Source organism: Leptodactylus fuscus, chromosome 4 (genome assembly GCF_031893055.1).
Source record: "Leptodactylus fuscus isolate aLepFus1 chromosome 4, aLepFus1.hap2, whole genome shotgun sequence".
Lineage (NCBI taxonomy): Eukaryota > Metazoa > Chordata > Amphibia > Anura > Leptodactylidae > Leptodactylus > Leptodactylus fuscus.
In genome coordinates, this window is record NC_134268.1 from 59,970,454 (window position 1) to 60,114,632 (window position 144,179).

The window sequence follows — 144,179 nt, forward strand, 5'->3', positions numbered from 1 at the left end:
CAAAAACACCCTTCTGACGGTGAAGAGCTACGGTACCGGCACCAATAACTCTTCACTGGGGGCACAGAATGGGAAAGTGCACTGTCGGCTTTCTAGCGGTGTATTAAACCACATGTGCCCCAAATGGTGAAAGGTCCTATTTAGGGTTGAGCGATCGACGATCGAGAAAATTTCACGATCGTGATCGGAATTCCGATCCTGATCTTTTCGGGTGGGATCGAGATCGGGGTTTATTTCCCACAATGCTTGGCTACTGGCCAATCATTGTGGGAAAAGCTTAGCACCCATAGGAATTAATGGAAGCGGCTGTCCGCTTAACCCCCTGCGTGCCGGCTGCATCCATTCATTCCTATGGATTTACCGCAGCCTGCCACTCTTCTGCTTTGTCCCTGTTTTACCGTATACTCAGCTGAATATAGGGTAAAACAGGGACGAAGCAGAAAAGTGGCAGGCTGCGGTAAATCACTGTGTGCTGAGCTGCTGTGAGGACGATGAGGCAAGTTCACGAGTAGATAGTCTATCTACTACTTCGCTCAACTGCCGCTGCCCTCTGTTGGTCCAGTCCTCTGTCCTTCATGTGGCTTCAAAGCACCCTGCGCTCCACCCCCTCCTCCCTAGACTAGTATTACAGAGAAGGCGGGGCTTAGGAGAGTGTGGGCAGGTACTGGGAGGGGAGACGTGAGTGATGCACTCACATCTCCCCGCCCACACTCTCCAGTCGCACCAAGCCCCGCCTACTCCCTGCATCTCTACAATACTATTCTAGGGAGGGGGGGGGGGGCGCAGGGCACTCTGATGACATGTGAAGGACAGAGGACCGGACCAAGAAGAACTGGGAGCTGCAGCTGTGCAGGTAAGCGGACACCGGTGGGGGTGGGAGTGGGGTTAATCACTACACAGCGTGGGGTCCAAAAATTTAAACTATTTTTGGACTACATGCTGTGTAGTGAATAGGATCATTTTTAAAATCCGATCTCCGATTATTTAAAAAATCCCATTGACGGAACTGGGATCGGGTTTGAATGGAAAATCGGATTTTAAAGACGATCTTGAAATTTCAAAATCAGCTCAACCCTAGTCCTCTTTAAACCTATACCTACTGCTCAATCCACTCCTGGCTTTGGCTCAAAAAAACGCAGCAAAATCTACAACAAAAAAAGCTGCCTTTCGGCAACATGGGGCCTCAGCCTTAATATGATTCAATACTACACAAATAATGAAATGTTGTAGACAGAATGTAGTTTAGCAAGATTCTTCTATCAGATATACATGGAATCTCTATGACTACACTTCTACAAGCACATTGGAGAGACTTCCATGAACATATGTGACAGTCTAATGGTATCTAGATATCACCGAGGAAGACTTACTAACCAACTTCAACCAGTGTCATATTAATTGATGTTTTTGCTGTAGGTAGAGCCTTTGTGCCTAGTTCAAAACCTCAAATGTTTAGTCTGTGTGTGACTCCCATTTATACATATAGAGCAATTTATGTGGGAATGGGCAGAGATAAGGAAGAAATTATTCCTATACCAATCTGATACATAAAGGTTTTGCTGAATCTTTGTTTACATTACAGAAAAATATTTTACTGTAATGTTATACAAAAAGAACAGAAAAACTACAAAACTGGCATGTGTAAATACAGTCTTGGGTCACTCTTATACAGCAGTTTCCTGCTTAGTATATCGCACCTGTATTTGTAAGTCAAAATGAGGAGTGGGTCCAACACCATAAGGATGATGCTGTCAATTCAAATGATCAGACCAGTTGTCAGGCTTTAATTTGTGCACTTGTAGGCCCAGGCTACATGTTGGGAAAATATGTGGAAATGCCATGGCAAAAAAAGCTACATTTTACATTTCCTGCAAAGTAGATTGGATTCTGGCTAATCCCATCTACACATTGCTAAAAAAATCAGCAGAGAAATGGTGCGATTTCTAAAATTGTCGTGTTTTTGTAAATCGCAGCATGTTGTTTATATCTAAAGAAACACTGGCGTTAATAGAGAAAGAAAGTCTACAGAGGAAAACGTTGTGGAAAAAAATGCAATGCGTTTCTGCAGTGTTTTTTGGTTACAGCTTGCTACGTGGGGCCTCACCCTTTGTTCACATCAGTGTTTGGATTCCGTCCGGGAGAGTCCGCATGAGAACCACCCCGAATGGAATACAAACACAACTGAAAGCACTCTAAAAGCACATGAACTCCATAGACTATAATGGGGTCCGTGTGATTGCCGCTCGCTGTCTGCATGAATCATGCACACAGGAAAATAGATGGTGAACTACTTTCCTGTCCGCAAGATCTCTGTGGAGATTTTGCGGCAAGCACATGGACCCCATTATAGTCTATGGGGTCTGTGTGCTTTTACTGCAACAGCGTTTGCACTTGCATTTGGTATGGTATCCCCATGCAGACTCTCCCGGACGGAATCCAAATGCTGATGTGAACGAGGGCTTAGCCTAATATGGGAAAAAACGTCAGTTTTCTTCAAGATGATGAGGAAAAAACACTAGAGGCATCACTGGACACATGAAGTTCTGTATACTGTAGATTTAGGGTGCATTCATATGGAGGAAAATGGTGCTGAATTTGCTGTGGAATCCACGTCCAATTCAGCACTGAAAAAAAAAACTTCCCATTGACTTCAATGGGTTCCTTTTTCAAAAAAGGAACCCATTAAAGTCAATGGGAGGCTTTTTTTTCAGCGCTGAATCTGACACGGATTCCACAGCAAATTCAGCACCATTTTCCTAGTAGAAAAAGGAACCCATTAAAGTCAATGGGAGGTTTTTATTTCAGCGCTGAATCTGACGCGGATTCCACACCAAATACACTGCCATTTTCCTCCGTGTGAATGCACCCTTAGAGTATATCTACATAAATCAATTGTCTGTAGTTTTCTTTCGAGACAGGTTTTGCCTTGGATTTGCAGAAACATCTGCAGCATATCAGTCATGGATTTTGCTGCAGATTTTACTCTATGCAATAAATTGATCTAAAATCTGAAGATAAATTTCTGTCTTAGATTTGTTCCAGAGCATGTAGATAAAGTATACCCACCTTGCTGGCACTGTAATATCTTGCAGCATTTCACAGGCAATCCCAGCATAGGTGTCTTGTGTAGACATCTCATAAATATCATTACATAGGATTAAGAAAAGAAACAAGTATTATATAAAATGATGATTTCTAAAACTACTAAAACAAAATGCTAGCAGTTTTATTTCCAATGTTCTCAAGTAAAAATGAAATGTTGACTAGAATAAGTCATGTAAACATGCATCTGCCACTGCACTAAATAGCTTGTTCCCTGTTGTGCTCAACAGAGGATGATGATTCTCAAAGAGAAATCAGCTATCCCAGCTTGTTCAATAATTCATCTATTTCTGCTCTCTTATGTAGCTAATGATCCTCTTCCTTTCCTATTCAATTCACTTTGTTGTGTGTTTGTGCATCTTGTCCATCTGTCACCAGACTCCGGCTCTCCAGCACCTGTTATTGCATATTCCAAAGTTCATTCCAAGCTCTTTAAATTTGCTCACTAGAAATAATTATGTGCATGGTGTAAAGCATGGCTTCAATAAATAATTCCACTTTAAGAAGCATTTTGTTCTATAATCATCTCACTTTATCACATGATTTACACCGCTGAAACTGCAAAGTATTGTATTTCCCACTAAAGTGTTGCATAAAGTTGTTCCAAGACAAACATTGTTCCTGGATTGTTAGGCTCATGTTAGGTCTCCGGTGATGGGGTCATCTGTCTTTTTTATATTGGCAAGGCATTTAATTAGTCACTTATCTGGGCAGTATAGACATTATATTGCCCTGTAGGACATTTCTAAGGCTGCTTTCACACGGCCAATGTTTGGTCAGTTTTTTTGTTCAGAGATTGTGAGCCAAAATTAGGAGTGGAGAGTACACAGAGATCAGGTATCATAGAAATATTTCTACCTGTTCTGAGTTTTTAACCCACTCCTAGTTTTAGCTGGGTTCAGAAGGGTTTTTTTGGCCTGGAATTTGACACAAAGGCTGCCTTAGATTGCGGACCAAAAAACAGGTAACCGTGACTAGATGCCGATGTAATGCAATGAATGGGCCTAGGGGCCTAGTCAGGAGGGAGTGTCTTCAGGCAGATGTCCACGGCTAAACCAGCTGCAGAATTCGCTTAAAGAAACGGCAAGGGAGACGTTTTTTTGGTCAGGATTTTGACGCATCAAAATCCTGAACAAAAAAACCCTGTCTGAACTCAGCCTTAGGCTGAGGCCCCACGTTGCAGAAACACAGCTTTTTTGTTGCAGATTTTGTTGCGGTTTTTTGAGTCAAATCCAGGAGTGGATTGAGCAGAAGGGAGAAGTATAAGTAATTCCGATATATTTCCTATTCCTTTTGTAGCCATTCTTGGCTTTGGCTCAAAAAAACGCAACAAAATCTGCAACCACAAAAAAGCTGGGTTTCTGCAACGTGGAACCTCAGTCTCACTGATGAAAATCACTGAAAGCAGCCTTACCCAGAGGAGGTAAGGCTACTACAGGTAACTAAAATCATGTGCCAACACAAATCTATAGACTCTGAGTATTCATTCATTCCCATAGCCAATATGCAGGCTTCTATAAGGGCTACTATCTCAGCAATAATGTCTGGAACCTAAGCTAAATTATGCATGCATTCAGTCACACTCAGCAATGATATATAATAACATTTAAGTGTTTAGGAAGTCTCTGTTCTTGTAGACAGTTTTCTCTGTCCTTTGTTTTACATTTTCCATGAGAAAGTCCAAATGGAATAGATTCTTGTGAAATATATATATATATAATGTAACTTTTAATAAGTACCATTAAAAATAGTCCTGCTATAAGATCAAAAAACCAACCTGGCCCAGCAGATAGCAATATAAAGATAAAGAGATAATATGTATGTAGCTACGACTAAGGAAGCATTTCATTCCGAAACGCGTCAGAAGTTTCTGATGTTTCTCATTACATAGAGCTCATGATGCTCATGAAGATTAAGCTCGAATTTTAAATGTCTATAATAATTAAAAGTTAAGTTTTACTCAGAAGAAGGTGCATGCTGGATTTTTTACATTCTACTATTATTAAAGTGATAATATATCCATAAGGCAAGGCACGGCGGCCTCCAAGAAAATTAAACCAGACCTACTCACCACTTAAAGAGGACCTTTCACCACTTTTGGGCACATGCAGTGTTATATACTGCCGGAAAGCTGACAGTGCGCTGAGTTCAGCGCACTGTCGGCTTTCCCGATCCGTGCCCGGTGTAAAGAGCTTACGGTGCCGGTACCGTAGTGCTCTATGGTCAGAAGGGCGTTTCTGACCACTAGCCAGGAACGTCCTTCTGCCTCGCGGCGCCTATCACGCTGTGCTGTGGAGCGGGGAGGAACGCCCCCTCCCTCTGCTCACACAGCTCGTCCATAGACGAGTATTATCAGGGAGGGAGGGGGGCGTTCCTCCCCGCTCCACAGCACAGCGCGATAGGCGCCGCGAGGCAGAAGGACGTTCCTGGCTAATGGTCAGAAACGCCCTTCTGACCATAGAGCACTACGGTACCGGCACCGTAAGCTCTTTACACCGGGCACGGCTCGGGAAAGCCGACAGTGCGCTGAACTCAGCGCACTGTCAGCTTTCCGGCAGTATATAACACTGCATGTGCCCAAAAGTGGTGAAAGGTCCTCTTTAAGGTGAAGCCGGATAAATAGGAGGACGTATAACGTGTTTTGCCAGCCGGACCAAAAGTGAGAGAAGCCTCAAAATAATGATAGTCTATACAATACAAGGACAGTAAAGATACAGAAGTACAAAAATACGCTAGACAGGGTGCGATTCTGAATATGACCCTACAGGCCTAGCTCAGGGACATTGCTCTAGTAGCAAAATGCCCTGACAGGAACCTGTCCCTAAAATAAGGTCACCCTAAAAAAGAGGCCCCCCAAAAGCAAGCACCCAAATAGTGAGTAATCAGTGAGAAATGAAAAAGCAAATATATTGAGCATGGCTTTTTCTTTGCCACTCTGCCCTGAAGGCCAGCATCCCCGAGTCACCTCTTCACTGTAGACGTTGACACTGGCGTTTTCCGGTTACTATTTAAGGCAGCTGCCAGTTGAGAACCTTTGAGGCGTTGAGACTAGAGACTCTAATGTACTTCTCTTATTGTTGAGTTGTGCAGCAGGAGCTCCCACTTCTCTTTCTACTCTGGTTAGAGCCTGTTTGTGCTGTCCTCTGAAGGGAGTAGTTGTTTTATTGGGTCCCGCAGGGTTCTCGCTCAGCGCACAGCGCCACCTACGGGTCAATCTAACTCTCGCCCTCGGAAAGTGAGGTGTCTGGAGTGTATGTCCAGCTTTCGGCCTACTGAGCATGCTCAGACCTATTGGAGCCGCTCGCAGGCTAAGTGCCATTTCGTTCCTACTGAGCATGAGCGGTGAGGTCATGACCACCGCCCCTATTGGGCGGGGACTTGCCTTTAAATAGTGTGAGCCGATGCCCTCCCGACGCTCACACTTTGAATCAGATTGACTGAAGTTTGTTAAAGGACAGTAGTTCAGGGATAGGCTCCAGTATCCAGGCAGGGGTTCAGACTAGGCCTGTAGTTAGTACCCAGTAAGTCCTGAACTGTCAGCTCTATACCAGGGTTAGGAGCAGTATACACTGCTCCAGCACATAGAGTTGCAGCAGGCTTGGGCTCTCAGATAGCCTCTTTACTGTCAAACTTCCTTTACTCTCCTGGCTGTTGCAGGAGCTTGTTTAGTTGCTGACCTGGGGTGACTGTTAACCCTTGGCAGCCTTGATGTTTCAGCTGTACTGTGCACCTGTCCAGTGAGGTTAACTGGCAGGGCTTTCTTTGCAGCGTGTTCACATTAAGTATCGCGTCACATATCTGCCAGTGCAGCTTAACTGGTAGAGGACTATTCAGACATACAGTCATGGCCAAATGTTTTGAGAATGATACAAATATTAATTTTTACAAAGTCTACTGCTTCAGTTTTTCTAATGGCAATTTGCATATACTCCAGAATGTTATAAAGAGTGATCAGCTTAACAGCAATTACTTGCAAAGTCAATATTTGCCTAGAAAATGAACTTTATCCCCCAAAACACATTTCAACATCATTGCAGCCCTGCCTTAAAAGGACCAGCTAACATCGTTTCAGTGATTGCTCCATTAACACAGGTGTGGGTGTTGATGCGGACAGGGCTGGAGATCAATATGTCATGATTAAGTAAGAATGACACCACTGGACACTTTAAAAGGAGGCTGGTGCTTGGCATCATTGTTTCTCTTCTGTTAACCATGGTTATCTCTAAAGAAACACGTGCAGTCATCATTGCACTGCACAAAAATGGCCTAACAGGGAAGAGTATCGCAGCTAAAAAGATTGCACCTCAGTCAACAATCTATCGCATCATCAAGAACTTCAAGGAGAGAGGTTCCATTGTTGGCAAAAAGGCTCCAGGGCGCCCAAGAAAGACCAGCAAGCGCCAGGACCGTCTCTTAAAAGTGTTTCAGCTGCGGGATCGGGCTACCAGCAGTGCAGAGCTTGCTCAGGAATGGCAGCAAGCAGGTGTGAGTGCATCTGCACGCACTGTGAGGCGGAGACTCTTGGAGCAAGGCCTGGTCTCAAGGAGGGCAGCAAAGAAGCCACTTCTCCCCAGAAAAAACATCAGGGACAGACTGATATTCTGCAAAAGGTACAGGGAGTGGACTGGGGTAAAGTCATTTTCTCTGATGAATCCCCTTTTCGATTGTTTGGGACATCTGGAAAACAGCTTATTCGGAGAAGACGAGGTGAGCGCTACCACCAGTCTTGTCTCATGCCAACTATAAAGCATCCTGAAACCATTCATGTGTGGGGTTGCTTCTCAGCCAAGGGAATCGGCTCTCTCACAGTCTTGCCTAAAAACACAGCCATGAATAAAGAATGGTACCAGAATGTCCTCCAAGATCAACTTCTCCCAACCGTCCAAGAGCAGTTTGGTGATCAACAATGCCTTTTCCAGCATGATGGAGCACCTTGCCATAAAGCAAAGGTGATAACTAAATGGCGCAGGGAACAAAACATAGCGATTTTGGGTCCATGGCCTGGAAACTCCCCAGATCTTAATCCCATTGAGAACTTGTGGTCAATCATCAAGAGACGGGTGGACAAACAAAAACCTACAAAATCTGACAAAATGCAAGCATTGATTGTGCAAGAATGGACTGCTATCAGTCAGGATTTGGTCCAGAAGTTGATTGAGAGCATGCCAGGGAGAATTGCAGAGGTCCTGAAGAAGAAGGGTCAACACTGCAAATATTGACTTGCTGCATTAACTCATTCTAACTGTCAATATAAGCTTTTGTTACTCATAATATATTTGCAATTATATTTCTGTATGTGATAAAAACATCTGACAAACACACATAAAAACCAGAGGGCAGCAGATCATGTGAAAATATAATATTTGTGTCATTCTCAAAACTTTTGGCCATGACTGTACAGCCGCCCACCATTGGGCCTGGGGACCTCTCTGCAGTGTCTTGCAGACTAGAGGTTCTGTTGCTTAAAATATTATTTATATTGTAAGGGGTTCAGCTCACCCGGTTGGGAACGGCAATGACACCATGCAGACAGGTAGTACGATAAACAAGTCCAGTGTTTTATTTGGGTTTTCGGCATAAAACACTGTGCCAGCAAAGTAACAAAACAACAAAGAAAACCTAAGCCTTGTCCGGCTCTACCTAAACAGCAGGTTACCTCTCTGACCTAGAGCAGGTTGAGTCACCATATAAGCAGGTCCAAATCCACACAATACCTGTTTGTCTCAGGAGTGTTTTGCTCACACACTCCATGTGTGTATCAGGCCCATAACTGAGCTTCCTTCCCCAGTAAATAGCCCTAAGGAAGCTCACCTGTGAATGCCCCGGACTCAGGGCAAAACCCGTGGTGGAGTAAGGGTGTGGACTGGAAGGCTCCCACTACCAACCTGCCCTCCAGTCCAGAAAAGCCAGCCCATGTAAGGAACAAGAGCTCTAGCAGACTATGCTCTGCTAGAACATGATTACCCTGGCTTTCCTTTATCTCACATGGCTGAGGAAACCAGGCGAGATATACACTCCGTCCACCACCTTACCGTACACTTTACCACATATCCCCCCCTCTTCTCCAGACCAGAGGTCTGGGCATTTCTACTGAACAGACAGCAGATCCTGGACAATGCATCCGCATTTCCTTGTAATTTCCCTGGTCTATGTTCAAGTTTGAAACAGAAGTTTTGTAAGGAGAAAAACCATCTGGTCACCCTGGCATTTCTCTTCTTATTTTGCTTCATCCAGGCCAGTGGAGCGTGATCTGTCACCAACACAAACTTTCTACCCAGCAGATAATATTTTAGGGACTCCAGGGCCCACTTGATGGCCAGACACTCTCTCTCCACTATGGCATAATTTTTCTCTGCTGGGGTCAGTTTCCTACTCAGGTACATCACTGGGTGTTCTTCCCCATTTACTACCTGTGACAGGACGGCTCCCAACCCTGTATCCGATGCATCAGTCTGAACCAGAAACTGTTTTCTGAAATCTGGGGAGATTAGCACTGGCTGTTCACACAGAGCCGACTTTAGACTCTGAAAAGCCTTCTCTGCCTATGGGGTCCATTTTACCATGACTGACTTACCGCCCTTTTTTAAGTCCGTCAATGGTGATGCAATGGAGGCAAAATTGGGCACAAACCGGCGGTAATGCCCAGGAAGGCCTTGACCTGTTTTTTCGTTAGCGGTCTGGGCCAATTCTGTATCGCTTCAATCTTATTTATCTGGGGTTTCACCAATCCCTTACCAATAATGTAGCCCAGGTATTTTGCTTCCTCCAGACCCACTGCACACTTCTCAGGGTTTATGGTTAGCCCCGCATCACTGATGGAGTCTAGGACGGCCTGTACCTTACAGAGGTGACTTTTCCAATCAGGCAAAAAAATGACCACATTGTCCAGGTAGGCAGCGGCATAATCACGGTGTGGTCTCAAGATCAGATCCATCAGCCTCTGAAATGTCGCAGGAGCCCCATGTAACCCAAATGGCATCACTACATACTGGAACAGGCCTTCCGGAGTGGAGAATGCAGTCTTTTCTTTTGCCTCATCAGATAACGGTATCTACCAGTAACCCTTTGTAAGGTCAAGTGTTGTGATGTACCTGGCACTCCCCAGCCTCAGCCTCTCTATCAGTTCATCCACTCGGGGCATGGGGTACGCATCAAATTTGGATACCTCATTTAACTTCCTGAAGTCATTACAGAACCTCCATGTCCCATTGGGCTTTGGGATTAGTACAATGGGGCTTGACCATTCACTGCTTGAGTCCTCAATGACTCCTAGTTCAAGCATGCGCTTGACCTCAGAGGATACGGCCACTGTGCGGGCTTCTGGTATCCTGTATGGCTTCAGGCTCACTTTAGTGTTGGCTCAGTTTTAATATGATGTTTTATCAGGTGCGTTCGGCCGGGTAGGTCAGAAAACTTGCCTCTGTTCTGCTGTAGGAACTCCTTTACCTCCTGTTTCTGGTGTCCTGACAGGGCCTCTCCTATTCTTACTGGGGGAATTGGCTGTAACCCTTCCTTAACCACAGTCGGGGCGGCTACCAAAGCCTCTCTATCCTTCCACGGCTTGATGAGGTTTATGTGGTAAATCTGGAAGGGTTTTCTCCTGCCTGGCTGATGCACCTTGTAATTCACCTCACTCACCTTTTCTACAATCTCATAGGGACCCTGCCACTTTGCCAGAAACTTACTCTCAATGGTGGGAACTAGAACTAGGACCCGGTCCCCTGGATTAAAGGTCCTCACCCGGGCAGACCTGTTGTAAATTCTGCTCTGGGCCTCCTGAGCTTTTTGCATATGCTCTCTGACAATGGGCATCACTGTCTCTATTCGGTCCTGCATCTGGGCCACATGTTCAACAATACTTTTATATGGGGTGGCCTCAGTGTCCCAGGTCTCTTTGGCAATATCTAGCAAACCCCTTGGATGCCGGCCATAAACTAACTCAAAGGGGGAGAACCCTGTAGATGCTTGGGGTACCTCCCTGATGGAGAACATAAGATACGGTAACAGACAGTCCCAGTCCCGGCCATCCCTTTCCACTACCTTTTTCAACATGTGTTTGAGGGTTTTATTGAACCTCTCCACTAATCCATCAGTTTTTGGGGTGGTACACCGAGGTACGGATATACGCGATTTTAAACAATTTGCATAGTTCTTTCATAACTTTTGACATAAAGGGGGTACCTTGGTCAGTAAGTATTTCTTTGGGAATACCTGTGCGAGAAAACATGTAAAACAACTCCCGAGCTATATTTTTGGAGGCCATGTTCCTTAAGGGAACTGCCTCCGGGTACCTGGTGGCATAGTCTAACACAACCAGAATGTATTGATGTCCCCTAGCGGATTTGACTAGAGGCCCCACCAGGTCCATTGCAATTCTTTCAAATGGTACCTCAATGATGGGAAGTGGCACCAAAGGGCTCCGGTAGTGGGGTGTTGGGGCACTTAATTGGCACGTGGGGCAAGACTCACAGTACCTCCTCACTTCTTCATATACCCCAGGCCAAAAAAAACGTTGGAGGACTCTCTCTTGTGTTTTACTAGCCCCCAAATGACCACCCAACACATGATTATGTGCCATATCTAGCACCATGCGACGGTACAGTTTTGGCACCAAAAGCTGTTCCACAATTTCATTGTTACACTTTGTGACTCGATAAACCAGGTCCCTATTCATAGCAAAGTGAGGAAATTTGTGGTCAGCTTCGGGACCCTGTGGTACACCATTTATTACCGTAACATTGGCGCGTGCAGTACTCAAAGTGGGGTCTCTCGCTTGCTCAGTCCCAAAGTTACCCCGAGACACTTCTAAATCTAGCACCTCCTGCCCTGGTGGGGAAGTTTCTTCTTCTTCCCCGGCTAACACTTGCAGGGGGAACCATTCATCATTGCACACCTCAGGTTCATTCACATTTTTCCCCAAATTAGTTTTACTATTTCCAGGGGTCCCTGCACATGAACCATTATTTTCAGAGAAAGGAACAGATTCTGCTGGAGTTACTTCACTGGCAGCAGGAGTGTTACCTTTCTTCCATAATTCCCAAAACAATGGGAAATCACAGCCCAAAATCACCTCATACATGAGCCGTTTTACCACACCGACCTCATAGGTCACAGTCCCAGAGGGAGTTACCAGTTTAACTGAGGCCACGGGGTAAGCTATAATATCCCCATGGATGCATAGCACTTTCACCTGTTTGCCTGCTATATAGTCCCCAGTCACAAGGCTGGCTTTAACCAAAGTCACTGAGCTACCAGAGTCCAGCAGGGCTGTTGCCGAGCGGTCATTAACCCTTAACATGCATGCATGTGGCTCCGTCCCTGGCATGGCTGCACACACCGGTACAGCAAATAGCAACTGCCGCCTATTAGCGTCACACTCCATGAGCTCTGAAGTAAGAGGGCAACGGGCAGCCACATGTCCCCACTCATGACACCTCCAGCACTGGAGGGACCCAGGCCTTTTCAACAGGGAGTCCCTTCTAGGACCTGTGGGCCGCTTAGGTTCAAGTTCAGTCTTTTGCCCTCGCCCGAGGTCCAGAGCCCTGTTCCCTCTCGCAGTTTTCCACACTCCTCCAATTGTACCCCTCTTACCCACCGATGTCTCGGGACGGGCAGTCCTGAGAGGAGTTGGTGCTGTGGGAACATCATGGAGGAAGTCCTCGGTCGCTATGTACCTTTCGACCAGGTTGACCAGTTGATCAGCAGTCTTGGGGTCCCCGTGTCCAACCCAGCGTTGTAGCTCTGCCGGCAGCGCCCTGAGGAAACGATCGACGACCACCTTTTCCACGATTTGGGCAGGTGTGCAGGTCTCTGGTTCCAGCCATTTGCGTACCAGATGAATTAGGTCGTACATCTGGGACCTGGTGGGTTTGTCAACGGTGTAGGTCCAACTGTGCACTCTCCTAGCGCGAACTGCTGGTGTGACACCCAGGCGAGCAAGGATCTCCAACTTCAGTTTGGTATAGTCCCGGACATCCTGCTCCCTGAGGTCATAGTAGGCCTTTTGGGGTTCACTGGAGAGGAAGGGCGCAATCACATCTGCCCACTCTGCACTCGGCAGACCCTCTCTCTCTGCCACTCTCTCGAACACCGTGAGGTAGGCCTCGGCGTCATCATCGGATGTCATTTTCTGCAACCCCCGCTGTACAGCCCTCTTTACCTTGGCAGTCTCAGGCGGGCTTACCTCCATTCGTCGGGCTTGAGTTGTGCCAGACTCTCGGAGCGCAGCCAACTGCTCCATTAACAGGCGGTTTGTTTCCTGTTGCTGCGCCAGGGCCTGGAGTTGTTGCGCCTGGGCCTGTTGTTGCTGCGCCAGGGCCTGTTGTTGTTGCGCCTGGGTCTGTTGTTGTTGCACCTGGACTTGTTGTTGTTGCGCCTGGACCTGTTGTTGTTGCTGCATCTGGACTTGTACCAGCTGCTTTAATACCTCTTCCATGGTATTGGACTGTCCTTGCAAAATTGCAGCAGCTTTCACCCAGGACATATACCTCTGGCTCCTTTAATGTCTGCCACACACAACTGTCCAGACTTCTGTTATGCCGTTGTGCCCCGCGTCCTCCACCAATTGTAAGGGGTTCAGCTCACCCAGTTGGGAACGGCAATGACACCATGCAGACAGGTAGTACGATAAACAAGTCCAGTGTTTTATTTGGGTTTTCGGCATAAAACACTGTGCCAGCAAAGTAACAAAACAACAAAGAAAACCTAAGCCTTGTCCGGCTCTACCTAAACAGCAGGTTACCTCTCTGACCTAGAGCAGGTTGAGTCACCATATAAGCAGGTCCAAATCCACACAATACCTGTTTGTCTCAGGAGTGTTTTGCTCACACACTCCATGTGTGTATCAGGCCCATAACTGAGCTTCCTTCCCCAGTAAATAGCCCTAAGGAAGCTCACCTGTGAATGCCCCGGACTCAGGGCAAAACCCGTGGTGGAGTAAGGGTGTGGACTGGAAGGCTCCCACTACCAACCTGCCCTCCAGTCCAGAAAAGCCAGCCCATGTAAGGAACAAGAGCTCTAGCAGACTATGCTCTGCTAGAACATGATTACCCTGGCTTTCCTTTATCTCACCTGGCTGAGGAAACCAGGCGAGATATACACTCCATCCACCACCTTACCGTACACTTTACCACTTTTCAGTTTCTTGGCAATTTCTCACAATGGATTAGCCTTCATTTCTAAGAACAAGAATAGACTGTCGAGTTTCACATGAAAGTTCTCTTTTTCTGGCCATTTTGAGAGTTTAAGCAAACCAAGATTCTCAAATAGCTCAAAGGAAGGTCAGTTTTATAGCTTCTCTAACCAGCAAAATTTCTCAGCTGTGTTAAAAATACTTGCAAAAGGGTTTTCAATGGTTTTCGAAGCATCCATTAGCCTTCTTACACAGTTAGCAAACACAATGTACCATTAGAACACTGGAGTGATGGTTGCTGGAAATGGGCCTCTATACACATATGTAGATATTGCATTAAAAACCAAACGTTTGCAGCTAGAATATTCATTTATCACATTAACAATGTATAGAGTGTATTTCCGATTCATTTAATGTTATCTTCATTGAAAAAAACTGCTTTTCTTTAAAAAATTTGGAAATTTCTAAGTGACCCTAAACTTTTGAACGGTAGTTTATAAAATGCAGAGGTTTTTGCCGGTCTCAGAAAGGATTCGCGACATTGAGGCGGGTCAGAACTAGTGAAGAGAAAATGGCTACTATTCAATCCTGTAACTTTAAATTTCTTTGCATGTGTTTGGGGAATCTCTGACTGGATGCTGTTTAGTGTGCAGACAACGTAATAATACATATTTGCGGAGAAGATCTCTTTGCAAAAAATTACAGTGTCACTAAGAAGAATTGATATGCGTGTGTGTGTGTGTATATATATATATATATATATATATTTATATATATATATATATATATATATATATATATATATATATATATATACTTAAAAGCCCATTTCTGCTGCAGGATGTCTTTTTCTGCAAGTAATGATACCTTGCTGTCCAACCTAACCCCAGACATGTGTCTGTCATACGCAGCTTTATAGCAATCTAACCCTGGACACAAGCACGCCAATTCTTCTGAGTGCTGACCACTTTACCGCTGTCTTACGGTGGATAAAAGAAATTATGGAATGTATTGAGAAGTGAGCCTTACACTGAAAAGCAAAGGTTTTATCGAGTAGTAGGACATAAACGAATAAAAATGCATGTGTAACCAGAAACTTCTTGTAGGAAATCAGGGAGAAATCTGACCTCTTACTCAAAGCAAGCTTTTAGGCTAAGGCCCTATGGGCCGTAATCGCCGCACTAAAGCGCTGCGGAAAGAACCGCGGCGTGAAAGCATTGCAGGTCTTTCTGCAGCGCTTTTAAGAGAAAGTTCACAGTTTTCCTCTGCGGACTTTCTCTTAACATTATATCTATGGGAAAGCCGCCGGTGTTTCCGTAGATATAACTGACATTCTGCGATTTGCAAAGCCGCAACGTGTACTTTGCCGCTTAACCCCTTGCAGTTCGGCCACATCCATTTATTACTACAGGAGCGTGCTATTCAAAACGGCAGTTTCGAATAGTACTTGCTCATCTCTACTTGTCAGTTGTAAGAGTTTCTGTCCCCTATGAAGAGCCTTTGGGGTACAGTTTGTACAGTACATGTATTTCTAGTATTAGCTAACATTGCTGCTGTGTAGTTTATGTAAACTCCTGCCCTGGAAAGACAGCCTGAGGTGACATGATGGAGTCAATGTCCTATCCCAGTGACGGCGAACCTTTTAAAGACTGAGTGCCCAAACTGCAACCCAAAAACCACAAAATTATCACAAAGTGCCAACACGGAAGTTTAACCTTAGCATTGTGCGGAGCCACAATTACGGACAATTATGGACCCGGTCAATTACAGAATACGGTCATGTGAATGGGGATTTACAGAGCTTTCAATTATACAAACAACTTTGTACTGCATTTGGTATAATTTTGAACAAGTAATGCTCACTATTTACATTGTACAGATCTGTTTTATAGGACCATGTAAAGTTATTATGACCTGTAATAATATCACATATCTGCTATAAAACAGATACTGTGTAATATAAATAGTATAGGGTCTCCACTCAATACAACCTGCTCCACAGTGACTTCCACACAATACAACCTGCTCCACAGTGGTTATATTGATAAAAAAAAAATGAATGGTTTTATATAAAAATTAGCCCATAAGTAACATAAGTAAGCGTAACAGATTTATTATTTTTCAGAAAAGTTTATAAAAGTGTTCTGGCTGAAAAGTAATAGTGAAGAAATGGTTTATGCAAAAAAATAAATAAATAAATAAATAAATAAATAAATAAACCCTCTCAAAGTATCCCTTTATTGGAGCAGAATGTCACACAACATGTTTTGGTAATGGAAGACGCAATGATGGGTTTTTGTCTTATTTTGCTGTTATTTTGCCAATAGTTTGACAGTGCCAGTATGCCTGCTAATTCAAAAGTGAAAAAAATTGAGTTTACAGAAAAACCACCAAAAGTTAACTCTTAATGGGAGCAAAATATCACTGAGGGAGTAACTATTAAAATTTAACTTTTATTAAGTCCGTTTAAAATTGATTCATAAAAATGAGTAGTCCAAAAAACAAAGTGTAAGAGGACAGAACTAGAGATGAGCGAACACTAAAATGTTCGAGGTTCGAAATTCGATTCGAACAGCCGCTCAATGTTCGTGTGTTCGAATGGGTTTCGAACCCCATTATAGTCTATGGGGAACAGATACTCGTTAAGGGGGAAACCCAAATCCGTGTCTGGAGGGTCACCAAGTCCACTATGACACCCCAGGAAATGATGCCAACACCTCTGGAATGACACTGGGACAGCAGGGGAAGCATGTCTGGGGGCATCTAACACACCAAAGACCCTCTATTACCCCAACATCACTGCCTAACAACTACACACTTTCCACATTCAAAAAAACCTCAATCAAAGTGGGAAAATACCTGGAAACCTTCTTTACTCCCCAAATGGATGGACACAAACCCCAATTTAAGCTCAACAAACAGTAACAACCACCCCTTTAAATCACGTTCCCCATGACAACCACAAATGGAATAGGCAATGGGAATTCCAAAAGCCCTCACCCTTAACTGTCATTTTGAGTGTGTGTGTGTGTGTGTGTGTGTGTGTGTGTGATGTGGTAAGACCTTCCAAAATTCACTTTTCTAGCCCTTAACATGAGCCCTTCCAAACAAAGTTACATGACCTTAAGCTGAGCTACCAGCAGAGATTGAGGCCCTTGGCATGAGTAAAGCCTTGCACCAGCAGTGTTTTTGGCACTTAGGGTGAGTTGAGCCTTGTACCAGCGTGTGTCCCTTAACATCAGGCGGGCCCTAAGTTCTGCGCTTTGCACAAAAGTTCCACATTAACTAGGCTGAATGGTACAAAGATTAGTAGGCCCGAGAACCAGGAACAGGTCTTGCAATGGCTGTCGGATAACGCTTAAAGCACATTGTCCACCAGCCAGGCAGCCTCTACCTCCTCTTACCCAACAGTCTTGTCCTCCTTCCACCCAAAATTCCCAATCTTCCCAGAACAACTGTGGCACCTCACTATGCCGTCCCTAGCCGTCTCAACTTCTCCCGGTGTGGCGTCCCCGCCTTGCACCAGCACGTGTCACTCAACATCAGGTGGGCCCTTAGTTCCGCGCTTTGCTGCAAGGTCCACTTGACCACCGACACTTGGACAAGCGCCTGTGGTCAGGGATGCTGCAGTGCTTATCTTTTAATGACAGGCAGGGTGAATGTGGTGGAGTCTGTTCCCCGGGTGCAAACTGGGGTGGCCTATCTCCTCTCCCAGGCCAAAATTCATGGCAGGAGTAGACTGAAACCCTATGACGCTGCAACCTCCAACACAGCTACTAGCGGCAAACGCTAAAACACTGGTGTGGGGAGACGTCAGCAGGCGGTGCTGAAGCTCATCAGCTTGGGGGACAGACAGCACAGTGCCTCCGAGGTCAGGGATGCCATCCTGGCTGAGATGGCATTTTTTTTTCCCTGCTACACCTGGGGCCTGGCATTTTTACGCCTGTGATAATGGCTGGAACCTGGTAGCGGCTCTGGAGCTTGCCAGCCTCCAACACGTTCCATGTTTGGCCCACGTCTAACCTAGTGGTGCAAAGTTTTTTAAAAACATACCCAAATGTACCGAAGCTACTGTTGAAAATGCGGCGCTTGTGCGCCCACTTTTGCAAGTGCACAGGAGTCGCTGCTAGCCTAAAAACACTCTAGCAAGGCCTACATCTGTCCAAACACAGGCTGTTGTCCGTCATTCACACACGCTGAAACCCTACAATACCATATCTTGAGCAGGGTGTGTGAGCTGCACAGACCTTTGATGGAGTTCCATCTACAAAACCCAAGGGTTCCTCAAAGTCAGCAACCAAAGTTTCTGCACCATGAGTTTCCAGGGGTGGCAGAGTTATGGCTAGGGGAAGAGGCATGGATAGGGATGATGTCAAGGGGCAAAAGCAGTGTGGATGTGGAGGCAAGCTAAGCAGGAAAAACTGGGGGTACAAGCTAAGGCATGGACTGGGGTGATGTCTAGGGGCAAAAGCAGTGTGGATGTGGAGGCAAGCTAAGCAGGAAAAACTGGGGGTACAAGCTAAGGCATGGACTGGGGTGATGTCTAGGGGCAAAAGCAGTGTGGATGTGGAGGCAAGCTAAGCAGGAAAAACTGGGGGTACAAGCTAAGGCATGGACTGGGGTGATGTCTAGGGGCAAAAGCAGTGTGGATGTGGAGGCAAGCAAAGCAGGGAAAATGGTGGCTAGAGGCAAAGGGATGTCCATAGGCAGCAAGGGCAAAGATGCAAAACTCTCCCGTTTCAAGAATTTTCCTGACTTGTTTCCCCACAAAACATTCCTGGAAGGAGGGCTGAAACACCACCCTCCTCCTCCTCCGCTGTTAGATTGACCCCAGCTACGAGCTGAAAACGCTGCAACACTGGTGTGGGGAGACGTCAGCAGGCTGGGCTGAAGCTCATCAGCTTGGGAGACGGACAGCACACTGCCTCTGAGGTCAGGGATGCCATCCTGGATGAGATGGCAATTTGTTTATCCCCGCTGCCCCTGGGGCCAGGTTTTTTAGCTTGTTGGAGGGCTCTGGAGCTTGCCAGCCTCCAACACGTTCCATGCCTGGCCCACATGTTCAATGTAGTGGTGCAATGATTTTTAAAAACATACCCCAAATTAGCTGAGCTAAGGGTGAAAGTGCGGCACTTGGACACCCACTTTCCCAAGTCTACAGTACCTGGAGCTAGCCGCAATACACTCCAGCAAGGCCTACATCTGCCTGAAGCACCTACTGTTGTGCGAGGTCACCACACGCTCTAACCCTAGATACCGTATGTTCAGCAGGGTGTGTGAGCAGCAGAGACCTTTGATGGAGTACCAGCTACAAAACCCAAGGGTTCCTCAGAGTCAGCTCCCTCACTTTCTGCACCATGAGTTTCCATGGGTGGCAGACTTATGGCTAGAGGCACAGGCATGGATAGGGGTGATGTGTAGGGGCAAAAGCAGTGTGGATGTGGAGGCAAGCTAAGCAGCAAAAACTGGGGGTACAAGCAGCCGGTGACATCATCACTGACAAGCACAGCTGTCTGTCAGCTGACAGGCTGACTTTCACCAAAATGAACAGACAATGGATAGACTCATCATATACATGTCAGTTACATGACAAATTTAGTGCAATTTGCAAGTCCAAGATGGTTTGGAGATCTGCGGAGAGGAATCTCACCACCTCTTGCGGGTGCCATCATTTGGAAGGCAAGCCCTGGGCTCAGTGGGTGAGAGCAAGCGCAGGATAATCGTCGTTTGGCCTGGCGGCCACTGCCTCTTCCACTGTTGACAGGGCTGGCGCTGCAGTCCAGACCAGGAGCCAGGACACCTCCACATCTGCCTCTGACACTTTGGGGAGTTCACCCTTATCCTCACCTTTTCCTGCCATTTCTCCTTTTGCCCGCGCCATCATGCGCCTCTTCCCAGCAACTCCCCATCTCCCAAGCCTTTCATTTCATGCTAAAGTACAGCGCAACCCACCCACATGCCCAAGGCTTCAACGGCCTCATCTCAAGAAATCTGGCCCAGGAGATGTTGGAATCCCGGCTGGGGGACACTCTGCCCTTTTTGGGCAGAGTGTCTACTGCGCCACCGCACTGTGCCGTCCACACCAGCACTTTCCCCCAAACATGAGGCGGTCCCTAAATTCAGCGCTTAGCCCTAAAGTTCCATGTGACCAGTTACGAATGGACAAGTGCATGCGGACAGGGACGCTACCTTTCAATTTGGGCACAGTGGTTGAATGTAGTTGAGGCGTGGACCGGGTCGCAAAATGTGGTGGCCTGACTTGTCTCCCCACACAACATTCCTGGGAGGAGGGCTGAAACACCACCCTCCTCCGCTGTTAAATTGACCCCAGCTACGAGCTGGAAACGCTGCAACACTGGTGTAGGGAGACGTCAGCAGGCCGTGCTGAAGCTCATCAGCTTGGGGGCCAGACAGCACACTGCCTACAAAGTGAGTCATGCCATCCTCGATGAGACGGCAATGTGGTTTTTGCCACTGCACCTGGGCCCAGGCATGTTGTCATGTGTGATAATGGCCGTAACCTGGGATTGGCTCTGTAGCTTGGCAGCCTGCAACATATTCCATGCCTGGGCCACGTTTTTAACTCATTGCTGCTAATCTTTTGAAAAAGGTACCCCAATGTTCCTGAGCTACTGGTGAAAGTGTGGCGCTTGTGCGGATAGTTTTTAAAGTGTATAGTTGCCGCTGCTAGCCTCTATGCACTCCTACAACGCCTGTACCTGCTGGAACAACGGCTGTTGTGCGACGTCTCCACACTGCTGGCACTAAACATATCATGTGTTGAGCAGAGTGTGTGAGCAGCACAGACCTTTGATGTAGTTCCAACTCCAAAACCCTCGGGTTCGTCAAAGTCAACTCCCTCAGTTGCTCAACCATGAGTGGCCATGGGTGGCAGACTTATGTGAAATCCCATCCCATCCATTGCACTGGACACGAAACATTAGCATGCGCTCAGCACAACTTCGGATATGGCAGATGCGTTAAGCAGGGTGCAGGGTACAACACAGACCAGGCCCGAGCACCAGGAACAGGTGTTAGAAATACTGCAGCATCTGCCATTTCCTTCCAATTTTGGGGTTTTGGACCCGCCACCGACTTGTCTGGACCTAAGTGGGGATCATGAGACACAGTTGCCATCAAGGCAAGCTGTGGTCATGTGCGGTTTGCAGTAAGGGGGCAGTGCGCAATTGGAAGAGGAGTTGGTGGATGACGAGGCCACCGACCCCACATGGACAGGGGTGATGTCTAGGGGCTAAAGCAGTGTAGATGTAGAGGGAAGCTAAATCAACAAAAAACCTGGGTAGAAGCAAAGGCATAAACTGGGGTGATGTTTAGGGGTGAAAGCAGAGTAGATGTGGAGGGAAGCTAAGCAGCAAAAACAGTGGGTAGAAGCAAAGGCATGCAAAACTCTACCCTGTTGGAAGACTTATTCCTAGGTCTGGAACACGTTAATGGCCCCCCTGGACAAATTACTGCCACTCAGGGGCCTAGTGTCACCAGGAGGGACAAGTATAGGCGCATGTTGTGGGAATACCTGGCCGACACCAGCTCTGTCCTCTCCGATCCCTCTGTGCTCTACAGCCTAAACTTATTTTCTCATCTTTTTTTCTGCACTGCACATCTCTTGCCTGCTTCCTTTGGGATCTTAGAAATGGTGGTCCACTTCCACAGATGGTAACTTCAATAGACAGTGTAACGGGAGTAGCTGAGGGATCGCTGTCTTAACCACTTTTTGGCACAAAATTAACTTCCAAAGCCAAATATGGTGCAAGTATATGATGCAAGGACACCTACACACCTATCTCTGACACATTGGGGAGTTCACCCTCATGCACCCTTTTGGCCTGCACCATCATGCGCCTCTTCCCAGCCACTCCACATTTCCCAAGCTTTTCATTGCAGGCAGAAGTACAATACAACCCACCCCCATGCCCAAGCCTGTAACAGCCTCATCGATAAACTGCTGGCCCTGGAGATGTTGGTGTTTGTTTATGCTTCTGGAGACCCAGGCCTTCCGTCAGCAGATGGCAGCTGGGGCACCTCCCTATGCTGGGCCTAGCCGTTACTACTTCTCTTGGTGTGCTGTCTCTGCCTTGCGCCTGCATGTGTCCCATAACATCAGTCGGGCCCAGAGCTCTGCGCTTTGCTGCAAGGTCCACTTGACCACCGACACATGGACAAGCGCCTGTGGTCAGGGATGCTGCAGTGCTTATCTTTAATGACAGGCAGGGTGAATGTGGTGGAGTCTGTTCCCCGGGTGCAAACTGGGGTGGCCTATCTCCTCTCCCAGGCCAAAATTCATGGCAGGAGTAGACTGAAACCCTACGAAGCTGCAACCTCCACCCCAGCTACTAGCGGAAAACACTGTAACACTGGCATGGGGAGATGTCAGCAGGCCGTGCTGAAACTGATCAGCTTGGGGGACAGACAGCACAGTGCCTCCGAGGTCAGGGATGCCATCCTGGCTGAGATGGCATTTTTTTTTCCCTGCTACACCTGGGGCCTGGCATTTTTGCGCCTGTGATAATGGCTGGAACCTGGTAGCAGATCTGGAGCTTGCCAGACTCAAACACGGTCCACGCATGGCCCACGTTTTCCAACTTGTTGGTGGCATGTTTCTTTGAAACCTACACCATTGTGCCTGATATACAGGTCAAAGTGGGGCCATTTTCGTAAGTGAGAACTAGCCTCTGCTAGGCAGAAAACATTCAGAGCACACTCCTCTCATCTTCGCACCGTTGGCTGGCGGAGGAAGACGAGGGGGTTGGAGTGGCATCTGATGTCCCTATCCCACACGAGGCTAGAGGGTGCACTTCAGTGCATCCCATTGCTTCACCACAAATGGTGTGAAGGGGAGTGGAAAATGGAGGAAATGGAGAGTGACCCTTACAGTTGGGGCCAGCAAAGGCATGCCAAGTAACACACTGGCACACATGGCTGACTTCATCTTGGGTTGCTTTTCAACACATATTTCACATCATGAAGAACAAATAATACTGGATTTTTTCAAGCCTCGAACCCCGGTCTAGGTCTAATGTCTGTTCCTTTCTTATATTAGGGGAGAGGGAAAAAAAATTACTTCAGTGATACGTTTAGCGTATATAGACTGACTATTAATGTGTATCCCACTTAGTGTTGTTAGGGTTACACACCGTCACAACCTGGCTAAAGCTTCTATAGCTGTTAATAAAGTCAACATAACTTTACGGTATCCAAAAAGACAGCTGGTACCGACAGAGAACAAGACAAATGTCACCCAAAGCTGTGAGCTCTGAACACCCACAGTGACTTTGGCGTCATCATCATTATAAGGGAGCGGGTGGTAATAAATAACTTGGCAGTGCCTAAAACCCAAAAAGCTTATACAACTATATTTACATTAAGATACACAAATGAAACTTTTCAGTAGCATGTCATGAGACAAGCTGATAAGCTCTTCCTTTGTGCAGTGCTATTTGAAAGTTAAACGCTGCCTTTATTTTAATTCTGGAGAAGGTGCAGACATTAGATTTAGAACATGTTGTCTTCATTGTCCAAATCCTCTATATAGGTAACGTGTTTTTCGGGACGAGCTGTCTGGGAACGAGCTGGTGCAGCACTGACAACCTGGGTGAATATGGCAAGAGCCTGAGATGTAGGGTGAATGAATCCCCAAATTATTTGTGGAATTCCCAGTGAGACAATGGCACTGTATACCAGTAGTAAAAATTGTGGGTGCACATAACCCCAATATATTCTTTGAATTCCCAGTCAGACAATGGCACTGTATACCAGTATTAAAAATTGTGGGTGCACATAACCCCCATATATTCTTTGAATTCCCAGTCAGACAATGGCACTGTATACCAGTAGTAAAAATTGTGGGTGCACATAACCCCAATATATTCTTTGAATTCCCAGTCAGACAATGGCACTGTATACCAGTATTAAAAATTGTGGGTGCACATAACCCCCATATATTCTTTGAATTCCCAGTCAGACAATGGCACTGTATACCAGTAGTAAAAATTGTGGGTGCACATAACCCCAATATATTCTTTGAATTCCCAGTGAGACAATGGCACTGTATACCAGTATTAAAAATTGTGGGTGCACATAACCCCCATATATTCTTTGAATTCCCAGTCAGACAATGGCACTGTATACCAGTATTAAAAATTGTGGGTGCACATAACCCCAATATATTCTTTGAATTCCCAGTGAGACAATGGAACTGTATAGCAGTAGCAAAAATTGTGGGTGCACGTAACCCCCATATATTCTTTGAATTCCCAGTCAGACAATGGCACTGTATACCAGTAGTAAAAATTGTGGGTGCACATAACCCCAATATATTCTTTGAATTCCCAGTCAGACAATGGCACTGTATACCAGTATTAAAAATTGTGGGTGCACATAACCCCAATATATTCTTTGAATTCCCAGTGAGACAATGGAACTGTATAGCAGTAGCAAAAATTGTGGGTGCACGTAACCCCCATATATTCTTTGAATTCCCAGTCAGACAATGGCAGTGTATACCAGTAGTAAAAATTGTGGGTGCACATAACCCCAATATATTCTTTGAATTCCCAGTGAGACAATGGCACTGTATACCAGTATTAAAAATTGTGGGTGCACATAACCCCCATATATTCTTTGAATTCCCAGTGAGACAATGGAACTGTATAGCAGTAGCAAAAATTGTGGGTGCACGTAACCCCCATATATTCTTTGAATTCCCAGTCAGACAATGGCAGTGTATACCAGTAGTAAAAATTGTGGATGCACATAACCCCAATGTATTCTTTGAATTCCCAGTGAGACAATGGCACTGTATACCAGTATTAAAAATTGTGGGTGCACATAACCCCCATATATTCTTTGAATTCCCAGTCAGACAATGGCACTGTATACCAGTAGTAAAAATTGTGGGTGCACATAACCCCAATATATTCTTTGAATTCCCAGTGAGACAATGGCACTGTATACCAGTATTAAAAATTGTGGGTGCACATAACCCCCATATATTCTTTGAATTCCCAGTCAGACAATGGCACTGTATACCAGTAGTAAAAATTGTGGGTGCACATAACCCCAATATATTCTTTGAATTCCCAGTGAGACAATGGCACTGTATACCAGTATTAAAAATTGTGGGTGCACATAACCCCCATATATTCTTTGAATTCCCAGTCAGACAATGGCACTGTATACCAGTAGTAAAAATTGTGGGTGCACATAACCCCAATATATTCTTTGAATTCCCAGTGAGACAATGGCACTGTATACCAGTATTAAAAATTGTGGGTGCACATAACCCCCATATATTCTTTGAATTCCCAGTCAGACAATGGCACTGTATACCAGTAGTAAAAATTGTGGGTGCACATAACCCCAATATATTCTTTGAATTCCCAGTGAGACAATGGCACTGTATACCAGTATTAAAAATTGTGGGTGCACATAACCCCCATATATTCTTTGAATTCCCAGTCAGACAATGGCACTGTATACCAGTAGTAAAAATTGTGGGTGCACATAACCCCAATATATTCTTTGAATTCCCAGTGAGACAATGGAACTGTATAGCAGTAGCAAAAATTGTGGGTGCACGTAACCCCCATATATTCTTTGAATTCCCAGTCAGACAATGGCAGTGTATACCAGTAGTAAAAATTGTGGGTGCACATAACCCCAATATATTCTTTGAATTCCCAGTGAGACAATGGCACTGTATACCAGTATTAAAAATTGTGGGTGCACATAACCCCCATATATTCTTTGAATTCCCAGTCAGACAATGGCACTGTATACCAGTAGTAAAAATTGTGGGTGCACATAACCCCAATATATTCTTTGAATTCCCAGTGAGACAATGGAACTGTATAGCAGTAGCAAAAATTGTGGGTGCACGTAACCCCCATATATTCTTTGAATTCCCAGTCAGACAATGGCAGTGTATACCAGTAGTAAAAATTGTGGGTGCACATAACCCCAATATATTCTTTGAATTCCCAGTGAGACAATGGCACTGTATACCAGTATTAAAAATTGTGGGTGCACATAACCCCCATATATTCTTTGAATTCCCAGTCAGACAATGGCACTGTATACCAGTAGTAAAAATTGTGGGTGCACATAACCCCAATATATTCTTTGAATTCCCAGTCAGACAATGGCACTGTATACCAGTATTAAAAATTGTGGGTGCACATAACCCCCATATATTCTTTGAACTCCCAGTCAGACAATGGCACTGTATACCAGTAGTAAAAATTGTGGGTGCACATAACCCCAATATATTCTTTGAATTCCCAGTCAGACAATGGCACTGTATACCAGTATTAAAAATTGTGGGTGCACATAACCCCCATATATTCTTTGAATTCCCAGTCAGACAATGGCACTATATACCAGTAGTAAAAATTGTGGGTGCACATAACCCCAATATATTCTTTGAATTCCCAGTCAGACAATGGCACTGTATACCAGTAGTAAAAATTGTGGGTGCACATAACCCCAATATATTCTTTGAATTCCCAGTGAGACAATGGCACTGTATACCAGTATTAAAAATTGTGGGTGCACATAACCCCCATATATTCTTTGAATTCCCAGTCAGACAATGGCACTGTATACCAGTAGTAAAAATTGTGGGTGCACATAACCCCAATATATTCTTTGAATTCCCAGTCAGACAATGGCACTGTATACCAGTATTAAAAATTGTGGGTGCACATAACCCCCATATATTCTTTGAATTCCCAGTCAGACAATGGCACTGTATACCAGTAGTAAAAATTGTGGGTGCACATAACCCCAATATATTCTTTGAATTCCCAGTGAGACAATGGCACTGTATACCAGTATTAAAAATTGTGGGTGCACATAACCCCCATATATTCTTTGAATTCCCAGTCAGACAATGGCACTGTATACCAGTAGTAAAAATTGTGGGTGCACATAACCCCAATATATTCTTTGAATTCCCAGTGAGACAATGGCACTGTATACCAGTATTAAAAATTGTGGGTGCACATAACCCCCATATATTCTTTGAATTCCCAGTCAGACAATGGCACTGTATACCAGTATTAAAAATTGTGGGTGCACATAACCCCAATATATTCTTTGAATTCCCAGTGAGACAATGGAACTGTATAGCAGTAGCAAAAATTGTGGGTGCACGTAACCCCCATATATTCTTTGAATTCCCAGTCAGACAATGGCAGTGTATACCAGTAGTAAAAATTGTGGGTGCACATAACCTCAATATATTCTTTGAATTCCCAGTGAGACAATGGCACTGTATACCAGTATTAAAAATTGTGGGTGCACATAACCCCCATATATTCTTTGAATTCCCAGTCAGACAATGGCACTGTATACCAGTAGTAAAAATTGTGGGTGCACATAACCCCAATATATTCTTTGAATTCCCAGTCAGACAATGGCACTGTATACCAGTATTAAAAATTGTGGGTGCACATAACCCCCATATATTCTTTGAATTCCCAGTCAGACAATGGCACTATATACCAGTAGTAAAAATTGTGGGTGCACATAACCCCCATATATTCTTTGAATTCCCAGTCAGACAATGGCACTGTATACCAGTATTAAAAATTGTGGGTGCACGTAACCCCCATATATTCTTTGAATTCCCAGTCAGACAATGGCACTATATACCAGTAGTAAAAATTGTGGGTGCACATAACCCCCATATATTCTTTGAATTCCCAGTCAGACAATGGCACTGTATACCAGTAGTAAAAATTGTGGGTGCACATAACCCCAATATATTCTTTGAATTCCCAGTGAGACAATGGCACTGTATACCAGTATTAAAAATTGTGGGTGCACATAACCCCCATATATTCTTTGAATTCCCAGTCAGACAATGGCACTGTATACCAGTAGTAAAAATTGTGGGTGCACATAACCCCAATATATTCTTTGAATTCCCAGTCAGACAATGGCACTGTATACTAGTATTAAAAATTGTGGGTGCACATAACCCCCATATATTCTTTGAATTCCCAGTCAGACAATGGCACTGTATACCAGTAGTAAAAATTGTGGGTGCACATAACCCCAATATATTCTTTGAATTCCCAGTCAGACAATGGCACTGTATACCAGTATTAAAAATTGTGGGTGCACATAACCCCCATATATTCTTTGAATTCCCAGTCAGACAATGGCACTGTATACCAGTAGTAAAAATTGTGGGTGCACATAACCCCAATATATTCTTTGAATTCCCAGTGAGACAATGGCACTGTATACCAGTATTAAAAATTGTGGGTGCACATAACCCCCATATATTCTTTGAATTCCCAGTCAGACAATGGCACTGTATACCAGTAGTAAAAATTGTGGGTGCACATAACCCCAATATATTCTTTGAATTCCCAGTGAGACAATGGCACTGTATACCAGTATTAAAAATTGTGGGTGCACATAACCCCCATATATTCTTTGAATTCCCAGTCAGACAATGGCACTGTATACCAGTATTAAAAATTGTGGGTGCACATAACCCCAATATATTCTTTGAATTCCCAGTGAGACAATGGAACTGTATAGCAGTAGCAAAAATTGTGGGTGCACGTAACCCCCATATATTCTTTGAATTCCCAGTCAGACAATGGCAGTGTATACCAGTAGTAAAAATTGTGGGTGCACATAACCCCAATATATTCTTTGAATTCCCAGTGAGACAATGGCACTGTATACCAGTATTAAAAATTGTGGGTGCACATAACCCCCATATATTCTTTGAATTCCCAGTCAGACAATGGCACTGTATACCAGTAGTGAAAATTGTGGGTGCACATAACCCCAATATATTCTTTGAATTCCCAGTCAGACAATGGCACTGTATACCAGTATTAAAAATTGTGGGTGCACATAACCCCCATATATTCTTTGAATTCCCAGTGAGACAATGGCACTGTATACCAGTATTAAAAATTGTGGGTGCACATAACCCCCATATATTCTTTGAATTCCCAGTCAGACAATGGCACTGTATACCAGTATTAAAAATTGTGGGTGCACATAACCCCAATATATTCTTTGAATTCCCAGTGAGACAATGGAACTGTATAGCAGTAGCAAAAATTGTGGGTGCACGTAACCCCCATATATTCTTTGAATTCCCAGTCAGACAATGGCACTATATACCAGTAGTAAAAATTGTGGGTGCACATAACCCCCATATATTCTTTGAATTCCCAGTCAGACAATGGCACTGTATACCAGTATTAAAAATTGTGGGTGCACGTAACCCCCATATATTCTTTGAATTCCCAGTCAGACAATGGCACTATATACCAGTAGTAAAAATTGTGGGTGCACATAACCCCCATATATTCTTTGAATTCCCAGTCAGACAATGGCACTGTATACCAGTATTAAAAATTGTGGGTGCACATAACCTCCATATATTCTTTGAATTCCCAGTGAGACAATGGAACTGTATAGCAGTAGCAAAAATTGTGGGTGCACGTAACCCCCATATATTCTTTGAATTCCCAGTCAGACAATGGCACTATATACCAGTAGTAAAAATTGTGGGTGCACATAACCCCAATATATTCTTTGAATTCCCAGTGAGACAATGGCACTGTATAGCAGTAGCAACAATTGTGGGTGCACGTCACCCCAATATATTCTTTGAATTCCCAGTCAGACAATGGCACTATATACCAGTAGCAAAAATTGTGGGTGTATATAGCCCCAATTCTATTGCTAGGGGACTTGCAGGGTATTTCTGAGGTGAAGGTGGGGGGGGCACACCGTTGGAACGGGGATTTGGGGTGTATATATGGGGTATACGGGAATACACTGTCAGTGTGTTCCATTCAGGATCCTGGGAAAGCTGGGTTGCGGCGATTGAGCCCGTCAGTGCCACGTTACACTGACAAGCTTCTCCCTGGAATTGAAGTTATATGTAAGCCCAATATATTCTTTGAATTCCCAGTCAGACAATGGCACCATATGGCAGTAGCAAAAATAGTGGGTGTATATAGCCCCAATCCTATTGCTAGGGGACTTGCAGGGTATTTCTGGGGTGAAGGTGGGGGGGCACACCGTTGGAACGGGTATCGGGGGTATATATCGGGTATACGGGAATACACTGACAGTGTATTCCATTCAGGATCCTGGGAAAGCTGGGTTGCGGCGATTGAGCCCGTCAGTGCCACGTTACACTGACAAGCTTCTCCCTGGAATTTAGCTCTTACAAGAGCTGTTGTGGTTGTCTTCTCCTTCCTATCTAGCCTGTCCCTGCCTACCCAGAATCTAACCCCTAGCTAGCTGGACGGAAACCTCCGTCCCCGGTGAATTGCAAGCTCAGAATGACGCGAAGCTGGGCGGCGCTGTTCTTTTAAATTAGAGGTCACATGTTTTCGGCAGCCAATGGGTTTTGCCTACTTTTTTCAACGTCACCGGTGTCGTAGTTCCTGTCCCACCTACCCTGCGCTGTTATTGGAGCAAAAAAGGCGCCAGGGAAGGTGGGAGCGGAATCGAGTAATGGCGCACTTTACCACGCGGTGTTCGATTCGATTCGAACATGCCGAACAGCCTAATATCCGATCGAACATGAGTTCGATAGAACACTGTTCGCTCATCTCTAGACAGAACAATTACTGATATGCCTGTGGTATAATATATTCACCACTCTATTTTTGCGGCTATTTCAGTCCTACAGACACTCTAACATAAAAAACCTTATGTGCTGCTAAGGGAGTTTTACCAGGTACATATAGCACACATAATTGGGAGCCTACGATCCCTTTAGGCTGCTGATGTTGAGGCTAGGTAAGCTAGGAGTATGGACATATTATAAACCTCTAGACCAGGGGGAGGCAACCTTTTTTGTTCAGCGTGCCGATTTAAATTAAAAAATCAAAGATGAGGTCCTCGGAGTGCCGGGCAATAATTGTAAGGCTGACGACTCCGAACTAAAGTCATATAACACAAACATAGAGGTGCTGTCATACTGCGCTCTCAGCCACATGCGCTTACAGCTATTTGCCTGGATACACATGTGCTTTTCCATTAAAAGCAATATGAGTTCATGTGTAACCCACAATTAGTGATAATGTATGTGACTGGGAACAGAGTGAGGTAACACCTGTAGGGGGAGACACACAATGTTCAATGGGTGCTGCATCTAGTCCCCAGCCGTCAGTAACTTTAGTTTTCTGTAAGGTCGGGTTCACACCTGCGTCCAGTCCCAGCTTTATGGGTTCCCGTCTTCTGCCCGAGAAACTAGACAGGAGACAGAAGCACAGCAGTCAGTATCCACCCATGAGCATCTTCTGGTCTCTGCGGCGAAAGCATTTTTTTTTTAACCGGTCACAAAGTCCTGTATGTCCAACTTTGTGTCCAGTAAAAAAAAAAAAACGGTTTTGCTCGCAGAGAGGAAGAAGACGCTCACGGGCGGACACTTTGCAAATCTATTCAAGTGAATGGGTTTGAAAAGTGACTGCCGGTTTCTGTCTCCTGTCCAGTTTCTCGGGCAGGAAACGGAAACCTGCAAAGAGGAGACCGGGCGCAGATACGAACCCGCCCTCAGTGAAATGTAAATTAAATTCAGTCTCTTTTAATTCCTGGCAGTGCAGTAATAGCAAAACCCCAGCCAGGAATTCATCAATGTCACAGTTACCCCAAAAGTGACTGGTGCCCAGAAACTGGATTTGGCTTTAGTTGCACCTGGGTACACAGTGTTACCACCCAATAGACTCCCACTAAGGATGATGCCCCACATTGCAAAAACGCTGCTTTTTTTTCCCCATCAAAGGCAAAATGACTACAAAACGAATGGGAAATAGGAAATGTATAGGAAGCTCTTATACTTCTATTTTCTGCTCAATCCACTCCTGGCTTTGGCTAAAAAAAAAAAATCTGCAACAAAAAAAAGCTTTGCTTCTGCAATGTGGGGCTTAAGCCTAAGGCTGGGGCCCCCACGTTGTGGAAACGTAGCTTTTTTGTTGCATATTTTGCTGCGTTTTTCTGAGCCTAAGCCAGGAGTGGATTGATCAGAAGGGAAACGTATAAGAAGCTTCCTATATATTTCTCATTCCTTCTGTAGCCATTTTTAGCTTTGGTTGAAATAAACCACAGCAAAATCTGCAACAAAAACGGTGCATTTCTGCAACGTGGGGCCTCAGCCTTAGGCCTCCTGCACACAAATGGCATGGATGTGGTTTTCACTGACCTATATGTTAAAAATGAATTGACAGGGCCACAAATGCAGACAGATATAGGGAATGTATAGGACAGATATAGGGGACGTATAGGACAGATATAGGGTATGTATAGGGCAGATATAGGAGACGTATAGGACTGATATAGGGTACGTATAGGACAGATATAGGGTATGTATAGGACAGATAGAGGACCTACTCTATAATTTTCAGCTCTTCAATTTGACCCAGATACACAGCCACAAAAAGAATGGCTGTATATACAGGTCTATTGACATGTATAGGTCTGTACTTATATCCACCGTTGTAGATAAAGTCTGGTCATGTGTGTCACAGTTTAGCAACTCCATGTACCTCATATTAATAGCAGTTAAGCCTATAATGTCCCTCACATTAACCCCCTGTGTGCTTTACATAAGGGATACTGATATGTGAGACATATGGAGATAATAATTAAGTAAATATCTTCATTATATAGTACCCCATATGTCTCACATGTTATTAACACTTATATGAGGTACACAGGGGTTAATGTGAGGGACATGATGGGGTTGACTGCTATTAATGTGAGGCACATGGAGTTACTAAAACTAAAGTAGTAACCCCAAATGCCTGACAGTAATAAGAATAACACACACGTACCTGGTGTTGTGTTTGCTTTCACTTTGCTCAGCTTCCTCTCCTCCTCAGGGCTGCAGACGGCAGGAGCTCCTCCTCACGTGTAACAGCAGGTCCAGGGAGCCCTTATCCTGTGCAGTGAGAGACTTACCTCTGATTGGTGGCAGGGAGAGAAGGGGGCGTGTCCTACACCTCAGCTTTAGTAGAGCACTGAAGGGACGCGCTCTCTTAATTTAATGCATGAAAGTCGCAGGCTGCCTGCCGTGCCAGCAAAATATGCCTCGCGTGCCAGTCTTGGCACGCGTGCCAGGGGTTGCCGACCCCTGGCCTAGACACATTCCCATATAGGGATATTAGTGTAGATAATTCCTGCCCCACAGACTAACATTCTCCTCTACGCGTTTCACTAGTCCTGTATCGGATTCGTTCATCAGGAGGAGTTACTAAACTCACGATAGTAGCAAGAAATTTGCAGTCAAAACCGCAGTTCCCCTGCCCCAAATGGTAGGACAGGGTACTTTGTTGGTATATGCCACCAAGTGCGGCGTCTCTGCAGACTAAGAATCAAATTCTCCGCCCCAACCCCACCTACCGTCTGATGCGGCGCTCTCAGATTGGTCGCGGCCATCCAGTGTCATCAGGGGCAGGGTAAAGGGGCGTCCACTCATCAGAAGACCCATATGATCTAGCTACAGTAAGCAGATACATATACTTAGCGATCCACAAATGACTGAAGAGAAAAGTAAGTATCAAAAAATTATTATATATGCGGTTCCACACATCTGTGTGGAGATACTCGCTAAAACAAACTTAGTCAAAACTGGCAGATCTGAATAAAAGCTACAACATTACAACATATAATAAAGAATAAACCATATGTTGGTTAAGCTCACATAAGTCTTTTCTCTTTCGTAAATGCCCAGTGTGTTGTTTTGGGTTCGAGTTGACATAGATTCAGTACAGCCATATCAAGCATGCCTGATGATAAAGAAAAGACGCATGTCAGCTCACAGTGTGAACACTTAATGGAAGCAGATGTAGCATCAAGGAATGACAATTACAGAACTTCAAGAAAATTTTCAGGCACATTGTCAGTATGCCTAGCCAGCCAGTCGAAAGAGCTAAACTATCTTCCAAAAGTGACCAAGTTGTTATTCTTCGTACTCTCATTGCCTGACTGTAAATGTTTTCTGCATGATACAGTATATATTAAAGGGATGACATCACTGATTCTTATATTGTCCAGGCTTCTGACACACTTGGTGGCCTGAACCTCCTCAAGGGGCTTCAGAAGGTGACACACTTCCCTCATGAGACTTCAATGTAGAATTTCAAAATAACACATACCTTAGGTATGCTGCATGCAGTAATAATTCCCCACCTTCTACTGCTCTGACGCTCCAGCATGTACCATCATATCAAGTAATGTGCTCGACACCTTGCAGCCAAGAAATGAATGAGCAGGAGTGTCAGCAATGGCTTGCCCTGGTGACGTTGGAGATGCGAAATGATCCAGTGAGGAGAAACTGGAGGAGTTAAATGGGGCCCACCTTGTGTTGAACCTGGGCTTGCACCCACAGGGTGGTGTCAGTACTACCACCTGGCCTTGTTGTGTGTCTAGACGGTGGCCACTGCCACTCAAAACATTGACCCACTGGGCCGTGAAAGCTATTGTAAGCCGATGGCTGGTCAGATCATGGAGCGGGTGTATATCTCCCCAGACTACTAAGGTGGGTGAAATGAGAAAACTCCAGAAAGAATGTTTCTCAGCAGATAATTTCGTCTGCTGAGGGTTATTTCAAAGTTCCGGTTACTGGGCTGGATTTTTAGGAATAACAGGTAGGATTGGTAGTGGGACCTGTCATTCCACCCCCCTCCAGTCCACACTTTGGGGATGTTCCGGCAGTGACTCAGATGCAGAGAGTCTCCTCGTCAAGGAGGCTTAAGAAGTCAGCTCCAGCAGCAACACTTTGTCAGAGCTTGGCTGTAGAGCAAACAGAGAGGTCATATTTTTGAAGCTGTGTCCTGAATGATTCTACTGGCTTTTGGATTTCTGTTATTCTAGGTGAAGTAACCTATTCTATGTTTAGTTAGAGCCTAGCCGGGCAGGGATTTATTTTAGTATTGTTTCCTTTTGTTGCTGCACTGCCTTTTTGGACTTTTGTGTCTATGCCAGCCCACCTAACAACCCCAGACCATGACAATTGGTGGAGGACGTGGGCATACAGCGGTTGTTAGGGGCAATGATACGTCCACTCCTTGCAGGAGAATTTTTTTTTTTATGTCTTGGGTAAAGGCTGCTGCCGCTATACAAACCCGGACTATGGAGGAGATATTGAAGCATCTCGTGCAGTCCAATGTGCAGCAACAGAAGACCAACCATTTGCTGTTGGAGCAGATTACACTCCTTAAAGAGACTGGTGTCACTGGCCTGCAGAGACCTGTGGAGTACGGAGATGAGAAGCGGGCTGTGCAAAGAGCTTTGCAAAAGATGACCCCAGATGATGACGTGGAGGCCTTCCTGACCGTGTTTGAGAGAGTGGCCGAACGGGAGAAACTGCCAGCTGCTGACTGGGCAGACGTCATTGCACCCTATATGACCGGTGAACCCCAGAAGGCCTATTATGACCTCTGCCAGCAAGATGGTAGTGGACCTGTCATTCCACCCACCTCCAGTCCACACTTTGGGGATGTTCCGGCAGCGACTCAGCTGCAGAGAGTCTCCTCGTCAAGGAGGCTTAAGAAGTTGCTCCAGCAGCAACACTTTGGCAGCGTTTGGTTGGATAGCTGACAGAGAGGTCATATTTTTGAGAGCTGTGTCCTGAATGATTCCACTGGCTTTTTTTGGATTTCTGTTATTCTAGTTGAGGTAACCTATTCTATGTTTAGTTAGAGCCTAGCCAGGCAGGGATTTATTTTTGTATTGTTTCCTTTTCTTGATGCACTGCCTTTTTGAGTGAAAATAAACTCTACCTTTGTTTTGGACTAAAGAAACTGGACTTTTGTGTCTATGCCAGACCACCTAGCAACCCCAGACCCTGACACTATGTACTGTCCTAGCTCAGAATTGCAGCTCCAATGTTGTTGTTGACCATGACCTGCATCTTTCCCTACATTCACCTTTCCTCTAAACACTTCAAAAATAAGATCCCTATATGTATCAATGAGAGAGCAAGTGTTTATTTTTATTGTTAATGAGAGGGGGCCTCCTTGAGGCATCTGATGCTCTTCTGTGATGTCTTTGGCCCGGGGGGGGGGGGGGAACCAGTGAAGGGGCTATCGTATCAGCCATACAGTTGTCCCTTCACTATTCCTTCCCATACAGTTGCCAACTTACTTAGCCCCCCCCCCCATATAGTGGTCCTTTCACATCCCCACTTCCCCATACACTGGTCGCCCCATACAGTTGACCTCTGTATGGGGAGTATATATTCATCCCATACAGTGGCCAACTCACCTGCTCCACCTCCCTTACAGTCGTTCCTTCACTATTTCCCCCCATACACTAGTTCCCTTCCCCCCATCCCCATAAAGGGTCTTCTATACTGTATGGGAACCATTGAGGGGGCCATTATATTGTGGGGCAGGGAGTCAGTGATGGAGGGCAATATCCTGGGGAATATTATTGGGGTCGTCCAGACAAAAATGGACAACCCTTTTAAAGTTTAAATAAGCTGGGGACAGTGAAAAAAAAGCATGCTTCCCTATCCCCATTGCTCCATTGTCGTCTGGCACCTCCAAGTTCATCTGCTCCCACAGTGTCTTCTGACTTTGTGCAGAAACTGCTGACCGCTGAGGCCAAACAGCGCAGGGGCCTGAATGTCACGACCTGTGACATCACGGGTCCTCTTTCTTCAGCACAACACCGGAAGAAACCTGGGAAAGCAGATGAACCGGGAGATGCAGGACCACAACGGGGCAACTGGGACAGATGAGTATGTATATTTAAAATTTCCTTACTATGTTCCTCACAGTGGAAACTGACAGGTTAAATCTCTGAGACAACTTTTTGTATCCTTCCCCTGAACAACTATGTTGAACAATCTTTGTTTTCAGATCATTTGAGAGCGGGCTGTCCATGCTCGGCGACCATCAAACTTAACTGAACTTGAATTGTTTTGTAAAGAGGAATGGTCCAAAATACCTTCATCCAGGATCTGAATAAAAGCTACAGGAAGCGACTAGAGGCTGTTATCTTTGCAAAAGGAGGATCTACTAAATATTAATGTCACTTTTCTTTTTTTTTTTTGTAGATTGTGAGCCCCACATAGAGCTCACAATGTACATTTTTCCCTATCAGTATGTCTTTTTTGGAATATGGGATGGAAATCCATGCAAACACGGGGAGAACATACAAACTCCTTGCAGATGGGTTTTTTTTTGCCCTTGGCGGGATTTGAACACCAGGGCCCAGCGCTGCAGCGCTAACCACTGAGCCACCGTGTGGCCCCCTTATTAATGTCACTTTTCTGTTGAGGTGCCCATACTTTTGCACCGGTCAAATTTTGGTTTAATGCATATTGCACATTTTCTGTTAGTACAATAAACCTCATTTCAATCCTGAAATATTACTGTGTCCATCAGTTATTAGATATATCAAACTGAAATGGCTGTTGCAAACACCAAAATATTTAGAACTAAAAATGATTAAGGTTAATAGGGGTGCCCAAACTTTTTCATAGGACTGTATATAATATACTGGACAACCTTTTTAAAGTGTGAGGCGTTAGGGAGTATATTAAATGGGTCGTCCAGGCATAATTTTTTTATGGTTAATCCTCAGTACAGATCTGATGAAGGAGCCCCCAGTTTCTCCCTACTTTATGAGACTCTTTACAAGACCCTGGATTAATAAGACTATATGTTTCTAATTTCTGCTATGCATAAGGGCCTCTTGTTTGCTGAACTAGCTGACTCGTGGATCTACGCTAGCTCAGTAGCCTTATGTTCAGATAAGATAAACCATTTGCGTGCTAACAATTGCTAAGTAATCGTTATTGGATGAGCTGTGAAGAACACAAAATTGCATAACTCATCTAAAGCATTTGAAAATATATGTTAACCAATTGTATTTGTGGTTACATCTTGTTACACCCTGTCAGAAGAGTATAAATAAACAAGGCATCCCACCCATCTTTGGGAATGCCGAGATACCCTGCATCTGCTTGTTGGCTTCTGTTATTCCCCCATTCACCTACAACATGTGATCTCATCCCCTGTGTGACAGACCACCTGTCCTGGTTTGCCACTACAAGATCATAAATACCTGATCTGTACGGGGCAGATACCTGGCCCCCGGACCGGTTAGCTGTACGGAGCCACTTCCGTCACCCGTCCTGTACACAATTCAGGGCCGGAAGCAGAAAGTTCTGTCCACTGTATATCAGTGGATAAAGCTTTCCGCTTCCTGCCCTCTGTTGTGTACAGAACATACTCCATACAGCTGATGGGGCCGTGTGTCAGCCCCCCCCCCCCAAATCAGGTATTTATGGACTATCATGAGCATAGGCCATAGGTCATTAAACCTGGATAACCCCTTTAATATGTCCCACACAGTTGAATATCCCCCCACAGGATGTTGACCCCCATAACTGCCCCCAGATAATATAATGGCCCTGTCACTGTTTCCCATACAGTATGGGGACCATTGAAGAGGCCACTGTATGTGGGGGACCAGCGAAGTGGTCAGAAACAAATTTGGCCCAGACAACCCCTTTAAAGAGGTTGCCCATAAATTGGAGTGACCCCTGTGGCTGCCACAGAGGTGTAAAAATTAAAAGACAAAAAAATATATACTCACCTGTCCCCAGCACCCTGTTGTCCTCCGCCTCTCTTCGGTCTCATGGCAACACCTAATTTCTGGAAATCACATGAGATGCAGGACTCCCAGCAAGAAGGTGCCAGCACGAGACTGAATAGATACTGTCAGTGGACAACGGGGTGCTGAGGACAGGAGAGGATGCTTTTTTATTTTAAACTTCCCACCCGGCACATGGGTTGCTCCAATTCCTGGACAACATCTTGAAAGGATTTATCCATGTTTCTAATATTTATGGCCTGTCGTTAGGATAGGCCATCAATATTACATCTGTGGGAGTCTGACAGCCAGGAACTCTGTAGACACCTTTTCCAGGACGGTGTGGCTACAGGTAATGGTGACAATTCTAGGAGCCACGCTGTTCACTTGCCATACAGGATATAGCAGTGGCAGGTGAGCAGCATGGCTCCTGATATGTTATTACCTTTAGCAGTCCTGTCTTGGTACAGCTCATCTACAGGGGTCCTGGCTGTGGGCCCCTAAAAACAATTCCACTGGTGGGCCCTAGACACCCCTGTCCGCCCTGTGCCCCTCACTTATACCTCCATTATACACTCTGCTACTATCTCTTTGCAGTCCAGATACAGTCCTATGAAAAAGTTTGGGCACCCCTATTAATCTTAATCATTTTTAGTTGTAAATATTTTGGTGTTTGCAACAGCCATTTCAGTCTGATATATCTAATAACTGATGGACACAGTAATATTTCAGGATTGAAATGAGGTTTATTGTACTTACAGAAAATGTGCAATATGCATTAAACCAAAATTTGACCGGTGCAAAAGTATGGGCACCCTTATCATTTTATTGATTTGAATACTCCTAACTACTTTTTACTGAAGCACAAAATTGGTTTTGTAACCTCAGTGAGCTTTGAACTTCATAGCCAGGTGTATCCAATCATGAGAAAAGGTATTTAAGGTGGCCAATTGCAAGTTGTTCTACTATTTGAATCTCCTCTGAAGAGTGGCATCATGGGCTACTCAAAAGGATCCTATCTATACTGCTAGTTTATGTGGATTTAAGACTTTTCCTCAATGCATTGCTTTATCAAAACTGCTTTGTTTGGCCGCTATCTTAATTTATTCACTTCATTGTTTACACTGCGTTTCTATGGCCCTTGGGATTATCTGCTCATTTGTCAAGTGATGTAGCTGCCTGCTCTCAGGGGGGGGGGGGGGGGAGAGGGAGGGGCTGGGAGCAGCTCTGAGCTGTTTGTGTCTTTTAAGTAGCGGAGCTTCTCAGATAGGGGAGATGAGAGCTCTGGGATTTCTGAGCTCTTATCAGTCGGTTTAATTGAATTTGGCTGATAAGGGCTGAGATAGGGAGTCCATTCCCTCTGTATGTAATGCAAACTGACTCAAATCCAGCTCTGCTACATCAGCTTCACACTGTGGTAATTCATTTACAACCAATCCCGTGCAAGTGAAACCCCGCCCACCTATGTGCCGAGAGAAGCAGGAAGTGAAGAGAGCACAACAGCCTGCAGGTTAGTGAACAATCGTCATGGGAATACCCCTTTAAGTGGCAGGATGCCGGCCCCGGCTGCGTCCATTCATTCCTATGGGAGCGTGCTATTCAAAACTACCGTTTCGAATAGTACTCGCTCATCTCTAATCACAAGTTGAAGAAGCTAAGGGGGTGTAAGCAATCCCCTGGAAATCCCCCAACCAGCAGCTAGTGCTGGAGAGAACTGAGAGACTGCGAAGATGGAGTCCCTGGACCTATAACTCAAGGCTCGGGTCTGAGTGTACATCTGGGAAATGCCAGAGCTCAGGAAGAGGACCCAGAGTAGAGAGTAGGTAGCCAGGTATATAGGGCTCATAGTGTGAGTTTTAGAAGTATCTATATTCATATTGGGGAGGCAATGAGTGGGCCTGGAGGGGTTCCAGTACCAGAACCAGTGTTGTGGGAGAAGACCAGAATCTATGTCATAGCAGGCAATGACTCAGAGGGGCCCATAACCAATGCTGCCTGGGAGCAAATCCAGCCGGATTTCAAGGAGAATGGCCTAGTAGAGATGGTTTAAGTTTCCTCCTTACTTCACTCTAGTGCAGAACAGCGGGACGGAAGGCTGGAAAACAGACTGTCATGGGGGTACGCAGCCTGTGGTCCAGTTTAGGCCCAGAGTTCCCCAGGTAAAAGAGGTGGTTCATAGTGATTAGATAGAGGAGGGTCCACTACCAAAGGAGGTACTAGATGGGCTTATAAGGGACCCTACCAGATCACTCCAACCCAGGGTTTCCTTACTATAACCCTCCTAAAGTTTGATGAGGTTTGCAGCAATGGAGCAGTTAAGCAGCTTGCATTTTTTTCCCCAAAAAGTGTGGAAAGGACACTTCCAGTCTTGCTGCAGTACAGTTATAAAAGCAGCAGGGGGTAAAGAGAACCAGGTGGCAAATTTTTTAGTGGAAAATTACTTTTAGGCTGGGGCCCCACGGGTCGGAAACGCAGCGGGCAAAATCGCAGCGTTTTACAGTAATTGTAAAGTGGATGGGATTCTGGCAAATCCAAGGCCCACTTTGTGGTTAAAACCGCAGTGCAGACACGCTGTGATTTCTAAAATCGATGCGGTTTTAGAAATCGCAGCATGTCAATTAAATATGTATATGGAAATGCTGGCGGTTCCCTGTAGATGTAATTGTAACAGAAAGTCTGCGTGGAAAACTCAGAGAATTTTCTGATTAAAGTGCTGTGGAAAGAACCGCAATGCGTTTCCGACGTGGTTTTTCCCGTCCCATGGGGCCTCATTCACTTAAATGGGGCTGTTTTGGCAGAAAGGACAAAACTTTCTAGCAGCACTGCTGTGTGAATATGCCCTTACCAGGATATCCTGTGTAACACTTTAGGGTTTATGTAGGATTAAAAAAAAACAAAAAAAACCTCCAAGACACTCATCAAAAAACTCCCAAACATAAATAGTTGAGGGTAAATGTGCACAATAAAGGAATAGAAATGGCTTCCATGTGAGGTAAAGTCAGACACTCAGGCACTACTACAAACTTCACACCTCAGACAAGTCACATGGCGCCGGAAGTTGGGAGACACAAAGGACAGACATGTCACACAGACACAGGCGGAATGACAGAGAACTGAGGGCCCCCAGCCAGCACTCGGGCTGCCACCCGCGCCCCCCAGCGGCCCACACACCTCACACACACACTACCCCACTAAATAAAGCCCCATCAGGTAACTAATTATATAAACAGATCCCGCCCATGTCTGTGACGTCACAGCCCTCGGCCTGCCAGACTCGCGCTCTGATTGGTCAGCGCTGTAGCCGGTCACGTTGCTACACTGTTTACATCCTCTCAGCTGTTCACCCCCCGCGGCTTCCCAGAGTGCACTGCGCACATCAAAACAAATAACGAGTCCGGGCACCCAGGCCTGTGTGTGTGTACGCCGCAGTCCTATGCCCACTGCCCCGGGCTCCGCACCCGCCATTCACTAGCCGACCACTACCAGGCCGCAGACGGAGGCTGCCCGCTGTAGTGTATGAGCGCACCGGCCCGGCCTCTCATGGTGAGTTGTTGGGATGGCAGCTACTCTCAGCCCGGAGTTAGTCAGATAAAGAGGTGCTTACTCCTCCCCCTCCCCAGCTTGTGGCGCAGTTAGCGGCTTCTCGCCCGCATACGATTGCTCGTGTGTGTAGTTAGCGCACATAGCTTGCAGTAAGATCGGCCGGCGGGTCCGGGGAAGTCGCGGGCTCCAGATGGCGGCGCACGTCAAAACTTTCCTGCTATTGTTCCACAGTGGCCTGGTTCTGTCCTCGGGGGGATGATGCGGACCTTCCTCCCCCATCCTGGCGGTGACGTAATAGGGGTTTATGGTGTCCGCAGTCAGGTTGGCCGCTCTGACGTCATGTGTGATACGGGACATAGCTAATGTGACGTGTCGCAGCGGTACCTCAGTGTGTGTACTGTACAGCTGCAGTATGGGCGATTAGAGGACAATAGCCCGGGAGAAGTCTTGTTGTTGTCAAGCGCAACCAATCAGGCGGCTGCTCTCACTACTGAAGAGCCGTCAAAGAATGTGACCTGCGATCTGATTGGCTGCTCACTGCCGCGTGTGTTACAGCTTTTATTATGCAAGTCTTGGGATCTGTTCACAGCTGCTGAGGTTTCCTGCGTTTTACACTACCTGCAAAGTGGATGGGATTCTGGCTAATCCCAGCTACACATTGCAGCAAAAAGTCTGCAGTGGAAAAGCTGCTAAATCGTATAAATAGAAGTCATAGCAAAATGTGAACAAAGCCTTAAAGAGTTAGCACGGTTTATTTAATAATTGCTCATCAATAAGAGAGGGGGGGGGGGGGAAGCAGGTGAGATCAGCAGTTTGAGGGGGCCGAGTGCTGTGATCTGTTCACTGTTTACATCACATGGTGTCTGCGTTATATCAGCCGGGTAATGTAATTACAATAGTGTGCAGAATAAGGCTGTAATTACATCACGTGGCCACTAAGATAGAGGTGGCGTACAATGTAAACGGTGAAGAGACCATTTCAAAGAGCTAAATCAGTGAGAGTAATGGGTGTTCTTCCACCCCCCTCCCCCACTGTCTCTTATCGATGACCTGTCCTTCCAGATGAGCGTCAGTAGAACGTTCAGTACCCAGTGGCAGGACGAGGCTAGGTTCACACTTGCTCTGTGCTCTCCATGCGTTCGTATCCAATATGGGGCCCAAACGATGAAGAGCCCGCTCGCTAAAGAAGTGGTTACCCGCAGACCCCATAAACTATAATGGGGTCTGCCAGATTTCTGCCTGGTTTCAGTATAAAACCGGCCGAGAGAAGTTTTTTGCTCAGGACTTTTCTCTGATTTTCAGTGGAATCTGCAACAGTCTCATTCACAGACTCCGACGCAGATGTGAACAAAGCTTAAATAGTATAACTATTGTGGCATCCGGCATAGTTATGTGATCACTAGTGGTGACCTCATTGGACTAGGATGGGGGGGGGGACCAGCAGCCCCATCCATTGCATAGCGTTGGGATTGGGAAATTACAATGCTGCGTCTATTACCTAAATAAAAGCGCTGCTATGGGCACCTCCGGTCCATTATCAGCTGCAAGAACAGCCGATCTGTGTGCAGCCTTGGTAGTAACCTATCCTGTGGGGGGAATAATCAGCTTGAAGTTGGGAAACCCTTTTAGGTCATATAGATGAAACTCTAGAACTCACCAGGAAGTGACAGAGTTATGTAAATCGGCCTCGATCTACAGGAAGACATTGTCAGCTTCACTACAGCGATTTACTATTCAGTTATTGTGATTTCCTTGACCTCTGATCTGAGGGCAGGGGTCTGTGCGGTCAGCTGACTACTGGACTGCAGTTTTTGGCTCCATAGACAAACACTGGAGTGCTCTATATTGTCTCTATTACAGTGACAGGGCCCTCACCGGTGTTACATATGAGATCAGTGAGTGTCTTCCAGACGAGCTGCACTATTAATCTCCAGGTCTATAAATAAATCATTTGGTTCTAAGGTGCTGATCTTGAGAACTGTGGTGTGGTGGGGTCAGCCTGTTCAGGCTCTGTTCATACTGCTTTGCTAGCAGATATTTATTATATTAGTAAAAGGCAGTCGTGAATTATGCTTGGAAGCAAACTTCATTATTAAAGGTGTCAGTTAAAGGGATGTCCCAGTTCTGAAATAACACATACTATATACTCCTTTGTCCATTCAGATGGTTATTCAGCAGAGTCTTATTCAAGGCCCTGGACTTTGTTTGCCTTGTCAGCCTGTCAGTGGCGCAGTTCTGATGCTTTGTTCAAGTGTTGCATTGAGTGGCTGAAATGGGGGACCTGTGCAGAAACTCTCTGCTGAACCTCTGAAACCAACAGGATAAAATCATTATTTTAATTCATTTTTGAGAGATAGTGTAAGAACTGGAACCCCTTCCCAATATCGGCCATGCTATCATGGCAGATGAACCCACCGCTCCTTCCGTGGCACCCTACCTCTTTCCTTAGGTTATAGTCGCAGGACGGGTCCGGCACGACGAGATCCTGGGAGCTGCCCTGTCTCTATGACAACTATAAACCTTATAAAGGCTCCCGAGCCTGTCCCCACTGTATTACAGTGTAATGATCACACATTCAAACTCCCGGGGGTGGGTTGGGGGTTAAAGAAAAAGTGAAAAATAAAGTTTTTAAAAATATCAAAAAACTCATTAAAAAAAAAAAAAAGAAACAAATTCAAATCACCCATTGGATTCCAAATAAAATAAATACAAAAACAAACCCAAACAAAGTAAGCGTCCTCAAACTGCCGAACTATAAAAATGTTTATCTTCTACACAGGACACCGTAGCAGTATTAGGGCTAGTTCACACAGGACTCCGCGTGAACACATGCCGTTGCGGCTGCTGCGAAGGAATGCCGGTGTAGTGCACTGACATCCCGTTGCGGTTTTAAGCTTCAGATTAGGCCCAAATGAATGGGCCTAGTCCGGACGGTGGTGTCGCGAGGCGGACGCCACGGCTGAATCAGCCGTGGAATGTGCCTGAAGAAAGGGCAGCTTGGTTCTTTTTTTATGCGCATGGGAACAAACCGCTTGCGGAGAAAGGAAATGACCGGCTCCTATTGATTTCAATGGGAGGCGGCAGGATTTTCATGTGGATTCCGTGTCAAAATCCTGACCATGTTGCCCTGTGTGAACTAGCCCTTAGGGTAAGTTCACACGGCATACACCTTTTTTGCCGTGTGACTTTTCCGAGCGGCTAGCCGCAATTGGATGCCGATGCAGTATCCCGCTCCTGATTAGGCCCAAATGAATGAATGGGCCTAATCAGGAGTGAGTCTTTAGCCACAGACACAGTGGCTGACTCAGCTGCAGAAACCACATGAAGATGCGGCTTGTTGCTTCTCTTTCCTGCTAGCTGCAAAAATCGCTAGCAGGAAAAAAGAGCGATTGACTCTCATTGAAATGAATGGGAGACTTTTTTGTAGGCGGATTTTGAGGTGGATTCCGTGTCAAAATCCACCTGCAAAATACTCTGTGTGAACATACCCTAAGAGGCTTCCCTGTAAGGAAAACTAGTCCACTTAAAAAAGCGGTTACACGCGGACACCATAGGCTTTGGGGTCTGCCAGGTTTCCACCCGAAATGGGCGAAATATGTGGCAAGAAAAAAGCACTGCTTGCAGAACTTTTCTTTCTGCATCTTTAAAGAGGACCTTTCATTGATTTGGGCACAGGCAGTTCTATATACTGCTGGAAAGCCGACAGTGCGCTGAATTCGGCTTTCCCGATCTGTTCCTGGGTAAAGAGCTATCAGTGCCGGTACAGTAGTTCTTTACAGTCAGAAGGGCATTCCTGACAGTCAGTCAGGAATGTCCTTCTTCAAAGTAGCGCCTATCGTGCTGTACAGTGTGAGCGGGGAGGAACGCCCCCTCCCCTCCTGATAATATTAGTCTATGGACTAGCACTGTGAGCAGAGGGAGGGGGCGTACCTCCCCACTCACACTGTACAGCGCGATAGGCACTGCTGTGGAGAAGGACGTTCCTGACAGACTGTCAGGAATGCCCTTCTGACTGTAAAGAACTACTGTACCGGGACTGATAGCGCTTTACCCGGGGCACATCAGGAAAGCCGACTTTCCAGCAGTATATAGAACTGCCTGTGCCCAAATCAATGAAAGGTCCTCTTTAAAGCAGAATGGGAAATGGAATCCCAGGCAGAGAGAAGGTGCGAGTGTGAACCTAGCCTAACACAGCTCTGTACACGTAAACATTAAAAAGTTAAAGATGTCACAATATGGCAGCTAAAAAAAATTTTAAATTTTTTTTTTTTTTTTACTTTTGTAAAGGTATTAAAACGTGACAACTATATAAATTTGGTATCATTGTGGTCGTGTTGATTTAAAGAATACGAGGAACATTTCATTTTGGCTGCATAGTGAACGCTGTAAAAATGAAACTAGTAAGCAAATGGCGCAAATGCAGTTTTTTTTCCAATTGTTTATTTTTTCCAGTACTTTCTTGAGTATTATTTGGTACCATTACAAAGTACAGTTTTTCCACTCAAAATAAGTCTCTATACTGCTATGATAATGGAAAAATAAAAAAAAGTTATGACTTTTAGAAGGCAGGGAGTGAAAAACGAAAATCAAAAAATGGCTGCAACAGGAAATTGTTAACGGAAGCTTTTAGGCTCCGTTCCCACGGAGTAACGCGCCGCGCATTCAGAAAAGTATACACATGTCAGAGTGTGAGCGCTCAAAACAGATGCCATTCACTTCAATGTGTGCCGGCTTACGGGCGCTACACATTGAAATCAATGGGAGGCTTTTAACCCATTGATTTCAATGTGTAGCGCGCGTGAGGCGGCACACATTGAAGTGAATGGGATCTGTTTTGAGCGTTCACACCCTGACATGTGTATACATGTCTGAATGCACGGCGCGTTACTCCGTGGGAACGGAGCCTTACACATACAATGCTGACATAACCTGTTAAATAGATTTTCTGGGCTTTTCTCACCTTTTCTTTACCCTGAAGTCACAGATTTGAAGGCTCCATCTCTGGTTCTGACACTTCAGCAATGACACAAGCGACCACTGCGGCCAAAACCTGCTCTCAGCTATCCTGTGTAATAGGCTCCATTCATATCACATTTTATACATCCATTTAGTACAGCTGTTTAACAGGTGCAAAAAACGGATCCTTTTCTGTCTGTATTTTTTGGATGGACACAAAATCGTAATATACAATATTTTTGTGTCTGTCCAAAAAACAGGCTGTGGCCACACGTAGCAAAATACAGCTGAAAAACTGCAGCGGAAACACATCACTTTTTTTCCACAGTGTTTTTCATTGCATTTTTGCTGAGTTTTTCTCAGTGGATTTTCTTCCTTTATTAAACCTACATGGTTAAAGCCAATGTCTCCACTGAAGATTTTTTTCTGCAATATGTGGATGGGATTAGCCACAATCTCAATCACTTTGCAGGTAATGTAAACCGCTGTATTTTTTTTCCATGGTGGTCTCACAAAGGTTACAGCCTGAAACTGATCCCCCCCCCCCCTTTTTTTTCTTTTTAAATTAACACTAATCTCTATGTAAATGGAAGGATATCGCTTTGCATCCATTAAATGGATTTGCCATAAAGCTTTGGTGGTGGCGTATGTCCTCGCTGCAGTGATGGCATATACTCATACACTAGTTATAGGTAGGAGAGGACTCTGTTAGTGACATAGTGTGTCACTGTGGCATCAGAGACTTCCAGGCATTATTTCATGATATGTTTAGCTGTAACTGTTTCCATTAGTTCACATGCACACGACCGTAATTTTATCCGCAATTGCAAGTCAGCAAGTGTGAACATTTACGTTTTAATGGGCCTATACACCCGTCTGCAATTTTTGGGACCTACACCAAACCTGAGAATAGAGCCTGCATCACTTTGACTGAGACCACACGATGAAGAAAAGGTGCGGGTTTTTTGTTGCATATTTTTCTTTTTTTTCTTTTAAATGAAAGGGAGTTTATGCGCAGGGAACACATAGAAAGGGACAAAGGGCTAATTAGACATTGCCAGGATGCAGGGAGTGCACCCCCAGTGGTCTCTTCACACTGACACCCAGTGTTGATGCTTTCACACAATCATCTGGCATGGTGACTTTGTCGCTGAGGATCTTCTCTGGGGCCGGTGTTATGTTTGGATGATTCTGCTGGGTAATGTACCTCCTTAGGTTGAGGGGCTGGTGTCCTTATATCGACTTTCCTGTGGAGGTTATTTACTCATACAGTGCTCTGTTCCTCTGACTGATAGGAATTCTAACTACCTTAGCCAAGCAAGGAACGAGCTCTGTATCTGAGCCGCAATGGATTGCTGTGGATGCTGGGATAGACATTATGTGTGTGCACTTCAGTGCTGTAATCATAATGGTGCCAAAAATCCCTTAGCTCAGCGCAGATCCAGCATTGTCTTCTGGTGACCTGCTCTTTAGAAGGAGTCTCCCACCCCCCTCAAGAATGTTCATCTTCTCCAGAGGCTGAGGGCCCCCACCCCTGTTCAACAACTGCTTAATTTGTATAAGACTTCAAAGTATCTTTTTTTTTTTTTTTTTTTTTTTTCAAATCTGCGAAAGTGAAATACCGTATTTTTCGGACGATAAGACGCACTTTTTTCCCCCAAATTTATGGGGAAAAGAAGGGTGCGTCTTATAGGCCGAATGTGGCGCCTGGTATCCGCTGTAATAGAGGGCCGGAAGCCGGCAAGTGATAGACGCCATTACAGGTGCCGGGGCCTGAGACATCGCTGCCCTGCCCTGCATGAAGCCAGCAGCGGGAGGAGTGATGCTATTCCGCTCCTCCGTCCACCCGCCGCTGGCTTCATGCAGGGCAGGGCAGCGATGTCTCAGGCCCCGGCGTCTATCCCTCCCCGGCATCCGCCTCTCTAGTACAGCGGATGCCGGGTCAGTATCAGCGGCCCCTTCTCCCCCGGGGCTGGTCCCCACCGGCCCCGTACCTGTAAAGTTGCAGGCCGGCTCCTGTGCGGCGATATCGCAGGAGCCGACCTGTTAGGGTGACAGCCGGGAGCCTAATGAGGCTCCCAGGCCTGTCACTGCTATATTAGTATCGCGGCTGGGCCTAGGACCAGCCGTAATACTAATAGACAGAATGTCCCATAGACGGCAATACAGTTGTATTGCCGTCTATGGGACTTGCGATCAAGTGACCGCAGGTTCAAGCCCCGGGGGGGAATAAAATAGTAAAAAAAAAAAAAAAAAAGCTTTAAAAATATGAAATAAATAAAAGTTCTAAATCACCTCCTGTCCCTAGAATATATATATAAAAGTAGAAAATCATATATAATAAACCACCGGATTTTTTTTTCAATAAAAGTTGATCTAAGCAATAGATATTCCCCAAAATGGTATAACTAAAAAGTACTTCTGGCCCCGCAAAAAAAAACCACTCTATGCATCCCCGTACAGCTGCAGGGTCACCTGTCAATGTGGCCTTGCAGCTGTTGCAAAACTACAACTCCCATATATTAAATATTTTACCATTTTTTGCTTCAAAATTTTTTTTCCCTATTTTCCTCCTCTAAAATCTAGGTGCGTCTTATAGTCCGAAAAATACGGTACATGCTAAAGGTTTCACTATGATGTGCTCTGTAATGTGGTGGGGGATGTCCTGGGGGCGAGGTGGTAGACTTCCTGAAAATAAAACTGCTTGAAAAATCCCTATTGGGAATTTCCAGTCTTATTTGTTTCTTTTTGTCACATCCATTCCCATGGAAATGTCCTTGTGATTCTCTGTACATATGTCACATGAAGGGGAAACTGGCCTGCATACGTGTATGGTCGATGGTTCATGGAAGGGCCACATTCTGACCACAAATTCTCAACCAAAAAAATCTTAAAAGGCTTGTCCAAGACCCCAAGTAATTTGGATACTGACGACCTATTCATAGGATAGGTCTTCAGTATCTGATCCTTGGTGGGATCAGCACCCAATCCCCACACAGATCAGCTGATGTAACTCTCTGTATACAAGGTATATGGCCGGAATCAGCTCTGCACCTATTCAAGTGAATGGTAGTAGAGCTGCAGTTCCTAGGGCCTCCACTATAGTTTGCGGAGTCTAGGGTGACTAGTTGTATTTTTGGATGGCACCAATTTGCAGTACACATAGGGGCAGATTTAGCCAACCATCCATCCAGTTACATTTATCAGTTTACTGCTGTAAATAATACCAGAAATATATGAGAACAAGATTTCTGTATGTGCATGGACCCTAGAGGTAGTGGCTATTTTCTGACATAAATTAGGTGCAAGACTGGCATAAGGATATGATATATCAGCTACATAATGCTACACTATCTGGAAATATGTCATTATTTGAGGGGTTCGATTATGAAGTTCCATCCGAGGACCAGAGTGGTGCACAGGTGGACCACTGAAATAGTGGTTACATGTAGAGACCTCATGGGCTATAAAGGGGTTGGACGGGTGTCTGTTATTTTAAGACTGAAAGCGATGGATGAATTAGTGGTGCGTACAGGACTTTTTTTTTCATTTTTCTGGTCCCTGATGAACCAGACGAATAGACTTTCTGGTATAGATGTATTTGTAGTGTCAGACAGAAGCTGTGTCATCACTCTAACCTGTACAATGCGCTATGTTATACCATTCCACATTAACCCCTTCCTGCCGTACTATTACAGCGGATGTCGGGTGTTTAACTATGGCAGCCACTCGGGATCCGGGTGGCCACCATAGCCGCTGGGTGTCGACTGTTTTATAGCGCCACCATTTTCCCTGTGATCGCAGGCACCCAGAGTAAGCTCTTGGGGCTGGCGTCACGTTGCCATGACAGCCAGGAGCTTTGTAAAGGCTCTCCGAACTGTCATTCTATTTGTTCTATTCCTGGCTACTCTATGTAGCCTGCAATAGAAGCCCCGGTATTTTGCAATGCATTAGCATTGTAATGCATTGCATTAGTGTTTAGACTCCCTGGGGTTCAAGACCCCTAAGGGAGCCTTCACAGTGACTATACGGTCCACTCATTCTGAACGTAAAACTCATTCAGAATGAGCGCGTAAAAAAGCAGCTCCCATTGACTTGATTGGGAGCCGGCATATGAGCGCTCCCCATTTAAATCAATCGGAGGCTTTTTTCCCTATTGCTTTCAATGTGATACGTGCGTATGCCGGCTCCCAAGTCAATGGGAGCTGGTTTTTACGCGCTTATTCTGAACGAGTTTTATGTTCACAATGAGCAGAGCGTATTCTCCGTGTGAAGGCTCCCTGAGGGGTCTAACAAATGCAAAAAATAAAAGTAAAAAAAAAAAAGTAAAATATTAAAAGTTCAAATCACCCCCTTTTACCTAGAGCAAATATAAAAGTACTTAAGTACTGTGAAACACCTACACATTAAGTATCCCTGTGTCCAAAAACGCCTGCTCTACAAATCTATAAAAAATATTTTTCCCACACCATAAACGCTGAAGCGTAAAAAAAAAAGTCAGAAGTGCTAAACCACGGTTTTTTAACTGTTTTGCCTCTCATAAAAATTTGAATAAAAAGTGATCAAAGCAATAGCCATTCCCCAAAATGTTCTAACTAAAAAGTACACCTGGCCCCGCAAAAAAAGACGCCTTATGCATCCCCGTACACGGACGTATAAAAAAGTTACGGCTGTCAGAATATGCCGACTTATATATAAAATTAACAGTTTTGGATTTTTGTTAAGGGGTTAAAATGTAAAACCATATGAATTTGTTATCCTCGGAATCGTACTGAAACATAGACTACAGATGACATGTCATTTTGGCTGCACAGTGAACGCTGTAGAAACGAAGCCCGTAAGAAAGTCGCACAAATGCACTTTTTCTTCAAATCCACCCCATTCTGAATTTTTTTCCAGCTTCCCAGTACATTGTACAGAATAATTAATGGCGGCGTCATGAAGAAAAGTTTGTCCCACAGAGATTAAGACCTCATATGGCTCTGAGAGCGGAGAAATAAAATGGTTATGGGGTTTGGAAGGAGGGGAGTCAAAAACGAAAATCGAAAAATGTCCGCGGTGGGAAGGGGTTAATTAATTAGTCAGTGTGATGTCATAGTGTAGCACTAAAGGGTGAGACGTGCAGAGTTTTGTTTGTAATTTTTATTATGTCATTTTGGGGTACATTCAATATCTAACTCTAATTTTAGTTTTGCTACTTTTTATACAATTGAATCACTTTGAATACAGTAACTCAGTCTTCCATTGAGGTACCGGACTTTCTAATCACTTTTTATTCGCGGTACAGGATAGTAGTTTTATAATTTTTTGTTTGTTTTAAATAAAGCAATTTTTATTGTAAAATTTGTGTTTTGTTTGCTTTTTTTTTTTTTTAATTGTTTCAAACAAGGTAGCCGGGGAGGCCATTGTTGGATCAGCATTGTGTGATCGCAGGCTGCAATGACAACGGTTGCTATTGATTTCTGACTGTAATGGGTTAAGCAGCCAGGAATGGAGCTAGCTGTGAGTCTGGAGGTTGCGGCATGTGGTCAGCTGTTAGTGAACTCCCGAGATGGTGCTGTGCGACCGCTGTACATGTAGGTTGCTTCGCATTAACTCTTGACACATGCACCACATGATGGAAATGCGTTAAAGGGCTTCTGTCTGTAGTGGATACTAAGCATAACATGGCTGAGGCCTAGGCCAAAGACCGGTAAGTTTTATTAGTGTAGGGACCCATCTAAATGGTGGACTTATATAGTTTGCTCAAAAATGTAGACCAAGAACCCCATTTTTATATACAGAAGGTATTGACAGTAATGATGGTGCTTTCAGAGGGCTGTTGCAACTTTTTGGTTCTGCACTTAAAGGGAGCCTACTTCCAAACTCTTTTCCAAATCACTTAGCTGCTGTGGTAGGGGCCGTTAGTAAGTATATCTTTATTAAAGTGCAGTTAACTCCTGTAATAGTACAGCAGATGTAAGGCCATTTAATATGGCAGCTGAGTGGCCGCCATAGCCGCTTAATTTCTGCTGTATTATACAGTGGAGATGCTGCAGCAATGCCCACAATGATCATGGGTATTAGTCCTGATAATGCCTTGGTCAAACACGACCAAGGTGCCATTTTCCCAGCGGTGCTGTCAATTTGGTGTGTGATCTCGTTCCAGGGGCCGCAGCCTTAAAGGGGTTGTCCCACGTCGCATACTCGCCAGTCTTCGCTGCAGTAAATTCTTCTGTCTTCCGGCTTTGTTGCGTCATTGGTGGGCGGGGTTACATATGCAAAGCTAGCGGCGAGAAGTCGTCGCTTCGATGCCGCTGGCCCTGCGTGTGCGCTGCCGATGTACTAGGCATCGGACGTACAGCCTTCACAATGTAATACAGACCCGGCATCCGCTGTAATAGAGAGGCGGATGCTGGGGAGTGTAGACGCCGGCACAGGTGAAGCCAGCAGCGGCAGGAGCGATGCTGCTATTCCGCTCCTCCACCCCCCACCCCCCTCCCCTCCGGAATAGCAGCATCGCTCCTGCCGCTGCTGGCTTCACCTGTGTCGGCGTCAGACGCTCCCCGGCATCCGCCTCTCTATTACAGCGGATGCCGGGTCTGTATTGGTGGCCCCTTCCCTCCCCCCAAAGTGTAAACTACCCCCCTCCAGGCTCGCTCCCGTGCAATTAGCCCCTCCTCCCTCCCCCCTCAGAGCAGCAGATACATCACTTGACTTATGACCAGATAAGTCAAGGGATGTATCCAAAAAAAAAATGAATAAAGTGATATAGTGGACAAACAAAGCAGTTTTGCTGAAACAATGTATTTAGGAAAAGTCTTACATTCACATTAACAAGCAGTATAGATAGGATCCTTGTGATGGGACAACCCCTTTAAAGTAAAGTCCCCACACAGTTGATGAGCCGCTTATCTGCAACCAAACCAGATCTGATATTTGCAATTAAAGTTCAGTACCAACTGTATGTGAGTGGGGTTTAGCCCTTTTGCTGCAGCAACAGTTTTCCCACTTGATTCAATATCTGCAAATAAGCGATAACATAAAAAATCATAATACTGTATACCTTATGTTTCGGACAATAAGACCCACTTTTTAGCAAGGAAAAAAGTTTGCTTTGTCATTAATTTTTTAACTGAAAAAAAATAAATACAATCAAACAACTTCATGAACAGACGTGCCAGCCAGTGCTGCCCCATACTGAACAGCAATAGTTGTCTGATCAGAGCCAATCAGCATGCATGGTTCAGCTAATGTAGGCAGAGCCAATACTATGTGTGCTGGAGTCACAGCATGGCTGCCAAGTTGTGGTCTGGGCCTCCACCACTGTTTAATTCCAGCTGCGTACATAAACTTTCCCACCCTAAGCTCACTCCTATCTGATTGAGTTTTCTGCTCAAGAGGAAACATTGTCACATGGCTTAGATCCTGAACCGGAAAATGCAAATATGGTGGTGTTTGCTAGTAGCTATCTAGAATATCATATAAGCCTGCAGGATGATTCTGAATACTGATCCATTAGAGCAGGGGTCCTCAAACTTTTTAAACAGTGGGCCGGAGGTAGAGCAGGTCGCACAAACATCGGGAGCGGTGCCCTCCAATAGGTAAAGTGAAGTGCGCTCCATGGCCTGGCCCGAGCTCCCCAGGAGCTTCATTATAAATGCACGCTTGTCGGCGGGGCCAGACAGAAGTGCTTGGCGGGCCGCATGTGGCCCTCGGGCCGCAGTTTGAGGACCCCTGCATTAGAGGATCCATGACAAGTCCATCTGCAATTAACCAGCAAGGTTCTAGTTTTATTGTAGAAAATATTTGTTTAGAAGAGATGCAAATTATTATTTGCTACTTTACATACGGCAGTACGGTATATAAAACTATTTCATTTGCAATAAATGCTATGGTTTTCACACAGAAAAAACTCATGCGGGGTTTTTCAGTCTACACATTGCTGAAAATCTGGAGTAGAAACTGCCCTGTGATGCGGATATGCAACCTGCAGTGTGTACCGTATATACTCGAGTATAAGCCGACCCGAATATAAGCCGACCCCCCTAATTTTAGCACAACAAACTGGGAAAACTTATTGACTTGAGTAATGGGAAATGGAAATGCAGAAGCAACTGGAAAATTTAAAAAATTAAAATGGTTGGAGTTTTTGGGTGCAGTAGTTGCTGGGGAAGGGGAGGGGGTGTTTTGGTTGTCTGTCTGCCCCTTCCCTGAGCTTGAGGACTGTTTTTTCTTCCCCTACTTGGAATTCAGCCTGGCTGAATATAGGGTATCTGCAGTGCTCCTATTAACCCCTTCCCGACGGAACAGGAGCACTGCAGATCCCCTATATTCAGTAGACCGGGCACTGTCAGACACAGGGATACCTAATGTGTATATGTGTGTCACAGTCATTTTCTACTTTTATATGTATTCTAGGGAAAGGAATGATTTTTAATTTTTTTTTTTTTTTTTTTAAATCTTTTTTTTCTTTTGAACTACTTTATGGGAGATTCTATACATTACTATTGTGGCTGGTCATAGACCCCCCCCCCCCCCTCCTAAAAAAAAAAAAAAAAAAAAAAAAAAAAAAAAAAAAAAATTTTTTTTTTTTTTTGCTGACTCGAGTATAAGCCGAGAGGGGCTTTTTCAGCACAAAAACTGGGCTGAAAAATTCAGCTTATACTCGAGTATATACGGTATATATTAATGTAATATAACCCTTGCTTTGCATTTAGGGGCTTTTTGTTTCTGTTGAACTTATCCACTAGAAACACTGCAGTATTTTTTTTTCTTTTTTGCTGCAACAAATCTGCAACATTTATGTCCCATGTCTCCCACCCCTTGCATACAGCCATAGGCTAAGTCAATATGCTATGCAGGTTTTTCCTGGATAGCACACTGACTCATTAATTCCTGTTGGCCCACGCGCATGACATCCGTGTACTGGCTGTGCCATACAATCTCTGTTGGCGGCCCACACGCAGTCGTGTGCAATGTAGTTAATCATCTATATGCTCATCCATTTCAGGGTATTCAAAGGTGGGTGTACTGATGGGAGTACTGCGTCTCCTCAACTGCAGTTTGGAGTTTCAGTTGCATGCGCCCTGCTGCTCCTTTAGGGTCAGTTCACATGCAGGAATTTGCCGCAGATTTCGTCCCTGAATCCGGAGCAGATTCCTCGTGAATCTGCCTCCCTTTGTTTTCAATAGGAGGCAGAGATTGCCGCAGGACGTGGAAAAAAGTAGCGTCCTGCTCAATCTTCCCATGGGGTACGCAGCTCGAGGCTCCTACCTGATTAGACCCATTCATCCGGGCCTTATCAGTAGCGGGATGCCGTGACGGAATGCTAACGCATTGCATTGGCAACCCGTCGCGTCTAGCCCGTGTGAAAATGCTGGCGGCGGAAAATTAAGATTTTCTACCATGTGAACAGACCCTTCAATGAGTAATGCCTGTGTGACCTTTTTTTTAACAGAAGCATTGAATCAAATGTTTGTAAATGGGGGCTTTTCATACGACCGTTATTCTGATGGCCTGTCAAAATGTAGGCCATGTCCTGTGTTTGGCAGTTTTCACAGATTCCTTTATTCAGTGACATGTATGGGGTATCCATGAAAATGGGTGTCCCTTGAGTCCAAGGCGACCGTGAAAAAGGGCTGCTTTTCACTGCTGTTTTGTACCTCCATGGTCTGAATGTAGCCTCAGCTATGCTGTTTCTGGATCTCACCTGGGCTACAATGTTTCTGTAGCTTTTATCACTTCTATGGTTGATTTATGCTGTTCCTGTAAGTCCTGGCTATGGGTCGTGACTTAGGACCAGTTATTTACAAGCCATTTGGTGAGATGGAAATAATTTTCTGTTTCCATATTATGTAGCCTTGTAGTTGCGTACGATGTGAGCTTATACACTCACCGGCCAATTTATTAGGTACACCTGTCCAACTGCTCGTTAACACTTAATTTCTAATCAGCCAATCACATGGCGGCAACTCAGTGCATTTAGGCATGTAGACATGGTCAAGACAATCTCCTGCAGTTCAAACCGAGCATCAGTATGGGGAAGAAAGGTGATTTGAGTGCCTTTGAACGTGGCATGGTTGCTGGTGCCAGAAGGGCTGGTCTGAGTATTTCAGAAACTGCTGATCTACTGGGATTTTCACGCACAACCATCTCTAGGGTTTACAGAGAATGGTCCGAAAAAGAAAAAACATCCAGTGAGCGGCAGTTCTGTGGGCGGAAATGCGTTGTTGATGCCAGAGGTCAGAGGAGAATGGCCAGACTGGTTCGAGCTGATAGAAAGGCAACAGTGACTCAAATAGCCACCCGTTACAACCAAGGTAGCCAGAAGAGCATCTCTGAACGCACAGTACGTCGAACTTTGAGGCAGATGGGCTACAGCAGCAGAAGACCACACCGGGTGCCACTCCTTTCAGCTAAGAACAGGAAACTGAGGCTACAATTTGCACAAGCTCATCGAAATTGGACAATTGAAGATTGGAAAAACGTTGCCTGGTCTGATGAGTCTCAATTTCTGCTGCGACATTCGGATGGTAGGGTCAGAATTTGGCGTCAACAACATGAAAGCATGGATCCATCCTGCCTTGTATCAACGGTTCAGGCTGGTGGTGGTGGTGTCATGGTGTGGGGAATATTTTCTTGGCACTCTTTGGGCCCCTTGGTACCAATTGAGCATCGTTGCAACGCCAAAGCCTACCTGAGTATTGTTGCTGACCATGTCCATCCCTTTATGACCACAATGTACCCAACATCTGATGGCTACTTTCAGCAGGATAATGCGCCATGTCATAAAGCTGGAATCATCTCAGACTGGTTTCTTGAACATGACAATGAGTTCACTGTACTCCAATGGCCTCCACAGTCACCAGATCTCAATCCAATAGAGCATCTTTGGGATGTGGTGGAACGGGAGATTCGCATCATGGATGTGCAGCCGACAAATCTGCGGCAACTGTGTGATGCCATCATGTCAATATGGACCAAAATCTCTGAGGAATGCTTCCAGCACCTTGTTGAATCTATGCCACGAAGAATTGAGGCAGTTCTGAAGGCAAAAGGGGGTCCAACCCGTTACTAGCATGGTGTACCTAATAAAGTGGCCGGTGAGTGTATATTGGTTATCTATTTCACGTCCTCTAGCCTGACATGTGCCCTTTTAATGACAGTGTAAATGAAGTATTAGAGACCCCCTGTCCGCGTCTTATAATCCATTGTATTCGCTATTTAATTAGTTTAGTTCAGGCTCTTATATTGGAAGTCTAAGCTGATTTAGTTCTGAATAGTGTTTTTTTTCTTCAACTATTTGTTAAGCCTGTGAATACATTTCAGTCTCCTGCGGGAAATGTCCTTTCCTGTAATTAATGTAAAAACTTAGTGCTTAAGGTGTTTCTTCAGTAACGGGAAGGAGCTCTTATTTGTTCCAAATAATGGTGTGTATTTACAGGCAGTCCTTTTTGTGTAGCTGTTTGCCTTTTAGGGAAAATTTGGATCCATTTTTCATCTCCCTAAGGCTGGATTCACACTGGCGTTCCTTGTTCAGGAATGCTGTCCCCGAACCTGCTTGTAAAATGCAAGCAGGACTTTTCTCTCTGGATTTTTCGGGCGGAAACCTGGTGAACCCCCATCTATGATGTTCGCGGGTCTCTGCGGGTAACCGCTTTTTAAGTAGATTAGCTTTCCATTTTTCGGGTCACCAAGCGGACCTGAGGAATGGTAATACATGCAGTGAATCTGTGGATAAACTACATTTCCCATGATTCATCTTCCTGTTCTCACTCTCTCAAGCTCTAGTGATCTTGCAAGTGAAACGTCACTGTGAGGTCATTCACCTGAAAATAAATCAGATAAACGGTGCTGAGTCTAAACAGGATATATGCTTGGAAGTGTTTTGTATTGATGCAGTCTGCTATTTGGCCCATATTTTTAAAGCTGCATAACCCCTTTAATTGGTGATTATGTACAATAGGTTTATTGTTTTCCATTGCCCTATACCAGTGGTTCCCAAACTGGGGGTTGTGTGAATACTGCAGGAGATTCACAAGCGATCAGCCGCCAGATCTGTAACTGGTCACAGGCCGGGAGAGGTGAGTAAAAATAAACTGTTATTCTCACCTCTCCTGGGCCTCTGATTAGGCCTTGATGGTCACATTGGGCACACTGACACTATGGCATTAATGTGCACCATGTGAACACTGAGTCCTGAAGAAGATGCCTATGCTTCTGATGCACCACACGAGGTGAAGATTTTATGTCTGGAATATGAGTGGAAAATATATATTTTACCCATTTGACAGCTGAAACAAAAACTGACTGTCGCAAAAATCAGTGGACGAAAATTTTCTTTTCTGACTGAAGGAATTTTTTTCTATGTGTCAGAAATATTTCCCTCCGATGATAATTGTTATCGCTGAGCTGTTGTTATATTTAGTCAGTCAGAAGTCCGAGCTCCTAGGACTGTGGATCACCAGGTTAGATTGTCTAAAAAGCCCAAGACACAGCAATTGGTAAAGATGTACCTCACATCGCCTTGGCTATTAAGTTCCAACCTGGGAAGTCATTTGAGATATCTCCTGAGCAGGGAAAGGGAATGTCTGGCATGATACGTTACATCCCTAATAGAGCCCGCAACACGTTGACCTGTGGTCAGAGAATGAACCCAAGTGTCATGACGGCCCTATGGATGCAATTTAACTGCAGCCTACTGATCTCCCTGAGGCCTTATTCACATGTTTGTGGTTTGTCTCAGTGTTTCTCAGCCAAAACCAGGAGTGAATACTTCAGAAAGATAAGAGAATGGAAAGACTAGTGCCTGTTCTGTGGTTTTGTCTATAAAGCACTCGTGCATATCACTGACCTGTAAAATGTTAAAATTTTTTGAGAAAGGGATTTGAGCAGGGTTCTGGCCCCTATATTCTGCATTCGATACGTTTTATAGGAGTCGAAAAGTTTTTACCATCTACAGCTCCAAATCTCTTCCTTTAACACAGCTTTCAAGTTAAAGGTATTTTTGGACTAAAATTATTGATCATCTATCATAAATTAGTCATTAATATAATATCTGTGGGGGTCTGACACCCTCCTCCCCCCATCTATTAGCTTTTCTCAGCATCGGATACACAGTGTGAACAAAATATGGAACAGACAGCGCTGTTCTCTGTATAGTGGCAGAAGTGAGTCACTGCAGCTTAGGGCCCATTGAAATAATTGGGAGTTGATCTGCAGTACCTGATCTGCCCACTACAGAGAATGGAGCTGTCTGCTTCCTTCTCCATTCTATCAGCTACTGTGAAAACCTAATCCGTGGGAGTGTCTGGTGTTGGACCTATTCGGATAGACCATCTTTTAGACCCCTTTAACCACTTTAGTATCGGGCCTATGTCTGGTCTTGGACATAGTACCGGGCCCATTTCTGGTCCAAGACCAGACAAGTTTTTGGGTATTTTGTATGTGCTGTTTTGAGGGCTGTAATCATTTTATCATTTGGGTTATTCTACTAATTTCTGCCTCTTTTTTCGGTGACACTTAGGGCTTTATTCTTATGTGTTTATTTTTCCATATATATCTATATCCAGGAAAATATAAACAAAAAAGAAGGGAAAATGTCTGTTTTTTACTTTTCTTTTTTTTTTTAAATAGCACAAAGCGCTGCTAAAAAGCTTAATCCAGATGTGTCTTTTTATATTACTAATATTCTAAATGTGAAAGTTTTTGTGTTTGGATGTTTGTTCCTCAATCATGCAAAAATGACTGAACGGATTTGGCTGCCAATTGGCACATACATAGATTGGAACCTAGAATGAAGCATAGGCTACTTATTATGCCGGTAAATGACCAGACTTCACGACCACTAACAACAAATTTATGTTCAGGCTAGACTTAAGGACCCGAGATGACGTCATCACAGGTCCTTGAGCCGTTCTCGGATAGGCTCGCTCTATTGTGTGTGCAAGCTGCCGAAAATGGCGTCAGCCTTCTCTACCTCAGTGGCTGGTGTAAGCTGTGGAAAACGGAGTATAATAGAAAGTAGTGACCGCAGCGAACATGCAGCCTGTGTGTGGACACATGGAGGGTATCGGGTGTACCGTTTGTGTGAGGATGACGGGAGAATCTGCTGTTCAACCACTGCTTTGGCCGCGGGGCGGGGGGGGGGGGGTCCGGGGCAAATTTGAGCAACATTCGTTCGGCCTTTTCCACCACAGAAGCTGCACAGACACTGCCATAGGAAAACCCCTGTAAGGCAGGGAATTTTTTTTTTTTTTTTTTTTTTAAGTGTACTTTATGGCTGAAATAATGATATAATCAGTCATATTTGTCATACAAGTTAATTTTCTACCATTGTTCTATTTTTATACTTGTCCTCACTTGGAATAGTTTTTATTTGTCCTTTGTTCTATTTCTGCCTGTGTAACCCAAGCCCTTTGCATTTTGTTTCCTGTACAGGGTGCTTGTACGGTAGGTGCACTGCTGACCTGCTAGACCTGAGCTCACACAAGTGGGTGACTGCTGACACTTCTTCTGTGCTTGCCGAATGTCTCACCAAATAATTTAGAAGCAGCTGATAGAAGATGGGAGGAGCAGTAAGTGCTGGGGAAGACAACGACGACTTAATCGATAACCTAAAGGAAGCACAATACATACGCACAGAAAAAGTAGAGCAAGCCTTCAGAGCCATCGATCGAGGGGAATACTACCTGGAAGGATACAGGGACAATGCCTACAAAGACTTGGCCTGGAAGCATGGCAACATACACTTGTCCGCACCTTGCATCTATTCAGAGGTCATGGAGGCATTAAAGCTTCAACCAGGGTTGTCTTTTCTTAACCTTGGAAGTGGAACTGGATATCTAAGTACAATGGTGGGCTTAATACTAGGTAAAGTGTTTTTTATGTTCCTATAACTGTAATGCTATTAGATTGGCTATTGTGTGAAATACTGTATTCAGTCATAACACAAGTAGCAGGCTACAAATTGTAGTATCAGATATAGGAGTAAGTGACTGCAATACAATATTACTGTAGTGACATGAGACAATCAACTAGGACAGGTTATGACACAGTTCTAGATTTCAGGTCTATACTAATAATTTGCAAGGAAATGTGCAATATACTGTATTATTCCACTACAAGAATGTGGTGATCTACGGGACCAGTGACTAATTATTAAATCTCAAGCAAAATCGTAAGAGTGTTCCATTAATACAAGGCCTAAGCAAGACTGATTTTATCTTATTTTATTTTTTTCCAGAAGGTTTGATATCCAGCTGTCTATAGAATATTCATAACTCCAGCCACATTTATGTGTATGTTTTCTTACACTATGGGATTCTTAACCGAATGAGCAGAGGCCATAAAAGATGTTAAAGGGCTATTCTCATCTCGGGCGTTTAGGGCATATTCATATATGATCCACACCTCTGGAACCTGCATCTATCTCGAGAGCAGCAGTCCCCTAACCCCTGCATAATAGCAGGCAAACGGAAAGAATAGATAGCTGCGTATGTGCAGGTCTCTCTGTACTTGAACAGGATTTCCAAAAATGGCCGAGTAGACCTCCTCAACTCCTGTACAAGTGAAGGGAGAAACCAGCACATGTGTATTCATCTCTCCCTTCATTGCAGGGAGAAAAGGGTCAGGCGATCACGTTCTTGAGATAGATGCAGGTCCCAGTGGTGGGACATGCACAGATGTCGGAGATGGAAATCCCCTTCCCCTAAATGTAAGGGGACTTTCAGACAGAATACTGACCACTGCACTAATGTAATCGGCCACCTGTGATTTCACTTGGTTACCAGTTTTTCCAAGTTACTATAAGACACGCAAGTGCACTAGCACTCCATTCACACGGATAGGGAATAAGTGTCCATAACAGCACAACCCCTTTAAGTGAATAAGTGTCCATAACAGCACAACCCCTTTAAGTGAAAGCTTCCTTGGCTGCTGCCCCATCTGGGGCTAACTCTTAATAAATTTGGTGCATCTTTGGCTGTCAGGGCTCTATTTCTGGCGTACGTTACAGAAGATCTGTCAGCCCACAGGAGGTTGTTTTCCCTCCAGGATACACCTACCCACTTTTCTGAGATTTCTCTTGACTCTTTAGAAGTGTAGAAAGGCAAAAGTTGCAAATTTTTACTAGGCATTGTCATTTTGGTGTTTTGTTTATCCAAATCTATTTAACCATTCAAAACATATAAGCACTTTCAGTTTTTATACAAATTAGGGTATACTAGCCAAGTGGGTGGTAATAGGGATGGCATACAATACACTGACTCTGCCCATTCAGCAAGTATACTCCAATTAGGATTAACACTAACAAGGCTTATATCTTTGGATTGTCTGTACAGATCTCGGTAAACAAAATACTCAGGGTGACAGCGCATATCACATGGTGTATGGCATTTGGGCTTTTCAGACCTGCGGATGGGTCCTCATTAAGATTTGCTAAAGTTTCTTTGTCATTAATAAATTTCTTCTCCTTACCTTATACTGCCGTAGGTAACTAAAATTGCGCATTAAGGGTAAGTTCACACTGAGTAAACGCTAGCTTATTTTGTAGAGTAAAATTACACTTGTAATTTTTGCTATCCCATTGACTTCAATGATATTTTTTACACGTGTAAAAATACGCCTGTAAAAATACTCTTGTAAAAATACGCCTGTAAAATGTCATTGAAGTCAATGGGAGTCTTATTTTTACACGTGTATTTTGCAAAAATACACGCACGTTTACTCAGTGTGCATGCACCCTTAGTCATCTTTTTTGTTCTTACGCTGGGTTCACACCAACGTTCGGGTCTCTGTTATCAGGTTTCCGGAAACCTGTCAGATAGTGTCCAGCTGTGAGCGCCGGTGAGCGTTTTATGCTCTCAGCGGCAACACCGTTTTTTTAAAAACCGGACACAAAGTCCAGCATGTCCGACTTTGGTTAAAAAAAAAAACAAAAAAACAAAAAACGGTTTTGCCGCGGAGAGCATAAAACGCTCACCGGCACTCACGGCCGGACACTTTTCAAACCCGTTCAAATGAATGGGTTTGAAAGATGCCTGCAGGTTTTCGTCTCCTGTCCAGTTTCATGCAGGAAACGGAAATCTGCAGAACGGAGACCCCGAGCACAGATGTGAACGAGCCCTTAGTTCTACATAAGAGTATATTCACACATTGTGGTTGAGATGAAAATTAAGTTACAGTAACTTAATTGAAAATTAAATTAAAAACTGCATCCGAGGAAATCACTTCTGTTTTTGATGCATTTTTTTTTTTTAATACAGACCATGACCATTAGTGCCCCATGGTTCAATGGGCTTTCTGTATTATTTTAGGCTGCCATCACAGTTTGTATTACTATAACCATGGAATCCCAATGAAACAGAAAACCAATGCTTATGTGAACAGAGTCTTAACTATGCACCACTATTGCACCAACTTATCTCTTTCTCACTATCTCTGCTGGCATTATATGTTTTCTGAAATCCTGGCAGACGACATGTCATCCCACACAGAACTAGTAAGCTTGTGTGGCATGCTGGGTTATGACTCCGCAGAATAGCAGGATTTGAGGGGGTGTTTGATAGACATATTTAGCACCCACTTACTTTCTGCTTTTACAGCATTACAAGATGTCCATACTTTGTAGTGACTAGTTTCAGAATACATTTACTTTCTATTGAATCTATTACTTTATCTTAGTTTTTATCTTAGTTTTTTACAAATTAAGTATATATTGGACAATACCTGACGCAAGAAAACCAAAGTGAAGCCTCTCCAAAACACCACCTCTTTGAGAGGGCCTTCCCCTGGGCAAGCTAGAATTTAGGTGAGAGGTTTTCACATCCATCCATCCATCTTGTTTAAGAAGACCATATTCATAAAAGTCTGCTTTTCAATGCAATTGTAGATGGTCCTCAATATAGTTTTCACTGTATGAGATTATGAGCGTACTGCTTGTGTCATGTGCGAGAGGAGAACCTCACTGTTCACGGCACCCACACCCTGCTGATGTCCACTAAAAATCACCATTCTTCCACTTTTGTGGACGTTCACATGATCTGAAAAGAGGAGGACAAATGGCAAGCTTTCGAGACTGCTTAGGTTTCTTCACCAGGTATGGTATAGCACAGTATCTGAACAGTCACCTATTTATATGCTAAAGGATTTCGGAAAAGTGTAGTAAATGAACAAGTGATGTGAAGCAGAAAGGGAGTAACAACTAAAGCAGTAAATATCAGAGCAGTTCATAGATAAGGAGTGTGAATTGAAATATGGTCCATGGTTGTGATGCCCTCTGTAGGTCTGATGTCATGACCTCTATAGGTGTATTCACATCTCCAAGGTCATATTTAAACTTGTAGCTCAACATGACTAAGGTGTATTATTACATACATTGCTTTATCTATTCTGTGGTGTTAGTCAGGTGTTGCCGGATATGTCTCCTCAGTGTTTATATAGGTCAGAGCCTGGGTTTCAGACCCCTGTTGATGTTCGTCCCTATTTCCAGCCACCTCTGTTTTCTTCTCTTTCTGTCAGCTCTTCAAAGTGCACGTAGCTGCCGAGCCCTGTTTCAGGCTAGTACTGTCCTTAATCAGGGCTGCTATCTCTGTATGGAAATCCTGATATTACAATGTGCAGTCTCTAGAGCACACTAATGGCCTGATGTGTACGTCACAGAGGCCAAATCCATCCACCAACTTGTCACTGACACCAGGAAGCGGCATGGACAGAAAAAAGGAATGCAGTTAAAATGCCTTGGTTCACAGATATCAGGTATTCAGGCACAGAATGTTTCTGCTTTACCAAATCCACTGCAGAATTTGCTAATTCTGCATCAAACTCCATTTAATTTCAGATGGAACTTGAAACCCATTTGGGGCATAATCCATTTGCCTCTAAATCAGTGCCAAATTCCACCCTCAGTCTACTTCCTATTGTTTTCAGTGGGAGGCAGAGATAGAAGCAGGATGCTAACAAAATAAGCATCTTGCTCGATATTGCTGCAGAATCTGCGGAGTGAGCCGCTCAGCTGATAAGGTTTATATAGCTGAGCCTGATCAGCAGGTGAAAACAGTGATGAAAAACTGGAGGAGTGGAAATGGAAGAGGAATTTGTGGTGGAAATTCATTTTTCTTTTCTGCCGTGTAAACATGCTATTAGGGAATGTTCACTTGGAGAAATATGGTCAGGCAGAAAAAATCTTCAGGAAATTGAAGGCGATTTTGGAAGTTCATTTTGATGCTGATTCTGAAAATCTGCTTCCAAAAACTGCTCCAATAAAATATTTATTTCAATGGAAGTTTTAGGCAAAATCTGCCTGAGAATCGAGTAGGGGGCTTTTTTTTTTTTTTTTTTTTTTTTTTTCAGCTAGGAGAAACAAAAATCTACTGCCTCCAACTGAAATGAATGGAGGACATATTTCAGATGGAATCATTCTCAAAATCCGCTCCATAAGATTGTGGTCAGAGTTACATCATTTTGGCACCGGTGAATATTTCATCATCTTTTATATTGTATGGCGGGGAGATTTGATCTTTATTCTAAGTTTCCGTCCTGTTTCTTTTGGTGTGGCGATACATAAGATCCTGTAATCCTTATCTAAGTGATCGTTCCCTTCCTGATGTGATGTCCTCCAGATTAGGGGGCTGCCTATAACTTAGGAGAGGGGGTCTGGTCATCTTTTGGTACTGTAGGCTGTAGTTTTCATGCAGCTTCCCCTTATATCTCAATGTGTGGTTTTTCGGTGTGAACGAGAGGCTCCCTATTGTTTTCCAGTAATAACTCGCCCCTTCTAATTCTGATGGTTCTGAATATTTGATGCTCATTTGTTTGTTTTTATGTAGATTGTGAGCCCCGTACAGGGATCACAATGTACTCTCCCCCCCCCCCCTATCAGTATGTCTATGTAGAATGGGAGGAAATCCACGCAGACACGCTGCCCCATTCTCATTCTTTTTTGTCCTTCTCTATGAACTATTCTAATATTTATTGTCTAAGCTCTTTTACTTTTTTGCTCTTTATAATGATAGTTTGGTAAATGAGACTTGTGATGTAAAACTGTTTCTATTGTATATAAATGTATGGGTTCTAGTGTGCACAAAGAAAATATCTAAGTATTCTTGTAAGCATGTTATCTGCTCCTTGTTTTACAGGGCTGCATACACCCCACATTTGGTGAGCCCTCTCAAGGGGCTTGTCCAAGATCCAAAATAAATGACTTCTCCTTTGGAGCTGGAAGCAGACATTTATTAGGCTATGTTCACACTGAGGTTTTTGGGTCAGGATTTTGACATGGAATCCGTGTCAAAATCCTGCTCAAAAAACCGCCTCCCATTCACTTCAATGGGAGCCGGTCATTTCCTTTTTCCATGAGCGTTTTTTTTGCACGTGCGGGAAAAAAGAAGCAACGTGCTCTTTTTTTCCAGGTGGATTTCACGGCTGATTCAGCAGCAGACGTCCGCCTCGAGACACTCCCTCCTGACTAGGCCCATTCATTTGGGACTAATCTGGAGCGGAATGCCGCGACTGGATGCCAGTGCACTACATCGGCATCCAGTCATGGCTAGCCATTTTTTAGACCAGATTCTGAGGCGTCCTCCACCTCGGAATCCAGTCAAAATAAATTCCTGTGTGAACCCAGCCTTATAGTTCCGCTTCTATTTAAGTGAATGTGAGATGAGCTTTAACATCCTCCTTGGTAATTCCGCAATGTCTGAACTCCTCTACTTACAGCTCTGTACAGCTGATCAGTTCGGGGTCAGGTGTCAGCCCATTTTGATCTCAAATTAATGACCTGTCCAGCACATATAAAATAAAGACTTCCTGAACACTGGGACAGATTTGCTAATATTGTCTGAAATGTTTAAACTGCAACCTTAGACTAGACAGTCTTCGTTTGATATATCTGTTGTATGTTTGAATCTCCTAGTTATTACACAGCCAGATATCAGCCAGGAGACATGGCAAAATTACACAGGGCTGTGCAAGCTGAATGGGGAAGGAATGATCTCTACTGTGAGCGTTCGATGCCGATTTGGCTGCATAGATTTTTGGCAGCACCACCCTCACTACAGAGGGGGAGGTGCTGTCCATAATCTACAACATATTTTATTATGCAGTCAACCGACCAACCAGTGTTTGTTTCTTGGACAACGGATCAGCAGCACTTTTAGAAGGGGCTACTAACGTGTGCTCCTAAGGGAATGTCCAAGGCTGTTATTAGGAACAAGTGCTCCTTGCTAGGGATTGCCATAGCCATCCAACTCTTTTCCCTGCTGTGTGTATTACAGGTACTGTGACTACCAATGAATCTCCTGTGCAGGGTTCTAGGGGGCCTACAGTAGGTTGGGTGTCTAGGTTCACACTTGCGTTCATCTCCCTGTCATTCAGGTCCACGTGGGGACCCGAATGTCTGAGTCTCCATCCGCTAACAAAAGCGGACACCCACAGACTCCATTGACTATAATCGTGTCCTCCGCTAAGGATTTTTTTCTCCGCTGATTTTAGACATAATCTGCTGCGTAGAATCCTACACCGATGTGAACCTAGTCGTATTCAAAGGTAAATATTGCTGGAGGGCCTGATTTTGTGGTTGTAGTACTATCAGTATATTGCTTATTACAGAGACAGATTATATGATCTGTTATTTTGACATGTCGTAGTTTTAAAGTCCATTTAGTGTTGCTTATGAGATGGGTCCACTGGATGGAAATGGTAAAGAATCCGGACCTTTTTTTTTCCAGACATTGACGTATTTTAATCTGTTCCGCTTTATAACTATGTTAACCCGTGTTTCTTTGTCTTAGGTCCTTTTGGCATTAATCATGGAGTTGAGCTTCATTCTGACGTGGTGGATTATGCCAAGGAAAAATTGGAAGTGTTTATTAAGTATAGCGATAGCTTTGACAAGTAAGTTCATGGAGTAATTTATTATATATTTATTTAAAGAGGACTTTTCACCATTTTTGGACACAGGCAGTTCTATATACTGCCGGAAAGCTGACAGTGCGCTGAATTCAGCGCACTGTCGGCTTTCCCGATCTGTGCCTGGTGTAAAGAGCTTACGGCCCGGTACCGTAGCTCTTCTATGGTCAGAAGGGCGTTTCTGACAGTCAGTCAGAGACGTCCTTCTGCCTCGCGGCGCCTATCGCGCTGTGCTGTGGAGAAGGGAGGAACGCTGCCTTCCTCTCCTGATAATACTCTTCTATGGACGAGCTGTGTGAGCAGAGGGAGGGGCGTTCCTCCCCGCTCCACAGCACAGCGCGATAGGCGCCGCGAGGCAGAAGGACATCTCTGACTGACTGTCAGAAACGCCCTTCTGACCATAGAGCACTACGGTACCGGCACCGTAAGCTCTTTACACCGGGCACAGATCGGGAAAGTCGACAGTGCGCTGAATTCAGCGCACTGTCAGCTTTCCGGCAGTATATAGAACTGCCTGTGCCAAAAGTGGTGAAAGGTCCTCTTTAAGTGGCGGAGAACCGTTTACCAGAGATTGTAACCACATGGCATGCAGTAGGTTTACGGCTCTAGTGTCTGAATCCTGATTTCCACAAATATGAAGAGAGTCCTGATCTTATTACCCTATAAAGGGGTTCATTGAGGTATCATCATAGTGCATATTAATGGGAAGAATAACTACATAATGTACTAGACTTCCATTTAAACATAACCTAAAATCATTGTATTTCTGATGATGTCTTTAGCATAGTGAAGTTAGAAAACCTGTATCAGTTGTGGTCTGGGCACTAAAGTACCAACTCATAGCTAAAATCTATTATTTATTTCAGCAGCAGGGACACTTGGCATCATAGATTACTATAAAGCTAGGTGTCCAGGTCTGGAAATTACTTCCAACATCCAGTCCATATATCCAGAACCAAATCTATCTGTATGAAACTGAACTAAGGGTATAGCAAGAGTCAGACCTCCATCAATCAGGGGGGAAGTATCTCCGGTAGCGTTCCTTTTCACACTTTGGGTGAAGCAGTCGGTCACTGACAGTACTGCCAAGTGCTGTCACAGTCTCATACATAGGATGGGAGTTATTCCTTCTGTCACCCACCACCTGTACTGGGTCCAGGCTGTCCCTTCTAACCAGCCTGTCAAGTCTATTCCTACCCCTGGCTGGTATGCTACTCCCCCAGCAGGCCACTCCAAAGAAGATGGCTGATGCTACCACAGAGTTGAAAAAGGCCCTAAGAAGTGCCCCCTGGACTCCAAAGGCCCTCAGCCTCCTGAGCAGGTAAAGCCTGCTGTGGCCCTTTCTGTGCAGCACATCCAGGTGATCAGCTCAGTCCAGTTTACTATTGAGGAGTACACTCAGGTACTTATAGGTCCTGACTATCTCAGTGCCTGTCCCCTGGATTTCCACCATATTTGGGGCACTTCTCTGCTATATAAAGTCCACCACCATCTCCTTGGTCTACCCAGCATTAATCCTGAGGTGGTTCCGCTGACACCATTCCACAAAATCCTGGTTTAAGTCTCTGTACTCCCAATGAACCCGATTCCTGGGTCCCTGCTTTATAAAATCGACTCAACCACTCAGCTCCTGAGCAGGCACCAAGTTTAACCCTTTCACTGCCGAGCACGTAGCTCTACGTCCTCCAAAGGTGGCACCACAGTAGCCAAGGACGTATTACTACGTCCTCCCTACTAATGCCGATATCTCTGGACTGCATCAACATATCTTGATGTTTTACAATGCATTTTAAAGAGGAGAAACTCCTCTTTAAAATGAAACCAATAATTTGATGATTAAACTTACAGTTGTGGAGTGATTCACTGTTGAAAACGCTATTTGGCATTGAGATCCAACTGCAGATCTCAATTCCTGACAGCGTTTCAACAGTGAATAGCTCCAAAACTGTAAGTTCATTAAGTTCTTGGTATAATTTTAAAGATTAGATTCTCCTCTTTAAATTGCATTTTAAAGCATCAAGATATGTTGATGCAGTCCAAAGATATAGAGCTCAAAAGTGTCCCCCCCCCCTGTCTGAGCAAGCAATTTGCGAACTGTAACAGTAAAAGGAGGGGGGGGGGGGCAGGAGCAGCCCAGCAGCTGCATAGAGACAGATAAACAATCTGACTCTGCATAACCTGTATGTGACACCAGGAGGGGGGTGGCAGGGACTCTTCTGTCCCGATTAACCCTTCTCCTGCCAATCAGAGTGCATGCTATACATTTGTCTCTGCTTGTCACATACAGGTATAATTGTCCATCTCAAAACTATGAAAATTGCTCTGGCTACTGGAGGTGCAAAATTTCCAGAGACCCTTGGCAGTGAAAGGATTAAAATACCTGTGTCGCCATGCTATTATGACAGATGTCTTCAAGGGATTGAATTTCATCTCCTTTTGAATTTCATTCCAATATGAAAGTGCTGATTTATATTACTATTTATATTGATATTACTAGTGGTCATTTCTCCAAATCCCTTGTATAATTGTATCGTTAAAGAATAAAAATTTAATGTGCGCCACAACCATTAGAAAGAGAGAACATGTTTCCAGCTTCCAATAATAAATCTGGATTTACCTGTTGTTACCCAGGTAATGTTAAAAAAAAAAAAAAAAAAAACACTAAAAAGATAAAATCCTGCTATGCAATGTCAGGGTACTATGACCTGACCTGTTGGTTGTCATGATAGCTGGGAGCCTGGTGAAGGCTTCCAGGTCTGTTATCACTTCAGGCAGTGTGTAATATAAGTGTAGGATATGGCGAAATATACTGTAATACAGATGTATTGCAGTACATTGTAGGAACAATAAAATAGTTGCAGGTTCATACCCCTTAAAGAGATGAAAAGTATGGAAAGTTAAAAAATAATATCTCTATATATCTATATCTATCTATCTATCTATCTATCTATATATATATATATATTTTATGTAATTTTAATATATTTTTTTGTTTTTTAAATATATTAAAATCTCAAAATACTCTCCTTATTTTGCACAAGAAACCGAAAAAACATATTGATATTGCTTTGTCCGGAATGACCAAACTATATAAAAGTATTTGTTCTGTACAGATATCACAGTTTTTGTCAATGAGCTCTTTGGGGTAACAGCTACACCTTTGTTGCTTCAAAGATCTTATTGACAAAAACAGCAATTTCCCTTCAATGTAGACTCCAGTTCACAATGGGAATCTGCTGTTTGATTCAGGTGACCTCCATTATCTGTGGGATATTCTGGATTAAAATCCCATACAGTTTTGCAAGTACAGCTAGTGTATAAAATGACAGATTAACCAGATAGTGTAATTTACTGCAGGGACAAGCCACATTTTTATAAATGACTTTTATTTTCATGCTTTTGCTAGATGCTTTTCTTTTTTTAATTTGTCACATTTTGTGTTTCAGATTTGAGTTTTGCGAACCTAATTTCGTTGTTGGGAATTGTTTGGAGATAGCATCAGACAGTCCACAATATGATCGGATTTATTGTGGTGCCGGTGTCCAAAAAGACCATGAAAATTACATGAAAATTTTATTGAAAGTTGGAGGAATTTTAGTTATGCCTATTGAAGACCAGGTGATGACTTTTTTTTTTTTTTTTTTTTTTTGTAACAGATATTTTTGTGTTTGGACAAGAAGTATTGGTTAAAGGCTTTGATTCTACAGTTATATTCACCCTCAGTTCAGCTAAATTACTCTATTTTATACATAAATGAATGGCATATATGCAGTTAAGTTAAATGGGTTGTCACTAGAGATGAGCGAGTACTATTTCAAACGGCCATTTCGAATAGCACGCACCCATAGGAATAAATGGAAGTGGCCCGTCCATTCATTCCTATGGGTGCGTGCTATTCGAAATGGGAGTTTCAAATAGTACTCGTTCATCTCTAGTTGTCACACATAGAGAAGGCTTATCCTCATATACACAGATGAGGGGATGTATGTCTGTCTATATTTCATGTGTCTGAACATCAGAAACAGTGGTCATGAGTTCTGACATGGAGTTTCGACCACACATACATACATACATACATACATACATCTATTTCGTTCATTTTCATGGGACAGCCAAAGAGAAGCCATATACAGCACTAGGCCGTGTTCAGTAGTCCATGGAGCGGCATCACGTATACTTGACCCGTAGTGTTAAATCTTGTTCAGGGCAATATCCTAATATCTAATAACTTAGTTGATAAGGTTTGATAAAAATACGTCCAACCTGTAATCTTACTCTGTTGCTCCCGAAGAAGGCAAAAAAACATGATGTGAGTGCAAATTGCCCCATATTAGGGGGAAATTCCTTTTCAGCTCCAGATATGGCAATCTGGATAAAGCCCTGGATTGATATCAAATCCAAAAATTTTGTTCCCATAACCTGTGATGATATTTTTCTTTTCCCCAAAGAATGACTTCTAGTGTCCTCTCCATGATCTTCCCGCTGTCCATCCCATTCATGCCATGGTCTTTTCATTTAGTAATTGCTTTGTTTGTCCATCATAGTGCTCTAGCCTAGTAGCTAATATGGGTTATGATCTCCTTAGTTAGTATTTCAGGCTACACCTTTTGTGTACTCACATACTACGTGAACTGCTATGTCCATACTATGCCCTGGCTGCCATATGTGCAGGTGCTGAAATTCGGAATGAGCAGAAGGCAGATCAGCTTTCAGCCTTGCGCTGTTAATACTCTGCTACTTTTTTGTGGATTTGTTCCATCAAATGGTAAGTAAGACCTTTTGTAATGTTTTCATCAGATATTGTCACAAGAAATGGGTGAAAAATATCATATGCATCCATTTCATTTGTATGCCAAAAACTCTATGTAGACTTAGGATAGTTGCACGAGACTGTGTGCTGCCCCCTGGCTGTGATTGAACGGATATCATCTGTGTGCCGGCCGTGTTTCTACGTCCCCATTCGTTCAATGAATAGGATCTGTGGAAGCATGGCCACAAAACCGGGCAGGAATAGGACCTGTCCTGACTTTTGTGGCCCGGACTTTCCATGAAATAACCATTCTGGAGCCATTCCTCTGCAATTCCACCCAGCAATGTATGAATAACTCTGACTTGTTTCTGCGAAGCTATGACTGTTCAAGCTTTGTACTGCGCCACTACAACAGCCTTAGAAATTCTTACATATAGTCCTCTATTGCACAAATTGTGTTGCTTAAGGTTTTCTGACTCTCTATAACATGTTTGTAAGATTCTCACAATGAAGCACTGCCGCCAGTATTGTATTGACATGCTTGGTTTTAACCCTTCAGCTTACACAGATCCAGAGAACAGGACAGAATACTTGGGAAAGTAAAAACATTTTAGCAGTTTCTTTTGCCCCCTTGATGCAACCAAGTAAGAATGACAATCACAAATCTGAAACTGTGAAATTGCGTAAGTATCTTTACTGTATCTTAATTTCTCTTCTTGATATATATCAAAAATACTAAACAAAAAAAAAAACCTGACACATGTATTTTTTTATTTTATTTATTTTCTAAGTACCTTCAGTATTTGTCATTTGTCAAGATCTGGCACCAAGCCTGGTTATATTAGCGCAACCTTAAAGTGGTATTTCTATTTCAGACATTTGTCATATCCACGGGGTATCCTATAAATGTCCCATAGATGTGAATCCCACCTCTCAAACCTGTATCTGCCTTGAAAATGGGATCCTCGACCCCCACCTCAAGGCTGCAGTGAATGGAGAGTACACCTGGCATGTTCCACTCTCCATTGTCTTCTATGGGACTTCCCAGTGCATTCTATGATTATTCTTGTAAGTCACATTGAAATGAGACCGGGATAGAGGACCCGCCTCTATGGTTTATTTATACTCTGTGGATAAGCTACAAATTTCCCAAATGGAAATAACCCTTTAACCAGTGTGTCTGGGTTATTTATATATTTATTGTTCTCCATGGCGTATGCATTATTACAGTACAGTGTACATTAACCCTTTTCTTGCCAAGGACGTAGCTCTACGTCCTCCCAAGGTGTCACTTGCCTAGTCGAGGACATAGCTGCTACGTCCTTACTTCTAATGCCCATATCTCCAGACTCGTTTGGACTATGAAGATAATTTTAGATTCATTTTAAAAAGGAGAGTCTCTTCTTTAAAATGATACCAAGTTCTTCATGTTAATCCTTACTGTGCCAAAGCAATTCAATGTTGAAAACGCTATTGGGGATTGAGATCTCAATTCCTGACAGCGTATTTAACAGCAATTCGCTAAAAATCTGTAAGGGCTATTATGAAGATCTTGGTATCATTTCAAAAATTAGATTCTCATCTTTAAAATGAATCTAAAATTATCTTCATAGCCCAAATGAGTCCTGAGATACATGACTTTAGAGTTTCAGTGAAGCATTAGTGAAACAGGAAGGGGGAGGAGGAGCAGTCTGCAGCGTGCACAGAGACAAAGAAGCATTTTCTCTATCCCTGTGCACATCCTGTATGTGACCCCAGGAGGGGGGGGGGGGGTAGAAGGGGATTAAGTCCCTATTTCCCCCCTCCTGTCAATCAGAGTGCATACTATACTTTTGCTCTTTGATTGTCACATACAGGTTTAATATAATTCTCCCCTGAGCTTTACTAGTGGGGTATTCTTATGTTATACCCCCTGAACATAACCAGGAAGTTTATTGGCGCTGTGACCCAGACATTTACCATTGTCCAGGTCGCAGCGCCAAAAAAAAAAGTCTTACCAAACACACAACATCTACACAAAATCATGAATAAAGTTTACATTTCACCCAATCCCTGCCCGGTCTATACCTGAGCTTTCTACAGTAAAATACGTCTCTAGTGATGTCCGTTACAGACTAAAATAATAACAATTATCACTAGAGATGAACCTATAGATTGCTAAAATTTTTATAGGGGGATGGAGAATAATATTTTTATGTAAAGTCCTATTTAATTTGCATGCACAAAGTGGGATGGCACATTTCTGCGATTTTGGCGTTTCTTTAACTCCCGCCCCTGTAAATATATACATGTGTGGTATGTATGAACTCCTCACATATTGCAGTTTTTTTAGAAAGTACATTTTATTTGCAGAAAGGGATTGCTTGAGTCACACTTCAGTGGCAAATTTGAATTTTTGTGCAATTTTTGCTTGCAATCTGTGTTTGCCGCAACGTTGCATGAAGGTGGTTGTATATATGAAACATTACGTTGTGTTTTTATATATGGTATGCTGTGTAATCTGAAAAAAGTTAGATTTTGGTGTCACAGTTTGGTAGGTGCAGTATATCTTTTTAACATATTAGTGAATAACAGCAAAATCCTGCTTGTCTTCTGTATTCGTGTATTTGGGAGTCCGAGCTCTTGTTGTAGTTGATGTTTGCGGTACGTATAGTATATACTGTATACACCATAAGCTATTATTTTAAATGTATTTTGTATATGAATGTGAGATTGAACATGAGTTTTAGGTGCAAATATGTGTTTTACTGCATTTTTTTTAAAAAATGTTTTGTGTTTGTCACAAAGTTACATGAAGGTGGATGTGGCTATCGATGATCCATTTAGACATTTGTAATCTTCAGGTTGTCTACTTTCAAAAAATTATATAGGGTTTAGGGGTTCACTTACTTTTCATGGTGTGTAATCCCTACATTTTATATTCTAGCTTCAAAGCAGATTTTTGTTCCTTCCAGTTCTAGCGATTTTCTGAAGACATGCATGCGGATGTAGGCCATTGTGATATGTATGACCTCTGCACATGTTGAACTCTTATTTTTAGGCAGTTTGGTGCATTTCATTTATTGTTTGGTTTCCACTTTTAACAACTAATATACATTTCTTTGCATTTTTTTCATCACTTTAAATCAAAATTGCATGAAGGTGCCTGTTCATATACAGTACCAAGTGGCATTGAGACAATGCTGCAGGTGTCTACTTTAAGAAAATATAAAGGTATAGGGGGGGTTGGATGATTTTTTTTAATGTTACATTTTTTCTGGAAACTGCAAATTGCTCTGGCTACTGGAAGTGCAAAATTTCCAGAGACCCTTGGTAGTGAAAGGGTTAAAGCGTCACTAAACATTGTAACTCCTATTGATTTGGCAGTATTAACACATTTTGTAGTAATAACTTTATTAACACTTTTTTTTTTTCTTCTTTCACTTTTGTGCTGAAATCCACTTTCTTTACCTGCTGAAATCTGTTCACTGTTTCTAACTGAAGTAGGTGTGAACAGGCTCATGTACCGTATAATGAAAGGAAGCCTTCATATGTATGGCATTTTATCATCTAAAGCGGTGATTGTGGTGTTGTATGAAAGATGAGATCTAAAAAGTAGATTGCACGGAAAGAAGCCAAAATTTAATAAAATATATTACAACTTTTATTAATGCCCCATGCTGCTGGAAAGAAGGAAGTTGTTCAGAAGTTTATGTAACCTGGAATAGAAAAAAGAAAAATCATCCATGCGATTTATTAGCTTTATTTATTTGCAGACTATCAACTCCTAAACATAATGCAATAAAATTAGACTTGAATTACTTTAAGATTAGAGTTGAGCGAGTACTGTTCGGATTAGCCGATCCGAACAGCACGCACGCATTGAAATCAATGCACGCAGCCGGCACGCGGGGGGGTTAAGCGGCCGGCTGCCGTCAAACCGGAAGCACCAGGTGCTTCCATTCATTTCAATGCGTGCGTGCTGTTCGGATCGGCTGATCCGAACAGTACTCACTCAACTCTATTTAAGATCAGTTTACTAAAATAATTTTAAGACCTTACCCAAATAATGAGGAAATTTGCTAGTTAATAAAGTCATGTGATTACTGGAGCCTCAGCACCAATTCACCATTGTGAGCCTGGCAGGCTTATATAGACCGTGTCTATGGATAGGCCGGCGCCCTACTGTATCTGTAATGGCCCCTTCACACGGGGGAAAAAAGGAACCCATTGAAGTCAATGGGAGGCTTTTTTTTCAGCGAGGAAATTCCACACCAAATTCCTCCCCATTTTCCTCCGTGTGAATGAACCCTAACATGCTACATAACATACTACACTGTTAACTGATCGTCTCCAGCATAAATCACTGAGCTGTGACGTGAAAGGCTCAACCAAGGTGCGGTACATGAAACCTTCTAAGAGCAGAATACTCTGTCTCTTAGGCTTCTGTATTCCGTTTAAGGCTGGGTTCGCACTGCATTTTTTGGTGAGGATTTTGGAGAGAAAAAAAAATCCACATGAGTAATCAGGAAATAGTTTTTTTTTTTTAAGTTTTTTTTTTTTTTTTCGAGGCATTTTTTAGTGCCTTTTTTGAGGCATTTTTAGTTTTTGTTTTTTTTTCCCTCCAGCACAGTGCATGGAATTGAAAAGAGCACTAGCGTCGAAAACCGCTAGCGTTTTTTTCCGCCTCCAATTGGCGCCTGTTGGGGTTTTTTTAGGTGGAATCTGCCTGACGAAAGGTCATGTCACTTTTTTTCGTAGGACTCTATTGTGAGGTGGATTTTGACGCGGATTCCGTGTCAAAATCCTGACCAAAAAACTCTGTGTGAACTTACCCTAATAGTTTTCTTGTCTGCACTTTGATTTTCCAAGGTAGAAGTACTGGATGAAAATATGGAACGGCCAGCCTAGTTTTCTCCCACAAATCTGGGTAAATTTTAACACTTTGGTGACCTGCACCATACAGTACTGTGACAGAGTTAAAAATGTGACGCTTATTAAAGGGAGTCTTTCAATAGGAAAAGAGGTGCAAGACTTATGACTAACTTTGTAGGGCTTCTTCTAGACTTTACAAAGATGCCTTTCTTACTCTACATTGCAGCTCCATTTTCATGAAAATCAATGTTTTATTCTTATGCAAATTAACTGAAAAGGGCTATAGGGGGTGTGACTTCTCTTCCTGAGGCCTCGCTGTCTGCTCTATATAGCTAGCCCTGACAGGGGAAGTCACACCCCTAACGCCCTTTTCAGCTAATTTGCATAACAATAAAATGGTGGTTTTCATGAAAATGATACTGCAACGCAGAATAAGAAAGTGTAGACACTGCCCTACAAGGTACTGCCATTAGTTTTATACTAGAGATGAGCCAATAGTATTCAAAACTATTGTTTCGAATACCTCGCTCCATAGGAATGAATGGGAGCGGCCGCACGCCAGCTGGCGCTTAACCACTTGCAGTTCGCCCGCTCCGACATAGTTTTGAATACTATTCGAATCAACACTATTTTATACAGATTTTCTGCAGACTTGCTTCAAGCCTTCAACACCTGAACGTTTTTTTACACGTGACAATTCATATCTCGGTTGTTGAGAGATTTATTTATTTGACAACATGTAAATAAGCAATCTCTCCTTGATGTAACAACTAACTGTGTTGCTGGTTTTTTAGGATTTTAACCCTTTAGTAACACATGACGTACCTGTACGTTATGCTATCCCTAAGGAAGTAGGAGAAGGCTTAGCAACTGAGCCCTCTCCAGGCAGGTTGTATTATACAGCAGGCACTAACTGATGTTAACTCTTTAGATGCCTGTCAATTGCAACCGAGGCTCCTAAATAGACCCAGCCAGTTATCATGACAGCCTGGAGCCTATGGGAGGCCCCCAGGCCTACCTTCGCTATGATTCTATTACACTCTGCCATTGGCAGCATTAGAAAAGGCCTGAACTATAAAAATATAATGATATTTTTCTTATACGGTGAACAATGTAGCGGGGAAAGGGGAAATAAAAATCAAGACAAACTGGCTTAGTGTAATACTATTTGCAAAATGTTAGTAATAAAAATTACAACTTGCCCCCGCTAAAATAGAGCCCTTACATGGCACCGTACATGGAAATAAAAATGTCACGGGTGTCGCAATATGGCAACGGAAAGAAAGTTTTAAATGTTTGTAAAGATGTTAAAACTTTAAAAACTTAAAACTATATAAATTTGGTATCGCCGTGATCATACTGACGCACAGTACCCCAGGTAATATAATTTTTACCGCACAGTGAATTCCGTAAAAATGAAGTCTAAAAAAAATGCAATTGCACAATTTTGTTACAATTTGTCAGTTTAATACATTGTCCTATATAAGGAAGGTGATTAAGGCCTCATATATGTGACTGATTTATTTCAGTATATCAGCCGCAATTATGGGTCAGCAATTGTGGAAAATATACAGGCCCGTTCTTTTCTATGGGCCCATAGAAGCAGCCATAGTTTTTGCAGCTGCATGTCTGGAGCCATAGAAAGGAGCCTCAAAATATGTAGCAGGTCCTGCCCACTCGTTTTGGGGATATGGCCATTCATTAAAGTGTATTCTGGATGGCACATGGATACCAATCATTGTGCCATCTGTTCCATTTTCACTGACCTGTGCCTTTGGCCTGGCAAGATGCTTGGTGTACAGTACAGATCAAATGTTTGGACACACCTTCTCATTCAAAGAGTTTTCTGTATTTTCATGAATATGAAAATTGTAGATTCACACTGAAGGCATCAAAACTATGATTTAACACATGTGGAATGATATACTTAACATAAAAGTGTGAAACAACTGAAAATATGTCTTATATTCTAGGTTCTTCAAAGTAGCCACCTTTTGCTTTGATTCCTGCTTTGCACACTCTTGGCATTCTCATGATGAACTTCAAGAGGTAGTCACCTGAAATGGTTTTCACTTCACAGGTGTGCCCTGTCAGGTTTAATAAGTGGGATTTCTTACCTTATAAATGGGGTTGGGACCATCAGTTGTGTTGTGCAGAAGTCAGGTGGATACAGAGCTGATAGTCCTACTGAATAGACTGTTAGCTGCTTGTTTGGCCTAAAGAACACAAGGAATGGACATTAGACCAGTGGAAATCTGTGCTTTGGTCTGATGAGTTCAAATTTGAGATCTTTGGTTCCAACCACCGTGTCTTTGTGCGATGCAGAAAAGGTGAATTGATGGACTCTACATGCCTGGTTCCCACTGTGAAGCATGGAGGAGGAGGTACGTTGGTGTGGAGGTGCTTTGCTGGTGACACTGTTGGGGATTTATTCAAAATTGAAGACATACTGTACCAGCATGGCTACCACAGCATCTTGCAGTAGCATGCTATTCCATCCGGTTTGCATTTAGTTGGACCATCATTTATTGATCAACAGGACAATAACCCCAAACACACCTCCAGGCTGTGTAAGGGCTATTTGACCAAGGAGGAGAGTGATAAAGTGCTACGCCAGATGACCTGGCCTCCACAGTTACCAGACCTAAACCCAATCGAGATGGTTTGGGGTGAGCTGGACCACAGAGTGAAGGCAAAAGGGCCAACAAGTGCTAAGCATCTCTGGGAACTTCTTGCAGACTGCTGGAAGACCATTTCAGGTGACTACCTCTTGAAGCTCATCAAGAGAATGCCAAGAGTGTGCAAAGCAGTAATCAAAGCAAAAGGTGGCTACTTTGAAGAGCCTAGAATATAAGACATATTTTCGGTTGTTTCACACTTTTTTGTTAAGTCCACATGTGTTAATTCATAGTTTTGATGCCTTCCGTGTGAATCTATAAATTTCATAGTCATGAAAATACCAAAAACTCTTTGAATGAGAAGGTGTGTCTAAACTTTTGGTCTGTACTGTAAGTGCATAGCAAGAGTTTGTGAGAAGGATGTGTTAACATTCAGATCATGAATACAGATAGACTTAAAAAAAAAAAAAAAAATACAACAATCTTATTGCTTGAGTATTCTAGAAACCAAATGGCACAACATTTTCTTTGGTTGTTATGGCTGGTAAAGGAAGCGTATTATGATAAGACTGACCTTTGTATGATGATATACCCTTTTGTTGCTTGATGGCTGTAAATTGCTACCTGTATGGGAACTAAATTATAGTACATGGTTAAGTATTATTGAAACTGGAAACCTGCCAGTGTGAAAAATTTGGAATGGGACCGAAAGTAGCTACCAGGATAGTTACGGTTTTAAACAAAATAAAAACTCTCTCCATTAAAGAAAAAAATTATTGTTATTAAATACAATTTTTTCTTTCAGCTCCCTGTACAGTAAGGGGCCTACAGGACTTAGCTCGTATCTATATTCGCCGTACGCTTAGGAACTGCATAAATGATGAAATGCAGGCCAAAGGAATACCCCCCAAAGCACCTCCAAAGCGGAAAAGGAGACGGTGCCGTAGACGCCGCATAAACACCTATGTATTTGTAGGAAATCAGCTAATTCCTCAAGCCTTAGATAGTGACGACGATGAAAAGATTGACGAGGACAGCAAGGAAGAAGAAAAGGATCACAACGAAGCGATGAAAGCAGAGGAGCCTCCACAGAACCTTCTTCGCGAGAGAATACTGAGCTTACCTCTCCCTGAATCTTTAAAGGCATATTTGACCTATTACCGAGAGAAATGATGATGACGATGCACTTGAATATGAAACTTTATTTGCCTGCTGAAATTTAATTATTTTTTTTTCCTTGAAAATGTAGCATTTGTTAATAAAGAATTTGGCAGTTCTTTCTTTCAGCAACAGATCGAGTGGACACCTAAATGGTCTTAACTCCGTTCATTCATTTAGATTTCTTTTTTTACAAGCTCGATATTTTCTGTACATTTTAAGATAAATTGTACACAGATTTTTAACTGTAACAAGTTACTGCTTGGTAGTATCACTTGTTCTTTGGGGAAGGCGTTCTTCAGCAGCCCGTAATCTAGTAGTATGTACAGGGCATAGCACACTGGAGAAAGATCTGAATGGTCTTAAAAGCCATTTCAATCATTTCAAACACCCAAGTCGCAGTGGAACATTCCATTCCGATGGTTTCATCCTGTTAGTCTCTTGTTTTATATATATGCCAGTCGAAAAAGAGTGAAAAGTGCAATAGTTTAGCAAAGGTAACCTTTTTGTGAATGCCACCAGTTTTGTGAATTTTCTAAGAAAAAGTTGGAAGTGTCAAATACGAAAATTACGTTGCATTCGGAAAAAAAAAAAAAGTTGCTTGTTACAATCCTCTTTACAGGTAATCCAGCCTCTGTTTTCTATATGCCTGACGTGTTTAAATGTGTTCTGTGTTGGCTATCCACAAAGAACCATTGCTAAAAAAATTACCATCTGACTCGTTATGCTTGAAAAACTTTTCCAAAAAAAAAGAAAAAAAAGCCAATATGAAACGTGTTCAATAGAAGTATTTTTTATTATGTTTGGGAAGAAGAAAATTGTACAGCATCATTTATAGAAACTAATTATTCCATCCAACTCTGATGTTGAGACTGCTTACAATTCCTGAGCGTGTAGGAATATTGTAAGTATATTCACTATATTCTTTCAATGTCTATGTAATGTAATGAGACTCGTTCACGGCTTTCATTACAGTGTTTTCCGTTCATGCCACAATAATAGGTAGACTATGAGTAGTGGGTGATGGCACCCTCTTATAAAGTAAGTTTCTGTTCCTGTTCTTAAATGGGCATGTAAAACCTTCACAACAGTTTTTTTTTTTTCCTATACTCCAGTAGGAAAAAAAAACAACCTTTGCCAATAGTCTTCACTGAAAATCTCCAAATGTTTTGTGTCTGCAGCTGCCATGTAAACCTAGGTGGTCTTTATGGTTACAGACTACAATCTTACCCTGTGTAGTCTGATCATGCAATTATTCTACCTACTATCTGTCCCCTACTTCTTACTAACCTACCAAATACATATGTGTTAAAGAAAACTTTGGGGTGCATTGAAGGGGTGGTATAACTACAGTAGCATACTTCACATTGGGTCCAGTGACCTTGATAGAATGGGAAGTCACAGCCGCCTTCTGCTATTTTAAAAAGGATCTTACATCATTTGGGGCACATGCGGTTTTATATACCGCTAGAAGGCCGACAATGCGCTGAATTTTGTCGGCTTTCACGATCTGTGCCCCGGGTGAAGAGCTATCGGTGCTGGTACCATAGCTCTTCATTGTCAGAAGGGTGTTTCTGACAGTCAGTCAGGAACGCCCTTCTTCACAGCAGCGTCTGTAGCGCTGTACTGTGAGAGTGGGGAGGAACGCCTCCTCTCCTCCTGATAGTACTCGTCCATAGACAAGTACTGGGGGAGGCTCTCACAGTACAGCGCTATAGGCGCTGCTGTGAAGAAGGGCGTTCCTGACTGACTGTTAGAAACGCCCTTCTGACGGTGAAAAGCTACAGTACCGGCACCGATAGCTCTTCACCCGGGGCACAGATCGTGAAAGTTGACATTGCGTTGAATTCAGCGCAGTGTCAGCTTTATAGCGGTATATAAAACCGCATGTGCCCCAAATGATGAAAGTTCCTCTTTAACAGTACCTGTCTTTCTGCACCAGTTCTGTCATGGATGACTCTGATGTTAGTCTCTCTTTATAGACCTATTTGCTAAGGGTATCCTGGCAGGAGTTAATGGCTGCAAGCTTTATCCGTTCTCGCAAGCCTCACCACCGCTGAATGGTCGCCAGGTGATTGAGCAGTAGCAGACTACACAAGTTCTGTTTGTAGTCTGTAACCATGGAGCCAAACAGGAGCTGTAGGATATTTTTAATCATAATCTATTTACAAAGAAGGTTTTTGGTTATTTTTTTTTACTTTACATTGGTTGTGAAAGTGAACTATCTTTTTACTATGGAAACTGTAAATGACACAAATTGACGTAAGAAAGCCTCATGTCAATGTATAATATTGTTATATTGAGAAAGTCATATGGATTCTTTAAGGGACTTCTGAATATTGAGCCTTCTTCAAAGATTGAAGCCTCTCATTATATTCCGGACTATCTTGAACGTGGCATATGGAAATATAAGTGTATAAATCTGCTTTCATTTGATGGACAGCTGTATATAAACAGGACGTATGTGTAAAGTGTATTTTTCTGTGGGGCACAATGTGAAACATTCCCTTTAAAATAACATCACCAGCTTATATTCAGATGGTTCATAGCCCTGTATCCACACAGAACAATATAGATTAATATAGAGAATATTTTGAAGATATTCTCTGAGGATCGCTTTATTTCATGGAGAAGACGGTAGATGATATATTAATCCGTTTATAGTTTATTATAAATGTAAATACCCTTTGCTACCAACGACATTGTTGCAAGCTTGTCGTACAATAGCTAACGTTCCTCTTACAATGGACATTAACAATGTAGCTTCATTTCAGATCACTTTTATAGTGTGTGGTGTATTCTTGCTGAGGTTGACATAGCTGCCCCGAACCTATATTGTTTTATTTCCGATTTCTGCATTACGCATTGTCACATTGATAGGTAATGGCAGACAATTAGGTGGTTATTTTGCTTATTTTTTTTTTTTTTTTATTTCTTAAGCATTCTCTAAACCGTAGTGATGTTTCTAACATGTGGTTCTCTGGGCCTAATGGACAGCTGAGGTAGTTTCAAAGCTGTATATGTAAAATGCTTTTGTAGAAAGACTGACTGCACTTTCATTTGATTGTATTCTTTGCAAGCGGTTAATATATATATGTTTTCATGACTATTTTTAAATGTTTGGTTTATATATATATATATGTATTTTCATGAAATGCTTGTCTCATCCCTTTCACCCACTTTAAAAATGCATTAACTGAAAATAGAAAAGTAAAAAAAAGTGGATATTTGAACATTTTGCATATGCTGTTGATTGGGACATTATTGCAATAAAAAAGTCAAAGAAATTGTGCATATTTTATTGTTCGAGCAAAGTTAGATATCATTTAGGCCTTTCTATGTATTCGGTGCATTCCTCTGACGCTAATACAGGTCCAAGGAGATAAGGAAAGTCTGACTTCATGAAAAGATCCAACACTGTTCTTGACTCTCAGGCTAAGGCCCCACATTGCGGAAACAGCATTTTTTTTGCTGCAGATTTTTTTTTTTTTTTTTAACCAAAAGCCAGGATTGAATTTAAGAGAAGGGAAAAGTATAAGAGCTTCATTTATATTTCCCATAACTTTTGTAGCTACTCCTGGCTTTGGCTGAAAAAAAAAAAAAGAATGAGCAGGGGAGTGGGACTAAACCTGAGGTCACATGGTAGTTTTCAATAGTATCTGCAGATTTGAGAAACCTATTTGCACAGCAATTCATGCTAGAAATTATAACCACAGACGTGGGAGATGGGACAAGTGACATCACTCACTGCTGTGCTGGCAGGACAATCCATTCAGCTAATTGTGCTTTGCTGATAAGAGACTTGGCTTTATCAGCAAAGCTTATCTCTCTAAATAAAGACTGGTTTAGACAGTTGATGGAGCAGAATCGAATCCTATCACAACCAAAGCACTTTCCTTCGGTCAGTACACACAGCAGGTTATACTGGAAAGTCAACTGAAATAACAGGTACACTATAACCTCCAACCTACACAGCTCTGCTATCAGCTTCATGGGCTGAATCCTTAAAGGGAACCAGGTTTAGGAGCCCTGAACAAGCAGCAAGTCCTTATGCTGCTGTTGTTTAGAGCCCTAAACTTGACTATATCAATCCCATCAATGGCGCCAAAGTAAAATTCCAGGATTTTTTTTATTTATTTTTGTTACACAAGGTAGTCGTCAAAGTAGATGCAAAATGTGCTATTCTTGCTACTGTCACCCATGTATATTTTCTGCTTAAGCAAAACCCTGTTGAAATTGAGGATGATGTCACCACAGATCTTGCAAACTACAGAAACAGCCCCTAATAACACAGGACAATGTATTAGGGACATGGTGACCTGACTGGGCAAAATGTGAAGAAAGGATGAGCAAAGAGCATTTTCACAAATAGGGCAGAAGAGCAGGTGAGCGAGACTTTGATAAACCTGAGGTCATATGGGAGCTCTCAATAGTATTTGCAGGTAGCCTAGAGACTCCTGTTTGCACAGCAATCCATGCTAGAAAAAAAAAGGTCAAACTGTGATCTTGAGACTTTATGAAGTATGTAAAAGCAGGATAAGAAAATAAACTAAGTAGACATCTATTAATATTGGGGTATGGTCTTTCAGACTGTAAAATGAGTAAAAAATAACCACTGAGGAATCGCTTTAATTAGCTGGAGATGAGTTTTGCATTACACTGTTAAAGCTGCAGACAGTATGCCATGCTGCATTGTGTATGCTTAGTGAAGTGAGGTGTCCTGACCTTGGCTTAAAGAGGACCTTTCACCAGCTCTCCATGTACAGTACGTGATTTAGTGTGCAGCGGCTCGGAACCGAGGAAGACTGTACTGTACTGTATATGGTACAGTCTTCCTCGGTTCTGAGCCGCTGCACACTAAATCACGTTGATCCGTTCCTGCACGGCATCGTATGGTACATGTTTCTGACTTACGTTGAAATTCGGTTTACGCCGCCACGTAGGAACGGATCAACGTCGTAAGTCGATGACTACCTGTACTGCTTGAAAGCTGACAGTGCGCTGAATTCAGCGCACTGTCGGCTTTCCCGATCTGTGCCCCAGGTAAAGAACTATCGATCCCAGTACCGTAGCTCTTTACAGTCAGAAGGGCGTTTCTGACAGTCAGTCAGGTACGTCCTTCTCCACAGCAGCGTCTATCGCACAGTACAGTGTGCGCGGGGAGGAACGCCCCCTCCCTCTGCTCACAGTGCTCGTCCATAGGCGAGTATTATCAGGAGGGGAGGGGGAAGTTCCTCCTCGCTCACACAACACAGCGCAATAGGCGCTGCTGTGGAGAAGTACATACCTGACAGACTGTCAGGAACGCCCTTCTGACTGTAAAGAACTCCGGTACCGGCACCGATAGCTCTTTACCCGTAGCACAGATCGGGAAAGCTGACAGTGTGCTGAATTCAGCGCACTGTCAGCTTTCCAGCAGTATATAGATCTGCCTGTGCCCAAATCGGTGAAAGGTTCTCTTTTTCTGTTTCAATAATTTTTATTAAAGGTTTTCACAGAACAAAAATCATCACACACGACAGTATCTTCTCATACATGTAGGTGGTATTTATCATCTCAATTAGGGCAGAGATGGGCGGGATCAAAGTCGACTTCCATCTCTGAAAGATCAGAATTTTAGCCATAGTCAAAATTTTACATACAATACATCTGTAGGGGCGTAGCACCATAGGCAATCTCAATGATAGGATTCCCACCGCAGGTGACGGAGCAACATTGCAATGGCCTGTGTCCGAGATCAAAGCAAATACGGATGACCAGTAGGAGGTAAGAGCTGGACATTGCCAAATAACGTGGAACAGTGTCCTTACTCCCCCACAGTTTCTCCAACACATGGCAGAGGTAGAGGGGTACATATATTGTAATGCTGAAGGTGTGTAATACCAACAAAGAGCCATTTTCGTTGCTGTTTCAATATGTGAGCAATGTAGGGAACTGTGGAGCAAGCGAAAGGCTTGACACCGTTCTTCCGGAGAACAAGTTAACTGAAGATCCCATTCCCAATATCTAAAAGGTAGAGATTTGCAGAAGGCAGTTGTATTGCCTAGTAAGTCATACAGAAAACGTATCCCTTTCATTTTAGTGGATATTCAAGCTATTATTTTATTACAATACAATAGGGTATATGTGGTAGGGGAGTTTTGGATAACAAATTAGTTATTCTGAGAAATTTGTGATGGTGGAATATGGAATTTCATTTGCAACTCAGTGAAGGAGAGTAGATGGCCGGTCGAATCATACAGGTGGGATAGGAACATAATTCCGGAGTATTCCCAAGAGGACAAATTCAAATCAGGCATCATCCAAGACAACAATGAAGTGGGCATGTTTGATGTGGTCCAATACATGTGAGGAGAAGCCTCAGCATGCATTTGGGACCAGGCAGACAAAGAAGCCATCATTGTCGGAGACAATGTGGTAGGGTAGGTAATATTCCAAAAGGCAGATACCAACAAGTCTCTAAGTTTCCCATGTGGAATATAAGAATGTTCAATGTGGACCCATGGAAGAGATAAATCCACATTCCACCATCTGGCACACTACTACTAAAGTGGCTAAGTAATAGTTGCGAATTTTTGGGATGCCCAATCCCCCCGCTAATTTGTGTTTGAATAAGGGTCCTCTATTAATTCTGGGTTGTTTTCCATTCCTTATGTATCGGGAAATTAGTCTCTGTATAGATTCAAAGTAAGACTTCGGGATTGATATCGGTAATGTTCGAAACAGGTAGAGAAGTTTGGGTAAGAGAAGCATTTTGAAGGCGGCCACACGGCCTATCCAAGATACCTCAACACGCGACATCCTATCACAGTCATCTTGGAAGCTTTCAAGTAAAGGGAGATAATTACTGCTGAAGAGCGACCTGGGAGAAGAGGTTATTTGCACACCCAAATATTGGAGTGAATCCTGCCGCCAGTCAAAACCATACTTTATTTGCAGGGTCTGGAGGGGGGCAGGGGGAATATTAAAAGAGAGGGCTTGAGATTTCGAAAGATTCAGTTTGTAATAGGACAAAAGACCAAGATTATCAATCAAATGCATAAGGCGAGGAAGGGAGGAACGCGGATCAGTCAATGTGAGTAATATATCATCCGCATAAAGGGATATCAAGTGGGAGCGGCCTCCCACTTCAACACTGTGCACAGCTGGGTCCTCTTTAATTGCTTAAGCCAGGGGTTCCATCGATAGAACAAATATCAATGGCGACAGTGGACACCCTTGATGGGTTCCATTGGTAATGCTAAATATATCAGAAAAAGTGCCATTAGTAAATACTTAGGTTGATGGGTTTGAGTATAAAGCCTCAATTGCTCCCATAATGGCTCCAGAGAAGCCCATCTTATGTAACACCAAGAAGACATATGACCAACAAATGCGGTTGAACGCCTTCTCGGCATCCAAGGCCATCATGACCGCCTCTGTTTTGTCCAGAGTGAGTCGGTGGACCAGGTTGAGAACCTGTCTAGTGTTTTCGAATGATTGACGCCCTTTCACAAAACCCACTTGATCATAGCTAATTAAAGTAGGAAGGCAGTCTGCCAGTCTGGTTGCTAACAATTTAGCGTATATTTTCATATCTACAGTACATTTAACAAAGAAATAGGTCTAAAGTTCTGGGGAACAGATGGTTCTTTGCCAGGTTTAGGTACGGTGACTATTAGAGCCTCCTGGTTTTCTCTAGGGAATTTTTTGGAGGCAATGGTGGAGGAGAGAAAAGTTATTAAAGGACCAGACAAAAAGAGGGAGAATGTTTTATAGTATTCATTAGTCAGGCCGGCAGGACCAGGAGATTTGCGGGAGGGTAAGGATTTAAGTACCATAGCCAATTCAAAGTAATTAAAAGTTGTTGAACTTATAAAAGAGGTCACAGAGGTTTGGTGCTATAAACACCATCATCATAAGGACATGCTGGTGGTTTAGGGGCCCCAAACCTAGTGATAAATTTACCGCAAAGGAATTTACCAAAAATACAGGTAACAATTAGAGTTATATTTATTTATTATATAGTGTCAGCACATTCTGCTGTAGCGTGCAAAAATTTCCGTCAAGCCCACATAAGTCTTTGTCCCTAATGGAGCTTGTAATTTCTCAGACACATACTCTCGAAGATTAATTGAGAGAGTTTCTGTCTGTTCTTTATGCATGACCAAATGACTGGACCGATTCTCACCAAATTTGACACACAGGTGCATTAGGTGTCCAGGAAGGTTTTAGAAAAGGTCTCAGCTCTTTAGGATGTACCGTTCCTGAGGTACAGTTTTCCCCAAAAAATGACCTGCATTAGCCAATACACGCCTGCAAGTCTTTCACTCATATTCTAACTGCCATAAAAACAGTCACATGTCTTTTAGAATAGAAGCTCGCAGGCACTTAGTCTCCACATGCACACAGCTTAACTCCAGGTTTCTCTAACAACCCAGCCATTTTTCTTCACTAATGTAGGTCAGCTGTAAAGGGGTAGGGCACTGTGGATGATACACAAGGTCACATACACACAGCTTTACTCGAGATTTCCATAACAACCAATCAGGGTTTTTTTTTTTCACTAATCACATGACGCTTATGGACCAATGGAAACTCGCAGGTTCTTCAGCCTTCACATGCACACAGCTTTAGGCTGTATTCACACAGAGTAACGCCAGGCGTTTTTTTGTGTGCTTTTTGCACATAGCGCCGCGTTAACGCTGCGTAGCGCCGCGTGTACGCCGCGTTAACGCCGTGTTAACGCCGCGCTATTTTGCGGTGGCGTTGCCCGGCGTTAACTCGGCGCTACGCGGCGCTATGTGCAAAAAGCACACAAAAAACGCCTGGCGTTACTCTGTGTGAATACAGCCTTACACCAGATTTCCATAGCAATCAACCTATTCTTATGGGGCCACTACACAAACAAAAAATTAAATATACCCGTGCAAATCCGGGTCCTCCTGCTAGTACATGATAAATCTTAGTTATACTTTCAGATCTGAGGCCCTTGGTCTATTATTATACTCGTTGGATCTGAAGAGACTTGGCAAGTGTAATAATGATTACTAGAGATGAGCGAGTAGTGTTCGATCGAGTAGGTGTTCGATCGAATACTACAGTATTCGAAATACTCGTACTCGATCTAACACTACTAGCTGTTCGAAGTTTAAGGTTCGATGCTATACATTCTGCCAATCAACGCTGGTTCTTCTCTTACCTTTCCGAAGTCTTCTCCGCGCTTCGTCCCCGCGTCTTCTTCCGGGTGGAATTCACTCTGCCTAGGCATCCGGCCTAGGCAGAGCCGACTGCGTATGCGCGGGCATGCCTGCGCATGCGCAGTCGGATCTGCTCAGGCGCGGGGCAGAGCCGACCGCGCATGCCTAGGCAGAGTGAATTCCAGCCGGAAGACGGCGCGGGGGCGCTGTGCCGGGAGAAGACTTCAAGGGGAATGCAGCCCGACCGTCACTCGTGGACTTGGTAAGTATAATTGTATTGAATTTTGCCTACCCCTGAAACGAGCATTTCCCCCCATAGACTATAATGGGGTTCGAAATCCGTTCGAACAGCTGAACAGTGTGCGGCTGTTCGAATCAGATTTCGAACCTTGGCTTTCGGCCTAACCTGAAATTTTCTGAAAATTTCAATGAACATGGCTCGTTACAAATTGGTTTTCTCTTGTCTATTACCCCCATATCCAATGTAAAGACCTTTCTAGAAGTTTAGAGAAGTGTCTATGCTATGCCACATGTCTTATAGTCTCTGGTTTGGAATGTAAAATTGTTTCCTCTTAGTAAAGAAAGAGACAAACAAAATTCCAAAAGAAATAGCAGAATACAATAAGTCCAGGATAACTCAGTCACTGACCATGATACTAATATTATAAATGTGAAAGTTTGTATGTTTGTCTTTTTGGATGTTTGTTACTCAATCACGCAAAAACAGCTGAACGGATTTGGATGAAATTTGGCACATAGATAGTTTGTAACCTGGATTAACACATAGGATATCCCAGTAAATGACATGGCTTCATGACTGTTATGAATTTATTTTAATATACTATATTAAACTGCTCTTGCCGTTTGCTAATTGCAGTTTGCTGATAAAGCCTGGTCTGTTATCTCTTGAACACACAGATAACCCTGAGTACATTCTGTTCAACCATCTGCATATTATCTGATCTGTGTAAGTGTTCTGTCTCCTGTTCTGCCAGAGGGAGGAGGGGAGGAAATAAATACAGGAAGTGAGAAGCAGACATTGCAGGCAGCGTACTGAGACACTGAGATGGGAAAATCCTTTTAATCCAAATTGTCAGTTTCCCAATTTTAATCATGTTGGGAAAACATTATTTATTGTGGGCAAAAAATATACCCTTGTAAAAGATCCATCACTTTTTTTTTTTTTTTTTTTTTATAAGACAATGTCTGGTGGAATGGAGGGGTGTGATGGTATCAGATGACCAAAACAAAGGCCATAGAGATGGTTTGGTCTAAATTAGACCATGCAAGAAACAACAGGCTACAAGTGCTCAGTACACTGTGTATTGCAAAATCCTTAAGACTTTAGAAAAGCGTATCAGGTAAAGGTCTTAAAAAATGCTGACAGTGTGCAAAATCCTTAGGAAGGAAGGCAAAGGGTTCAGATAGTCTTTACTTGTTTGGCACTATTCTTTGTTAGGATATGATTAGAGATGAGCGAACACTAAAATGTTCGAGGTTCGAAATTCGATTCGAACAGCCGCTCAATGTTCGTGTGTTCGAACGGGTTTCGAACCCCATTATAGTCTATGGGGAACAGATACTCGTTAAGGGGGAAACCCAAATCCGTGTCTGGAGGGTCACCAAGTCCACTATGACACCCCAGGAAATGATGCCAACACCTCTGGAATGACACTGGGACAGCAGGGGAAGCATGCCTGGGGGCATCTAACACACCAAAGACCCTCTATTACCCCAACATCACTGCCTAACAACTACACACTTTCCACATTCAAAAAAACCTCTATCAAAGTGGGAAAATACCTGGAAACCTTCTTTACTCCCCAAATGGATGGACACAAACCCCAATTTAAGCTCAACAAACAGTAACAACCACCCCTTTAAATCACGTTCCCCATGACAACCACAAATGGAATAGGCAATGGGAATTCCAAAAGCCCTCACCCTTAACTGTCATTTTGAGTGTGTGTGTGTGTGTGTGTGTGATGTGGTAAGACCTTCCAAAATTCACTTTTCTAGCCCTTAACATGAGCCCTTCCAAACAAAGTTACATGACCTTAAGCTGAGCTACCAGCAGAGATTGAGGCCCTTGGCATGAGTAGAGCCTTGCACCAGCAGTGTTTTTGGCACTTAGGGTGAGTTGAGCCTTGTACCAGCGTGTGTCCCTTAACATCAGGCGGGCCCTAAGTTCTGCGCTTTGCACAAAAGTTCCACATTAACTAGGCTGAATGGTACAAAGATTAGTAGGCCCGAGAACCAGGAACAGGTCTTGCAATGGCTGTCGGATAACGCTTAAAGCACATTGTCCACCAGCCAGTCAGCCTCTACCTCCTCTTACCCAACAGTCTTGTCCTCCTTCCACCCAAAATTCCCAATCTTCTCAGAACAATAACCCCAACTGTCCCTGCTCCCCAGAGCTGTTCTCCCTTCCTTTGACTGTACCGCAACCTGCCCCTCCATTTCGCGATTCCACGGACCTAACAGACGAGTATCTGTGTCCAGATGCTCAAACACTAGAGTCTCCTCCATTCCATCTCCGGTCGATTTGGTGGCGGATGACCAGCAACCCACCCTCATCGACGACGATGAGACGCAGTTGCTGTCAGGGCAGCCAGTTGACATGCGCATTGTGCAGGAGGAGGAGGCGAGACAGGAGTTGGAAGAGAAGGTGGTGGACGACGAGGACACCGACCCCACCTGGACAAGGCAGATGTCAAGCTGGGAAAGTAGTGTGGATGTTGAGGCAGGTGCAGCACCAAAAAGGGTAGCTAGAGGCAGAGACATGTCCAGAGGCAGAGGTCAGCTGCTTTGCCGAAGCCAGGCCAGACCCGGAATGTCCGAAGATGTTCCCTTTTGTACCCAGCCCAGAAAAACTCCCCCATCGAGGGCACGTTTCTTGAAGGTGTAGAGTTTTTTCAAGGAATGCGCCGAGGACAGATATAGTGTCGTCTACACAATTTGCCTCTCGAAATCGAGTAGGGGCCCTGAGAAGAGCAACCTGTCCACCACTTCAATGCACCGTCATTTGGAATCCAAGCAATGGAATCAGTGGCAGGCAGCAACGGCAGGACAAACGTCGCCCGCCGTTCATGCCACTGCCTCTGCTCACAGTGCTGGCGATGCACTCCAGAGGACGAGCCAGGACATCACTTCATCTGCCTCCGCCACTTTGTTGACTTCTCCCTCATCCTCCCCTGTTTCTGTCTTATCTCCTTCTCCTGCACCATCAAAGGCACCATCAGGCGCTTCTTTACAACAACCCACCATCTCTCAGACATTGGAGCGCCGGCAGAAATACACCGCTAACCACCCACCCACGCAAGCCTAGAACGCCAACATCGCTAAACTGCTGGCCCAGGAGAGGTTGGCGTTCCGGCTTGTTGAAACTCCCGCCTTCCCGGACCTGATGGCAACTGTGGCACCTCACTATGCCGTCCCTAGCCGTCTCAACTTCTCCCGGTGTGGCGTCCCCGCCTTGCACCAGCACGTGTCACTCAACATCAGGTGGGCCCTTAGTTCCGCGCTTTGCTGCAAGGTCCACTTGACCACCGACACTTGGACAAGCGCCTGTGGTCAGGGATGCTGCAGTGCTTATCTTTAATGACAGGCAGGGTGAATGTGGTGGAGTCTGTTCCCCGGGTGCAAACTGGGGTGGCCTATCTCCTCTCCCAGGCCAAAATTCATGGCAGGAGTAGACTGAAACCCTACGACGCTGCAACCTCCACCACAGCTACTAGCGGCAAACGCTAAAACACTGGTGTGGGGAGACGTCAGCAGGCGGTGCTGAAGCTCATCAGCTTGGGGGACAGACAGCACAGTGCCTCCGAGGTCAGGGATGCCATCCTGGCTGAGATGGCATTTTTTTTTCCCTGCTACACCTGGGGCCTGGCATTTTTACGCCTGTGATAATGGCTGGAACCTGGTAGCGGCTCTGGAGCTTGCCAGCCTCCAACACGTTCCATGTTTGGCCCACGTCTAACCTAGTGGTGCAAAGTTTTTTAAAAACATACCCAAATGTACCGAAGCTACTGTTGAAAATGCGGCGCTTGTGCGCCCACTTTTGCAAGTGCACAGGAGTCGCTGCTAGCCTAAAAACACTCTAGCAAGGCCTACATCTGTCCAAACACAGGCTGTTGTCCGTCATTCACACACGCTGAAACCCTACAATACCATATCTTGAGCAGGGTGTGTGAGCTGCACAGACCTTTGATGGAGTTCCATCTACAAAACCCAAGGGTTCCTCAAAGTCAGCAACCAAAGTTTCTGCACCATGAGTTTCCAGGGGTGGCAGAGTTATGGCTAGGGGAAGAGGCATGGATAGGGATGATGTCTAGGGGCAAAAGCAGTGTGGATGTGGAGGCAAGCTAAGCAGGAAAAACTGGGGGTACAAGCTAAGGCATGGACTGGGGTGATGTCTAGGGGCAAAAGCAGTGTGGATGTGGAGGCAAGCTAAGCAGGAAAAACTGGGGATACAAGCTAAGGCATGGACTGGGGTGATGTCTAGGGGCAAAAGCAGTGTGGATGTGGAGGCAAGCTAAGCAGGAAAAACTGGGGGTACAAGCTAAGGCATGGACTGGGGTGATGTCTAGGGGCAAAAGCAGTGTGGATGTGGAGGCAAGCTAAGCAGGAAAAACTGGGGGTACAAGCTAAGGCATGGACTGGGGTGATGTCTAGGGGCAAAAGCAGTGTGGATGTGGAGGCAAGCTAAGCAGGAAAAACTGGGGGTACAAGCTAAGGCATGGACTGGGGTGATGTCTAGGGGCAAAAGCAGTGTGGATGTGGAGGCAAGCAAAGCAGGGAAAATGGTGGCTAGAGGCAAAGGGATGTCCATAGGCAGCAAGGGCAAAGATGCAAAACTCTCCCGTTTCAAGAATTTTCCTGACTTGTTTCCCCACAAAACATTCCTGGGAGGAGGGCTGAAACACCACCCTCCTCCTCCTCCGCTGTTAGATTTACCCCAGCTACGAGCTGAAAACGCTGCAACACTGGTGTGGGGAGACGTCAGCAGGCTGGGCTGAAGCTCATCAGCTTGGGAGACGGACAGCACACTGCCTCTGAGGTCAGGGATGCCATCCTGGATGAGATGGCAATTTGTTTATCCCCGCTGCCCCTGGGGCCAGGTTTTTTAGCTTGTTGGAGGGCTCTGGAGCTTGCCAGCCTCCAACACGTTCCATGCCTGGCCCACATGTTCAATGTAGTGGTGCAATGATTTTTAAAAACATACCCCAAATTAGCTGAGCTAAGGGTGAAAGTGCGGCACTTGGACACCCACTTTCCCAAGTCTACAGTACCTGGAGCTAGCCGCAATACACTCCAGCAAGGCCTACATCTGCCTGAAGCACCTACTGTTGTGCGAGGTCACCACACGCTCTAACCCTAGATACCGTATGTTCAGCAGGGTGTGTGAGCAGCAGAGACCTTTGATGGAGTACCAGCTACAAAACCCAAGGGTTCCTCAGAGTCAGCTCCCTCACTTTCTGCACCATGAGTTTCCATGGGTGGCAGACTTATGGCTAGAGGCACAGGCATGGATAGGGGTGATGTGTAGGGGCAAAAGCAGTGTGGATGTGGAGGCAAGCTAAGCAGCAAAAACTGGGGGTACAAGCAGCCGGTGACATCATCACTGACAAGCACAGCTGTCTGTCAGCTGACAGGCTGACTTTCACCAAAATGAACAGACAATGGATAGACTCATCATATACATGTCAGTTACATGACAAATTTAGTGCAATTTGCAAGTCCAAGATGGTTTGGAGATCTGCGGAGAGGAATCTCACCACCTCTTGCGGGTGCCATCATTTGGAAGGCAAGCCCTGGGCTCAGTGGGTGAGAGCAAGCGCAGGATAATCGTCGTTTGGCCTGGCGGCCACTGCCTCTTCCACTGTTGACAGGGCTGGCGCTGCAGTCCAGACCAGGAGCCAGGACACCTCCACATCTGCCTCTGACACTTTGGGGAGTTCACCCTTATCCTCACCTTTTCCTGCCATTTCTCCTTTTGCCCGCGCCATCATGCGCCTCTTCCCAGCAACTCCCCATCTCCCAAGCCTTTCATTTCATGCTAAAGTACAGCGCAACCCACCCACATGCCCAAGGCTTCAACGGCCTCATCTCAAGAAATCTGGCCCAGGAGATGTTGGAATCCCGGCTGGGGGACACTCTGCCCTTTTTGGGCAGAGTGTCTACTGCGCCACCGCACTGTGCCGTCCACACCAGCACTTTCCCCCAAACATGAGGCGGTCCCTAAATTCAGCGCTTAGCCCTAAAGTTCCATGTGACCAGTTACGAATGGACAAGTGCATGCGGACAGGGACGCTACCTTTCAATTTGGGCACAGTGGTTGAATGTAGTTGAGGCGTGGACCGGGTCGCAAAATGTGGTGGCCTGACTTGTCTCCCCACACAACATTCCTGGGAGGAGGGCTGAAACACCACCCTCCTCCGCTGTTAAATTGACCCCAGCTACGAGCTGGAAACGCTGCAACACTGGTGTGGGGAGACGTCAGCGGGCCGTGCTGAAGCTCATCAGCTTGGGGGCCAGACAGCACACTGCCTACAAAGTGAGTCATGCCATCCTCGATGAGACGGCAATGTGGTTTTTGCCACTGCACCTGGGCCCAGGCATGTTGTCATGTGTGATAATGGCCGTAACCTGGGATTGGCTCTGTAGCTTGGCAGCCTGCAACATATTCCATGCCTGGGCCACGTTTTTAACTCATTGCTGCTAATCTTTTGAAAAAGGTACCCCAATGTTCCTGAGCTACTGGTGAAAGTGTGGCGCTTGTGCGGATAGTTTTTAAAGTGTATAGTTGCCGCTGCTAGCCTCTATGCACTCCTACAACGCCTGTACCTGCTGGAACAACGGCTGTTGTGTGACGTCTCCACACTGCTGGCACTAAACATATCATGTGTTGAGCAGAGTGTGTGAGCAGCACAGACCTTTGATGTAGTTCCAACTCCAAAACCCTCGGGTTCGTCAAAGTCAACTCCCTCAGTTGCTCAACCATGAGTGGCCATGGGTGGCAGACTTATGTGAAATCCCATCCCATCCATTGCACTGGACACGAAACATTAGCATGCGCTCAGCACAACTTCGGATATGGCAGATGCGTTAAGCAGGGTGCAGGGTACAACACAGACCAGGCCCGAGCACCAGGAACAGGTGTTAGAAATACTGCAGCATCTGCCATTTCCTTCCAATTTTGGGGTTTTGGACCCGCCACCGACTTGTCTGGACCTAAGTGGGGATCATGAGACACAGTTGCCATCAAGGCAAGCTGTGGTCATGTGCGGTTTGCAGTAAGGGGGCAGTGCGCAATTGGAAGAGGAGTTGGTGGATGACGAGGCCACCGACCCCACATGGACAGGGGTGATGTCTAGGGGCTAAAGCAGTGTAGATGTAGAGGGAAGCTAAATCAACAAAAAACCTGGGTAGAAGCAAAGGCATAAACTGGGGTGATGTTTAGGGGTGAAAGCAGAGTAGATGTGGAGGGAAGTTAAGCAGCAAAAACAGTGGGTAGAAGCAAAGGCATGCAAAACTCTACCCTGTTGGAAGACTTATTCCTAGGTCTGGAACACGTTAATGGCCCCCCTGGACAAATTACTGCCACTCAGGGGCCTAGTGTCACCAGGAGGGACAAGTATAGGCGCATGTTGTGGGAATACCTGGCCGACACCAGCTCTGTCCTCTCCGATCCCTCTGTGCTCTACAGCCTAAACTTATTTTCTCATCTTTTTTTCTGAACTGCACATCTCTTGCCTGCTTCCTTTGGGATCTTAGAAATGGTGGTCCACTTCCACAGATGGTAACTTCAATAGACAGTGTAACGGGAGTAGCTGAGGGATCGCTGTCTTAACCACTTTTTGGCACAAAATTAACTTCCAAAGCCAAATATGGTGCAAGTATATGATGCAAGGACACCTACACACCTATCTCTGACACATTGGGGAGTTCACCCTCATGCGCCCTTTTGGCCTGCACCATCATGCGCCTCTTCCCAGCCACTCCACATTTCCCAAGCTTTTCATTGCAGGCAGAAGTACAATACAACCCACCCCCATGCCCAAGCCTGTAACAGCCTCATCGATAAACTGCTGGCCCTGGAGATGTTGGTGTTTGTTTATGCTTCTGGAGACCCAGGCCTTCCGTCAGCAGATGGCAGCTGGGGCACCTCCCTATGCTGGGCCTAGCCGTTACTACTTCTCTTGGTGTGCTATCTCTGCCTTGCGCCTGCATGTGTCCCATAACATCAGTCGGGCCCAGAGCTCTGCGCTTTGCTGCAAGGTCCACTTGACCACCGACACATGGACAAGCGCCTGTGGTCAGGGATGCTGCAGTGCTTATCTTTAATGACAGGCAGGGTGAATGTGGTGGAGTCTGTTCCCCGGGTGCAAACTGGGGTGGCCTATCTCCTCTCCCAGGCCAAAATTCATGGCAGGAGTAGACTGAAACCCTACGAAGCTGCAACCTCCACCCCAGCTACTAGCGGAAAACACTGTAACACTGGCATGGGGAGATGTCAGTAGGCCGTGCTGAAACTGATCAGCTTGGGGGACAGACAGCACAGTGCCTCCGAGGTCAGGGATGCCATCCTGGCTGAGATGGCATTTTTTTTTCCCTGCTACACCTGGGGCCTGGCATTTTTGCGCCTGTGATAATGGCTGGAACCTGGTAGCAGATCTGGAGCTTGCCAGACTCAAACACGGTCCACGCATGGCCCACGTTTTCCAACTTGTTGGTGCCATGTTTCTTTGAAACCTACACCATTGTGCCTGATATACAGGTCAAAGTGGGGCCATTTTCGTAAGTGAGAACTAGCCTCTGCTAGGCAGAAAACATTCAGAGCACACTCCTCTCATCTTCGCACCGTTGGCTGGCGGAGGAAGACGAGGGGGTTGGAGTGGCATCTGATGTCCCTATCCCACACGAGGCTAGAGGGTGCACTTCAGTGCATCCCATTGCTTCACCACAAATGGTGTGAAGGGGAGTGGAAAATGGAGGAAATGGAGAGTGACCCTTACAGTTGGGGCCAGCAAAGGCATGCCAAGTAACACACTGGCACACATGGCTGACTTCATCTTGGGTTGCTTTTCAACACATATTTCACATCATGAAGAACAAATAATACTGGATTTTTTCAAGCCTCGAACCCCGGTCTAGGTCTAATGTCTGTTCCTTTCTTATATTAGGGGAGAGGGAAAAAAAATTACTTCAGTGATACGTTTAGCGTACATAGACTGACTATTAATGTGTATCCCACTTAGTGTTGTTAGGGTTACACACCGTCACAACCTGGCTAAAGCTTCTATAGCTGTTAATAAAGTCAACATAACTTTACGGTATCCAAAAAGACAGCTGGTACCGACAGAGAGCAAGACAAATGTCACCCAAAGCTGTGAGCTCTGAACACCCACAGTGACTTTGGCGTCATCATCATTATAAGGGAGCGGGTGGTAATAAATAACTTGGCAGTGCCTAAAACCCAAAAAGCTTATACAACTATATTTACATTAAGATACACAAATGAAACTTTTCAGTAGCATGTCATGAGACAAGCTGATAAGCTCTTCCTTTGTGCAGTGCTATTTGAAAGTTAAACGCTGCCTTTATTTTAATTCTGGAGAAGGTGCAGACATTAGATTTAGAACATGTTGTCTTCATTGTCCAAATCCTCTATATAGGTAACGTGTTTTTCGGGCCGAGCTGTCTGGGAACGAGCTGGTGCAGCACTGACAACCTGGGTGAATATGGCAAGAGCCTGAGATGTAGGGTGAATGAATCCCCAAATTATTTGTGGAATTCCCAGTGAGACAATGGCACTGTATACCAGTATTAAAAATTGTGGGTGCACATAACCCCCATATATTCTTTGAATTCCCAGTCAGACAATGGCACTGTATAGCAGTATTAAAAATTGTGGGTGCACGTAACCCCCATATATTCTTTGAATTCCCAGTCAGACAATGGCACTGTATACCAGTATTAAAAATTGTGGGTGCACATAACCCCCATATATTCTTTGAATTCCCAGTGAGACAATGGAACTGTATAGCAGTAGCAAAAATTGTGGGTGCACGTAACCCCCATATATTCTTTGAATTCCCAGTCAGACAATGGCACTATATACCAGTATTAAAAATTGTGGGTGCACATAACCCCCATATATTCTTTGAATTCCCAGTCAGACAATGGCACTGTATACCAGTATTAAAAATTGTGGGTGCACATAACCCCCATATATTCTTTGAATTCCCAGTGAGACAATGGAACTGTATAGCAGTAGCAAAAATTGTGGGTGCACATAACCCCCATATATTCTTTGAATTCCCAGTCAGACAATGGCACTGTATACCAGTATTAAAAATTGTGGGTGCACATAACCCCCATATATTCTTTGAATTCCCAGTCAGACAATGGCACTGTATACCAGTATTAAAAATTGTGGGTGCACATAACCCCCATATATTCTTTGAATTCCCAGTCAGACAATGGCACTGTATACCAGTATTAAAAATTGTGGGTGCACATAACCCCCATATATTCTTTGAATTCCCAGTCAGACAATGGCACTATATACCAGTAGTAAAAATTGTGGGTGCACATAACCCCCATATATTCTTTGAATTCCCAGTCAGACAATGACACTGTATACCAGTATTAAAAATTGTGGGTGCACATAACCCCCATATATTCTTTGAATTCCCAGTGAGACAAAGGAACTGTGTAGCAGTATTAAAAATTGTGGGTGCACATAACCCCCATATATTCTTTGAATTCCCAGTCAGACAATGGCACTGTATACCAGTATTAAAAATTGTGGGTGCACGTAACCCCCATATATTCTTTGAATTCCCAGTCAGACAATGGCACTGTATACCAGTATTAAAAATTGTGGGTGCACATAACCCCCATATATTCTTTAAATTCCCAGTGAGACAATGGCACTGTATAGCAGTAGCAAAAATTGTGGGTGCACGTCACCCCAATATATTCTTTGAATTCCCAGTCAGACAATGGCACTATATACCAGTAGCAAAAATTGTGGGTGTATATAGCCCCAATTCTATTGCTAGGGGACTTGCAGGGTATTTCTGAGGTGAAGGTGGGGGGGCACACCGTTGGAACGGGGATTTGGGGTGTATATATGGGGTATACGGGAATACACTGTCAGTGTGTTCCATTCAGGATCCTGGGAAAGCTGGGTTGCGGCGATTGAGCCCGTCAGTGCCACGTTACACTGACAAGCTTCTCCCTGGAATTGAAGTTATATGTAAGCCCAATATATTCTTTGAATTCCCAGTGAGACAATGGCACTATATGGCAGTAGCAAAAATAGTGGGTGTATATAGCCCCAATCCTATTGCTAGGGGACTTGCAGGGTATTTCTGGGGTGAAGGTGGGGGGGCACACCGTTGGAACGGGTATCGGGGGTATATATCGGGTATACGGGAATACACTGACAGTGTATTCCATTCAGGATCCTGGGAAAGCTGGGTTGCGGCGATTGAGCCCGTCAGTGCCACGTTACACTGACAAGCTTCTCCCTGGAATTTAGCTCTTATAAGAGCTGTTGGTTGTCTTCTCCTTCCTATCCTAGCCTGTCCCTGCCTACCCAGAATCTAACCCCTAGCTAACTGGACGGAAACCTCCGTCCTCGGTGAATTGCAAGCTCAGAATGACGCGAAGCTGGGCGGCGCTGTTCTTTTAAATTAGAGGTCACATGTTTTCGGCAGCCAATGGGTTTTGCCTACTTTTTTCAACGTCACCGGTGTCGTAGTTCCTGTCCCACCTACCCTGTGCTGTTATTGGAGCAAAAAAGGCGCCAGGGAAGGTGGGAGGGGAATCGAGTAATGGCGCACTTTACCACGCGGTGTTCGATTCGATTCGAACATGCCGAACAGCCTAATATCCGATCAAACATGAGTTCGATAGAACACTGTTCGCTCATCTCTAGATATGATTCATTTGGGTTACTCATCACCTAAAATATGGAATATTAAATAATTTTCTTTAATCTTACCATAAGCAGATATTCAATGTCCCGATGATACTGGAGGATTCACGTAACTATGGTAAACAGTTTATAAAGATATTGTATGATAAAAGGTCTGAAAGATAAAAATGAGAGGTGGCCAGATTTATAGTTGGAGACAAGCGGGGAATGAAAGAGTGATGGTAAATGTCCGCAAGTCAGTTTAAAACTGCTCAGTGTCAAGAGAAAGATTTATGAAGTTCAAAAGGAATTCCCGTCCTGTCAATATGATGGATTGTACTGGGGAAAGTAAGTTACTACTATAAAAACATGCAAGTAGCCATTCAGCCTGACATACACGGATTCATCATTATTGTAATAAAGTTTTATCAATCATATTCCATTGTCAGTTATTTCTTGGACATTACTCTTAAAGGGATTGGGTGAGTCTAGAAAAAGAAAAAGTGTCTGCCTCCAAAAACAGAACCAATCTGAGAAATTTTACAAAGTGAATTTCGTCCTTAACCCCTCAGTGACTAGCCTGTTTTGGACCTTAATGACCAAGCCAAATTTTGGAAATTTGCCCTGTGTGACTTTATCAGTGAATAATTCTGTAACAGTATAGCGCATCCAAGCGATTCTGATATTGTTTTTTCGTGACATGTTGTACTTTACTGAGAAGATAAAAATAGACTGATATAACTTGTGTAAATTTATTAAAAAAACTCAAATGCTAAAAATTTTGAACATTTTTCAATGTTTTCAATTTTCAGCTGCGATATCTCACATATACACAATAATACAGGGTAATAAAGTTAGTAGTTATCTACTTCCAAATGTTCCTTTTGTGTTTCAAGCATATTTGAAATAATTTTAGCATATTTGAGTAATTTAGACAATTTACAAGTTTATCAAGTTTATAAGCATATTTTGGAAATTTGGAGTATGTGATTTTTTCCTGTACCAAGCTATGTTTCCAGACAGGAATAGGTGGCATAATGACAAAAACTCCCATTAAATGACCCAATTTGTAAAACTAGACCCCTTCAGGTATCTTTGAGGCGTATAGTGAACATTTTGATCAAACAAATATTGTTTTGCAAGAATTATTACAAATGATGAAAAAAATTACATTTTCATTTTCTTCAAATTACAGCTAGTTTTTTTTGCACACAACACATCAAAAAGAAGAAACACACCCCAAAATATATCATGGCCTTAGTCCTATGTAAGCACATACAGTAGGGCCCAAGAGGTAGGGAGGGCCAAATGGATTTCAAAACACAAATTTTGCTTGCAGATATTTTAGGCCCATTGCACTTTTGAACAAGATTTCAGTTACCAAAGCAATTGAAAACACCCATAAATGACACCATTTTATAAACTAGATCCCTTAAGGTATTCATTGAGGGGTATAGTGAGTACTTTGAGTTTTGAGAAAATTTGCATCAAACAAAAAAATTTCATATTTTTTTACACAAAAGTGTCATTTTATAGGCAGTTTTTTTGCACATAACACATGAAAATGAAGAAAAACACCCTAAAATAGATGACCCCATTTCTCTCGTGTTCAAAAATGTACACTTTCTGGCCTTAATTCTATGTACGGACGCACGGTAGGGCCCAAAAAGAAGGGAGCACCAACTGGATTTCAATGGTTTCTGAATAAGTCCGTTTTTATTCATATGCTAATGAGCTTCCAGCCAGCACAGGAAGTTCCCAGCAGCCTCCTCTCTCCTATGATCTCCTATGTGTGTGAGGCAAACAGAAAGCGAGTCAGCAGCAGCCTCAGATAGGAAACAACAGGAAAGGTGTGCACGATGTATCGTGCACCAGTCTAATTAGCATATGAATAAAAACGGACTTATTCAGACACCACTGAGACAATCTACATACTATAGGTAGGTGTGAAATTCTAAAGCCTATGCAAGGATGTGATTAGTTAAAAATGACTTTTCCTAGTGATAGAGCCCCTTTAAGGTTTTTACATCTTTTTCAGTAACAATATGGGGATCCAAACTAAATGTTCTAAATGTTGCCCTACAATAAGTAGATATAAACAATAGAGAAATAAAGATATATTAACCCTTTAATGACTGGTCCGTTTTACCCCTTAAGCCATTTTCTTTTGTGTTTTTTGTCATCGCCTACCAAGACCTTTTTAATTTTCCAGCAATACAGCTATATACGGAGTGTTTAATGGTCCCATTTTTAATGTTTAATAAATTAGGGAATACATTAGAATTCACAAAGCAACACGTTTGTGGCAGAAACCACCATATTAATTCTGCCTCATTCTTCAAAGGGAGGCAAGTACTGTTCTTTTTTATTATTATTATTATTATTATGATTATTATTATTATTATTATTTTTAATGCTAACTGAAAAAAATAGCTAGCAAGTAAAAAGAAAAATAGAACCTTCCATTGAGGAGAATGGAATTTTGAAATTGGGAATTAACAACGTATTTTGTATGGAAGGTCCTGCTGACTGTCATCATTAGGAACTTACGGAACTCAAAGCACATGGTTCTACGAATTGTCCTATTCAGATGTATGGGATAGATTCAGATGTATAGGATAGATTTTTCACTCTTATTTTTGTGCAAAATCCACAATGTGTGAATTCATCATTAATTTTCAATTTATTCCTACATATCCAGGAGAAATGGTAGAAATAGTTGCACCAGAATGAAAGAATGCAAGTATTTACTAAAATTTACATATCAGGAGTGGTAAAACGATGAACCGTAAAATCTAGAGTGTTGCATTTTAGTTAACGGTAAAGCTGTGCCCATAGTCACCACTAGATGGCAGTATTACACTAATTACAGTCTTCTTCCACTTCCCTGATACTGTTTTTAGCTGCTTTTGATCTGAGATATTTTTCATTCTTCTTTGGGGTTTGGTGACAGAATGGGTTTGAATATTTCAAGGTTTGTGCTGTTTGTAAACATTTGTACTGAAAGAATGTATTTGCACACTTCAAGTTCTGAATTTTCAATATGCCAATACATATAAATAGAAAAATATGAAAAAAGAAAAAAAAAATAGACAGCACGCCAAGGATCCAGTTATAAAAAAAAAAGTATAATAATAAGTGTGAATAAACACTGCCAGATAGATAGATAGGATTTTTGGATTGTACTTCTCTTTATTACTTTTATCATTAAAGGGGTTGTAACAAATATTTATGCTTTATTTATTGGATGGAGGATAAATACCTCGGTAGGTGTCTGACCATGGTAGAGGATACATACATTTCATGACATAACCCCTTAAAATCCCTGTCCTTGCAATATTTGTATTTTCCCATTAAAATGAGCTTGGTCAGGGGCATGACAAGTAGTTGGGTGTAGCTATAGTGAGTGGCGGTATAATTGCAATGGACGTCTCGGGGTTACAGAAAAACTAGAAATGTCGAAACTGGACAAAGATTCTGAAATGGTGAATGGGAGATGGGTTCAGATAAAGAGAGAGAAAGTTCTGATTAATCTACTGTAAACTTAATTGCATCGTGAATGAGACATAAAGAAGATAATCAACAGTGACACCGTATAACGCAGATTGCGAGCACATGGAAGAAAGCTCTGGCAGAATTAGTAATCATTCCAATGTATGGGAGACAGCTAGAAATATATAATATATGCATAAACTAAGACTATAATTACATATACATTTAATAGCCAGTAGTATCAGACTGAGCATGTGACACATCTGTCATCTACTTTATTATTAGATTATACTGCTAGATGGATTTTTATACTTCATGTTGTTCCCTTTCTTACCACAAGAGGGTAGCAATGGCAGAATTACATACCCTGTGTAAAATATAAGTTACATATCTTCTTCCTCCGTCATTGCTGCTTTTTGCTGCATAGGTACAGTAAGTATTAGGACTAATGACAAACTAAATATTCAGACACGTAAAATAAACTACATCACATACAGTAACATACCTAACGAAAGATTATTCTATGCAGATGTCAGTTATGGACCACGACCAACTAAAATATGGGCTTGGCAGTAGAGGTGAGTGAACAGTGAAATATTCGATATTTGTTTCGATTAGCCCCTCAATATTCGAATATTCGAACGAATATTGAATCCCATTATAGTCTATGGGGAAAAACCTTTGTTTCAGGGGAAACCACTATTCGACTCACGAGAGTCACCAAGTCCACTATGACATCCCAGGAAATGAGGACAACACCTCTGGAATGCAACTGAGACAGCAGGGAAAGCATGCCTGGGGGCATCAAACAGGCCCAAGTAACTGTATTACACCACTAATAATGCGGGAGATTACTTTTTCCCATAGGAATGCATTGACCAGCGTTGATTGGCCAAATGCCATACAGTGTACAGCATTCGGATATAGCAGAGTTCAGCGCACAGCTCTGCTACATCTCAGATATAGAAGCTCTCAGCACACAGCCAGCTCTGTGTTCAGCGCACAGCCAGCTCTGCTACATCTCAGATGTAGCAGCTCTGTAGTAGCGCACAGCCAGCTCTGTGTTCAGTACACAGCCAGCTCTGCTACATCTGAGATGTAGCAGAGCTGGCTGTGCGCTGAACTCTGCTACATCTGAGATGTAGCAGAGCTAGCTGTGCGCTGAACTCTGCTACATCTGAGATGTAGCAGAGCTGGCTGTGTGCTGAGCGCTGCTACTTTTCAGATGTAGCAGAGCTGGCTGTGCGCTGCTACAGAGCTGCTACATCTGAGATCGGACCACAATGGAGACTGCTGTGGACCGATCTTAGACTCCGCCTCCTCACAGACGAGCCTTCGGTAGAACCAGCCTTGATTGGCCAATGCTGTACACTGTATGGCATTCGGCCAATCAATGCTGGTCAATGCATTCCTATGAGAAAAAGGCAACTCCCGCATAACGCAAGCTGCCAGCTCTCCCGACTAGCATATAATGGGCTGCCAAAAGATGTGCTTGCAGGTAAAGTTTGAAAGTGATGAGACCTTGCCAGCCCAAGCTAAATGCAAGAGTAAGTTCAATGCAAACACATCGTGGCAGCGCACCATATGCTAGTCGGGATCGCTGGTAGCTTGCGGTATGCGGAAGCTGACTTTTTCCCATAGGAATGCATTGACCATACTGTTGCATGTATCTCGGGCTGGCAAGGAAGGTATATAGAGCCCCAAAGAGCTGTTTGAGTGAGATTCCTACCTAAATAAAGCTAATCCCTAGCTAACCCTGCCAGTACATCTATCCCTGTCCAGTTCACAGTCTCATATGAACTGAATCTGAAATCCACTATTCGTATAAAATGGAGGTCACCTGATTTCAGCAGCCAATGACGTTTTCCGATTTTTTTTCGATGCCTACATTTTCCTACTTCCTATCCCACCTCCCCTGCACAGTTATTGGTGTAAAAAAAAGCACCAGGGAAGGTGGGAGGGAATACAAATTTTACGTGTGTTTGCCGCGTTGTATTCGATTGGAATAGAATACCTCGAACAGCCTGATATTCGTTCGAATACCAATTCGATTGAACGCCGTTTACTCATCTCTACTTTGCAGCTTAAGGTTATGTGTAACAAAGGCAGCTAATAAATGCTGCAGAAAAAAACTCAGAAAAAATCATTCACTTTGGTGGGAATGTAAAATGCTGCATTTTTTTTTTCACAATATTTGACCTTACCTTACATAGTTACATACTTAGCAGATGAAGACACAGGTCCATCAAGTCCAACCTATAACCCTATAGTGTTGATCCAGCGGAAGGCAAAAAAAACCCATGAGGATTATGCCATTCGCCCCATGTCAGGGGAAAAATGACTCTGCTCTAAGACAAGCAGTAAATTTATCATTTCATCACGTCACAGTATATGATACATAGGTTCTCTTTAATTATGACAATATGTCTTTAATTTTCATAATATTTTTGGCTTTACATACCCAATAAGTGGTAAGTGTTCTGAGTCTGAGTGACTATATGCAGCTGACATACAGGTTTAGGAAGCAATAATGTAATGTATCCCTGGATAACAAAGAGTTGTAAATAAAAAGAAAAAATACTGTAGGATCTACGGGCTTGTGTGAAGCTGACTTTGTGAAATGTATGCGTTGACATATAGGATATGCAGTTGACATATTAACCTGAAAAAGTCACTTGAATAAGGTACCTTGGAGCCTTCTCTACCAGAGTAGTCAGTAATATAAACTCAGGCTCGGTTCACATCTGCTCTTGGTTTTCGTTCTTCGGAGGACCAGAAAATGGATAAATGGACTGCAAAAATAGAAAACAAGAATGGAGACCGATGGAACCTGTCAGTGTATTTTCTGTACAGTACTTTTGGCAAAGAGAGAAGACTAAACACTGCTATGTAAATGATCAGATATTACTTATCTTCCTTAGGCTAAGGCCTCACGTTGCAGAAAAGTTGCTTTTTTGTTGCAGATTTTAAGGTGGATTGTGAGCCAAAATCAGTAATGGATTTAACAGAAGGGACATGTCTTAGAGCTTCCTTTATATTTCCCATTCCTTTTTGAAGCCACTCTTGACTTTGGCTCACAAAACAGCAGCAAAATCTGCATCAGCAAAAAAACCCCCAAAACATCTTTTCTGCAATGTTGGACTTCAACCTAAGGCTAAAGCCACAGAAAAAAATGCTGCTGGAAAAACTGCTCTGGAAACGCATTGCATTTTTCCCTGCAGCGCTTTTCACAGAAAGTCCATAAGTTTTTTCTCTACGGAATTTCTGCTTCAATTATTCCTAAAGAGAAACCACCGGTGTTTCCATAGGTATAATTGACATGCTGAGATTTCCAAAAAGGCAATGGTTGTGGAAATCGCAGTATTTCCGATGCATGTATTTTACTGCAATGCTGTAAGGGAATTGCTAAGACAGCAATTCCCAGAACTGTTAAACCCTGGGAGGGGCACAAGGGACAGTGAGCCCTAAGCTGAAGCCTCCCACTTTCCCTTCCTATTGCCAGACCCTGGAGTTCACAGAAAGGCAGCTGTCAATCACAGGGCAAGGCCAGATAACCACTTAATGGACAGAGGCAACATAGGCAGAAGACGGGTGTGGTGCAAATGCAATCACAGAACTAGAGCCGAGTTCACACAGTGCGACCAAAAACTTTAATCCAAGAACCAAACTGCACCCGCCTCCTGCGCCGCAGCATGCGAGCAGAGGGTGGTGCAGTGACCCGAACAGGCAGAGATGTTACAGTACCCCCCCTTTTATGAGGGGCCACCGGACCCTCACTAGATAAACCAGTTCTGGAGGAATTCTGAATTTTCTCTGCCTTGTATTTACCATCTGTTTGAACAACAGATACTTGCGGATCAGGCAAATGTTTATTTACCTGACCTTTTTGATACTGTTGGGTTTAAGACTGGAGGGACGTTCCCAACTTTTAGTTGCTGAGACCTTTTCCTTACTGACACAATCTAAGGAATAAAATGCAATATAGTGGGATGAGCACTGATCTCCCCACTTTACCAACTCCTTTTTACCCCAATCAAAAATAGGGTTATGGAGCTTCAGCCAGGGGAACCCCAAAATAACATCAGCAGAAAAATTCTCCATAACAAAAAGGCCTATGACCTCCGAATGTGTCGATCCCACTTGCAAAGAGATCAAAGGAGTTTTAAACCTGACTTTACCCCTGGCCAGTGGAGTAGAATCCGCTCCAGTAACAGACATAGGCATGTCCAGTGGCAAAAGCTCAATGCCCAAAGATTCAACAACTGAATATTTAATAAAATTTGCTGCAGACCCAGAGTCAACTAGGGCCTTGCCAGAAACAGATCTGTCCCCAGAGGACAGAGACACAGATAACATCATCTTATTGTTATTTCCACCAAATACCTGTTTGCCTGAGTGGTTCTCCTGATTACCACTCAGGCACTGAGGTTTATTCGCAGGTGACAATGGTCTGATAGAGCAGTCTCGGATGACATGACCAGAGGAACCACAGTACAGGCACAGGTTATTCCTGTCGTCGTGTCTTGGCGTCCACAGCTCCCAGTTGCATGGGTTCCTCTCCAGAAGTGATGGGAGGACAGGTAAATTTTTCAGGAGAGAGAGAGGAAGAGACAGAAAATTTGTAAGAAACAAGTCCTACTCTCTCTTTCAAATTTTCCCGGATCTTAAGGTCAATACGGACCGCCAAAGTCATGGCCTTCTCAAGAGTCGGGGGATCTGGGTGACCAATCCAGAGCTCCTTAACACGGTCACACAAGCCTTGCTTAAAGTGAGCCTTTAGCACGGACTCACACCAACCTGCGGTTACACTGTACTTACGGAACTCCGCGCAATACTCCTCTGCAGAGCGTTTGCCCTGCCGCATGGTGAGGAGTTGCGAATCCGCAAGCGCAATGTGGTCTGGCTCAGCATAGATAGAGCCCAGGGACTTAAATTTTTTTTTCCACATCAGACCACTCATCAGCATCAGGAGGGAGTTTAAGGGCCCAAGCTTGTGGATCCCCCTGTAGCAGAGATATAACCACTCCCACCATTTGCGCCTGAGTCACATGTGGATTAATACAAAAATACAAGCGACAAGACTCCCTGAACGTCTCAAATTTTTCACGGTCTCCTGAGAAACGATCCGGGAGTAACATCTTGACCTTATAAGGTGCCAAAACAGCTGGGGATGATGCAGCAGCCTCAGTTAGGGTCTGAACCTGTTTAGCTAGCTCAGCTACCAGGTCTGTCAATCCCTCCAACTTGGCTGCAAGGCACTGGATAGGATCCATGCTATCTGTAGGGAAGCAATGGATGTAGGTTTTTGGGCTTGTTATTATGTAAGGGAATTGCTAAGACGGCAATTCCCAGAACTGTTAAACCCTGGGAGGGGCACAAGGGACAGTGAGCCCTAAGCTGAAGCCCCCCCGCTTTCCCTTCCTATTGCCAGACCCTATCCTAGGTAATAGGCGACAACCACGAGGACAGTCCCTCCCTGAGTATGTGACACACAAAACGCAGACAAGACGAACAACAACAAAGGGAGGTCAGCTAGCCAGGGTTCGGTAACAGGAGAGCGATGCAGTGCCAAATCGGAGTCAAGAGAATAGTCAATGAGGAAAGCCAAAGGTCAAGGATAATAGTATAAGCAAAAAAGGGACAGTAAGAGCAGGTATGCACACGGCAATAACAAGCACTGGTGTGAATGGGAACCAAGGCTAAATAGGGAGGAAGAACCCGCCCATGGAGTTCACAGAAAGGCAGCTGTCAGAGGCAACATAGGCAGAAGACGGGTGTGGTGCAAATGCAATCACAGAACTAGAGCCGAGTTCACACAGTGCGACCAAAAACTTTAATCCAAGAACCAAACTGCACCCACCTCCTGCGCCGCAGCATGCGAGCAGAGGGTGGTGCAGTGACCCGAACAGGTAGAGATGTTACAAATGCAGATGGGATAAACTAGAATCTCATCTACTTTGCAGTGACTGTAAAACCAACACCTGGGGCCCCTACTGATCAGCAGTTACCAGTAAATGCTGCTAAAATCTATGGAAATGTTGGTAAAGGGCCAGTGAGCCTTGTGTTAAGATTAGGATAAGCATGCCCAATTTGCAACCTACGCCCTGCAGCCTACTACCACCCTAAAAGTATTTAGCAGCAGAGACACACCTGACATGGCAGTACCTCTTGGCACAAACTGAGGGACGGCATTACCTATTGGTTATTCCTACAGATAGTGACTGATATTTTACTCACCGACCCCCACCTTTCCATAGGTTGCCTCTGGCAGAGAGGATAGGCTCACTCCTGGTTAGCAGCTTTCTCATTTCTACTAGTTAACATATAAAGGACTGAGCTTATCTTGTAAAAGCTCACAAGTACTAGTGGACTAGATAGATGCACTCATTGACCAAAAAATAATATATCAAGACACTGGGATTAAATGAAACGTTCTATGTATGGTTGCCAAGGTGATATATGTACATGATTACAATATTAGAGCGAAAGGATAAGTGTTAGGATAGCAGATGCAGATCTGAGACAATATTGAAAACCAATACTAGATACACGGATCAAAATGGTTAACACGGCACTGTGTGTCCAACACCCCCGGGCTACACCAACTCCATCCCCACAATGGTGTTCACCTGAGCCCCAGATGGTGGGGATGGTCTTGGCGGCATTGCTGGGTAGAGCGGTACGGGTCGGGAAATGCCAGACACTCAGTGCACCGCAAATCACAGTAGAACCAGACGCTGACAATTTTTACCAGCAGATGTCTTGGGGTCCAAAGATCCAGAAGGCTGTGGTGGGTGGTCAGCAGATGGCAGAAGAGAGTCAAAGTGTAGTCGTACGGTCTGTGTCGTCAACAAGAGGGCAATGTAGTACAGTGGAAAATCCACAGCCAATCTGGACAGGAGAAAACGCTTACTATCAGGACATAGAGTAGAACTGATTAGCCAGTGACGGTCTGGAGCCCGAGCCCTATTTCAATAGGCTCTGGTCCGCTGTCAGGCCAAAAACTGGAAGTTCCTTGTCTGGATCAGGAGGAGACCGGCAAACGCCGCACAACACTACGGATGTTCCGGCCTGCCTACCGAGATCCGGAAACAGGGGACTTGGGAGCGCAGGAAAGAGAGGGCCGGCAGCCTCCGCACAGTGCTGAGGAGGCTCCAGCCCTGCTTCTAACAATCAGTTTATTGGGTAAACTCTACAACTGAACAAAGGATCTAGTACCTTGTTGGGTGCCTCTAGCTTGGATACAAGATGAGATACGAAGATGTTGCATAGCTTTTTGTGCCAAAATCTGTGACTTTGGGTACATTTTGGTCTGCAATCGAATTTTCTGTTAGAGCAGGGCTTAGCAGGAATGGTGTGGCCTCCCATGGCCTGCCAGGATAGATAGAACTTACAATGTATGCCAGAAGCTGATGTAAATTAATGATAATATCTATACCAGGTCTTAGCTGGCATAGATTTCATTTTCTAGTGCATGGAGGCATCTGATTCATTTGCTCTCATGTAGTATGACTTGTAATATATTAGACACATCTCACTTTAACGTTCAGGGTATCAAGACTGTGTGCAATGCTAGTCTTCATAACTTTCCTCCCTTGTGTTTTGACAGATTTAGATAATAGTGTTCACTTTTCCAGTTATTTGTGCTACAGTAGAATTTCTGCAAGACTGGACCAAACTGGCATACCTTTACTCCCTCCTCTGTCAGCAGTTCAGTGGCTATCCTTCCTTGGACCACTTTTGGTAGGTTCTAACCACAACATACCATAAGAACTTTTATTTTGGAGAGTCACTTAACCGGTCTGTGATTTAATGATATGGCTTATCGGTATCTACAGTATCATTAACGAATAATTCTATCCAAAACATTTCTGTAAGTGAAGACTTTAACTTATCTCTCAGAGTCCCTTGGTGAGAGTCCTTCAAGACAGAGCATATATTAATCAACAATATTTAACACCACTTTTATACTTTCCGGCTTGGCCTTTAATGGCTGCAAGTAGACCGCACTCTCCATCATGACTATAAATTTCCATTTTCTGTGCTTTGCCGAACAGCTTTTAAGCAGCTTGCCTCAGACTTCCTTACTTAACTAATATTAATAAGTCAGCTGTTACTTCCTTTTACTGGATTTATGAATTGGGCCACTCTTTGATCTATGCAGTTAGTATAGTATTAAGGCAAAGCTATGAATTTTAGATTAGGAAATGCAATATTAGCACTATCCTAATATATAGTCAGTATCAGCACATTGCTACAACCTCACTGGGAGGTCATCCTACATCATAGAAGCTGCAATACAGCAGCAGGTCATTGATGGAACCCAAAGGGCAACTGGAAGGAATCGGATATCTCCCCAAGCGCTGCAGGTTTTAGCTACACATTGGGTAAAAGCTGCACTTCTTATTGAAGATTTTGCTATACTTTTCTGAGTCAAAACCAAAATTAATAGAAGTGAGAAGTGAGAGTGATTCCTTTTGAAACCCCTCTTGGCTTTGGCTGAAAAATATATTGCAAAAGCTGACAAACACAGCTTTTCCGCAACGTATGGCCTAAGCCTTATAGTAATATTATATTACGGAATTACTCATAAGAATGTAAGTCCTCAAAGAGTATGTCAAGCGATAGCAAACACTGTTGTCGAGAACAAGGGGATTCAAATCATTGTTTATGAATATAAAACAGGAGAGGCATGTGTACCGATACTAGTTATCAGATCTGGAGTCCGAATGGTGAGGCACACGGTACAGTACTTACGGTCCTATGAAAAAGTTTGGGCACCCCTATTAATCTTAATCATTTTTAGTTGTAAATATTTTGGTGTTTGCAGCAGCCATTTCAGTTTGATATATCTAATAACTGATGGACACAGTAATATTTCAGGATTGAAATGAGGTTTATTGTACTAACAGAAAATGCGCAATATGCATTAAACCAAAATTTGACCGGTGCAAAAATATGGGCACCTCAACAGAAAAGTGACATTAATATTTAGTACATCCTCCTTTTGCAAAGATAACAGCCTCTAGTCGCTTCCTGTAGCTTTTAATCAGTTCCTGGATCCTGGATAAAGGTATTTTGGACCATTTCTTTCTACAAAACAATTCAAGTTCAGTTAAGTTTGATGGTCGCCGAACATGGACAGCCTGCTCTCAAATGATCTGAAAACAAAGATTGTTCAACATAGTTGTTCAGGGGAAGGATACAAAAAGTTGTCTCAGAGATTTAACCTGTCAGTTTCCACTGTGAGGAACATAGTAAGGAAATGGAAGACCACAGGGACAGTTCTTGTTAAGCCCAGAAGTGGCAGGCCAAGAAAAATATCAGAAAGGCAGAGAAGAAGAATGGTGAGAAGAGTCAAGGACAATCCACAGACCACCTCCAAAGAGCTTCAGCATCATCTTGCTGCAGATGGTGTCACTGTGCATCGGTAACAATACAGCGCACTTTGCACAAGGAGAAGCTGTATGGGAGAGTGATGAGAAAGAAGCCGTTTCTGCACGTACGCCACAAATAGAGTTGCCTGAGGTATGCAAAAGCACATTTGGAGAAGCCAACTTCATTTTGGAAACAAAGATTGAGTTGTTTGGTTATAAAAAAAAGGCATTATGCATGGCGTCCAAAAAGAAACAGCATTCCAAGAAAAACACTTGCTACCCACTGTAAAATTTGGTGGAGTTTCCATCATGCTTTGGGGCTGTGTAGCCAATGCCGGCACCGGGAATCTTGTTAAAGTTGAGGGTCGCATGGATTCCACTCAGTATCAGCAGATTCTTGAGAATAATGTTCAAGAATCAGTGACGAAGTTGAAGTTACGCTGGGGATGGATATTTCAGCAAGACAACGATCCAAAACACCGCTCCAAATCGACTCAGGCATTCATGCAGAGGAACAATTACAATGTTCTGGAATGGCCATCCCAGTCCCCAGACCTGAATATCATTGAACATCTGTGGGATGATTTGAAGCGGGCTGTCCATGCTCGGCGACCATCTAACTTAACTGAACTTGAATTGTTTGTCCAAAATACCTTTATCCAGGATCCAGGAACTGATTAAAAGCTACAGGAAGCGACTAGAGGCTGTTATCTTTCCAAAAGGAAGATCTACTAAATATTAATGTCACTTTTCTGTTGAGGTGCCCATACTTTTGCACCGGTCAAATTTTGGTTTAATGCATATTGCACATTTTCTGTTAGTACAATAAACCTCATTTCAATCCTGAAATATTACTGTGTCCATCAGTTATTAGATATATCAAACTGAAATGGCTGTTGCAAATACCAAAATATTTAGAACTAAAAATGATTAAGATTAATAGGGGTGCCCAAACTTTTTCATAGGACTGTAAATAGTAAGGTATGCAAGAATAGTTCCTCAGAGGTTGAAGAAACTGTAGTCAGACATTTGCAGAGTTCAGTACACAGGAGCAGTGGATCAGCTGTAGTCAGACATTTGCAGAGTTCAGTACACAGGAGCAGTGGATCAGCCATAGTCAGATGTTTGCAGAGTTAGATACAGAGGAGCAGTAGGTCAACTGTAGTCAGACATTTGCAGAGTTCGGTACAAAGGAGCAGTGGATCATTCGTAGTCAGATGTTTGCAGAGTTCAGTACACAGGAGCAGTGGATCAGCTGTAGTCAGATGTTTGCAGAGTTAAATAAACAGGAGCAATGGTTCAGCTGTAGTAAGACGTTTGCAGAGATCGGTACACAGGAGCAGTGGCTCACCCGTTGTCAGACATTTGCAGAGTTCCGTACACAGGAGCAGTGGATCAGCTGTAGTCAGATGTTTGCAGAGTTTAGTACACAGAAGCAGTATATCAGCTGGAGTCAGATGTTTGCAGAGGTCGGTATACGGGAGCAGTGGATCAGATGGAGTCAGATGTTTGCAGAGTTCGGTACACAGGAGCAGTGGATCAGCTATAGTCAGATGTTTGCAGAGTTTAGTACACAGAAGCAGTATATCAGCTGGAGTCAGATGTTTGCAGGTGTCGGTATACGGGAACAGTGGATCAGCTGCAGTCAGATGTTAGCAGAGTTCGGTACACAGTAAACAGCAAAGTGGTGGTGAGGTTCAGGGTAGACAAGGACCAGACAGTTAGAATAATCAGGCACAAAATGGAGTATGCTGTCGGTTTATATGGTACTGGCTAAGCTATGCTTGGCCACAGAGCAGGCGATATCCATAAGCCAATTACTCCAATGGAAAAGATCAGACAAAAGCAAGGCACAGAACAAACAGGCTTCTCAATAGCATAATGGACAAGGATGCAAAACATTTCCAGGAGGTCAAGGATTCAAGACCCAGTGAGCTCAGTTCCTGACAGCGCGTGTTAGGGGTGGTCTCAATAGGACCACTTAAGTATATTGAATGATAGTCAAACTTAAAGTCAAACTCAAGTCAGTGATGCATTCAACACACAGACAAATTGAACCTGGGTAGAAGCATACCTTTATTGTGCACAACACACCTTTTCATACCCACTAGAGTGGGCGCAAATATACAATTAAGCATTAATCATTTGAATAAGCAGTTTTAATTCACATGTCTCCAACGACAATTTCCCAAAAAGGTAAAGGTGAACAACAAGGTCAAGTCATCTTGTTGCGTGCCCAGTCAAAGTCCCAAATGACTATTTAATATTGATATTTTCCATCAACTTTATCTAAGTCATATTATCTTTATTATGCCAGTTTATTATCCTGTTATGCTGGTAATTCCAGACACAAATATCAATTAAACAATTAAGTGCTGAAGATGGGTCAAAATTACCTGTAGGCCAGCACAAGTATATAGGAGAAATATGAATATATTGTAAGCCAATGACCGGCAAAATCATGGAGGGAGTGTACATTTCACCCAGATTACTTCAAAGTTCCGGTTACTGGGCTGGACTTTTAGGAATGGCAGGTAGGTTGGCAGTGGGACCTGTCATTCCACCCCCTCTAGTCCACACTTTGGGGATGTTCCGGCAGCGACTCAGCTGCAGAGAATCTGCTCATCAAGGGAGCTTAAGAAGTCAGCTCCAGCAGCAGACTTTGGGCAGAGCTTGGCTGGAGAGCCAACAAAGAGGTCATATTTTTGGAGCTGTGCCCTGAACGATTCTACTGGCTTTTGATTTCTGTTATTCTAGGTGAGGTAACCTATTCTATGTTTAGTTAGAGCCTAGGCAGGCAGGGATTTATTTTTGTATTGTTTCCTTTTGTTGCTGCACTATATTTTTAAGTGAAAATAAAACTCTACCTTTGTTTTGGACTAAAGAAACCGGACTTGTGTGTCTATGCCACCCCACCTAGCAACCCCAGACTCTGACAATTGGTGGGGAAAGCGGGCATACAGTAGTTACTAGGGGCAACGTCACATCCATTCCTTGCTGGAGAATTTTTTTTTTTTATGTCCTGGGTGAAGGCTGCTGCAGCTATACAGACCCAGACTATGAAGGAAATACTGAAGCATCTTGTATAGTCCAATGTGCAGCAACAACAAACAAATCGTTTGCTTATGAAGTAAATTGCGCTTCCCTGTTGTCCCTACCAGCGGCACAACCGGGAGTATTTTCTGCCCCTGTGTGCTGGTAGGACAGGCAGATTTTTAATTAGCCAGTATTAATTTCACATGGCTAGGATCCCTTAAAAGGACACAGCTTCCTCCCCCAAAACGTGTTTTTTTTCTGTCCTGTGTGGACCAGGACAGGTGGAGAGGACGTTGTGTCCTCCTAAAGGATCAGCTCTGAACAGTTACCTGGCTCGGTGTTTGTTCCACAGCTTCCTTGCGACATGCTTCCAGCAAAGATTATTAAGATCATTTTCTAAAAGGCTCCCAGCAGACCTACGGCGCTTACCGCGCCTTGGAGTTATGTCAGCCGTTTTCGGAGCTGCTGCTGGCTCTCCTCCCTCCCTCAGGAGCTGGCCGTGCTTGTTCTCAGGCGGAACCTCATTGAGCTTCCCTGTTTCCAGCTGGTCACATCTGTGGAGAGCAAGTTCTTAGCAAAATGGCAAGGCCCATATGAAATTGTGGAAAAAATAGGGCCAGTCAACTGCAAGGTTCATCAACCAGGAAAAAAGGAAACCTTTTCAAATCTACCATGTGAACTTGATTAAGCCCTGGAATCAGAGGGAATCCTTGGTGGCCTCAAATACAGAGGTGGGTGATTTGTTGCCACCAATCCCTTCAGTCCGTGTGAATGAGACCTTCTCAGTGCCCTAGCAACAAGAGGCAAGAGAGTTCCTGCAGAAAAATAGACGCAAGTTCTCTGGCCTACCAGGGTGTACCCAACTGATAGGGCACCATGTAGAGAAGAACCTGGGAGGAAAGTAAACCTCAAACCCTACAGAATACCAGAGGCACGTAGGGAGGTAGTGTCAGCTGAGGTTAAACACATGCTTGAGTTGGGAGTGATCAGCTACAGATGGGAATAGAATGCCTTCAGTTGCGTGTGTTGAACTATTGTACCTTTGAGAACCGTATAACACTGAACTGGTGTTCGCTTCATCCAGCTTGGGGTCTGATGAAGGTGACTGTATGGCTGTCATTCAATGTAATCATTGCTAATGAGAGACAAGCAGACCTGCTGAGTTTTCCTATACATAGCATCTGCCATTTGGATTTTCCTGTTCATCACTGTAATGGTAATAGCTTTCCAGAGACAACATATACTGATTTAATCCCGTGTCCTTCTCTGCAGGGTGGTCTCATCAACATTTCTGGTTTTTGTGCAATAAAAACAATTCAGATGTTAAATTTACAATATTTTCTAACCAAATAAAACCTGTATTTGGAGGTTAACAAATATATGTAAAAAGTCGAGTGGACATTGTGTTATATGCTTATACCCTAGCAGTAGAACATGTAGCAAAGCTTCAGGTTCTTCTGTAGTAAATGCCATAAAAGGTTGTAACATGGGATCCTACACACAATCGTGAAGCTGTGATAACTAAAATATACCATTTTTAAAATACTAAAAGAAAATATTAAAAAGCACATTTTTTGCATGTTCCTTTTTGCTTCTCTCCGCTAAATCAGCACCATAAAAATATGGTAAAACAATGATAAAAAAGAGTAGAGCATGCATGGGGCAACATGGTGGCTCAGTGGCTAGCACTGCAGCCTTGCAGTGCTGGAGTCCTGGGTTCCAATCCTGTTTTTGTATGTTCTCCCCATTCTACAAAGACATACTGATAGGAAAAAAAATGTACATTGTGATCCCTATATGGAGCTCATAAGCTACATAAAAAAAGCATAGCATTGTGTGTCAAGACTGCCTTAGGATAAGCCCTGACATACAGGGCTGCTGCAAGAAAATAACACTGTGGCTATGCATTACGGTTTTTCCTGCAGCAGTTTTTCACAGAAAATCTGCTTAGTTTTTTTCTGTGGAATTTTGGCTTCCATAAAATCAAAACTTCTGGTGTTTCCGTAGGTATAATTGGTCTGCTGTGTTTTCCAAGACTGCAATAGTTTTGGAAATCATAGTATGTCTGCTCCACACAGTTTTCCCCTAGGTGTGGATAGAATTCGCTGGAATCCCATCCACCTTGCAATGACTGTAAAACGCTGAGATTTCCAAAACCATTGCGGTTTTGAAAATCGCAGCATATCAATTATATCTATGGAAACAACAGTGGCTTCCCCATAGATATAATTGTAACAGAAAGTCAGCGGGGGAAAACTCTGACCTTTCTGTTCAAAGCGCTGCAGGAAGAACCACGATGTGTTCACGCCGCGGTCGTTCCTGCAGCGCTTTAGTGCTGCATTTATGGCCCATGGGGCCTTAGCCTAAAAGGGTCAAATAGCATAAAAAAACAATAGAAATTTACTGTTCCTGTTCTGCTACTTCCCTTGCCAGCCTCTTGGTTTCTCTTGGTAACCACCAGTGAGTGGCTACGCAGTGCTTTCCTGTGTGTACCAGGACGTAAAGACAATTTTTTGTTATATACAATAATTCAGTATTCAGCTTTATCTAGACTATTGTCATGAGCCCAGTTATATAATTGTTTATAGCAGTTCATATTCAATACAACTGCAATCATAAAATCCCACAATACACACCATATTGTCTTTTGTCATTGTGTTCTTAGCCAGAAGCATACATTGAGAATCAGTTACTTGTCTAATCCATATTCACAATCTGTTCTCCTTCTAAGCCCGTGTTTGGTCTGGCATTTTTTTTTCCTTTTAAATGTAGATTGTGAACCCCATATAGGGATCACATTGTACTTTTTTTTTGCTTATCAGTATGTCTTTGTAGAATGGGAGGAAATCCACACAAACACGAGGAGAACACACACTTTGCAGATGTTGTTCCTGCTGAGAGTCAAACCCAGGACTCCAGCGCTGCAAGGTTGTAGTGCTAACCACTGAGCCACTATGTTGCCCCATTTTGGTATGGAATTTGAGGTGGAGGCCGCCTCAGATTCTGGACCAAAAAAATGGTAGCTGCGATTGGATGCAATGCAGTGCAGGGAGTGTCTTCAGGCGGATATCGCGAGGCGAATTCGCCTAAAGAATGAGCATGTCGCTTCTGTTTTTCAAGGAGCCAGAATGCGTTTGCAAAGTGTCCGCCTGTGAGCGCCAGTGAGCGTCTTCTGTCGGCAAAACCGTTTTTTTAACCGGACACAAAGTTGGACATGCAGGACTTTGTGTACGGTTAAAAAAAAAAAAAACGGTTTTGCCGCGGAGACCAGAAGATGCTCACAGGATGATGGAATGTGGGGCAACCAATGGGATTTGCCATAAACACCATAGCACCATAGCACCAGATTGTCCATATAATGTAATATAAATGACAGACTACTGTATATAGCCCAAATCTAAAACCTGAAATTTAGCTCAGCCTTTAACCACATGAGGACCGCCGTACGTAAATTTACGGCCTCATGTGATGGTACCTAAAGACCGGACTATTGTCGAAATACGTCCGGTCTTTAGGTGCCATTTTAGAGCAGATCGCGCCCCCCCCTGGTAACAGTCCCGCCCCTACCTCTAGCCCGGGACTTGGTGAAGATGCCGGGGACCGATCTGATTGGTCCCCGGTCATGTGATCGCTGTGACAGCAAGTCACAGCGATCTCTTTTATTTACAGTATAGCCAGCGTCTTAAGTCTCCTCCCTCTCCTCTTCTCCTTACACATTGTTACTTTGTGAGGAGAAGAGAAGAAGGAGAGAGACTTGAGACATTGCTTGCTAAAAAACACCCCTATACACACTTTCCACTGCCCGATCCTGCCCCCAAACCCATCGATCCCCTAATTCCTAATCCCCTATCCCCAGATCTATATATAGATCATATATATATATATATAAAAAAATAAATATATATATATATATCTGTGTATATCAGAGCTAGATAGGGAGATATATATATATATACCCACCATATAGGTATATATATATATTTCTGTCACTTGTATAGCGCTAACATATTCTGTGGCGCTTTACAGAAAGTGTCAGTCACCGTACCCTATAGGGCTCACAATAAATTGCTCTCTAGCACCATATATATATATATCTACCGTATAAATTTTAGATATATATATATACATATATATATATACCCGCCATATAGGTATATATATATATCTGTGACTTGTATAGCGCTAACATATTCTGCGGCGCTTTACAGCCACTCTACCAAAGAGGGCTCACAATAATCAGCTCTCTAGCACTATATATATATCTACCGTATAAATTTTAGATAGATATATATATACATATATATATATACCCGCCATATAGGTATATATATATATATCTGTGACTTGTATAGCGCTAACATATTCTGCGGCGCTTTACAGCCACTCTACCAAAGAGGGCTCACAATAATCAGCTCTCTAGCACTATATATATATCTACCGTATAAATTTTAGATAGATATATATATACATATATATATATACCCGCCATATAGGTATATATATATATATCTGTGACTTGTATAGCGCTAACATATTCTGCGGCGCTTTACAGCCACTCTACCAAAGAGGGCTCACAATAATCAGCTCTCTAGCACTATATATATATCTACCGTATAAATTTTAGATATATATATATACATATATATATACCCGCCATATAGGTATATATATATCTGTGACTTGTATAGCGCTAACATATTCTGCGGCGCTTTACAGCCACTCTACCAAAGAGGGCTCGCAATCAGTGACATTATGGCGAGGAGGTTTTATACTAGTGAGGAGGCATACGCCATTCTTTGGTCAGATGCATCAGATGCGTCTGACACTGAAACATTTGCAGACAATGAAAATGACAATACAAGTGTCATTTCAGATGTGTCTTCAGGAGACGTTCTCCCTGATGACATTGACTCTTCAGATGGTGAAGGTGCCGGAACTAGCAGTGCGGCAGCACACAGTGACACTTTCCCACTAATTGATGTGCGTTCCCTCCAGTGGGCACCTGCTCCATCTTTTGCCCCTAGAGTCCACCCATTTACTGCATCTCCTGGCATAACAGTGGATGATTCCCAGTTTACCCACATGAATTATTTTAGTTTATTCATAAGCGACGACCTCCTCAATGACATTGTCCTTCAAACAAATTTATATGCCACCCAGTACATAACCCAAAAACCTTCCTCTGCCCATGCCAAAGATTGGACACCCACAGATCTGGTGGAAATGAAAAAATTTTGGGGCCTCACCCTAAATATGGGTATTGTAAAAAAGCCCTCAATCAGATCATATTGGTCAAAAAGTCCCGCACAGTCAACCCCAATATATTCGGCAGTCATGTCCAGGCTTCGCTATGAGCGACTAATGAGGTTCCTTCACTTCAGTGATAATTCACAGGCCCCCCCAAGTGATGATCCAAACCGTGATCGGTTATTCAAACTGAGACCCCTCATAAATTATTTGAACCACTCCTTTTTACAACATTACACCCCAGAGCAAAACGTCAGTGTGGACGAATCCCTCCTTAGTTTTCACGGTAGACTGAGCTTTCGCCAATATCTCCCTTCCAAACGGGCAAGATATGGCATAAAGCTATATAAGCTTTGCGAAAGCAGTTCTGGCTACACCGCCGCCTTCAGAATATATGAGGGACGAGATAAAAAAATTAATTCCCCAGGATGCCCCCCAAATTTTCCCATCAGTAGTAAAATAGTGGTGGAGATAATGCAGCCCCTGCTACACAAAGGGTACCACTTGTATTGTGACAACTTCTATTCAGGTGTGGCCCTATTTAGACACTTGCATTGTGCAAGCACAGGTGCATGTGGAACCATGCGCAAAAACCGAATTGGTTTTCCGCAGCAGCTAGTGGGGAAGGGCATACAAAAGGGGGAGTCCTGTTCTTATTCTTGTGAGGAGCTGTTGGCGGTGAAATACAGAGATAGGAGAGATGTCTATTTGTTGAGCACAATACACCCCACAGGAACAGTGGCAGTGAGGGAAAGAGGGGCAACAGCAGACAAGCATAAGCCAATAAGTGTGTCCGAGTATAACAAACACATGGGGGGGGTGGATTTAAGTGATCAAATCTTACAGCCCTATCTAGTAAAAAGAAAAACCAAAACCTGGTATAAAAAAGTGGCCATCTACCTAATACAAATTGGAATCCAAAATGCCTTTTTACTTTATAAAAAGAAGGGAGGCACCGACAAATATCTGGATTTCCAGGAAAAAATAATTCACAACCTCCTTTTTGACCCTCAGGACCCCATAGAGACCCCCCAGTCTGAAGATGTCAAACGACTCACTGAAAGGCATTTTATTAGTCTACTTCCCTCCACAACAACACAAGCTAACGCGCAAAAAAAATGCCGTGTCTGCACCAAAAATGGGCGACGCAGAGATACCCGTTACCATTGTCCCTCATGCCCCTCAAAACCAGGCCTGTGTATTGTCCCTTGCTTTGAGAGATACCACACTGTTCTTCATTATTAGATCTCTTCCCCAGAAAATTCCATTTCTAATTTTGTGATTGCCACCAAGCCCCATCTTTTGCATAAACCTGCAAATTCCTATTGTTATAAACTCTAAATTCCCTAAATTATACCCCTAGATGAATACATTGGGGAAAAAAAATACTAATTACATTTTTTTGCATCTTTTTCAACATTTCACAAAAAATCTGGATACTCTAAGAAGATGCTAAAGCACTTATTGAATACCTGCAAACTATTCTAGCAAAATCTGGCCTACAAAATCCAATTAGCGCTCCATCCGTTCTGAGAGCGACCGTGTGCCCGTACATTCGGGTACCAGCACATATGGGGTATTGTCACGTTCGGGAGAAATTGGGTAACAAAATGTGGGGTGCAATTTCTCCTTTAACCCCTTGTGGAAATGCAAAATTTGGGGTAAAGCAACATTTTATAGCAAAAAATGTCATTTTCCCATTTGCTGGGCCAATTCTGTGAAACAACTGTAGGGTCAAAGTGCTCAATATACCCCTTGATAAATTCCTTGAAGGGTCTAGTTTCCAAAATGGGCTGATATTTTGGGGGTTTCCACTGTTTTGGCACTTTGGGGGCTCTGCAAAAGGGACATGATGCCTGCAAACTATTCTAGCAAAATCTGGCCTACAAAATCCAATTAGCGCTCCATCCGTTCGTACATTAGATTACCAGCACATATGGGGTATTGTCACGTTCGGGAGAAATTGTGTAACAAAATGTGGGTGCAATTTCTCCTTTAACCCCTTGTGGAAATGCAAAATTTTGGGTTAAAGCAACATTTTATAGCAAAAAATGTCATTTTCCAATTTGCTGGGCCAATTCTGTGAAACTCCTGTAGGGTCAAAGTGCTCACTATACCCCTTGATAAATTCCTTGAAGGGTCTAGTTTCCAAAATGGGGTCATATTTTGGGGGTTTCCACTGTTTTGGCACCTTGGGAGCTCTGCAAATGGGACATGGTGCCTGAAAAGTATTCTAGCAAAATCTGGCCTACAAAATCCAATTAGCGCTCCATCCGTTCTGAGAGCGACCATGTGCCCGTACTTTACGGTAACAGCACATATGTGGTATTGTCGTGTTCGGGAGAAATTGTGTAACAAAATATGGGGTGTAGTTTCTCCTTTAACCCCTTGTAAAGATGAAAAATTTGGGGCTACAGTAACATTTTATTATGAAAAAAGTAATTTTTCATTTTCACGTCTAAATGGTAAATAAATCTGTGAGACACCTGTAGGGTCAAAGGGCTCACTATACCCCTTGATAAATTCCTTGAGGGGTCTAGTTTCCAAAATGGGGTCACATTTGGGGGGTTTCCACTATTTTGGCACCTTGGGAGCTCTGCAAATGGGACATGGTGCCTGCAAACTATTTTATCAAAATCTGGCCTACAAAATCCAATTAGCGCTCCATACGTTCTGAGAGCGATCGTGTGCCCGTACATTAGGGTACCAGCACATATGGGGTATTGTTGTGTTCGGGAGAAATTGTGCAACAAAATATGGGGTGCATTTTCTCCTTTAACCCCTTGTAAAGATGAAAAATTTGGGGCTACAGTAACATTTTATTACAAAAAAAGTAATTTTTCATTTTCACGTCTAAATGGTAAATAAATCTGTGAGACACCTGTAGGGTCAAAGGGCTCACTATACCCCTTGATAAATTCCTTGAGGGGTCTAGTTTCCAAAATGGGGTCACATTTGGGGGGTTTCCACTATTTTGGCACCTTGGGAGCTCTGCAAATGGGACATGGTGCCTGCAAACTATTTTATCAAAATCTGGCCTACAAAATCCAATTAGCGCTCCATCCGTTCTGAGAGCGACCGTGTGCCCGTACATTAGGGTACCAGCACATATGGGGTATTGTTGTGTTCGGGAGAAATTGTGCAACAAAATATGGGGTGCAGTTTCTCCTTTAACCCCTTGTAAAGATGAAAAATTTGGGGCTACAGTAACATTTTATTACAAAAAAAGTAATTTTTCATTTTCACGTCTAAATGGTAAATAAATCTGTGAGACACCTGTAGGGTCAAAGGGCTCACTATACCCCTTGATAAATTCCTTGAGGGGTCTAGTTTCCAAAATGGGGTCACATTTGGGGGGTTTCCACTATTTTGGCACCTTGGGAGCTCTGCAAATGGGACATGGTGCCTGCAAACTATTTTATCAAAATCTGGCCTACAAAATCCAATTAGCGCTCCATCCGTTCTGAGAGCGATTGTGTGCCCGTACATTAGGGTAACAGCACTTATGGGGTATTGTCGTGTTCGGAAGAAATTGTGCAACAAAATGTGGGGTGCATTTCCTCTTTTAACTCTTAGTAAATGTGTAAATTCTAGGGCTAAATGAATATATTAGTGATAGGAATTGAAAAATGTAAATTTGACCTCCATTTTGTTTTAATTGCTGTGAAATGCTGAAAGGGTTAAAAAACTTTCTACCTGCTGTTTTGGATTCTTTCAGGAGTGCAGTTTTTAGAATGGGGTGACTTATGGGGTTTTTTATTACAGAGGCCTTTCAAGTTCCCTTCTGAACTGAACTGGTCCCTTGAAAAATGTGTTTTGGAAATATTCTTGAAAATTTTGAAAATTACTGCTTGATTTGTAAGCCTTATAATATCTGAAAAAAATTAAAGAGTGATTAAAATTTGATTGCTACATAAATGAAAGACATGGTTAATTATTAGAGATGAGCGAACAGTGTTCTATCGAACACATGTTCGATCGGATATCAGGGTGTTCGCCATGTTCGAATCGAATCGAACACCACGTGGTAAAGTGCGCCAAAATTCGATTCCCCTCCCACCTTCCCTGGCGCCTTTTTTGCACCAATAACAGCGCAGGGGAGGTGGGACAGGAACTACGACACTGGGGGCATTGAAAAAAATTGGAAAAAGTCATTGGCTGCCGAAATCAGGTGACCTCCATTTTAGACGAATAGTGGATTTCAAATCCGGGTCATATGAGAATGTGAACTTTGTGACTATGAGACAGGGATAGCTGTACAGGCAGGGATAGCTAGGGATAACCTTTATTTAGGGGGGAATGTTATTAAAAATAACTTTTTGGGGCTCTATCGGGTGTGTAATTGTGATTTTTGTGAGATAAACTTTTTCCCATAGGGATGCATTGGCCAGCGCTGATTGGCCGAATTCCGTACTCTGGCCAATCAGTGCTGGCCAATGCATTCTATTAGCTTGATGAAGCAGAGTGTGCACAAGGGTTCAAGCGCACCCTCGGCTCTGATGTAGCAGAGCCGAGGCTGCACAAGGGTTCAAGCGCACCCTCGGCTCTGATGTAGGAGAGCCGAGGGTGCACTTGAACCCTTGTGCACCCTCAGCTCTGCTACATCAGAGCCGAGGGTGCGCTTGAACCCTTGTGCACACTCTGCTTCATCAAGCTAATAGAATGCATTGGCCAGCGCTGATTGGCCAATGTATTCTATTAGTCTGATGAAGTAGAGCTGAATGTGTGTGCTAAGCACACACATTCAGCTCTACTTCATCGGGCTAATAGAATGCATTGGCCAGCGCTGATTGGCCAGAGTACGGAACTCGACCAATCAGCGCTGGCTCTGCTGGAGGAGGCGGAGTCTAAGATCGCTCCACACCAGTCTCCATTCAGGTCCGACCTTAGACTCCGCCTCCTCCGGCAGAGCCAGCGCTGATTGGCCGAAGGCTGGCCAATGCATTCCTATGCGAATGCAGAGACTTAGCAGTGCTGAGTCAGTTTTGCTCAACTACACATCTGATGCACACTCGGCACTGCTACATCAGATGTAGCAATCTGATGTAGCAGAGCCGAGGGTGCACTAGAACCCCTGTGCAAACTCAGTTCACGCTAATAGAATGCATTGGCCAGCGCTGATTGGCCAATGCATTCTATTAGCCCGATGAAGTAGAGCTGAATGTGTGTGCTAAGCACACACATTCAGCACTGCTTCATCACGCCAATACAATGCATTAGCCAGTGCTGATTGGCCAGAGTACGGAATTCGGCCAATCAGCGCTGGCTCTGCTGGAGGAGGCGGAGTCTAAGGTCGGACCTGAATGGAGACTGGTGTGGAGCGATCTTAGACTCCGCCTCCTCCAGCAGAGCCAGCGCTGATTGGTCGAGTTCCGTACTCTGGCCAATCAGCGCTGGCCAATGCATTCTATTAGCCCGATGAAGTAGAGCTGAATGTGTGTGCTTAGCACACACATTCAGCTCTACTTCATCAGGCTAATAGAATACATTGGCCAATCAGCGCTGGCCAATGCATTCTATTAGCTTGATGAAGCAGAGTGTGCACAAGGGTTCAAGCGCACCCTCGGCTCTGATGTAGCAGAGCCGAGGCTGCACAAGGGTTCAAGTGCACCCTCGGCTCTCCTACATCAGAGCCGAGGGTGCGCTTGAACCCTTGTGCAGCCTCGGCTCTGCTACATCAGAGCCGAGGGTGCGCTTGAACCCTTGTGCACACTCTGCTTCATCAAGCTAATAGAATGCATTGGCCAGCACTGATTGGCCAGAGTACGGAATTCGGCCAATCAGCGCTGGCCAATGCATTCTATTAGCCCGATGAAGTAGAGCTGAATGTGTGTGCTAAGCACACACATTCAGCACTGCTTCATCACGCCAATACAATGCATTAGCCAGTGCTGATTGGCCAGAGTACGGAATTCGGCCAATCAGCGCTGGCTCTGCTGGAGGAGGCGGAGTCTAAGATCGCTCCACACCAGTCTCCATTCAGGTCCGACCTTAGACTCCGCCTCCTCCAGCAGAGCCAGCGCTGATTGGCCGAATTCCGTACTCTGGCCAATCAGCACTGGCTAATGCATTGTATTGGCTTGATGAAGCAGTGCTGAATGTGTGTGCTTAGCACACACATTCAGCTCTACTTCATCGGGCTAATAGAATGCATTGGCCAGCGCTGATTGGCCGAATTCCGTACTCTGGCCAATCAGCACTGGCTAATGCATTGTATTGGCTTGATGAAGCAGTGCTGAATGTGTGTGCTTAGCACACACATTCAGCTCTACTTCATCGGGCTAATAGAATGCATTGGCCAATCAGCGCTGGCCAATGCATTCTATTAGCGTGAACTGAGTTTGCACAGGGGTTCTAGTGCACCCTCGGCTCTGCTACATCAGATTGCTACATCTGATGTAGCAGTGCCGAGTGTGCATCAGATGTGTAGTTGAGCAAAACTGACTCAGCACTGCTAAGTCTGCATTCGCATAGGAATGCATTGGCCAGCCTTCGGCCAATCAGCGCTGGCTCTGCCGGAGGAGGCGGAGTCTAAGGTCGGACCTGAATGGAGACTGGTGTGGAGCGATCTTAGACTCCGCCTCCTCCAGCAGAGCCAGCGCTGATTGGCCGAATTCCGTACTCTGGCCAATCAGCACTGGCTAATGCATTGTATTGGCTTGATGAAGCAGTGCTGAATGTGTGTGCTTAGCACACACATTCAGCTCTACTTCATCGGGCTAATAGAATGCATTGGCCAGCGCTGATTGGCCGAATTCCGTACTCTGGCCAATCAGCACTGGCTAATGCATTGTATTGGCTTGATGAAGCAGTGCTGAATGTGTGTGCTTAGCACACACATTCAGCTCTACTTCATCGGGCTAATAGAATGCATTGGCCAATCAGCGCTGGCCAATGCATTCTATTAGCGTGAACTGAGTTTGCACAGGGGTTCTAGTGCACCCTCGGCTCTGCTACATCAGATTGCTACATCTGATGTAGCAGTGCCGAGTGTGCATCAGATGTGTAGTTGAGCAAAACTGACTCAGCACTGCTAAGTCTGCATTCGCATAGGAATGCATTGGCCAGCCTTCGGCCAATCAGCGCTGGCTCTGCCGGAGGAGGCGGAGTCTAAGGTCGGACCTGAATGGAGACTGGTGTGGAGCGATCTTAGACTCCGCCTCCTCCAGCAGAGCCAGCGCTGATTGGCCGAATTCCGTACTCTGGCCAATCAGCACTGGCTAATGCATTGTATTGGCTTGATGAAGCAGTGCTGAATGTGTGTGCTTAGCACACACATTCAGCTCTACTTCATCGGGCTAATAGAATGCATTGGCCAGCGCTGATTGGCCGAATTCCGTACTCTGGCCAATCAGCACTGGCTAATGCATTGTATTGGCTTGATGAAGCAGTGCTGAATGTGTGTGCTTAGCACACACATTCAGCTCTACTTCATCGGGCTAATAGAATGCATTGGCCAATCAGCGCTGGCCAATGCATTCTATTAGCGTGAACTGAGTTTGCACAGGGGTTCTAGTGCACCCTCGGCTCTGCTACATCAGATTGCTACATCTGATGTAGCAGTGCCGAGTGTGCATCAGATGTGTAGTTGAGCAAAACTGACTCAGCACTGCTAAGTCTGCATTCGCATAGGAATGCATTGGCCAGCCTTCGGCCAATCAGCGCTGGCTCTGCCGGAGGAGGTGGAGTCTAAGGTCGGACCTGAATGGAGACTGGTGTGGAGCTATCTTAGACTCCGCCTCCTCCAGCAGAGCCAGCGCTGATTGGTCGAGTTCCGTACTCTGGCCAATCAGCACTGGCCAATGCATTTCTATGGGGAAAAGTTAGCTTGCGAAAATCGCAAACTGACAGGGATTTCCATGAAATAAAGTGACTTTTATGCCCCCAGACATGCTTCCCCTGCTGTCCCAGTGTCATTCCAGGGTGTTGGTATCATTTCCTGGGGTGTCATAGTGGACTTGGTGACCCTCCAGACACGAATTTGGGTTTCCCCCTTAACGAGTTTATGTTCCCCATAGACTATAATGGGGTTCGAAACCCATTCGAACACTCGAACAGTGAGCGGCTGTTCGAATCGAATTTCGAACCTCGAACATTTTAGTGTTCGCTCATCTCTATTAGTTATATTTATGAAAAAATTTGGGTGGTATGACTTTCTATTTGAAAGACATGCAATTTCAAAGTTTGAAAACTGCATTTTTTTCCAAATTTTCGCCAAATTTCATATTTTTTAATAATCAAAGACATAACATACCGACCAAAATTTACTACTGACATGAAGTACAAGGTGTTACGAAAAAACAATCTCAGAATCACTTGTCTATGTTAAAGCGTCTCAAAGTTATTGCCATTTAAAGTGACACATGTCAGTTTTGAAAAAAAAGGCCTGGTCTTTAACATACTTTTGGGCTCGGTCCTTAACCGGTTAAAATGTTTACCGATCCTCCTAAGCTTTACTTTTTATTCTTGAGTTGCTGATGGGAATAGGAAACATTAATGTGATCTCTGCCCCAGCTTAACTAATTACTCAAATTAGTGCTGATTATAATTAGGGTTTTTATGGTAAAATGGTTGCATTTTGTCAGGTCATATTCATTTACTTTGACATGAAGTAGAACAGAATGTTATAAAGAGACTAGCAGAAATATGCTTTAAAAACCCTATTTTAATTGCTTAATATATTTTGTTGTACAATAATTAGGAGGCTTGTGGATAATACTCATTATTAGAGATGAGCGAACACTAAAATGTTCGAGGTTCGAAATTCGATTCGAACAGCCGCTCAATGTTCGTGTGTTCGAACGGGTTTCGAACCCCATTATAGTCTATGGGGAACAGATACTCGTTAAGGGGGAAACCCAAATCCGTGTCTGGAGGGTCACCAAGTCCACTATGACACCCCAGGAAATGATGCCAACACCTCTGGAATGACACTGGGACAGCAGAGGAAGCATGTCTGGGGGCATCTAACACACCAAAGACCCTCTATTACCCCAACATCACAGCCTAACAACTACACACTTTCCACATTCAAAAAAACCTCTATCAAAGTGGGAAAATACCTGGAAACCTTCTTTACTCCCCAAATGGATGGACACAAACCCCAATTTAAGCTCAACAAACAGTAACAACCACCCCTTTAAATCACGTTCCTCATGACAACCACAAATGGAATAGGCAATGGGAATTCCAAAAGCCCTCACCCTTAACTGTCATTTTGAGTGTGTGTGTGTGTGTGTGTGTGTGTGTGTGATGTGGTAAGACCTTCCAAAATTCACTTTTCTAGCACTTAACATGAGCCCTTCCAAACAAAGTTACAGGACCTTAAGCTGAGCTACTAGCAGAGATTGAGGCCCTTGGCATGAGTAGAGCCTTGCACCAGCAGTGTTTTTGGCACTTAGGGTGAGTTGAGCCTTGTACCAGCGTGTGTCCCTTAACATCAGGCGGGCCCTAAGTTCTGTGCTTTGCACAAAAGTTCCACATTAACTAGGCTGAATGGTACAAAGATTAGTAGGCCCGAGAACCAGGAACAGGTCTTGCAATGGCTGTCGGATAACGCTTAAAGCACATTGTCCACCAGCCAGTCAGCCTCTACCTCCTCTTACCCAACAGTCTTGTCCTCCTTCCACCCAAAATTCCCAATCTTCCCAGAACAATAACCCCAACTGTCCCTGCTCCCCAGAGCTGTTCTCCCTTCCTTTGACTGTACCGCAACCTGCCCCTCCATTTCGCGATTCCACGGACCTAACAGACGAGTATCTGTGTCCAGATGCTCAAACACTAGAGTCTCCTCCATCTCCGGTCGATTTGGTGGCGGATGACAAGCAACCCACCCTCATCGACGACGATGAGACGCAGTTGCTGTTAGGGCAGCCAGTTGACATGCGCATTGTGCAGGAGGAGGAGGCGAGACAGGAGTTGGAAGAGGAGGTGGTGGACGACGAGGACACCGACCCCACCTGGACAAGGCGGATGTCAAGCTGGGAAAGTAGTGTGGATGTTGAGGCAGGTGCAGCACCAAAAAGGGTAGCTAGAGGCAGAGACATGTCCAGAGGCAGAGGTCAGCTGCTTTGCCGAAGCCAGGCCAGACCCGGAATGTCCGAAGATGTTCCCTTTTGTACCCAGCCCAGAAAAACTCCCCCATAGAGGGCACCTTTCTTGAAGGTGTAGAGTTTTTTCAAGGAATGCGCCGAGGACAGATATAGTGTCGTCTACACAATTTGCCTCTCGAAATCGAGTAGGGGCCCTGAGAAGAGCAACCTGTCCACCACTTCAATGCACCGTCATTTGGAATCCAAGCAATGGAATCAGTGGCAGGCAGCAACGGCAGGACAAACGTCGCCCGCCGTTCATGCCACTGCCTCTGCTCACAGTGCTGGCGATGCACTCCAGAGGACGAGCCAGGACATCACTTCATCTGCCTCCGCCACTTTGTTGACTTCTCCCTCATCCTCCCCTGTTTCTGTCTTATCTCCTTCTCCTGCACCATCAAAGGCACCATCAGGCGCTTCTTTACAACAACCCACCATCTCTCAGACATTGGAGCGCCGGCAGAAATACACCGCTAACCACCCACCCACGCAAGCCTAGAACGCCAACATCGCTAAACTGCTGGCCCAGGAGAGGTTGGCGTTCCGGCTTGTTGAAACTCCCGCCTTCCCGGACCTGATGGCAACTGTGGCACCTCACTATGCCGTCCCTAGCCGTCACAACTTCTCCCGGTGTGGCGTCCCCGCCTTGCACCAGCACGTGTCACTCAACATCAGGTGGGCCCTTAGTTCCGCGCTTTGCTGCAAGGTCCACTTGACCACCGACACTTGGACAAGCGCCTGTGGTCAGGGATGCTGCTTATCTTTAAGGACAGGCAGGGTGAATGTGGTGGAGTCTGGTCCCGGGGTGCAAACTGAGGTACCCTATCTCTTCTCCCAGGCCAAAATTCATGGCAGGAGTACACTGAAACCCTACGACGCTGCAACCTCCACCCCAGCTACTAGCGGCAAACGCTAAAACACTGGTGTGGGGAGACGTCAGCAGGCGGTGCTGAAGCTCATCAGCTTGGGGGACAGACAGCCCAGTGCCTCCGAGGTCAGGGATGCCATCCTGGCTGAGATGGCATTTTTTTTTCCCTGCTACACCTGGGGCCTGGCATTTTTACGCCTGTGATAATGGCTGGAACCTGGTAGCGGCTCTGGAGCTTGCCAGCCTCCAACACGTTCCATGTTTGGCCCACGTCTAACCTAGTGGTGCAAAGTTTTTTGAAAACATACCCAAATGTACCGAAGCTACTGTTGAAAATGCGGCGCTTGTGCGCCCACTTTTGCAAGTGCACAGGAGTCGCTGCTAGCCTAAAAACACTCTAGCAAGGCCTACATCTGTCCAAACACAGGCTGTTGTCCGTCATTCACACACGCTGAAACCCTACAATACCATATCTTGAGCAGGGTGTGTGAGCTGCACAGACCTTTGATGGAGTTCCATCTACAAAACCCAAGGGTTCCTCAAAGTCAGCTCCCAAAGTTTCTGCACCATGAGTTTCCAGGGGTGGCAGAGTTATGGCTAGGGGCAGAGGCATGGATAGGGATGATGTCGAGGGGCAAAAGCAGTGTGGATGTGGAGGCAAGCTAAGCAGGAAAAACTGGGGGTACAAGCTAAGGCATGGACTGGGGTGATGTCTAGGGGCAAAAGCAGTGTGGATGTGGAGGCAAGCTAAGCAGGAAAAACTGGGGGTACAAGCTAAGGCATGGACTGGGGTGATGTCTAGGGGCAAAAGCAGTGTGGATGTGGAGGCAAGCTAAGCAGGAAAAACTGGGGGTACAAGCTAAGGCATGGACTGGGGTGATGTCTAGGGGCAAAAGCAGTGTGGATGTGGAGGCAAGCTAAGCAGGAAAAACTGGGGGTACAAGCTAAGGCATGGACTGGGGTGATGTCTAGGGGCAAAAGCAGTGTGGATGTGGAGGCAAGCTAAGCAGGAAAAACTGGGGGTACAAGCTAAGGCATGGACTGGGGTGATGTCTAGGGGCAAAAGCAGTGAGGATGTGGAGGCAAGCTAAGCAGGAAAAACTGGGGGTACAAGCTAAGGCATGGACTGGGGTGATGTTTAGGGGCTAAAGCAGTGTAGATGTGGAGGGAAGCTAATTCAACAAAAAAAACAGGGTAGAAGCAAAGGCAAAAACTGGGGTGATGTTTAGGGGCTAAAGCAGTGTAGATGTGGAGGGAAGCTAATTCAACAAAAAAACAGGGTAGAAACAAAGGCATAAACTGGGGTGATGTTTAGGGGTGAAAGCAGTGTAGATGTGGAGGGAAGCTAATTCAACAAAAAAAACAGGGTAGAAACAAAGGCATAAACTGGGGTGATGTTTAGGGGTGAAAGCAGTGTAGATGTGGAGGGAAGCTAAGCAGCAAAAACAGTGGGTAGAAGCAAAGGCATGCAAAACTCTACCCTGTTGGAAGACTTATTCCTAGGTCTGGAACACGTTAATGGCCCCCCTGGACAAATTACTGCCACTCAGGGGCCTAGTGTCACCAGGAGGGACAAGTATAGGCGCATGTTGTGGGAATACCTGGCCGACACCAGCTCTGTCCTCTCCGATCCCTCTGTGCTCTACAGCCTACACTTATTTTCTCATCTTTTTTTCTGCACTGCACATCTCTTGCCTGCTTCCTTTGGGATCTTACAAGTGGTGGTCCACTTCCAAAGATGGTAATTTCACTAGACAGTGTAATGGGAGTAGCTGAGGGATCGCTGTCTTAACCACTTTTTGGCACAAAATTAACTTCCAAAGCCAAATATGGTGCAAGTATATGATGCAAGGACACCTACACACCTATCTCTGACACATTGGGGAGTTCACCCTCATGCGCCCTTTTGGCCTGCACCATCATGCGCCTCTTCCCAGCCACTCCACATTTCCCAAGCTTTTCATTGCAGGCAGAAGTACAACACAACCCACCCCCATGCCCAAGCCTTTAACAGCCTCATCGATAAACTGCTGGCCCTGGAGATGTTGGTGTTTGTGTATGCTTCTGGAGACCCAGGCCTTCCGTCAGCAGATGGCAGCTGGGGCACCTCCCTATGCTGGGCCTAGCCGTTACTACTTCTCTTGGTGTGCTGTCCCTGCCTTGCGCCTGCATGTGTCCCATAACATCAGTCGGGCCCAGAGCTCTGCGCTTTGCTGCAAGGTCCACTTGACCACCGACACATGGACAAGCGCCTGTGGTCAGGGATGCTGCAGTGCTTATCTTTAATGACAGGCAGGGTGAATGTGGTGGAGTCTGGTCCCCGGGTGCAAACTGGGGTGGCCTATCTCCTCTCCCAGGCCAAAATTCATGGCAGGAGTAGACTGAAACTCTACGATGCTGCAACCTCCACCCCAGCTACTAGCGGAAAACACTGTAACACTGGCGTGGGGAGATGTCAGCAGGCCGTGCTGAAACTGATCAGCTTGGGGGACAGACAGCACAGTGCCTCCGAGGTCAGGGATGCCATCCTGGCTGAGATGGCATTTTTTTTTCCCTGCTACACCTGGGGCCTGGCATTTTTGCGCCTGTGATAATGGCTGGAACCTGGTAGCAGATCTGGAGCTTGCCAGACTCAAACACGGTCCACGCATGGCCCACGTTTTCCAACTTGTTGGTGCCATGTTTCTTTGAAACCTACACCATTGTGCCTGATATACAGGTCAAAGTGGGGCCATTTTCGTAAGTGAGAACTAGCCTCTGCTAGGCAGAAAACATTCAGAGCACACTCCTCTCATCTTCGCACCGTTGGCTGGCGGAGGAAGACGAGGGGGTTGGAGTGGCATCTGATGTCCCTGTCCCACACGAGGCTAGAGGGTGCACTTCAGTGCATCCCATTGCTTCACCACAAATGGTGTGAAGGGGAGTGGAAAATGGAGGAAATGGAGAGTGACCCTTACAGTTGGGTCCAGCAAAGGCATGCCAAGTAACACACTGGCACACATGGCTGACTTCATCTTGGGTTGCTTTTCAACACATATTTCACATCATGAAGAACAAATAATACTGGATTTTTACAAGCCTCGAACCCCGGTCTAGGTCTAATGTCTGTTCCTTTCTTATATTAGGGGAGAGGGAAAAAAAATTACTTCAGTGATACGTTTAGCGTACATAGACTGACTATTAATGTGTATCCCACTTAGTGTTGTTAGGGTTACACACCGTCACAACCTGGCTAAAGCTTCTATAGCTGTTAATAAAGTCAACATAACTTTACGGTATCCAAAAAGACAGCTGGTACCGACAGAGAGCAAGACAAATGTCAACCAAAGCTGTGAGCTCTGAACACCCACAGTGACTTTGGCGTCATCATCATTATAAGGGAGCGGGTGGTAATAAATAACTTGGCAGTGCCTAAAACCCAAAAAGCTTATACAACTATATTTACATTAAGATACACAAATGACACTTTTCAGTAGCATGTCATGAGACAAGCTGATAAGCTCTTCCTTTGTGCAGTGCTATTTGAAAGTTAAACGCTGCCTTTATTTTAATTCTGGAGAAGGTGCAGACATTAGATTTAGAACATGTTGTCTTCATTGTCCAAATCCTCTATATAGGTAACGTGTTTTTCGGGCCGAGCTGTCTGGGAACGAGCTGGTGCAGCACTGACAACCTGGGTGAATATGGCAAGAGCCTGAGATGTAGGGTGAATGAATCCCCAAATTATTTGTGGAATTCCCAGTAAGACAATGGCACTATATACCACTAGCAAAAATTGTGGGTGCACGTAACCCCCATATATTCTTTGAATTCCCAGTGAGACAATGGCACTATATAGCAGTAGCAAAAATTGTGGGTGCACGTAACCCCCATATATTCTTTGAATTCCCAGTCAGACAATGGCACTATATACCAGTAGCAAAAATTGTGGGTGCACGTAACCCCAATATATTCTTTGAATTCCCAGTGAGACAATGGCACTATATACCAGTAGCAAAAATTGTGGGTGCACGTAACCCCAATATATTCTTTGAATTCCCAGTGAGACAATGGCACTATATACCACTAGCAAAAATTGTGGGTGCACGTAACCCCCATATATTCTTTAAATTCCCAGTGAGACAATGGCACAGTATAGCAGTAGCAAAAATTGTGGGTGCACGTAACCCCCATATATTCTTTGAATTCCCAGTGAGACAATGGCACTGTATAGCAGTAGCAAAAATTGTGGGTGCACGTAACCCCCATATATTCTTTGAATTACCAGTCAGACAATGGCACTATATAGCAGTAGCAAAAATTGTGGGTGCACGTAACCCCCATATATTCTTTGAATTCCCAGTCAGAAACTGGCACTATATACCAGTAGCAAAAATTGTGGGTGCACATAACCCCCATATATTCTTTGAATTCCCAGTGAGACAATGGCACTATATGGCAGTAGCAAAAATTGTGGGTGCACGTAACCCCAATATATTCTTTGAATTCCCAGTGAGACAATAGCACTATATACCAGTAGCAAAAATTGTGGGTGCACGTAACCCCAATATATTCTTTGAATTCCCAGTCAGACAATGGCACTATATACCAGTAGCAAAAATTGTGGGTGCACGTAACCCCAATATATTCTTTGAATTCCCAGTCAGACAATGGCACTATATACCAGTAGCAAAAATTGTGGGTGCACATAACCCCAATATATTCTTTGAATTACCAGTCAGAAACTGGAACTATATAGCAGTAGCAAAAATTGTGGGTGCACATAACCCCCATATATTCTTTGAATTCCCAGTGAGACAATGGCACTATATACCAGTAGCAAAAATTGTGGGTGCACGTAACCCCAATATATTCTTTGAATTACCAGTCAGACAATGGCACTATATAGCAGTAGCAAAAATTGTGGGTGCACGTAACCCCCATATATTCTTTGAATTCCCAGTCAGAAACTGGCACTATATACCAGTAGCAAAAATTGTGGGTGCACATAACCCCCATATATTCTTTGAATTCCCAGTGAGACAATGGCACTATATAGCAGTAGCAAAAATTGTGGGTGCACGTAACCCCAATATATTCTTTGAATTCCCAGTGAGACAATGGCACTATATACCACTAGCAAAAATTGTGGGTGCACGTAACCCCCATATATTCTTTAAATTCCCAGTGAGACAATGGCACTGTATAGCAGTAGCAAAAATTGTGGGTGCACGTAACCCCCATATATTCTTTGAATTCCCAGTGAGACAATGGCACTGTATAGCAGTAGCAAAAATTGTGAGTGCACGTAACCCCCATATATTCTTTGAATTACCAGTCAGACAATGGCACTATATAGCAGTAGCAAAAATTGTGGGTGCACGTAACCCTCATATATTCTTTGAATTCCCAGTCAGAAACTGGCACTATATACCAGTAGCAAAAATTGTGGGTGCACATAACCCCCATATATTCTTTGAATTCCCAGTGAGACAATGGCACTATATAGCAGTAGCAAAAATTGTGGGTGCACGTAACCCCAATATATTCTTTGAATTCCCAGTGAGACAATAGCACTATATACCAGTAGCAAAAATTGTGGGTGCACGTAACCCCAATATATTCTTTGAATTCCCAGTCAGACAATGGCACTATATACCAGTAGCAAAAATTGTGGGTGCACGTAACCCCAATATATTCTTTGAATTACCAGTCAGACAATGGCACTATATACCAGTAGCAAAAATTGTGGGTAAACATAACCCCAATATATTCTTTGAATTACCAGTCAGAAACTGGAACTATATAGCAGTAGCAAAAATTGTGGGTGCACATAACCCCCATATATTCTTTGAATTCCCAGTGAGACAATGGCACTATATACCAGTAGCAAAAATTGTGGGTGCACGTAACCCCAATATATTCTTTGAATTCCCAGTCAGACAATGGCACTATATAGCAGTAGCAAAAATTGTGGGTGCACGTAACCCCCATATATTCTTTGAATTCCCAGTCAGAAACTGGCACTATATACCAGTAGCAAAAATTGTGGGTGCACATAACCCCCATATATTCTTTGAATTCCCAGTGAGACAATGGCACTATATAGCAGTAGCAAAAATTGTGGGTGCACGTAACCCCAATATATTCTTTGAATTCCCAGTGAGACAATGGCACTATATACCAGTAGCAAAAATTGTGGGTGCACGTAACCCCAATAAATTCTTTGAATTCCCAGTGAGACAATGGCACTATATACCAGTAGCAAAAATTGTGGGTGCACGTAATCCCAATATATTCTTTGAATTCCCAGTGAGACAATGGCACTATATACCAGTAGCAAAAATTGTGGGTGCACGTAACCCCCATATATTCTTTGAATTCCCAGTGAGACAATGGCACTGTATAGCAGTAGCAAAAATTGTGGGTGCACGTAACCCCCATATATTCTTTGAATTCCCAGTGAGACAATGGCACTATATAGCAGTAGCAAAAATTGTGGGTGCACATAACCCCCATATATTCTTTGAATTCCCAGTCAGACAATGGCACTATATACCAGTAGCAAAAATTGTGGGTGCACGTAACCCCTATATATTCTTTGAATTCCCAGTCAGACAATGGCACTATATACCAGTAGCAAAAATTGTGGGTGCACATAACCCCCATATATTCTTTGAATTCCCAGTCAGACAATGGCACTATATACCAGTAGCAATAATTGTGGGTGCACATAACCCCCATATATTCTTTGAATTCCCAGTCAGACAATGGCACTATATACCAGTAGCAAAAATTGTGGGTGCACGTAACCCCAATATATTCTTTGAATTACCAGTCAGAAACTGGAACTATATAGCAGTAGCAAAAATTGTGGGTGCACGTAACCCCAATATATTCTTTGAATTCCCAGTCAGACAATGGCACTATATAGCAGTAGCAAAAATTGTGGGTGCACGTAACCCCCATATATTCTTTGAATTCCCAGTCAGAAACTGGCACTATATACCAGTAGCAAAAATTGTGGGTGCACGTAACCCCAATATATTCTTTGAATTCCCAGTCAGACAATGGCACTATATACCAGTAGCAAAAATTGTGGGTGCACGTAACCCCAATATATTCTTTGAATTACCAGTCAGACAATGGCACTATATACCAGTAGCAAAAATTGTGGGTGCACATAACCCCAATATATTCTTTGAATTACCAGTCAGAAACTGGAACTATATAGCAGTAGCAAAAATTGTGGGTGCACATAACCCCCATATATTCTTTGAATTCCCAGTGAGACAATGGCACTATATACCAGTAGCAAAAATTGTGGGTGCACGTAACCCCAATATATTCTTTGAATTACCAGTCAGACAATGGCACTATATAGCAGTAGCAAAAATTGTGGGTGCACGTAACCCCCATATATTCTTTGAATTCCCAGTCAGAAACTGGCACTATATACCAGTAGCAAAAATTGTGGGTGCACATAACCCCCATATATTCTTTGAATTCCCAGTGAGACAATGGCACTATATAGCAGTAGCAAAAATTGTGGGTGCACGTAACCCCAATATATTCTTTGAATTCCCAGTGAGACAATGGCACTATATACCAGTAGCAAAAATTGTGGGTGCACGTAACCCCAATAAATTCTTTGAATTCCCAGTGAGACAATGGCACTATATACCAGTAGCAAAAATTGTGGGTGCACGTAACCCCAATATATTCTTTGAATTCCCAGTGAGACAATGGCACTATATACCAGTAGCAAAAATTGTGGGTGCACGTAACCCCCATATATTCTTTGAATTCCCAGTGAGACAATGGCACTGTATAGCAGTAGCAAAAATTGTGGGTGCACGTAACCCCCATATATTCTTTGAATTCCCAGTCAGACAATGGCACTATATACCAGTAGCAAAAATTGTGGGTGCACGTAACCCCAATATATTCTTTGAATTACCAGTCAGAAACTGGAACTATATAGCAGTAGCAAAAATTGTGGGTGCACATAACCCCCATATATTCTTTGAATTCCCAGTCAGACAATGGCACTATATACCAGTAGCAAAAATTGTGGGTGCACGTAACCCCTATATATTCTTTGAATTCCCAGTCAGACAATGGCACTATATACCAGTAGCAAAAATTGTGGGTGCACATAACCCCCATATATTCTTTGAATTCCCAGTCAGACAATGGCACTATATACCAGTAGCAATAATTGTGGGTGCACATAACCCCCATATATTCTTTGAATTCACAGTCAGACAATGGCACTATATACCAGTAGCAAAAATTGTGGGTGCACGTAACCCCAATATATTCTTTGAATTACCAGTCAGAAACTGGAACTATATAGCAGTAGC

At 43.9% G+C, this 144,179-nt stretch overlaps 1 protein-coding gene across 1 annotated transcript; it reads left to right on the forward strand.

Annotated features, from left to right (window-relative positions):
* The first annotated feature begins 42,181 nt into the window (after positions 1-42,181).
* PCMTD1 (protein-L-isoaspartate (D-aspartate) O-methyltransferase domain containing 1) lies at positions 42,182-85,870 on the forward strand. Its single transcript, XM_075270554.1, has 6 exons — positions 42,182-42,391; positions 61,769-62,200; positions 69,118-69,220; positions 72,682-72,853; positions 74,545-74,668; positions 82,263-85,870. Exons 2-6 carry the CDS (start codon positions 61,894-61,896, stop codon positions 82,628-82,630), a joined length of 1,074 nt encoding a protein of 357 aa, XP_075126655.1. The 5' UTR covers positions 42,182-42,391; positions 61,769-61,893; the 3' UTR covers positions 82,631-85,870.
* The last annotated feature ends 58,309 nt before the right edge of the window (positions 85,871-144,179 follow it).

What these genes read in the sequence shown, in the direction of transcription:
- PCMTD1 (XM_075270554.1), top strand. Translation starts at nt 61,894, where the DNA reads ATGGGAGGAGCAGTAAGTGCTGGGGAAGACAACGACGACTTAATCGAT. An exon ending in AATGGTGGGCTTAATACTAG is followed by an intron (nt 62,201 to 69,117) that starts GTAAAGTGTTTT and finishes TCTTTGTCTTAG; the next exon opens with GTCCTTTTGGCATTAATCAT. An exon ending in TTATGCCTATTGAAGACCAG is followed by an intron (nt 72,854 to 74,544) that starts GTGATGACTTTT and finishes TTAACCCTTCAG; the next exon opens with CTTACACAGATCCAGAGAAC.